This window comes from Herpailurus yagouaroundi, unplaced genomic scaffold, assembly GCF_014898765.1.
Source record: "Herpailurus yagouaroundi ecotype Mexico unplaced genomic scaffold, PumYag 28, whole genome shotgun sequence".
Classification (NCBI taxonomy): Eukaryota; Metazoa; Chordata; class Mammalia; order Carnivora; family Felidae; genus Herpailurus; species Herpailurus yagouaroundi.
The window spans coordinates 112,168,288-112,294,427 of record NW_024412376.1 but is presented as its reverse complement, the minus strand read 5'-3'; the positions used below and the strand labels follow the sequence as shown (position 1 = coordinate 112,294,427).

General features: G+C 36.1%; 2 protein-coding genes and 1 pseudogene across 11 annotated transcripts; all 3 read left to right on the top strand.

Annotated features, from left to right (window-relative positions):
- Window positions 1–15,976: 15,976 nt before the first annotated feature.
- Window positions 15,977–52,149, top strand: YTHDC1 (YTH N6-methyladenosine RNA binding protein C1). Of its 7 annotated transcripts, none has more exons than XM_040481958.1 (18): window positions 15,977–16,369; window positions 21,029–21,064; window positions 25,626–25,727; window positions 26,359–26,687; window positions 26,809–27,238; window positions 31,668–31,757; window positions 32,227–32,280; window positions 32,840–32,934; window positions 34,427–34,535; window positions 34,614–34,731; window positions 41,664–41,748; window positions 42,702–42,868; window positions 45,385–45,467; window positions 46,711–46,747; window positions 46,844–46,883; window positions 46,993–47,055; window positions 48,678–48,812; window positions 51,147–52,149. In XM_040481958.1, the coding sequence occupies exons 1-18, from the start codon at window positions 16,342–16,344 to the stop codon at window positions 51,369–51,371; spliced, it is 2,226 nt and encodes a 741-aa protein (XP_040337892.1). In that variant the 5' UTR covers window positions 15,977–16,341; the 3' UTR covers window positions 51,372–52,149. The 7 variants fall into 7 exon arrangements, with proteins under 7 accessions (XP_040337892.1, XP_040337884.1, XP_040337908.1 ...); XM_040481950.1 differs by having other exon boundaries at window positions 46,820–46,883; XM_040481974.1 differs by lacking the exon at window positions 32,227–32,280 and having other exon boundaries at window positions 46,820–46,883.
- An 11,624-nt stretch (window positions 52,150–63,773) lies between these two features.
- Window positions 63,774–112,093, top strand: LOC121034806 (UDP-glucuronosyltransferase 2A1-like). Of its 4 annotated transcripts, none has more exons than XM_040481939.1 (6): window positions 63,774–64,251; window positions 92,296–92,444; window positions 97,407–97,538; window positions 106,129–106,216; window positions 107,998–108,217; window positions 110,380–112,093. In XM_040481939.1, the coding sequence occupies exons 2-6, from the start codon at window positions 92,322–92,324 to the stop codon at window positions 110,657–110,659; spliced, it is 843 nt and encodes a 280-aa protein (XP_040337873.1). In that variant the 5' UTR covers window positions 63,774–64,251; window positions 92,296–92,321; the 3' UTR covers window positions 110,660–112,093. The 4 variants fall into 4 exon arrangements, with proteins under 4 accessions (XP_040337873.1, XP_040337860.1, XP_040337850.1 ...); XM_040481926.1 differs by lacking the exon at window positions 63,774–64,251 and adding an exon at window positions 85,314–86,114 and having other exon boundaries at window positions 107,998–108,077; window positions 110,380–110,413; XM_040481916.1 differs by lacking the exon at window positions 63,774–64,251 and adding an exon at window positions 85,315–86,114.
- Window positions 112,094–122,792: 10,699 nt separating this feature from the next.
- Window positions 122,793–126,140, top strand: part of LOC121040052 (UDP-glucuronosyltransferase 2A1-like) — a 15,765-nt pseudogene continuing 12,417 nt past the window's right edge.

Here is a 126,140-nt window from a genome sequence, read left to right as displayed (position 1 = left end):
TACTGTCTTAATAGTTTTGCTTTTTACAGGTGTCATATATTTGGAATCATATAGTTTGTAGCCTCTTCAGATTGGATTCTTTCAGTCAGCAATATGCATTCAAGTTTCCTCCATGTTTTTTCATGGTTTAATAGCTCATGTCTTTGTAGTGTCAACTGGTATTCCATTGTTTGGATGTACCACAGTTTATTTATCCATTCAACTACTGAATGACATCTTGATTGCTTCCAAATTTTGGCAATTATGAATAAAGCTGCTATAAACCTCTATGTGCAGGTTTTTGTCTGGACATAAGTTCTCAGCTCCTTTGGATAAATACCAAGGAGCATGATTGCTGGATCATACAATAAAAGTATGTTTTTAGTTTTGTAGGAAATCGCCAAACTACCTTTCAAAGTGGCTATACAACCTTGCATTGTTACCAGTGTTAAAAAGATAAACTGAGGCATATTAAAAAATGTAAGAGTTTTTTGAGCAAAAATGAATTCAAAGAGGGCAGTGCCAAATCAGAAAGTGACTAAGAGACCTCTACTGATAGAAGCTAGGGGAAAGACACGTAGAGAAAGCGTGGAAGCAAAGAAAGGAAGTTGTTTGATTGGCTATAGCTTAAAGACTAGTTGGTTGGTTGTGATTGGTTGTCCTAAGGTTTTGATTTGAAAGGCTTGAAGCGTTTACAGGCTTAGGTTTTGATTTGCTTATGAAAGCCTCCATGATGATCGCGGTGCCTCAGTTTAATAGCCTCCCTGTTTGATTAATTTAACAGAAGACGAGGTTCTCTATCCACGTCCAAGGGTAAAATGCAGCCAGGCCTCAGGAAGAACTCCAATTGAAAACTAGATTACTATAGGTCTAACAAGATGTGTGTTTTCCCATTTCTGCTTTTCTCTTTGCATTTGTTCTGTTTTTGTTGTTGTTGTTTATTTATTTTGAGAGAGAGAGAGAGGGATGCTGAGTAATATTCTATAATTGTATAATATAAATGTGTATAGAGATGGAGAGTAATATTGCATTATATATCTATATCTATATCTATATCTATATCTATATCTATATCTACCTATATCTGATATACCACCTCTTTATCCATTGATCGATCATTGGACATTTGGGCTCTTTCTCTACTTTGGCTATTGTTGATAATGCTGCTATAAAATTCAGGGTGCATGTATCCCTTCAGATCAGTATTTTTGTATCCTGTGGGTAAATGAGGATAACTACCTAATAGAACAGTTGCTGGGTTGTAGGATAGTTCCACTTTTAACTTTTTGAGGAACCTCCATGCTGCTTGCCAGACTGGCTGCACCAGTTTGCATTCCCACGGGTAAGAGGGTTCCCCTTTCTCAGCATCCTCACCAACATCTGTTGTTTCCTGTGTTGTCAATGTTAGCCATTCCGACAGGTGTGAGGTGATATCTCATTGTGGTTTTGATTTGCATTTCCCTGATGTTGAGTCATGTTGAGCATCTTTTCACGTGTCTTGGTCATTTGGATTTCTTCTTTGGAAAATGTCTATTCATGTCTTTGCCCATTTTTTAACTGGATTATTTGTTTTTTGGATGTTGAGTTTCCTAAGTTTTTAAGATATATTTTGGATACTAACCCATTATTAGATATGTCACTTGTAAATATCTTCTCCCATCTGAAAGATTGCCTTTTAGTTTTGCTCATTGTTTCCTTCACTGTGCAGAAGATTTTTATCTTGACGAAGTCCCAATAGTTTATTTTTGCTTTTGTTTCCGTTGCCTCCAGAGATGTATCTAGTAAGAAGTTGCTATAACCAATGTCAAAGAGGCTACTGCCTGTGTTCTCCTGTAGGATTTTGATGGTTTCCTGTCTTACATTTAGGTCTTTCACCCATTTTAACTTTATTTTTGTGTATGGTGTAAGAAAGTGGTCCAGTTTCATTCTGTTGCATGTTGCTGTCCAGTTTTCCCAGCACAAGTTGCTGAAGAGATTGTCTTTTTTCCATTGGATATTCTTCTCTGCTTTGTTGAAGATTAGTTGACCATACAGCTGTGGGTCCATTTCTGGGTTTTCTCTTCTGTTCTATTGATCCGTGTATCTGCTTTTGTGCCAGTACTATACTGTCTTGATAACTACAGCTTTGTAGTATAACTCGAAGTCCAGAATTGTGATGTGTCCAGCTTTGCTTGGCTTTTTCAAAATTGCTTTGGCTATTCAGTGTCTTTTGTGGTTCCATATAAATTTTAATATTGTTTGTTCTAGTTCTGTGAAAAATGCTGGGATTGCATTAAATGTGTAGATTGCTTTGGGTAGTATAGACATTTTAAGAATATTTGGTTTTCCAATCCATGAGCATGGGAAGTTTTTCTATTTCTTTGTGTCATCTTTCATAGGTTTCTATAAGTTTCTATGTCTTTCATAAGTTTTCTATAGTTTTCAGAGTACAGACCTTTTACCTCTTTGGTTAGGTTTATTCCTAGGTATCTTACGGTTTCGGTGCAATTGTAAATGGGATCAATTCCTTGATTTCTTTTTCTGCTGCTTCATTATTGGCGTATAGAAATGCACCTGATTTCTGTACATTGATTTTGTATTCCTGCAACTTTACTGAATTTGTGTATCAGTTCTAGCAATTTTTTGGTGGAGTCTTTTGGGTTTTCTACATAGAGTATCATGTAATCTGCACATAGTAAAAGTTTGATCTCTTCCTTGCCGATTTAGATACCTTTTATTTCTTTTTGATGTCTGATTGTTGAGGCTAGGACTTCAAGTACTATGTTAAATAACAGCAGTGAAAGTGAACAACTCTGTCTTGTTCCTGACCATAGAGAAGAAACTCAGTTTTCCTCCATTGAGGATGATATTCACTGTGGGTCTTTCGTAAATGGCCTTTATGATGTTGAGGTATGTTCCTTCTATCCCTACTTTGTTGAGGGTTTTAATCAAGAATGGATGCTCTTCTTTGTCTTTGCTTCTTCTGCATCTATTGAGAGGATCATACGACTCTTATCCTTTCTTTTATTGATGTAGTGTATCATGTTGATTGACTTGTGAATATAGAACCACCCTTGTAAGTCAGGAATAAATCCCACATGATTGTGGTGACTAATTCTTTTAATGTACTGTTGGATTTGACTTGCTAGTATTTTGTCAAGCATTTTTGCATCCATGTTCATCAGGGATATTGGCCGGTAATTCTCTTTTTTAGTATGGTCCTAGTCTGGTTTTGGAATGAACATAATGCTGCCCTTGTAGAATAAGTCTGGAAGTTTTCCTTCCGTTTCTATTTTTTGGAACAGTTTGAGGAAGAATAGGTATTAATTCTTATTTAAATGTTTGGTAGAATTCCCTTGGGAAGCCATCTGGCCTTGGACTTTTGTTTGTTGGGAGATTTTTGATTACTGATTCAATTTTTTTGCTGGTTATTAGTCTATTCAAGTTTTCTATTTCTTCCTGTTTCAATTTTGTTAGTTGATATGTCTCTAGGAATTTATCCATTTCTTCCAGATTGCCCAGTTTGTTGGCATATAATTTTTCATAGTATTCTCTAATTACTGTTTGTATTTCTGTGGTGTTAGTTGTGATCCCTCCTCTTTCATTTGTGATTTTACTTATTTGTGTCCTTTCTCTTTTCTTTTGGATAAGTCTAGCTAGGAGTATATCAGTTTTATTAATTTTTTCAAAGAACCAGATCCTGGTTTCATTGATCTGTTCTACTGGATTTTTGTTTGTTTGCCTCTATATCATTTATTTCATTTATTTCTGCTCTAATCTTTATTATTTCTCTTCTGCTGGCATTAAGCTTCATTTGTTGCTCTTTTTCTAGCACGTTTAGGTGTAAGGTTAGGTTGCATGTTTGAGATTTTTCTTCCTTCTTGAGGTCGACCTATATTGCTATATACTTCCCTCTTATGATTGCTTTTGCTGTATCACAAAGGTTTTGGGACATAATGTTTTGGTCTTATCTGCTATTCAGTCCACATTATGGTCAAGAAATGTTTAGCTTTAAACATTCATGTTATAACTTCAGTCACGCAGAGAAAATGATTCCCACTCTTATTCCTGAATTCCAAATCCTGAGAGAAGTGACTTTAGACTTGTTCCTATTCCTACTTCATTTTCCTTAGCTGTGGCCAAGAGGTAACTATAACATACAAAAATGGGTACCAAGAGCTGTTTATCTGAGGGGCAGTTAAGGGCAGTAGGGTGCTGGAGCTGTCTTGTAATTGTTAGATTTTTAGAATTCTCAGAAATTCTGCAAGCTGGTTGTTTAGCACAGGGATTATTAAAAGTTAGATTATATAAAGGGATAGTTAAGTATATTATATTAAAAAAAAAAGTAACAAGTTCCAAAACTCACTATTTCCTAATTTTTCAATTAAAATTTAGTATTACCTATGTTCTTGAGGTTATTTATGTTTACAACCATTGCTTCTGCAGAGTGGAAATAATATATAATGGTATTCCTGCATACTTCTCAACTATGTATTCAATGATGTGATGTCTCATTGGTAGCTTGAAATAGGTGATAGTGGAAGTATTTATGCCACAGAAGTTGGCAAACACTAGAAAGAAGGTTTCTGTTCTGGAGAGCCAGTGGTTAAATATTTGCCAGCTCACCCCTGGTTAAAGGAGTCAAGATCCCCCCCTTACCTTACTGTCTACTACTTCTACTGTACTAGAAGATAAATTCCTTCAAACTGGTATGACAGAATTGATTCCAATACAATAGTTTCTTCTATGAATTGTGATATTCATAGCATGATTAGAATTTGATTGTTTATGAAGCTTCAAAGACACCCACATACGAATATATTACTTATGGTAGAATTCGTTCTTCAAATGATTGACTTCCACCATTTTTCTAATCTTATTATCAGTAGCAATAAGGATAGAGGTGAAGTGCAGAGATCCTAGAATCAAAAGAGGCAGGTTCAGACTCTAGTTCTGCAATTTATTAGCTATGAACTTGTATCTAATAATCTGTCAAATGAGGGTTAAATGCAAATGTACATAAAGCATTTTTTATAGTGCTTTTATCATTACTCAGTAAATATTGAATAGCTACCTTGGGACATTATTGTCCAAGTATCAGTTGCCTTCATCTGTAGTTTCCCTAACTGTCCCAACACACATATATATGTATAAAACTCTCACCCATGTACAGCCTATAGCCTTGATATAATGGGCCTGTCCTCAATTTAGATTTTCAAGTTAGAATCTCAAATATATACTGAAAAAAATAAGTATTTTTGATTTCGTTTTCATGTTTATACTCAACAAATATTGGTTGAATAGCTCCTTGTTTAATACAATGGGAGGATAAAGCTATAGATAGTATAGGGACCAGACATTTCTAATTTTTCAAAAGATTTTAAAAATTGTTTATCATTTGTTTTCGTAAACACTTTATAAAGAATTGTACCATTTTGTCACTCAAATTGTATGCATTCCAATTGGGTTAAAAAAATAGGATGGCGGTTTTAAAGGTGAGTTACTGTTTACCAAGAGATGGCTATGAGTTTGGACACAAGGAAAACCCAAGTGTCATGGGACAACAGAACAGGCAGTGGTCACATGAGACAAACTGGGTGATATCTCAAAAAAAAAAATACATAAATAGTTTTCCTTTCTACAAATATACATACTTATAGAACACTGAGTAAAATTGAAGTCAATAAAAGAAAGGTAGAAAGAAGATGTCATGGTTAGGAGGCATGTTGGAATCCTTACAAGGAGCAATGAGGTGCCCAACACACAGCCTTTTAGGCAAATGCCACAAACACAAAAAATAAACAACTGGAACATAATTTGGATATAAGAAATAGCTCTGATTGCTTCCTAAGTGTCACTGACTTAATCAGTAGCAAATCAGTTACTGACTTAATCTCTAGCAAATATCTCTCAGAGGTGGAAATTTCTCATTTCCTTCTCCTAGAATCAATCCATCATTATGGTGAGTTAGTGTTGTTTCATTTTTTTTTTTTTAACTTTGACTACTCTTTATGCCACTAACAGCACTTTTGTCTTCCATTCTTGACCCTGGAGATTTTTTTATTCATGGTCTTTGGCTTATCTATCACTTTTTCTGTGCTTCTGCATACTTTACTGTTTGTTGTTGTTTTTTTTTTTTTTTTTGAGAGATAATTGATATATAACACTATATTCATTTTAGGTGTACAATCTAATGATTTGATATATGTATATACTGTGAAATTATAACCACGATAAATTTAGTTAATGTCTATCACCACACATAGTTACACACTTTTTTTATTGTGATGAGAACTTTTAAGCTTTACTCTCTTGGCAATTTTTAAATATGCAATACAGTATTATTACATAGAGTCACCATGATGTACATTACATCCTTAAGACTTTTTTGTCTTCCAACTGGACTGGAAGTTTGTACGTTTTGACCACCTGTCCTTATTTTTCCTACCCTCTCATTCCTTGCATCTGGTAACCATTAATCTGTGCTCTGTATTTATAAGTTCAGCTTTTTTTTTAGATTCCACATATAAATGATATCATACAGTATTTGTCTTTCTTTGCCTGACTTATTTTATTTTATTTATTTTTTATTTTTTTCAATGTATATTTATTATTGAGAGACAGAGACAGAGTACGAGTTGGGGAGGGGCAGAGAAAGAGGGAGACAAAGAATCTGAAGTAGGTTTCGGGCTCTGAGCTGTTTCAGTAGGTTTCAGGCACAGAGCCTGACATGGTGCTCAAGCTCACGAACTGTGAGATCATAACCTGAGCCGAAGTTGGACACTTAACTGAGCCACCCAGTGGCCCATATTTTATTTATTTTAATAGCATAGTGTCTCAAAGGTCCATCCATGTTGTTGTAAATAGTAGGATTTTCTTCTTTTTTTATACAGCTGAATAATATTCTATTGTGTACACACACACACACACTTATACCCCATATTTTATTTATCCATTCATTAATCCATGGACCCTTTGATTGCTTCTCCATCTTGGCTTTAGTAAATAATGCTGCAGTGAACATGGAGGTGCAGATATCTTTTCAAGACAATGTTTTCATTTCCTTCAGTTAAATACCTAGAGGCAGAATTGCTGGATCGTATGGTAGTATTATTTTTAATTTTTTGAGGAAACTCCATACTGTTTTCCATGGTAGCTGCACCAATTTACATTCCCACCAACAATGCATAAATGTTCCCTTTTCTCTATATCTACCCAACATTTGTTATTTCTTGTCTTTTTGATAACTGTTCTATTATGAGGTGTGAGGTGAAACCTCATTGTGATTTTGATTTGCATTTCCCTAATGATCAGTGATGTTGAGCCCTTTTCCATGTACCTGTTGGCTATTTCTTTTGGAGAAATGTTTTTTTCAGTTCCACTGCCCATTTTCAGTTGGACTGTTTTTTTTTCTTTTTTCTTCCTTTCTTCTTCTTCTTCTTCTTCTTCTTCTTCTGCTTCTGCTTCTGCTTCTGCTTCTGCTTCTTTTTCTGCTTCTGCTTCTGCTTCTCCTTCTATTGAATTGAATGCATGTTTTAAAATATATTTTTAATGTTAACTCCTTATGAGATATATGATTTTCCCATTTCATAGGTTACCTTTTCATTTTGTTGATAATTTCCTTTACTGTACAGAAGCTTTTTTAGTTTGGTGTAGTCCCACTCACTTATTTTTGTTTTTGTTGCTAAATCCAAAAAGTTATTGCCAAGACCAATGTCAAGGAGCTTATCCCTATGTTTTCTTCTAGGAGTTTTATGGTTCAGGTCTTACATTCAAGCCTTTAATCCATTCTGAGTTGATGTTTGTGTATGGTATAAGATAGGTGCCCAATTTCATTCTTTGGCAAGTGGACATCTAGTTTTCCTAGCAGCATATGTTAAAGAGACTACCCATTCCCTGCTTTTTTGTTTATCTGTTTTTTAAAAGTAACAAATGTTTATTTAGAAATGGATAAGTAATACAAAGTCTCCTTCCTTATTGCTTCTTCCTCTCCTTTTGAGCAAAAGAGACACAGATGGGGAATGTAGGAGAGTGGTAGGTGGAGAGGGACATAAGGATTGGCTCCCCACATTCTCTTCCCTATTTCCCATGATGACATTCTGTTGGGCAGAGGAGAAAAAACAGGCTCCAGCCCCAGGTGTATCTTATGGCTATCCAGAGGACAATGTCCACACGGCCAGGCAGCTGCAGCTGGGCTCAATGAAACTCTGTAACGACGAAAGAAGCTGGCAAGGGAATAGGATGGAGCAGGGGAGGCTACATATTTACCATCCCTCCTTGAAACAGAGTCCAAGCAGTGATCCAGCTGTCCCCAGTACCTGAGTGACCAAGCACCACCTGTGGGTGCTGTCTCTGGCTAAGAGGGGGAAAGTGTAGGAGGAATGTCTTTCAGCTAAAGAGACCTAAATTTATACCCATTCAAAGGGAAGGAAGGGGGGGAAAAGCAGCATTTTAAAAAAAGAACTGAAAAGTAGAACACCATCAGGTACAGTCCTTGAATTTCCCAGACCTGGGCAACCTCAGAGCTGGAGAACTGAGCTGGGCTCAAACCCTGGGTCTTTTCTGCTTCACAGATTTAATTCTGTGGAACCATGGGTTTCTAGGTTTTTCTTTTTCTCTGGGCTAGTCCAAGTGTGTCATGAGAGGGTCTTAGTACCTTAAGTCCCTTTTACTTTTAGTCTTGTGCCTTTCACAGCACTTGCTACTGGTTTTGTAGAACTCCCGAGTTCCAGCTCCCCAACTCGCTCCAGCTCTGTCAGCCTGGATTCCTATTATAGCCCCCCAAAACAAGCAAAATACTGAGAATGAATGACACTGAAGCAGAGACACTGGTATTCAGGGGCTGTCCCTGGGTTCTATGGGCCCTATGTCCAAGTACACACGTTGGAGCATTTGAGCTTCAACATAGGAGTTTTGGGGAACACAATTCAGTCCATAGCACGACTCTACACTAGAATGAGCAAATTGAGGATGGGGTTACCAGAACCCAGATAGGACAGTATTGACTGCTAGGAATTGGAGCCGTGGATACAGGGACAGAGCTGACCTCTGGTAACCCTACAGAAGGGAGTCATGAAAATCAACAGTTCATTTCTTACTTTCCTCCTATTTTCAGATCTCATGCTTGTGCCTTCCATTGTTTGAAATCTACCAAAACCAAGGAAGGGAACCAACTGGGCAGTCCATATGGATCAGCTTCCTAAGGTACAAAGTAGGGTGGAGAGTGTGAAAAATGGGTTAGGACAGCCAGAGATATACAGCACATCCCTGTACCAAGATGCTATGAAGAAAAGAGAAGGAAAAAAGGGAGAAAAGCAAAAACCCTAAAGACAAAACATTACTTAAAAGAAACTTATCTTCTCAGTAAAATAAAGAAAACAGTAATGCCTCTGGGGTTAGATGAATTGAGGTAAAATATAGCCAGCATTCAGAACTGACCAGCACAGAGTCAGTACTCAATAATGTGAGCTACCAATATTATTGAGAAGTAAGCAGAACAGTTTTGGAAGCCCAGATTTCTCTAAACATCCAAGGAGCAGATAATTATTTTTTTTAAAGCTGTGCAAAACTTTGTGTTTTTTTTTAATACTTATATTTTGAAAATCTGTTTCCTATTGTGAGAATTAAATCAAGATAATTTCTGTTAAAGGAGGCAAGGCTGCCTTCTGTGGGATGCATAAAAACTAAAAGAAACTTGATGTTGACATATGGATGCAGGAAAAAGTGTTCAGGTACCTGGTTTCAAATCAGAAGATTAATACATTTCAAAATGTAAAATGCCCTCAATATTTAAATAGTATTCTTATTTTTATCGAGTTTTTTCTATTTAAAAATATAATTTTGCTCTTATTAAAAATGTTTATTGAATCTGATTCACAAGCTGGTTGTGAAGTTTAAATGACATAATACATGTGAAAGGTGAGTTCTAAGTAAATGCTAGTCAAGCGTTATTTTAAGACTCTATAATATGCTGGATTGTGCCGGCGAGAACTTAGTGCTACACCAAGAACTCTGCTGCATACATTCAATAGCTCAGCAGCATTTACTGTGGGATAGTTAAGGTGATCCTTTTTCATTCTTTGGCAGTTCCAGAAGAGCCTTCAAGCAATTCTTTACCAGAAAAGACCTAGTCTTACTAGGAACCAGATATGAATTCAGTCAAATTCTAGAAGGGGGTGCAGAACACATAAATTTAAATATATTTAATGATTCCCATCAAGCTATCTTTGAATTTTTATACTACTACTTTGGATGGGTTCAGGACATTCCCTCTCTAAAGCTTTGCTTCTGATTCTCTTTTCTAGCTTTCTGCTCTCCTCCTGAGGATTTTCAAGTCCTTTGGCCTTTCCTTTTTCTGGTCAGGCCAGAGAGACCCATTTTCCCTTGAAAGGCCTTTTTTTTTTTTTTTTTTTTAAACTTTGTTTTTCCCCAGCTTTGTTGAAGTATAATTGACAAATAAAACTTGTATATACTTAAGGTGTATAATGGGATATACATATATATTATAAATGGTTATCATAATCAAGTTAATATATACACATCCATCACCTCACACAGTTATGCTGTGTTTGTTTGTTTGGGTGTGGTAAGAAAACTTAAGATCAAGTCTCTTAGCAAATTTCAAGTATACAATAAAGTACTGTTTTTTAAAATATTTGTTGATTTTGAAAGAGAGTGAGTAAGAGAGTACATGCTTATGAGTGGGGGGAGAGTGCATGCTTATGAGAGGGAGAGAGAGAATCCCAAGCAGGCACAGAGCCTGACTCGGGGCTCAAACTCACAAACCATGATGAGATCATGGCCTAAGCTGAAATCAAGAGAGTTGCTTAACCGACTGAGCCATCCAGGTGCCCCTACAATAAAGTGCTATTAACTATAATCACCATCCTGTATATTAGATTCCCTGAACTTATTCATCTTGTTACTGAATGTTTTTAGCTCTCCTGCTAATATTGTGTTCTGTTATGCTAAACTTCTTGATTGTGTTATTTTATAAAAAGACAAACAAGGTGTAAGTGAAGATTATTTTCAATTACTATTTAGCTCTGATAGGATAATTATGGATTAGGGAAAATGGCATTTTGATATAACCTCAATTTTTTTGGCTGTTTCTCTTGCTCTTTCTTTAAAATTATTACAGAAAATCTCAAATATATTTTTTTAAAAAGTAGAGAGGAGAGTATGTCTGTCCATCACCCATCTTCAGCCCATGAGCAGACTTGTTTTATATATGACCCCCATCTATAACCCCTGCTCTTATATAGTGTATTTTGTAGCAAATTCTAGATACCATATCATTTCATCTGCAAATATTTTAGTATGCGTCATGAAATTGAAAGAAGTATTTTTTCAACATAACTTATTATAGCTAAAAAAATTAACAGCAAGTTTTTAAAATTATAATTCAAAGTTTTCAAAGCTTGTTGATAGGTACATGTGAGTATGAGTATATGTATGTGTGTGTACTCATGTATTCAAATTAGTCCCTAAATAAGGTCCAAGGTATTAGTTTCATAGAGCTGCTGTAATAAAGTATGAGAAACTGGGTGGCTTAAGACAATAGAAATTTATTCTCACAGATCTGGAGGCTAGAAGTCTGAATCCAGGAGTGGACAGGGTTATTTATGCTCCTTCTGAAACCTGTAGGGGAGAATCATTCTTTGGCTCATAGCTTCTGGTTTTTGCCTGTTACCCTTGAAGTTCCTTGGCCGCATCACCCAAACTCTGTCTCTGTTGTCACATGTTTCCTTGTGTGTCTCTTATTACAGTGTCTCTTTTCCTTTTATATGAACACCAGTCATATTGGGTTAAGGGCGCATTCCACTTTACTATTACCTTATTTTAATGAATTACATATGAAACAACCCTATATCAAAATAAGTTTGCATTCTGAGGTACTTCAGGTTAGATCTTCAAAATATTATTTTGGGGGACACAATTCAACCTATAATGAATTATAATCATAGAATTATAATTCTAATTATATATTGTTTTATATTTTATGAATTATAATTGTTTTATATTTTTAACATTTCTTATAATACTCCTGTAGAGTTTCTTTTTTTTTTTTTTTAACGCTTATTTTTGATACAGAGAATGAACGGGGGAGGGTTAGAGAGAGGGAGACACAGAATCCGAAACAGGCTCCAGGCTCTGAGCTGTCAGCACAGAGCCCGACGCAGGGCTCGAACTCACGGACCGTGAGATCATGACCTGAGCCAAAGTCGGTCGCTCAACCGACTGAGCCACCCAGGCGCCCCACTCCTGTAGAGTTTCTTATTGCTAATGGTATTTGCATGGGATGGCTTAAAATATTCACCTGTGCTTTGCCTATTCTCTGGAGCATGATTTTTCAGCATGAGCACTATTGGCATTTGGGTAAGATAGTTCTTTGTTAGTGGGTAGGGGTGTGTGTGGGAGTTTTATAGGTTTGTGAGCCTTATAGGATGTTTAACAGCATCCTCGGCCTCTACCCATTACACGCTAATAGTGTGTCACACCTCTGTTGTGACAACCATAATTTTTTTTCAAAAATTGCCAAATATCCCACGGGGGCAGAATCATCCCTGGTTGAAAAATGCTGACAGACATTCTCCTGGGTTTCGTTTTTTGGCAAGATTATTTCATAGATAATGTGTTTCCATCAAGAAGCACATAAGATCTGATTGTCTTTGTTATGTAAATTAGTAGCCTTTAATAATCATTGCCTTGATCTGTACTTCATTAATGGTTGTAAAATTCTAATGTCCTAGTTCTGTGATTTTTTACTCTGACCATGTATTAGCTGTAATTCTTCCACAGACAAACTTTCCTTCATCAATTATTTGATTGGTAACCCCAAGATACAGTTCTAATTGGAAACAAGATCTATGAAGATTTCTCTTTGTTTACCAGTTTTCAAAATAATGAACTTGTTCCCTAGCATTATCTGAAGAGGACTGAGGGGTTTTTTGGAACTATTAGGGAATTTATGGATTGAAACATATTTCAGTGCAGTTTTATCTCCACCTATGCTCAAAATGGCTCATACTTGGCCATTGGCCTATTGGCCAGGGGGAGCCACTTTAGTTAGCAACTCTTCTGAGTCATTTTGACAGGATCCCAGAATTCTTTGATTACTGCTTTCCGGTATAGCAAGATGTCGCAGGTTCGTAGTGTACATTTGCCGTCTCTGGATCCGTATTCTTTAAGACTTGGGACTGAGTCTCCCTTACTCCTCACTCTATATAACCTTCCCAGAGCAAAAGAATCAAACTGCCTCCATCCTCCTCCACCCTGCCCCTGAGTCCACACACTTAATACATAGACACTTCAATCAGTAATATTGGACAGGGGTAAGGCAACTGAGAATGGTGGTGGAGGTCATGTCTAATTGAAAAGTGTCTGATTGAAAGCATTACACTTCAACAAAACCATACAAACACTGTGTTGGTTCAAGGAAAGTCTTAGATCAGCAAGCACCAATTTGTAACCTGCGTTATAGGACCTAGACTTGGCCTGATTTAATGTTGAATATTGTGAAAAATATGTCTCAGAGACCCTAGATTTTATTGTCTTCCTCTGAAAGTGTTGATCACTTTGAAATTATGTATGCTTGGTTTTACATTTTGCAGGTGTGAATTTTTAGACAGCCCAAGGTGTTTTCATTCCTACCCTCTCGTGGGCTCAACCTCGAAATTCTCTCTTCTCAAATCTTGTACTGCTTTTGTTTTAGGCTAGGTCCCGATTAGGCTTTTACTCCTAAGATGTGGCCTGTCCCTCAAACAATATCTCAGTCACTTGTCTTCTCATTATCCATTATCTGGACTCCAGCTCATTGGTGTTTTCTTTGGATCGTTGACCATAACATGGCTTCTTTCTCCCTCAGAGCCTTTGTATGTGCTGTTCTCTGCCTGGAAGACCTCTTACCTCCACCTCTTACTAGGTATCAGTTTCAACTTCAACTCCTCACCAAGGCCTTTCTAGTTTTTCTCATAGAAAGCTCTCCTCCCCAAGCTGGCCTCACCATAATAGCCTCTTACTTGTTTCTTGCATGGAATTCATCATGTTTTTTAATTTGTTTACTTATGCTTTGTCTCCCTAACTAGAATGTAGAGTCCAACTTCTTGAAGAGAGAAACAAGATTTTATACTAAATATATTTCTTAATACCAGAGTCTGTAACAATATTTGGGACTGAGTAGCATTTTAATGAATACTAGTTGACTGAATTAATAATTGAGTAGGACGTTATATAACTTATTTATTTATTTATTTATTTATTTATTTATTTATTTATTTATTTATTTATAAAGAGAGAGCACATGAGAATGGGGGAGGGAGAGGGAGAGAGAGAGAGAGAGAGAGAATGGAGAGAAGAGAGAATCCCAAGCAGGCTCCGCACTGTCAGTGCAGAGCCTGATGCAGGGCTTGAATTCACAAACCACAAGATCATGACCTGAGCTGAAATCAAGAGTCAGATGCTTAACTGACGGAATCACACAGGCACCCCTATAACACTTTTCTTGATTCAGCCTTTTCTTACCTATTTAATATCAACCTGAACCAAACCATTGGTAGCTCTGTTACGTAGGACCTTTTTTCCAGAAAAACATCCTTTTATCACCTTTGCCCTTTCTCTCCTCACCTAGACTATTAATAGTCTTTTAGTTTGCAAGTAGGCTTAATTCCTTCTCCAGGAAGCTTTCCTTGACTCTATTCTGCACCCCCACCAGTCTGAGTAACATGCCCCTGAAGGTTACAGTAACATTCTGAGTTTACTTGAGGGAGTATTATCAATTGGAGGGCTGGAGGTAAATCTCCTCAACTTGAGCCATGTTAATTACTGCTACTGGTGACCTTGGACACTTCAATTTCTTACTTCACTTTCCCTGTATGTAAAATAAGGTAATATAATCTAATTGGGGTTTTGGAAGATGAAATCAGATTGTGTAGGTCAAATTCTCAGAACAATACCTGGCGCACAGTAGGAAAACACAATTTTCAGCAATTATCATTAGAGTGTAATTTCTTGCTAACTTATTTCTTCCATATATTATACTGAAAATTCCTTAAAGGCAGAAATACTGTCCTGTTTACCCTTGATTCCTATGCATCTGATGATACATAGCTTAGTTTTATATTTACTGTTTTTCTTTCGTTTTTTTTCTTCAAGCCCTCTTTAAATTCTTCCCATTGATTTTTCTCAATTTGTTACAATGGCCATCAAGAGCCAAGACTCTAGATTATTTGTCTTTGAACATGCTATTTGTTTTTATATAACAATGTTACTTTCTTTTCCCTCCAAATTTCCTTCCCGCGTAAACTTTACCGAGCAGTGAAGCAAAATGACATTTTCAGTCCTTTGGACCATAAACTTCATGCAAGTTTCCTTGCAGATTTTACCACATTATGTAGTTGAGTAATTTTTGGTCACTTCAGTAGTTTCAATTTCTCAATACTCTGTTTAAATCAACTGTGTACCCCAGCGCCTCAATACATACCTAAATCAAATGTTATTACATGAATTACAAAGCTATACTAAAGTACAGTAGAATTAATTTCCCCAATTAGCAGCAAAACTAGTAGGCTTTTGTGACAAGTGAGCGGGTTGCAGCCTGCGCTGCCTTTGGCTAACCCTAGGGCACCAACTATGAAAGTCTATTTGGCACTAAGAGTACAAAGTGGCGGCGGCAAAGGGACCCGCCCAGATTTATCCTAAGTCTCCGATTTCCAGAATTAGGAGATCCGCGTAACAACCAGAAGCATCTTTTGTCCTCGGGAAGGTCCGTCAGTAGGCTTTTCAGGTGAGAAAACAGCGCCACCAGGGTGTACGCATCGCTACGGGGTGCTCAATAAACCGTAATTTCGGCGATCTAGTCGCTGAAAAGAAGACTCAATCCGTGGACATCCGGGCTGTGGGAGACGAAGCGACGTGCTGACGTTATCACGTTTCCCTTGCCCACCCCGCGTTTCTCCCGCCCCTCTCCGCACTGTGACGGTCCCAGTGAGGAACGAAGCGTAAACAGCGCAGGGCATTTCGGGAGCGGGATTGTTTCAAGCAGGAAGCAGGCTCCATTTTAGCGCCGCCCGCCGTCGCCATCTGTTTCCCTTCCCTCCCCCTACCCCCTCCCGTACCCAAGCCCCAACGGGAAGGCCGGGCCTAGGGCGCCAGAGGCTGGAGTGAAAGGAGAAAAGGGAGAAAGGGAAGAAGCGAGGAGAAAAAGGGTGAGTTGAGAAAGGTGAGCGGTAGAGGCCAAGGTGGGAAGCGCGCAGCCCAGCGGACGGACTGACGGACGTGCCCGTGCTACGGCTGCCGCGGCTGCGGCGCCCGCGCGGGTCGCGTCGAAGCGGCGGCGGCGGCAGCAGCAGCAGCAGCAGCAGCAGCGGAAACAGGAGGGGAGCAATGGCGGCCGACAGCCGGGAGGAGAAAGGTTAGTGCGGAGAAAGGTGACGGGCGGAGGCGACACTCGGGAATCGGTCGATGGAGCCGTGGTTGTCGTTGCGGGGTGGGGGTTGGGGAGGTTAGCCTGCCCCGCGCGGAGCCGATCCGTCCCAACCGAGACACTTGCACCCGCTGGAAGAGACTAGGCCTGCTCTTGCGTCCTCGATTTCCGAACCACCTAGCACTTCATCTCTCCTGGGTTTTTTTTGTTTTGTTTTGTTTTGTGTTTTGATCCTAATTCTCTTCTTTTTCCGTTCTGCAGTCCTGGGCGCGGCTGAGAGGGCCTGTTCTTAGTGGCAGGCCCTTGGGTTTATTTCCTGGTAGGATTATGCGGGTGTAATGCGTATTTTCAGAACGACCCTTTCTTTTAGGCAAAATTTCGAAAATCCTTAATGCCACGGCCAAAGCTGGTAGTCTAGTAAGTGAGCATTTTTAAGAAGTGGTACAGGTGGATTCGTAATCTCGAGAAATATCTACAAGTAATTTGTGGCTCTTCCCGTTAAATAGGCAAAGTGGCAAGAATTGCCCCTCTGGTTCCTCGAACACTTATTTTGGAAAACATGATGTTTGAAGCAATAATTATATGACTTAGACATGGCAAAAAAAAAAAAATCCTAGCCACTATTTTGATAGAAACACGTTGTGTTAGCTCCCAGAAGGTACAACCAGGAACAAATGGGTGTAATTTATAGAGAGCTGAAGGAGTAATACAGTTACAGTAAATATAGGAAAAACTGATGTTGGTAGAAAGGGATGTCATGTCTTTTGAAAAACCGACCTCCCAAGTGCTACAGATGTTTATGTATATCCTGGATCAATACCTGTCTGGAGAGTGGTCTAGTTTAGATGCTGCTTTTAGGGTCTTTTCTAACCTTAAGATTATCATGATTGTTTTGGGAAGGTTATAGTTAACAAAAATATGGTGCTGCTGCTGCCCTGTATATACTTCACAGATCTCCTCTTCAGTGTGGCTAACCAACTTGGGGTGGGGATTTGTTGAATGGATTCTAGAGTCAAGTTGCACTAGGCCCACGATCTCTTTAGTTTTTCTCCTTAAGAGAAAGATGAATCTTCATGCTTCATTAAACTGCTCTAGGATAGGGACAAGCTTGGAGCCTGGAGTGTGTGGAAGTATCTTTAAGAAATTGGGGCTATCTTAAACCAATTCAGTGATTAGGTTGTTGTAGTTTGACCTAAGTCTTAAAAAATGCACCCCTTTGAGAAGCACGAAAAGAATGTGGAGGTCGGGTTGCAAGGTGTTAGTGACAAAAAAGGGACTGCTTTTAATTAGTAGTAAATTTAGTTATTACAATAGATCATTTCAATCAAGAATTCATTCAGTCGACATTTGATTGCATCAGAATGTAATCTATGAGCTCTGTGTTGGAGTGAGTGCTGGTTGTGATCGGTAAGGTAAACCAAATACAAAATGAGTAAAAGTCCGTACTTCTCAAGGATTCATTGTTAAAATGAACACAGTTGTTAAATTAGTAATAGAGTAGATACAGTAAAGTGCATTTTGGAAGAAGAGTCATTTTTAAGTTTATTTATTTTGAGAGACAGAGAGAGAGAGAGAGAGAGAGAATCCCAAACAGGCTTTGCACTGTCATTCAACGCAGAGCCCAAAGTGCCCATGTATCTCACGAACCGTGAGATCATGACCCGATCCAAAATCAAGAGTTGGACACTTAACCAACTGAGCCACCCAGGCGCCCTGAAAGTAGGTGATGTTTTAAAAATTGTTTTAGAGATGGATTTAGTGATGAAAGTTCTTAAGAACATGTAATGCCACCTGTTAGCACTACTTAGGGTAGTCATCCAACTTTTGAAAGAACTCACATTTTTGTAGTTTTTAAAAAAAGTTAATTCCCATAGTGGAGTTTATATCTCTTAAATCTTTGATATTAGTGCTTGTCTTTATAGATTAGCTCAAAGATGGTCTCTAGTGGGAAAGCTAGCAAATATAAAAGCTATTGGAATTGCTTATTTAATTTTGTAATGGGAAGATTTCCACAATAATTCATTTTGCAAATAAAGAAACTGAGTTCCAGGGTGTCTCACCTAACTTTATTTATCATTGTTACACAGCCAGAAAAATAGCCAGAATTAGAATACCTAATTCACTCTTCCTTATACTTCTGCAAGAAAAAGTGGGAAATGAAGTATTTGTCAGTAGTTACCTTATGCAAAACATTATGAAATTATAAACTTAAGCCCTCTAAGAATCTTAGACTTCTCACAGGCCTTAAATGATTTCATGAATGATGTAAAATCTTGATGAGAAATGAATTTAAATTGCAGACGTTTGCTGTTGGTCACAGAACAGTTAAAAGACTTGGTTATAGAGTCGTTGGATTATTGGGCTTTCTACATTGGCTATGTAATAAATAGACATTAACTTCTATTATACTTCTATAATACCCATATTTAGAACCTGAAGCCTATATAACTGGACAAATTGCCAACTCCCTCTGATTCCTGTGGTGATTATTTGTCCAAAAAATAGATTTGAATGATACTAATACTTTATGAGGAATACAAATCTTTTCTATTTTAAATACCTTGTATGTGTTTTATTTCTTAAGGTCTTACGAAGTTCTCTCTGAAAAACAGTGTAAAAGTTTATCCAAAATGTGGAAAGTGATTTACCACTTTCATAAGTAACATGTTTTTCTACATTACTGAACGGAAAGCTCCATGAGGGCTAAGAGTAGGTCTATCTTACTCACCAGGTTCCTGACGTACAGTAATCATGACTCAGTGTCTTGAAGAAATGACTTGCAAGGTTGGACTTGGTTCATAACTGACCATGAGACATTTGCCTCTGCTATCCAAAGCCAAGGATTTTGTCAGTTTAAATTGTGTATGTATACACACAGTCACACAGGCAAGAGCACATAAATATGTACACACAGTCATATATACATACACATATTTTATGAACATACTTCAGCCCTGTTTATAGTGAGTCCTTAGAAAAAGATTGACTTTCTTGGTTCACTTTAGTTAGGGCTTTAGAAAGCATAGAGTATGTATTTGATAACCCAATGTATTTGTTTTACCCAAATAGAAATAGGATAAAAAAATTTAAAATACTCTCCTTAAACTTCAGATTGTATGCTTACTATGCTTAGAGCAGATTTGGATGTGATGGGAAATGCAAGTCTCTACACTTCATTTAGAGGAATGACAGTTTTGAATGACAAAGTGACTGAGACTGGTCTAACGTAAAATGTAACAGAAGGGTAGGTTCCAGGAAATTTTGCTTCATTGTCAAAGCCGACTAAAACTATATTAAATGAATTAAAAGATATAATCTACTTTGGTGTTCTGTGACGTAAAACAAATGTGTAGTATACTTAACTGGCCAGTTTTCTTTAAATACTCTAGGTCTTTGTTCCCGACCCTCACATAAATAGCACTTTGTATCTCCTGACCCAGAAGTTTCCAGGTCCAAAACAATGGGCTGCTTTCTCAGACAAAGGTTAATTTTCTACACTGATATCCCTGGAGTTAAGGCTTGTGGCCTTCCTGGGCCAGGAATTGCAAGATTAAAGTGTAATTCTGGTATAATGGAAAGAGCACTACATTTGTATGCATAGTTGTGAGATTTTTGTTATGTCACTTCAGTTCTGTGGGCTGCATTCTGGAATTCTTGTTATATACCTAACCTTCTGGTGGTTAAAGTACTTTGAAAGCCAGTTAGATTTCCATTTTCCCATGATTATGTAAAACAAACTGGGGTACCTGGGTGGCCGTGTCAGTTGGGTTTCTGATTCTTGATTTCGGCTTGGGTCACGATCTCTTTCAGTGGGCTCTGTGTGACAGTGTGGAGCTTGCTTGGGATTCTTGGTCTCCCTCTCTCTATCCCTAACCCATGCACGCCTGTGTGTACTCACTCATGCGCATCCTCACTCATGCACTCTCAAAATAAATAAACTTAAAAAAATCCCCCAATAAAACAATAAAAAAGAAGTTTTGTTAGTCCTAACATCTTGAAAAATTTTGAACAAGCTTTAAAACAATGATTGCTTTTATTTTCTTTTGCCTCCTACATCCCTGGAAAACTCAGTTTGGTAATTGTGACGGTAACTAAGATTGTGCTAGTTTGCACCAGTGATGATAATGAGGTTCATATACATCATATATTGTGAATGCAAAACATTCACAGATGATTGCACTTCTACAGAGGAGTCAAGCTAGCAGCAAGCCGCATTGTGTTGTTTTTGAGACAATGTTTAAGTCCATCATTTAAGTCCACGTGAAAATCTGAGTTTGGGAATCCTTGAAAATTTGGAAGATCTGACAACATGGTGCTTGAATTTTGTCAAGGCAGTTAATCAACTAGAGTTGAGTACGATTGTCCTCCTTACTGTTTCTACTCTTTCACAAAGTATCATGCATATTAAGTTTATTTGCAGTTATTTAACATTGTTATTCATGAGTTGCAGGCTTTTATGCATACTAGGGTCCAGCAGATAAAGTATTCCTTAATAGTTAATGGTAGGTATTAGGTTAAACAAAAGGAAAAGAGCAAGCACGGTCTGTGTGCAAAGCAGTATTTGTAAATGCACGTATTCATCCGGCATAAACCCAGATTGTCTCTTGCAAAGCCTTGACATGTTACTACCTCTCTGTGTCTTAACAGAAGACTATCAGGACTGCTCCAGCTGGTTGCTTTCAGGTGAGAATCTGGATCCCTAATGACCAAATAGTCCGTTCAAAAAATGCAAGGTCTGGGTTTTTATATTAAATCCTTAAAGTTTTCAAAACAGTGTCCAAGAGCTAGATTCATGCAAGTTGTTAGGGTATAACTTTGGATGGATTTGAGTTTTAGCTGTAAATAGAAATACTGTTTAATGAGTAATTTGTTTCGTTTGAGCTAATTCATTGTGACAAAATTCATTCTGTTGTGAAACCTTGAACAGTTTTTGAGTTTTTAAAATAGCTTTAAAAAAAATACCGTATTCTTTATGTAGATTTTTCAAAAAACATTGTGAAGTGCTTTATCTCATAGAAGTATATACTTCTATGAGTTATTTTTGTAGTATATGAATTGTATGTTCATGGAACTCTTAATGACATTTACTAATCTTTGTTCATTTTAGTATTAATATTCTTAGGTTGGGTGCTGTCAAGCTACTATGAAGGAATTGAATGTATATGAATATTTATACAGTATATTAATGTATAATTTTAGGGCAAAGAGTGATTTAAAACTCTTTATTAAAGGCTTATTTAAAAAATTAAAATAAAAATTAAATTTGTTAAGGTAGTTTAAAGGTCGTGCTAGAGAACTAGTGGGTGTTATTTTATGTTAGAACTATTTTTTTTTCCAAAAAGGATATGGCAGTGATGATTAGTATTCAGCAGTGGTAGTTTCTGAGAATATTTAAATAATCTTCATTTTCTTTATAATTAGTTCATTTTAGGGACGCTTGTGTGGCTCAGTCAGTTAAGCGTCCGACTCTTGGTTTTGGCTTAGGTCATGAACTCATGGTTTGAGAGCTCAAGCCCTGTGTTGGGCTCTGTGCTGACAGCATGGGACCTGCTTGGGATTCTCTCTCTCCCTTTTCCTCTGCCCTTCCTCACATGCGTGTGCGCTCACGTGTGCTCTCTCTCTTTCTCTCTCTCTCTCTCTCTCTCTCTCTCAAAAAAAATTAAAAAAATGTCATTTATATTAGGGGTTGGCAAACATTTTGTAAAGGGTTATATAATAAATGACATTTTAGGCTTTGTGGGCCACAGAAGGGTTTGTCACATATTTTTTTGTGTGTGTCTTCCCCCCCCCCCGGCCCCTTTTAAAACACAACCTTTAAGATGCAGAAACCATTCTTATTTTTACCTTACTGGTTAAAAAAAGCAAGCCATAGGCTGAATTTGTTCTGCAGGCCTTAGTTTGCCAATACTGTGATAAAACCACAGTTAGATTATTGATGTCACGGAGTATAATACATAAAAATTTGTAGACCATCAAGTGAGAATGTAGTGTTTGATCCTAAAGTAAATTTCAAGATGTTACAGTGTCACTCATACAGGGCTTTCTGGTGCATTAATTGAAATTAATCTAGTGCACATTACTTTTTAATAATATTTTGCATTTTTTTTTGTGCCCTTATACTTTGTTTAAAGATTTTACTACTACTTCCCTTCTAATTTAACTACAGATTTTAGAAAACCTGAACTGGAGGCTGGTACCCCCAACTGTTTCTAGACAAGTGAATTTGGTCACCTGGCACTTTTGAGCTTCCTTTTCTCTATCTGAAGTAATGGATGATAAAACATACCTTAGGTGATTCATTTATGTATATAGGATATATGTAAAAGTGGTAAAATGTTAAAAGGAAAAAAAAAGGAAGCATTGGTTAAATATTTGTTGTGTTAAAAATTTGTAGCTACTTAAAAAAATTTTTTTTTAATGTTTTTATTTATTTTTTGAGACAGAGAGAGACAGCATGAGCAGGGGAGGGGCAGAGAGAGAGGGAGACACAGAATCCGAAGCAGGCTCCAGGCTCTGAGCTGTCAGCACAGAGGCTGACGCGGGGCTCGAAGTCACAGTCTGTGAGTTCGTGATCTGAGCCGAGGCGGGATGCTCAACTGACGAGCCACACAGGTGCCCCTGTAGCTGCTTATTAAAACTGCAACCAGTCTCTGCATTTGATTAATACACTTATTTGTTAAGGCTTTTTAAAACAATAATGACCTTTTTTTTAATAGGGAAACCATGATCTAATTTCATGCTTGAAATTTATATTGATTTAAATTAACCTGTACAGTTCATTCTGTGTTAGGTTTAGCACATGTAAAGTATATAATTTAAGGTGAATGTTCAGGCTTTTGGGTTGTTCTTTCTACTAATGGAATTAGTGATTTCATGAAAAGATGTGTGTAGCACTATGTTTACTTAATTGCTTATTTCGTTGTGATAATTGTTGTTGTTCAGAAATATAGTTAATTCTGTGAACATCTGTTGGATCCAGTGTTTTACTGATCAGAGAGCTAGAAGTAAATAAAAATTCATATGATGTATATATTTTAGAAAAACAGTAAAGTATACTCTTAACCACCCAAAGAAAGGAATTGCTATGCCATTCCAGGCAGTGTCACTTTTGATGTTCTTACACAGAAACTGTTTGACTCCAAATACTGAGATGTTACTTTTTCCTGTATCCTATGTAAGTAACCTTGCTTACTTTCCTATCACGCCTACATTGTGTTTTAGTTCTCTTCAGTCACTGATTTCTGTTTCCCTTTGGAGATATTTTAGTCTGATTTAATTGTTTATAGACCTAAGGTCAGGTTAATAACCCTTGCTATATATATAAAAAAGTAACCCTAGCTATAGTTTTTTTTTTTTTAATTAAAAAAAATGTTTATTTTAGAGAGAGTGTGTGTGCACACACATGTGTGCGGGGGAGGGGCAGAGAGAGAAGGGGACAGAGGATCCAAAGGGGGGAATCTGTGCTGACAGAGAGCCCGATGTGGGGCTCGAGCTGTGAGATTATGACCTGAGAGGAAGTTGGACGCTTAACCAATTCAGCCATCCAGGTGGCTCCATGCTTGCTATACTTTTGAACGGGCTTTGCTTTTTGGCTTGAACCATAAATGTAATTGTCCTAACCCATCAACGTTTATGAGTTCACATTTCTCTTTACCACACCTTGAATTTGGAAAGATATTTTTGACACCAGAATACTTGTGTTCAAAGCATTTATCATTAATTTTAGTGTATTATTTAAAAAAAATCAATTTAAGGTGGTAAATATTTGCATGTATTTCTTAGAACTTACTTTGTCCTGTTGTATACATGGGAATGCAGTGATAAAACTGAATTGTAGGTTTTCATGATCATTCAGCATGTTAATTGTAGTCAGTAGTTCTCTTGACTGAACAAGTTACACTTTTCAGAGTTGATACCAGCAGTTTCAAACGTTTTTGATTGTGTAGCACATCAATACTTTTTTTTACTTTTAATGTTATTTTGACATATTTTGGACAGAATAGATAAATGAATAGTACAAAAATTTTTTTATCTTTGAATTATATTCCACACATGTTAACTTTTTACCGCATCGTTTTTCTTGAATTCATTCTCTCTTCTCTCTTTCTGTGTATATATGTGGATATATGCATATGCAGACACACTTTTTTCCTGAACTGTTTGCCAGTTTTAGACACGGTGCTTCTTCATCCCTAATACTTGAGTGTGTATTTCCTAAGAAATAGGATTTTCTTTAATTTAACTATAGTGGTATCAAAATCAGGAAATTAACAGAGTGGTACCATACTCTACAGACCTTACTTAAATTTCACTAGTTTCCCAGTCGTGTGCCTTGTTCAGTTATTGTGTCTCTTAAGTCTTTTAATCTGGAGTAGTTTCTTAGTGGATTGGTATTAGCGGATTGGTATTATTTCATGACCCTTTGTTTCAGTTTGATGTTTCCTTAAGTATAGGTTCAGAGTTTGCATTTTTTTGCGTTTTTTAATTTATTATTTTTTTTTTTGAGAGAGAAAGAGTGTGAGAGGGGGAGGGGCAGAAAGAGAGGGAGATGCAGGATCTAGGCTCTGAGCTGTCTGCACAGAGCCCGATGCGCGGCTCAAAACCCATGGACCTCAAGATTGTGACCTGAGTCGAAGTCGGATGCTTAACCGACTGAGCCACCCAGGCACCCCCAGAGTTTGCATTTTGGCTGGGAATATCACAGAATTGTTTTATTCTTAGTGCATCATGCCAAGTCTGTAATACTGATTTGACATACTGCTGGTGATGTTAATTTTGATTACTTGGTTAAGTTAGAATCTGCCAGGTTTCTCCACTGTAAAATTATTTTTTTCTTGGTAATCAATAAGTAGGTTGTGAGGAGTACTCACCATCCTTGGTAGGTGTGTGTTTATGTTACACACAAGTATTTCTGTTCTAATTTTTTATGCACATTTTAAAGCAGTTACAAAAATGAGAAATTAGAGGTTGAAGTACAGATATAGAAGTTTTTAACGTTTTCTCTTGTACTCCACTATGTCCTTTCATACCCTATGGAGTGGGTGTACACTACTCCTGGCTTTGTAGTCCAGAGTTCTGTATCATGTCCTTTATCTTGTATGGTTTTATAGAATTACTGTCGTGTCTTGATCCTGAAATAAAAGATCTTTGACGGTTATGTTTCCGTATTTACGTAGACCCAACATAGTCAAGATAAATGCTTAATGGTAATGATTTTTCCCTATGTTTAATTTCCTGCTTTCAGATGGAGAACTTAATGTTCTAGATGACATTTTGACTGAAGTACCAGAACAGGATGATGAACTGTATAATCCAGAGAGTGAACAAGATAAAAACGAGAAAAAGGGTATGTAATATTTTAAATTTTTTGTTAAAATAAGGTTTTTTTTTTTATTAAAATTTTTAAAAAATGTTTTATTTATTTTGAGAGAGAGGGAGGGAGTGAGCCAGGAAGGGGCAGAGAGAGAGAGAGAGAGAGAGAGGAAGAGAGAAGGATCCAAGCAGGTTTAGTGTTGTCTGCTCAGAGCCTGACATGGTCTCAGACTCATGAACTGTGAGATCGTGCCCTGAGCCAAAATCAAGAGTCAGATACTTACCCAACTGAGCTGCCCCGGTGTCCCTAAAAAGTTTAAATAGAGATTTAATTTATTAAGAAAGTGACTTTGCTTTTGCTCTTGTTCCTGGGGTCAGTTAACACCAAAAGTGTGCAATCATTACAAACTGTGGTACCCAGTTCAATATGAATAAAAGTAATCTATTTCTTTTCAAACGTGTGAAATTTCTCAAATACATGAATTTATTCCAGTATTTGCAAACTATAGTTTCTTTATGATTAATTTTGCAGTAAAAATATTTCAGAAGACATTTTAAAGATAAGAGCTCTTTTTTCTCTCTGATACATACTCTCTGTTAATCTTTGGTGAAATAAATAGAAGACATAAAACACTTACATGTGTTCTTTAAATTGTATTTTTAAGGATCAAAAAGAAAAAGTGACCGAATGGAATCTACTGACATCAAGCGGCAAAAGCCTTCTCTTCATTCAAGACAGTTGATTTCTAAGCCACTGAGCTCATCTGTCAGCAATAACAAAAGAATAGTTAGTACCAAGGGAAAGTCAGTTGCAGAGTATAAAAATGAGGAATATCAAAGATCTGAAAGAAGCAAGCGTCTAGAAGCTGATCGGAAGATTCGTTTGTCAAGCAGTGCTTCTAGAGAACCTTATAAGAGTCAGCCTGAAAAAACTTGTCTCCGGAAAAGGGATCCCGAAAGGAGGACCAAATCCCCTACACCAGATGGTTCTGAGGTAGTAAATGTTATTGCAGATATAAAACAGAAAGCAATTCTTTTTGAGGCATTAGAACTATTTATTCAGTCTGACTTTATCTGTTATATGACTGCTGATTCCCTTTTTCTTTAAACATCAGAGAATTGGGCTTGAAGTGGATAGACGTGCAAGCAGATCCAGCCAATCTTCTAAGGAAGAAGTTAACTCTGAAGAATATGGCTCTGACCATGAGACTGGCAGCAGTGGTTCTTCTGATGAGCAAGGCAACAACACTGAGAATGAGGAGGAAGGGGTGGAAGATGTGGAAGAAGATGAAGAGGTAGAAGAAGATGCGGAGGAAGATGAAGAAGTGGACGAAGATGGAGAAGAGGAAGAGGAGGAGGAGGAGGAAGAGGAGGAGGAAGAAGAGGAGGAGGAGGAGGAAGAAGAAGAATATGAACAGGATGAGAGAGACCAGAAGGAAGAGGGAAATGATTATGACACTCGAAGTGAAGCTAGCGACTCTGATTCTGAATCTGTTTCCTTCACAGATGGATCTGTCAGATCTGGTTCAGGCACAGATGGATCAGGTACTACTCTTTGTATGTATAAGTTTCTCTTAAGAAAAAAAATTGACCTGATTTTATTTTTGAACATACTTAAATTGAATTATAAAATATTTAGAGATGTGGGATGTTAATAAGACTGTCTCATGATTTTTTTTACAATTATATGCCTTTGAGTATTAGAAATACATTTGAGTAAGGTTTACATATCTTAGTAAATGTGTTTCCCAACTTCATATTGTATTCTAAATGAATGCAAGTCTGATTGTTTCTCTATGGAAATGTATTTCAGGTTTTAAGGTTATAAATTCTTAGGTTTTCATACCTGTCACCAGTTTGTTTAAACACTGATACCTGATCTACTTGATACTGACATGGAACCTGTCTGGTTGGCATTACAGTATTTCTATATCTGATACCTGTAGATTTCTGTCATTTGGCAATAGAAATCAAAACAACTTTCTTTTTCTCTTGGGAACACACACTGTTTTTCCAATTCTGTACCTGTGGATTGACTGACTTGCAGGGTCTCCCAAAGGCTGGTGTAAAAGTACAAGAGGTGGAAAGTAAGAGTGTAAGATTCTTGTGGGGAGATTGGTTAAGAGTTGTCTTGGGTTATTCCTTCAATACTACATGTTCTACCACTTTATCCCTGTCTGATCAATGAGATGTAAATATAGGAATGGTAGGTAGTTGCAGTCATGAGGCTAAGAGGGGACCATCTTTTGGCGGAAAATTCAGAGTACAACAAGGAGAGGTCAGGGTACTTAAAAGAACCCTTGCCATTATATGATGGTTACACATACTGTCATGACTGTCTTATGTCAAAATGCAGCCAGATCTGCTATATATACTAAATGAACTAAACTTTGGAATATAAGAACAATTCTGTTCTTTTGTTATTACAGAATAGTTACAATTTCATTATTAATAGTTTTATCATTTTGATAGTACATTGTTAGTAAGTCACATTCTTAAAATTGTATAGGTGATAGAGCAAATGGCCAGCTATTTTCTAGTGATTGGCAACTGAAGTGCTTTCAACCTTTTGCTTACTGGAGTTCTAGGTTTCAGAGTTTAGACAGGATTTTAAGAGATTTAAAGAGTTAAACTGAATTGATGGGAAGTTAAGTTTGATATAAAAATTTGCAGAACCTGTTTTTTTTTTTTTTAAGGTTTATTTATTTTTTGGAGACTTAGAGTGTGAGTGGGGGAGGAACAGAGAGAGGGAGGCACAGAATCTGAAGCAGGCTCTCCAGGCTCTAAGCTGTCAGCACAGAGCCCAACTCTGGGCTCAAACTCACAAACTGTGAGGTCATGACCTGAGCCGAAGTCAGACACTTAACCCACTGAGCCACCCAGGGGCCCCAAAATTTGTAGAATCTTTAATTCTGTTCTCCCGTTACACTTTTTGCAAACTGATGAGATGATGTATTTTTTGTAATTTATAATAATGGATGGAAAACAAAAAGTGCATTGACAATATTAATGAATGTTCATTTATTGTGACGACTGTAAGAAACATCTGTGGGGTAGAGGATGTTTTATTATAGCCATCTTTGGTATCCATGTTATGAACAATATTTCTTGTATGTCTTATTTAAGTCAAACAAAGGTGACTTATTTAAATTGGGTAGGACTTGAAACAATCTGCAGTTTTAATAAGCTCTTAGATGCTGCTGATACTGTATCAAGGTGCTTAATAATACTTCATATTTTTGTGGATAAGACATTTCAAATTCAGTGGTAACCAATAGTTTCATGAACTTTGATATCAAAACTATTTATAGAAGAGATTTATTATTATAAAAGAGATACCTGGAATTCTTACTTTCCTTATTAAAGGGAACTATTGTCTTTGGAAGATCCCTTATGTGGGACATGTTTCAGAGACTGTATTGTGGGCAGGCAGTTATTCTTTATCACGGAGTAGTTTCTCATCATAATGTGTGAAAGAAAAATGGGGGTGGATTTGGAACTCCCTAATTAGGAGATGTCTATTTTTAAACATGGGGGAATCACAGTTTAGTTTCTGTGTCATGAATTTTCTAGATTCTAGTTTATTTTACCTTATTTTTTTCTCAGAATCTTTGGTAACTTCTTTATAAAAGGGACATTTGGTGGTCATTAAAGGTTTATTTGTTAGATGACTTTCATTGTTCTTTTGATCTGAAAATAGTAGTTGGAAGAGGCGATCATAAACTCTTAAGATCAGTGGGAGTTATTTCTAATGGTATTTATTTTAAAAGTGTAGAAGCTTTCTCTTAACAATTTTTTTTTTCAACTTTTTTTTATTTATTTTTGGGACAGAGAGAGACAGAGCATGAACGGGGGAGGGGCAGAGAGAGAGGGAGACACAGAATCGGAAACAGGCTCCAGGCTCTGAGCCATCAGCCCAGAGCCTGACGCGGGGCTCGAACTCACGGACCGCGAGATCGTGACCTGTCTGAAGTCGGACGCTTAACCGACTGCGCCACCCAGGCGCCCCAGAAGCTTTCTCTTAAAAAAAAATAACAGTTGGGCAGGGTCTTAACTCTGCTTCTCTTTTTTCTTTTTTCCTGTATCATGTTAGTGAGATTGAACCATAAAGTATTGTTTTTAAGCAGCAGCAAGAGGTGTATTATCATTAGTGATCAGTTCATAATGCTTATTAGACTCCTACATATTCAAAGAGAAAAAAATGATAAAACATGCTAGACTTTTTAAATAAAAATTTAACAAGGTTTTACTTTTAATCTCTGTGAATTTCCTATTCATTGAGTCACCAAATTGGGTTTCTGCTGAGTGCCAGGCACTATGTAGGAATGTGTAGTCAGTGAACAAAACAGACATGTATGAGAGAGATTTAGGATTTTAACCTCCTGACTCTCATCTATTTGGGTGAGATTTTCAGCCATTTTATACTAAAAAGCTTCACTCTGTTCAGTTGAAGTCTTCTAGTTTGCCCTGAGGGAAAGGATTCTTAAAACTTTTGAAAGTTGGGTATCATTTAAAGCAGGCAAGCCTGGAAACAAATGCTTTTATCTATAGCTGGTTATTTGAGATACCATTATGCCCCCGAGGGATGCTAGCTTTAAATGGGCTTGGCTTTGTAATTGTGCTTATATGTGCTGCTTTGCTCTTCTCTTTCAGCCCTCCAGTAGGAAAACCAGCCTCACTCACAAGCTTATTGTTATGTCTATTTGGAGAGGCCTCAGAACATAAAAAAAGGGAAAGATGCTTAAACTAAAAGAAAAGGAATTTAGAATGTCTTTGGGATTTTCCATCTCCAGACTAGTTAGATCTGGAAGCCCCATTCAGTAGTAAAATACTTTTTCTGTTTGCTCCTAAGAAGAGAGCTCAGGGCTTAAAGAGGACTTGCATTTGAACTAGGTTCTGCACCCAGAAACTGGGACCCTGGCCATGTTGCTTAACCACTCCTCTTTTCTGTTTCCTTTTCAATAAATGCAAATAATGGCTTTAAGTGTTGCATGAGTTTGTTATGAGGATTAAGGAGATAATTTAGCTAAATCTTTTTAAGTAGGTAACTCTTTATAGTCATTCTATAATATAAAATTTTATGCGGGATCATTGATCATTTTTCTGCTGTTTTTATACAAATAAATTCGTGTATTTTCTCTCCATATTTATTCCTTCTTATTTCCTAGCTGAAAAGTAAAAGAGCTTCTAATGGTATAATTAAAATACCAATAAACAGAGACAGGAGAGCCTAATCCATTTTAGGTCTTTGTTTTTAAGCTTAATGAAGTTCCAAATTAAAACGGTTCTTAACTGACCGGTAATGTAAACTTTTTGGATCCACTGAAGATTCCTAGCTTTTTAGTAGAAATACATAGGCTATCAGTAAGATTTTAGGAATAAACTTTAAATTGAATTTGAAGAAAAGACCAGTAATCCAAGAAGGAAGTGGACAAGAAGAATGAACTCGAAGACACATGAGCAAGCAGTGGCAACCAGAAAAGCAATCACCAACTTACTCTAGTGTATTATTATTAATTTATTTTTACATTGAAAACCTTTGGTTCTAGGGCTCATCAGACACCTAAGAATCAGAGTTGGAATTGTAATGAAGAATGATAGTATACTTTTTAGAGAGAGACTTGGAACAGTGGTACCTGATATGTAGAAAGAAACAGTATATTTTACTGAAACAAAAGTTGTATTTGCAGATTTCCCCCCCTCTTGGAAAACTTTATTCAAAGGACTACCTTTATATATAGGATAAGTCATTCTCAGTTACGGCCATGTGTTTTTAATTTAAGTTGGTGGGAGAAACATGTTTCTGTGTTTGAACAATACCTTTGAAATGGAACACCTTCTGAGGAAATTGAGGGATCAGGGGAGAGATTAGCAATGACTATTAGAGATTGTGCAGAAACCAGGCACGTGATACGTTCTTGTTTGAGTACCTGTCTTGTAATGTTTTTAAAAATCTCATTTGAATTCTTTTTAGATGAGAAAAAGAAGGAAAGGAAGAGAGCTAGAGGCATCTCTCCAATTGTTTTTGATAGAAGTGGAAGCTCTGCATCAGAGTCCTATGCAGGTATCCTCATTTTACTTTCATTTGTGGTCATATCTGACTGATTCTGATGTAATTTGCTGTAGAAAGTGTGGAGGCTGTAGTTTAGTGTGAACTTGTTGATGTTCATTAGTATTGATTTTTGGCATGTTCAGTGTAATAATTCTAGAGAAAACTAAGCTTTTTCTTATTATTTTAATCCTGTTCTGTTACTGCTTAAGTGGAATTTCACTTTTTTTTTTTCTTGGAAGATGATGATTCAGTGACTAGTTTTCTGAGTGGGAAACTGTTCAAATATACATTATTTTTAAAAAATCCAAACAACCCAAAAAACAAAACACTCGTACACATTGAGAAGTATTTTTTTGTGTGTGTGGGTGCGCCAGGAAGAATAATTTGTCTTGAATGAGAACTTTATGTGACAAGACTGTAGAAATTTTGTCTTATCTCTATTAAAGCTCAATCTGAACAAATGTACTTTGGCTAAATACAGGTTCAGAAAAGAAGCATGAGAAATTATCATCTTCCGTTCGTGCTGTCCGAAAAGGTATCATTTAAATTTGAAATTGTTTTCATTGCATGCTGCATAAAGTCATTATTTTGCCTTATTAGTTCTCCATTAATAGTTGGTTTTAATGTAGTAATGTTCTGATATATTGCATTAAAGAAAAAATTAATGATGTAGTTTTACATAGAGACAGCTCCACATTTACTTCTTACTGCATACCTTTTAGAACAGTAACAAAAATCTCAGGATATTTTATGGTTTTGGACACCGTGGATAGTATATATGTTTTTAATAGCATAATCGTCTATTTAAATGAATGATTTTGGAAAAGAAATCTATAAAATTTGTAGCCATTTTCATCTTAAATATGAATCTGATATATCGGAACATCACTAGATTAGGTTTAACTTCTTGCAGAATGCTGGTGTCTTTTCTTAGCTTTGCTCTATTATGTGTTGTGGCTTAGCTTTCCAGGTTGAATGGGTGATTATGAATTTTAAAAGTTTAGCTGGGTTGTAGAGGGCTAATTTCAGTTAGTACAGCTTACACGTCTGTGATAATGGCTTCTGATTAATCAGTTTGGGTTTCTTTTTTTTAGATCAAACCAGTAAACTCAAATATGTCCTACAGGATGCAAGATTTTTTCTCATAAAGAGTAACAACCATGAGAATGTGTCTCTTGCCAAAGCTAAGGTATTAGCATCAGTTCTGTTGAAACTATCCCAGTCTTGAAAATTTTAAGTGTGAAGGTAGACTTGAGTATCTTGAGTGGTATACTGTGATTTTCATTAGAGCTTTAAAGATCCACAGCCCACTTGCCACTTAAGGTCTGCTTTGTGGCCATGTAAGCGACCTAATAGTAATTTGAGTTTTCTTTTCAGTCTTGAAGGTGATTTTAGAAGTCAGAATATTTGATATTGAAGAATTATGTATGTTTTATACTTCGTACTGTAAAAGAGTATTTTTTTGGATTTTTGTGTTTCTGTTTTCAAATGCTAACTTACTGAAGTAACGTTTTAAAAGTTTCTACAACCATTTTTTGTTTTATATTGATGCTGGTTTTACACCTTGATGTTGTTGAAAAGAAATCATTCTTTTATGGGGAGTTTCTTTTATTTTTAGAAGTGACATCACTTGGACTTATTTTATTTATTTATTTTATATCACTTGGATTTAGAAGAAAAGAGAAAGAGTTAGCTAAAAGGCCCACCCAAGCAAGGCTTTACAAAAAGGATATGTCCAGTTGCTGTTAGGATGTTGTAAGATATGAATTTTCTTTTAAAATACCTATATTTGTTACACCGTTACAAAATTTTCCTTTTCTTGATTTAAAATGAATCATTATAGCCTCTACTGATTTTTAGAAAATTAATAATTTTTCAAACCATATTTTGTCAGTATTACTGTCTTATATTTGTCATTATCCATCAAACTAGATGGAATAATATACCAAATAGCTATCCCGTGGAAGTTTATTCTGTTTCTCTGCTAGAGTGAATTTAGGCAGAAGTAATTAAGCACTTAGTGTGAATGAGATCTAGTTTGTAAGAATAGACTGACTGAATTAGAGCTTCTGCCTTACCTTACCATGCTATTTCTTTTGATCTTTTCACGAACAAGTAATAGATTACAATGCTTTAGAAATTAGTAGCTTTGTTCTTGCTCTGTGTACAACGGAGGCTTTTTTTAGTCAAACTATTAATGTCTAAAAATTTGAACTTAAATAGGAAAAATGAGAACTGCTAGAAACCAGACAGAAATTTTCCACTTATAATTTACCAATATAGTATTTTTAATTATTTTGATTAAGCAGTTTAAGGAGAAAAATGTACATGCTGTGATTCACCTTCAAACATGTTTTTACCCACAGTAAATCATTGTGAAAATTAAAATAATTCTAGGTGATTGTTTCTATTATGTAGAATTCTATCTCATAAGATTTGACATCCTTCCCCCAAAATCTTTAATGATTTTGTTAAGGTTGGGAATTTTCTCCATATTTTTCTTGAGTTTTTAATAAATTAGCACATTATTTTGACAGCTGATAAGTAAGACCTTTCTTAATTATAGCTTACTTAAATTTAAAATACAGCAGTATCTGTAGCTTTGGTCTTTTGCAGATACAATTGCAGTGGTGAAAGATTTGCATTAATTTCAGTCTGTGATCTTTATGTTATTTGTGTAGGGTGTTTGGTCCACGCTGCCAGTAAATGAGAAGAAATTAAATGCTGCATTCAGATCTGCAAGGAGTGTTATCTTAATATTTTCTGTCAGAGAGAGTGGAAAATTTCAAGGTAAGAATAAAAATAATTTGGATATATAAAAACATCATTTATATTAGGCACCTATTTATTGTGATTTGATCCCCTTAGGATTTGCAAGACTTTCTTCAGAGTCACATCATGGAGGATCTCCTATACATTGGGTGCTTCCAGCAGGAATGAACGCTAAAATGTTGGGAGGAGTTTTTAAAATTGACTGGATTTGCAGGTAAATTATACATTCTAGTGTAGATAATTAAATCTGCACTAAATGGCTGCCAATTGGGACTAATGTTAAAACTCCACAGTTTTTTAGCTTTAATTTATTCTCTCTGATGATTACACTCTTTTCTCGGACTCATTCCTAGGCTGATTTGGATCCAAAAAAATTAACAGTGTTAAAGTTAAACATCAATACGTTTTGCTTATCTTGTTCACTGTCTTTATATCTCCTATAGGATGTAAAGGCAAAGGTTTATGTAGTCAGGAGTTTTATGTAGTTTATTTGTACTCTGTATTAGTAATATAGCAGTAAGTTTGTCATGAATTAGACAATTGCTTGGAATGTTACCTGGATAGATCTATGTGATTTTAGTGATTTAACGTGTTATTTAGTAACTGGTATAGGAAAATAGCCACTGTTTAACTTGGCTCATATTTTGGAGGTAACTAATTTAGTTGTGAACAAGTACTTTTTCTTAAGGAAAGAGCAAAACATGTTTAGTTGGTATTATATTTTGAAAAATGGTAATTAAGATTTAAATATGTTTATTAGAAATAACTGAGTTATTACAACTATTGTTATGTTCTTACTGAATATGCATTGTTAGAAAGTGATAAAAGAAGTAAATTTAGGTGATACAAACTTTAACACTTCATGAAATGGACACTCTCCTGTGGAGAGCTGCAAAATGGGGCAGAAGGCAGAAAGCTTTTAATTTTTTTTAATGTTTATTTTTGAGAGGGAGGCAGAGTGCAAGCAGAGGAGGGGCAGAGAGAGGGAGAAATATAGAATCTGAAGCAGGCTCCAGGCTCTGAGCTGTCAGCAGAGAGCCCCATGCAGAGCTCAAACTGAAGAATCTTGAGATCATGCATGACTTGAGCCAAAGTGGGACACTTGAGCCACCCAGGCATCCCAGAAAGCTTTTATAGGATAAAGAACAAGAGAGAGACAAATAGAAAATGTCTTACTAGCTAGGGCTACGTTGTCAACCTCATTTGGGGTGAGAAAGCCCAGACTCAAGGTGGCTTGGTGTTTGGGGATTGGCTGATTGGATATACTGCATTTCTGGTCAAGCTGAGCACATACAGGGACACAAAAGTTAGACCTAAGCTTCTGTTTGCTGACATGACACATCCAGCAGGAGCGGCTACATCTTGGGCCTAGAAAGTTATTTTAACATAAAAAACTAAGTATTTGAGTGAACTTTATATGGCATGTACACATCTATTGCCTATAAAATTAATTTCAGTAAAAAAATATTACTTGAAACAGACCATATGTATTTTTTATAAGTTGAAATTAGCTTAGGTGTCGGATTTTGATGAGGATGGAAGAATTGGATAAGAATGAAAAATGCTATTCATACTGGTCTGGAAGGCAGACTAGGAAGAGCATGGAAACACAAGCAGAAGCCATGCGGCTTAGGAGATGGTAAAGCGGTGGGGGTGGGGAGGCGAAGGTATGTGAGTGGGGTAGGGAGTCTTTTTTTTTTTTTTTTTTAATGAAACATGATAAAAGATAGAGATGAACAGTAATGTGGGCCAGCCAAAGGAGTTAAACTTTTATGTATGGGAAAGTGAAGAACTGTGAACATACATAAGCAATAATACAGTGAAAATAGTATATTAGGTTGATTGTTGATAGAGTAGCAAAACTGCATAAAAATATATCATCATTACTTCTCATCCCATCATTACTTTCTATAGGGAAAAATTGGAAGCAATCTAAATTCTTCCATATAGGATGGGGCGCCTGGGTGGCGCAGTCGGGTAAGCGTCCGACTTCAGCCAGGTCACGATCTCGCGGTCCGTGAGTTCGAGCCCCGCGTCGGGCTCTGGGCTGATGGCTCAGAGCCTGGAGCCTGTTTCCGATTCTGTCTCTCCCTCTCTCTCTGCCCCTCCCCCGTTCATGCTCTGTCTCTCTCTGTCCCAAAAATAAATAAACGTTGAAAAAAAAATTAAAAAAAAAATAATAAATTCTTCCATATAGGATATTGGTTAAGTGAATTATGGCTTGTCGCTTAAATTTAATACACAGAAGTAATTATCCATGTGACAACATGGAAAAAACAAATGAAAAATTGCATAATTATAATGTTGGAATGCAGTGTTAGGTTGGTGAGGGTGTCGGTGATAATTCCCCTACTCCATTATACCCAGGATTTTTAAATAAAAATTTATGGCTCTTTAGAAATTCAGGTTATAATTAAGTTATACTTCTATTATAATCAAATTAAGATTATAAAATTTAAAGATCTGGTGGCAGTTTTTTGGGAAAACAAGGTGCTTGCTATTTCTTAGCAGAGATAGACTTATTTATTTGGATGTCTATAACTGTATAAAAACCAAAGAAGTTTGTTAGTCTGTGGTTTTATGACTAGAAACATTATTGGTGTTACTGGAAAGTATTTGGAGATAATGTCTTAGGATTAGTAGACAAAATAATTACCCATTTTAAATTGGTTGCAGCTAATTTTGTTTTGAATGTTACTTGTTCTATTAACCTTCATTTCCCAATTCTTGATAAGGAAATTTGTTTTTTAATTTCAGAAGGTGAGCTTAATTTATTCACGTATTGTCTTCCTCACTGACTTATTGGCTATTTTACCAACTTGTTTGATATGTGTTCACTAACAGGAGGTACAAACCCAAAATACTAACGTTTTGTACAGAATTTTGGGTAGTAAAGTTTCTTTTTTTTTGTTTTTTTTTTTTTTAATTTTTTTTTTCAACGTTTTTTATTTATTTTTGGGACAGAGAGAGACAGAGCATGAACGGGGGAGGGGCAGAGAGAGAGAGGGAGACACAGAATCGGAAACAGGCTCCAGGCTCCGAGCCATCAGCCCAGAGCCTGACGCGGGGCTCGAACTCACGGACCGCGAGATCGTGACCTGGCTGAAGTCGGACGCTTAACCGACTGCGCCACCCAGGCGCCCCTAAAGTTTCTTTATTGTACTTAAGTTTATGTTGACCTGGAAAGAATTTTCTTTTTCTTTTTTCTTTTTCCTTTTCTTCTCTCTTTTTCTTTTTCTCTTTCTCTTTTTCTTTTTGAGAGCATGTGTGCAGGAGGGGCAGAGGGAGAGTGAGAGAGAGAATCTTAAGCAGACACCATGCCCAGCACAGAGCCCCATCATGTGGGGCTTGATCTCATGACAGTGAGATTATGACCTGAGCCAAAATCAAGAGTTGCATACTTAACCGCCTGAGCCACCCAGGTGCCCCAAGAATATTCTTTTCTTTTTTTTTTTTTCCATGTTTATTTATTGAGAGAGAGGGAGAAAGCGAGCGAGTGTGCACCAGTGGGAGGAGGGGCAAAGGGAAAGGGAGAGAGAGACTCTTAAGCAGGCTCCATGCCGACGCAGATGCTGATGCAGGGCTCGTTCCCACAAACCATGAGATCATGCATGACCTGAGCTGGATTCAAGAGTCAGACACTTAACTGACTAAACCACCCACGTACCTCAAGAATGTACCTCAAGAATATTCTTTTTTTTTCTCTTTATTGAGGATTTATTTATTTATTTATTTATTTATTTATTTATTTAAATATATGAAATTTATCGTCAAATTGGTTTCCATACAACACCCAGTGCTCATCCCAAAAGATGCCCTCTTCAATACCCATCATCCACCCCCCATCAGCCCTCAGTTTGTTCTCATTTTTTAAGAGTCTCTTATGCTTTGGCTCTCTCCCACTCTAACCTCTCTCTTTTTTTTTTTTTTTCCCTTCCCCTCCCCCATGGGTTCTTGTTAAGTTTCTCACGATCCACATAAAAGTGAAAACATATGGTATCTGTCTTTCTCTATATGATTTATTTCACTTAGCATAACCCTCTCCAGTTCCAACCACATTGCTACAAAAGGCCATATTTCATTCTTTCTCATTGTCACGTAGTACTCCATTGTGTATATAAACCACAATTTCTTTATCCATTCATCCGTTGATGGACATTTAGGCTCTTTCCATAATTTGGCTATTGTTGAGAGTGCTGCTATAAACATTGGGGTACAAGTGCCCCTATGCATCAGTACTCCTGTATCCTCAAGAATATTCTTAAAGAAAAACTACAACTTTAATTTTTAAAATACTCATCACTTAGTTCAAGAGTAGTTTTATAATGAAGAATTCTGAGGGGCATGTAATATTATGTTGGTATTTCCTTGGGTAAGTCTATTGTATTCTTAAGTTTTGTGTATAAAATGAGAATTACATTTGGTTCAGTTAAGAGGATCAAACTTTAAATATAAATGCTGAAGGCTTTCTATCAGTAATAGTAATTGTTATCAATATTTTTTCTTTTCAGATATGATAGTTTTGATAGACTTATTTAAGCACCCTTTGGATTTAATAATAACTAGACTTAAGTTTATTTAGGTGTGGTCTCTCGACCACTTGTGTCAGTAGTATCTGATCGTTAAAATGCAGAATCTTAAGACACACCTCAAACCTCTTGAATTTCTGATGGCTCATGTATTTTGTAGGCACACTGAAGTTTAAGATCACATGGTGCGTGTTAGCAGATAGGAGAGGAGCCATAAAAAGTGACTTAAGTTATCACTGGGAATTACCTCTAAATAAGGCTATACTCTATAAAATGTCATTTGTCCAGAATTAAATTAGCATCTACTGATGCTATTTGATACTCACCCCTTCCATGTTCATTCCAATTAGCCCATTTTCTCTTTTCTTTTAGAATTTCTCCATTATTTCTTTTAACTTTAGTAACCAAACCTCTATATAGTACATAAGAGCCTTTGTACAGTTGTATGTTCTTTTGTTAAATTTGTCCCACTTAACCAAACCCCTTAAATCAGCGAGTTACTTCCATGTTCTTTGGATTACTCACAATAAAGCTGGTCATCTGTAGTTGTCTTCATTACACATGTCAGTTTAAAAGGTAACTTTTAGGATGTTTATTCTATAACTACGATGACTGTGGTCCTGTAGTTTCTCTAAATACATTCTGAGTCCTATTTTGCTTAGGGCCTCATAGTTCTTGGTGATACTCTGGTAGGTATGTATTTGTCAACACACACAAAAAAATATCTGTAGAATCTAGTTAGAACCAATGCCATCGAGAAGCTTAATCCCAAGTGACTCAACCCAACTCAGTGTGTGGTTTTATGTTGGTCCTTCAGTATTTCATTGCTAATATTTAAATAACAGTGGTAACTTTCTGCAGGAACAATTTGTAACTTCCTATATTTTGGTGGCTTGTAGGTTATTTATTCCTCTCCTGTAACTGTTTTTTAACTGGCAATTTAGAGGGAAAATCTAAGAAAGTATTAAAGTACAAAGAATTGTTACTAGAGATTTCCTCCTGGATACCCTAGGCTTTGGTATAGACTTGTTTCTTTTAACTTCTGAGAGCTGAAAAGTTAAAAAAAAAAAAGTGTGTATATATATTTTGTATACATATAGGTATACATTCTTGAGCCACTTTTGGTGTGTGAAGTAAGATGTATATTATTACACTAAGAATTCAAGCTTTTTAGTAATGCCTAGTGGGTATTCCCATCATTCATAGCCCACTTCCCCCATATATTCACATGATCACCACCACAGAGCATGCCACTGTGTTAACTTTAGATACACTTTACTCTTCCCCAAAGTTTAAAGAAGTTATAAAATTTCAGCATCCTATATTCATCTTTAAGAAAATTGGTGTAAGAGTAGAACAAATGGCTATATAGCTTATCCACTAGACCAGGTTGTTTGTGTTTTTTCTTCTCCATTATACCTTTGCTCAAGCTCTCTCATTGCTTCAAACGTAACCCTTCCTTAGCTCTTTACATTTGGCTTTTCCTGGGTCACTTTTCTTTCAGGCATATTCCATATGCTACTTCTTCCAGGAAGCATTTTTTGATTATTTTCTTTCTCTCCAAAATAGATGTGACCAGCAAAACTTTCATGTGCTTGTTTATTCTTCTTTGATAGCTGTGGAAGAAATTTACGAATGCAAGCAGCTCTTTATCTTACTCATCTTTGTATGTCTTTGGGCTGAGCAGTTTCATGTGTATTGTAGATACAATAAATAATTCTTTAACGCATTTATTTAATTTGGCATTACTTTGCACACACATAGATAAAGCCTTGTTAAGTGCTGTTAACTTGATTATTCCTTGACAGTTAATAGGAATGAATTGCATTTAGCATTATGCTAGGTTGATATAGAATATAAAAATACAGGCTGTCTCTTTTAAGTTGGTGAGACCATTTTGCCCTGTGGCTCAGAGTTTAGAGCCTGAGTTTCTTTAAGTTATATAAGTACTCACCTAAGTGGAGGGCATAATTCATATGTGCAGACATATGAATTTGTACGTATAAACATTTGTATTGTCAAGAGCCATTCCATGGGTGATAGGGAACTATTGTCTTCCTGAAAAGGAGAGGACATTGGAATCTGGGAGAGCAGTTCTGAACGAAGGATAGGGGACACTTACTTTCATTTGGTATTAACTATCTGATGAAGGTTCAGCTCTTTGTTGATTAGTTAATAAAAAATGCGGTTTGTTTACACAGAAACGAGCTAACTAAACATGTTATATGTCGTTCCATTTGCACACTATTAAAAACAGGTATGAAGTGTAGGTGGTGATACTGTTGTTTATAAGCTGAAGAATTCAGCTCAGGCTCAGAGGAGGGAGAGAGAGAGCGCGTGAGAGCGAGCGAGCACACGCTGGGGTTTAAACCCAAACTGTCTTGGTTTCCAAGCTCATGTTCTTACACACTGTATTATTTAGCTTATTTTTGAGAACACTGGAGAATGTGGAAAGAACCCTTCTCTTAAAGGTGCTCCCTCTCTGGGGAATGAATGCTTCTAGCCTAAGTAATTCTTTAAATTTTAGTCACGTTTAAATCAGGATTAACTGCTGAAGTAATATAAGGTCCCTAAAGGATTCTTGAAAAGAATATAATTGGTATTACTTTGTATTTAGGCGTGAATTACCCTTCACTAAGTCAGCTCATCTCACCAATCCTTGGAATGAACATAAGCCAGTAAAGATTGGACGTGATGGACAGGTTTGTTGTCTTACTTGATTATTTAAAACACATACATTTAATCATTCCTTCTAGAGAATTTTATTGAAGGACATTTTTAAGCCATTTTTGAAAGAATTCGTGTGAAAGATTAAGGGAAAATATTCTTATTTGGAATTCACAATCACTGTGGTTTTGACCAATTAGTAAGACCTCCATGAATGTTGAAAGATAGGTAGCTTTATATGGTACTTAATACAATTGAAAGAAAAGTTTTTGATGAGAAATTCTGGTCCTGATTTTAAATTGTTTTTCATTATGTTATTTACTGCACTTTGTATAATTTTAGAAATGCCATTTAACATCTTTGCTGAAGTTTTCTAATCAGAAGGAAGCTATATGAAAAGTATATGTACCCAGGTTTTCAAGTCTGCAAATGAAATTATAAGCGTAGTGATTTAAACCCGAATCTTCTACATGTAACTTTGAACCAGAAGCGGTGTGCTTTCATTACTCATAAATGAAATTGCTGGTGGTTGAAAATAAATCTTCATTTTAAAAAGCCATACATTAGTCTCCCTTTGTAGTTTTTGTAATGTAGTTTTTGTAATGTAGTTTTGTAATGTATTTTGGCACACTAACATGTTTTTCCTCCGCTGAGTTAAGGTAGATAACTTTGTCCTGATATTTTTGTATTTTGCACAAAGAAACATTCCTTTGTTTGCAGAGGATGATTGTCATAGAGTTTTAAGCAACTGCATTTATGTATTTAACTTTGCAGATTATATACTTTTAGTTTTTACCTGTATATAAAAAACACTTTTGAAAGGTTTTTTAAAACCTTTCAAGGAAGTTTATTGGAATCCTGTATGATCATCATCTTTGAGAAGGAAGTCTTCAAGTCGGTTTTTGTTCTTGTACTTCAGGAAAATACAAGAAGTCTATTGAAAATTTCTCCTGTTTTCGTCTTGTAAATTACTACTTTCCTGTTCTAGGAAATTGAACTTGAATGTGGAACCCAGCTTTGTCTTCTATTTCCCCCCGATGAAAGTATTGACTTGTATCAGGTCATTCATAAAATGCGTCACAAGAGAAGAATGCATTCTCAGCCCCGATCAAGAGGACGTCCATCCCGTCGAGAACCAGTCCGGGATGTGGGAAGGTTAGAAACGTTCTTTGGACTGATAATAGGCACATGTATCAGAATAACATGATGGAGGAATGTGATTCGTCAAAAGTTTGTCCTGCGGTAAAGAAGAAAGAGAAAATCCTCAAATCAAGCTGCATGGACTAGTTTGTGGCTTCATTGAGGATTTCACATGGTCACCTTGGTCTCAGTCATTTTTCAAGAGGAAAATGGGGATCTTTCCTTATGCAGAAAAAAATTATTTGCTAAAGAGTGATAACCAGTTTAAATTAGATAGTTTTCTGATAATACAATGTATACAATTGCAATGAGGTAGGCCTTTGTTGCTCAGAACAGGCTAGAAAGGAGGAAGAGAGAAGGAAGTCTTTATTTGCAAAAATTGTTAATATTTTGTAAAAAGCCTTTTCTTTCAGGTGTGTCTCTGGATAAGCCTTATCAGATATGGGACTTTTATAAAGGATCACTAATGTTTTTTCAGAAGATGACGCCTCATTTAGAGGATAAAATATTTTAAGTTATTTTGATATTCAAGAGGAGCATTATTGGGACTGTTTCAAATTTTATCACCGTGATGTGTTAACCCCATTGCCAAATATTCTCTAACATGTACCCAGTGAATTCACACATCTTGCTGAGCTTCTGAAAACAATAGGTTCTTTCCAAAGGGGATCAAGTGGCCCTGGGAGACCCGGCAACAAACCGAAAAGAAGGGCTGTTGCTGTGTCTGTTTACAACTTTTCCAGATGCTGGCAGTACCTGTGGACTTAAAATGTTTTTTAGAGGATCGTCATGGTTATTGATCACTACTTTATGAACTAAGCAGCATTTTCCAGGAAAAGGGGGTTTAACTTGTTACAGAATTGGAGAAGTCTTTGCAAAGGACTGATTTAAGCCCTTCTACCCAACACCTTCCCCTGTGTAGATTTGCATACAGCTAAATCTAAAATATTCTGCTAAAGACTGTTGGATGTATGGTTGATGGGATGAAACCTTTGGTTAAGTTTCCTTTTGGTGGAAACATCCTGTGGTAGGTACAGATAATCCAACAAGAGTCCCCATTTCTTTGAGCTTAAAAAGGACACTGTCAAGTAGGTAGGAGGACACCTGGCAGAGCCCCCTTACTTTTGGCCTTAAAGGACTGAACACCAAGATGTCTTTTGAAGTTTAAGCTAAGAGGTTTCCAGTGCAATACAATATATACAAGTGAAGTTTTTACCTCAGTTTTGCAATGGACTGCAAACTATACTTATTACACCACTACACCTTCTCTCAAGCCTGCCAGGGCCTCCATATATGTATGGCTTACAGCTTAAAGTCAGTAGTTGGACTACTATATGAACTGTTTCTATCATGTTTTATACCGGTCGTAAATGCACTCCCCAAACTACAAGAAAGCGGTATGTTTATTTTTTAAACCAGCTTTTAATTTTCTTAGTCTTATTTATTGTAGATGCAACTGTTTTTATTTTGTTGGGGAGGGCGGGGGCTTGGGGTAATTGCACTTTGCAGTTTGAGTGAACTTGTCTTGGAAAAGTTAATGAAAGCAGTTGATAACTCAAAGAAACAGCTGGAAAACTAGTGATGCCAGGTTATTATATAGACTTTTTATTTGACAGTAAGGGTAAAAAGATACATTTATTGCCAAAAAAACTTGGAATTCTTGTTTTTATTTTGTGTAGCTCTTTATTAAATGCTAAATAAAGTGAAGTGTACTTAATGATGTATTACATTAGCCATTGAGATTTATGGGAGACCATAAAGAGCAGCCCTCTGCAGACAGTAAAATTTCACTTTCTAAAGAATATATACTTTGAACTTGTTTTATGAACTCTGTTAAATTGCTCCATTACTTTCCAGTTTTATTTTAAGGCATTGTCTCTGGAAAAAATTCCCTTAGTTTTTAAATGTTATTAACTATAGAAATTAGTTTTTCCAAGTATTAAGATTATCAAAACTTTCCTGTAAAGTCACTTGGAATAAGTATCAAATTTTCTGTATGATCATGTGAAAAGCATAATTTTGTGCAAAGCAAAAGAAGCAAGAAATAATTAATTCTGTGTAGACGTCTTCTAAGATGGTATTAATAAGTTTGAATATATAGATTTTAGAGTTACCTATTGTGTAATGGTGATAGTTTTTTTTTTCTTTGTTTTTTCACGTGAATGGAGACTTTATTTGGGAAAGTGTTAAATTGGATGTTTACGTTAGTTTGAGAGCAGCTCATTTACTTTTGTTTAGAATACTAAAATGTGATTTACATATTTTGAGCAGACCGCTCTTTCCAAGTTTTTCATGATAGCGTGAGATTATAGAGCATATCTACTTCCAGCAATACATTCAAGGATTGATTTATATAGTAATTAGAGGAATTAAAATTTAGAAATTTTAAGATTTGCTACCAGAAATTAGGATGTTATTTTAAAGGAAATAATGGGCTATTCTTTGTACTTATTTCTGTCAGAAACTCTTGCATTGCTGTTTGTTCTCCCAGCAGTTTTTGGTTTAATTTCTAATGTGTCTAATTTGTGTAGGCGTCGACCAGAAGATTATGATATTCATAACAGCAGAAAGAAACCAAGGATTGACTATGCCCCTGAGTTTCACCAGAGACCAGGTTAATATTTTATAATCCTGCAGATATTTGACTTAAAATTATGAAACAACAACAAAAACAACAACAACGACACAAAAACATTTATTGTAATCCTGTAGTTCTAAAAGTGAGAAGACCTTAGGACATGACTGCTTAAATCATAGGAAATTATCAATAGTTGTCACTTAAATTCTACTTCGTGAAGGTTATCTATTTTAGTGTGACTCATCATCATCTGTTAATTACCTGATGTTGCTAATTTACAATTATTTCACAAATGGAAACTGCACATGTGTTTTAAGATTAAAGATGATTAGGGAAAGCAGCCATCTTATACTTTATTATGTTTTTCATTTTCTATAATACTTAGTATTTCATGTGGTATATAGCTTTATTTGGAAACTGAAGTTATGCTATTTTTTTTTTTTAAATAAAAATCTTTCACATGTTTTTAGAGAGGAATGAGAAATATTTGGTTTATAATCTAGAAGGCAGCTTTCAGCTAGTCTTATCAGAATTTAAAAAGGCAGAGTTTAAGAGATGGTACTTATAATACACTTATAAAAATTAGGCAATTTGGAAGTTGGTATTAGTGAACATTACAGCATTTTTTGGCTTGATAAACCTCATTCTTCTCCAAAATGGATATTCCTGAGAGTGAAATTAGTTTTTCCTCAGAAACATGAGCACTCAAATGTTTTTACATTTTAATTTGCTGAGTCCTTCCATCTTTTAAGATGGGGAGAAAGAATATTTCTTTTTTTGTCATGGTTCTTTCACTTAAAATGTATACATCTTCATTTTTGGGACTTGTTTTTCTCCCCCTTAAGTTTGCATTTTTAAAAACTGTCTGTGGTTGACTTAGCAGAGCTTGTGAATACCTAAGGTGGAAAGTAAACGTTTGTTTTTAAGGAAGTCCTATTACAGTGTCCTCAAGATAATTCTTCTGCCCTTACTTTTCTTATGGAGCAGAATGAAGAAATTTTCTATCTAGCGAGAATTGGGGTGTGGATTTAGAAGATTCATATGAAAACCTCTCTAGCAGTTTATAATTCTGTGGTATCAGTAAGTTATTAGTTACTTTCTAGATTATCTTGTAATCTAAGAAGAAAATCTGAAAATGGAATAATACAATAATAGCATCACTTAATAGCATCACTATATTTCATGGAAAGAATTGAAATGAGTGGTAAGGAAGGTTTAATTATAATGCCGTAATAAAAAATATAAATTTGATTTACTAAAATGCTTGATGTTTGAACAGGGTATTTAAAGGATCCACGATACCAGGAAGTAGACAGGTAAGTTGGGTTCACTCTTGCTTAGTTTCAAATTACATTCTTAGAACTAGTTTATGAATTACCTGAATTTAGTTTCACAAATCTTATTCCCAACAGACGATTTTCAGGAGTTCGCCGAGATGTGTTTTTAAATGGGGTAAGCATTTCATTTTATACATTTAATGTTCATAAAACCAGGATCTGATTTATTTTATAGTTCTGGGTTTGATTTTTATTGTTATTGACATTGTTATTTTTCATTTTAGTCCTACAATGATTATGTGAGGGAATTTCATAACATGGGACCACCACCACCTTGGCAAGGAATGGTTTGTATTTTTTTTTTTTTTTTGCAAATAATTTCACTTCATTTGCAGTTTCATATATTTTGAATGCTTATTTGGAAGATGACTGTTACAGTTACCCATTAAATAAATTGTTGGAATCTATTTTTACAACTAAAAACTAGTGAGTAATTTGATTTGTGTTAGTAGTACAAGTTTAATTAGTAAGTGTTGTAGTTTATTTTTGTAGTAGCTAATACTGCAAACTGCCTGGGTTCAGATACCTTCCCTTCTTAACTCTGTGATCTTGGGCAAGTTTCATAATAGGTTTCTTTCTTAGTTTTCTTTATCGGTAAAACCCAGAGGGTATTTGTCCATTCTTTGGCTCATCAAATTAATGTACTCATTCTGTGCAAGGCACTCTGCGTTAGGCTTGGTTGGTGAATGAAATCGACATTGTGCCTGTCCTTTTGTGGCTTGAAATTTAATGAATATCAGTGTTTACTCTATGGGATTGTCAAATAATTTATAAAATACATGTGAAGTTTAGTTAAGTGCTTGATCCCAACACTCATTAATTTTTTTTCTGTAAAATAAGGTTAATTAAATGCTGTTCATAACTGTTAAATTCTTTTTCCTGTAAGAAAGCTGAATATTCTTCTTAAGAGTATCTTTTAAGGTATTGAGGATAGCTGAAGAATTAATTCCCAAGAAATAAAAAACTTAGAAGTTTAAATAGTTCTTATCTTTTTTTTTTTTTTTTTTTAATGCTGCCTGTAATGTGGCTTCTTCATCTGACTTGTTGCACTTAAGGTACTGTGTACAAGATAGATGGATTAATAAGATTGCTTTCCTTAGATTCTGTGAAAATTTTTAAATGTCAAAATACTCTCTTGGCACTAACTAGGAAAGTAACCTTTGATTTGCTCTTACACATTTTATAATGGCATTTAAAAGTTCCTTAGGTTCTGGAGATTTTGTTTTGTTTTTTTTTTTTTTAAGGGTAGATGTTAAGATTAAGATGATTGATTCTAGATCCAGGATGCCTGATTATGGTGTCCAGCTCCACCTTTTTACTAGCAGTGTGATCTTAAGTTACTTAACCAGTTGTTGGTGTCTCCCTCAGTGCTTAGGACAGTGCCTGGCTCATTGTAAGCACTGATTAAGGGTTTACTGTGTTCTATTAGTATTTAAATGACACGACATGAAAGTGTAAACATATTAAATGTTCTTTTTTTAAGTTGGTGTATTTATTTTGAGAGAGAGGGAGAGAAGAGTGCATGGTGGGTGCATGGTGCGTGCACCAGCCGTGGAGGGGGAGAGAGAATCACAAGCAGGCTCCACACTGTGAGCATGGAACCCTGAGGCAGGGCTTGCACTGACAAACCGGGAGATCATGACCTGAGTGGAAATGAAGAGTCAGATGATTAACCGACTGAGCCATCCAGGAGCCCCAAACATGTTAAATCTTCAAGGATGTGTAATTAGTTTGTTATGCACATATTTCCAACAAGCACAACAAGAGGGTATTCTGACAAACCCTAATTCTGTGGAAGTAAATGGGTAGTACAGATTATTAAATTATTTGTTTGGATAGTGGAATTCTAAAAATGGTTTATTTACACGGATATTTGGTAGATGCTTATGGAAGTGGTTTCTTTTCTTAGGCTCCTTATCCTGGAATGGAACAACCTCCACACCATCCTTACTATCAGCACCATGCTCCACCTCCTCAAGCTCATCCCCCTTACTCAGGACATCACCCAGTACCACATGAAGCAAGATACAGAGATAAACGAGTAGTAAGTGCACGAGAAGGCAAAAGTGTGAAGGAACTACCTTCAATTCTGTAGATAATTTAAATGTGGGGATATTCTTACTCCATACTGTTTTGGAGTAATTCACAACTTGTTTTTATTAAGAATGGCTAATTCCTTTGGATTATTTAAATAGACATATTTCTTTCACTGATCAAACAAACTGCTCAAGTGGAGGCAACTTCTACATATAACTCTTAGGTAATAGTGTCCTAGGGATATGGTGAATTAGATTTTCTTTCTGTACTGAGGTCTTCAGTTATAAATAATTGTGTAATTTTTATTGTAAATAGGTATTTTTAAGCTTTCTGTATATTCTGACTCAATTTTCATAGATTGGATGGTAAGTATTAAGTTAGTTAACTGATCGTCTCTGGTCTTATTTAGTTACTTGTTTCTCTGATAAATTTTGTCAGTTCACCTTCCTCTGTCTGACTCTTCAGAGAATGCTAACAAATAACAAACAGATGTTAAGAAAGGCAGATGGATAATTTTCCTTTAGTAATTACTGGTTCTAATAATTTGATATGGTTGATATGAAAAGCATTTTTTGATCTCTTCAAAACAGTGAATGAAAGACAGTTCTAGTTTGAGATTTATGGGATTTTTTTTCCATTATACTAGTTGGGTTGAGTTTGTTTATTAAATGGTTGATATTCCTTTTTTTTTTTTTTTTCCTTTCCCTAATAATACTTTCATTTTTTAAACTGAAATTGTCTCCTGGCACTTGTTAGCATAATTCCTTTGTATGTAAGTTTGGTAGTCTTACGTAGTTAGGTTGTTAAAGTAAGATGTACAGTTTGGACACCTTCTTCAACCCTCTGTCTTCCCCCCCCCCCCCCCAACCAATGGAGGTGATGAGTCTTTTGGCTGAGCCAAATAAACATTATCTTCCCACTTAGATGAAGAGCATGCATATTTGAGAGGGCCAGTCAGAGCAGTAGTGGCCTAGCCCGTTTTTGAGATAACTTTTTGTCTGTTATTTATTTTCTTATTCTCATAAAGACAGTAACTTTTCAAAATCAAATCCTATTAGGATCTTTAATATTCAGTGAAACAATCTGAGAATCCTAACTGACTAATAGATGTTAATAGTTTTTTTTTCAGTAATACAAGAAGAAATATACGGCTTATGTATGATGAAAACTTAGTTGGCTAGATGGGTTGTGGTACTTTTTATAAATGATTACATAATTTTCAAAATAGGAGTTCTTTCTAAGATTCTTTTACGAAAAGGTATTATTGTGCTTTTAAGTTTTATGCATCTGATTGTAATTTTTTGGTTAGTATATATATTTTATGCTAGTATAATATTCATGTATTCAAGGTATGTGAGGGTGGAATTGTGTTTTTGAACACAATAATCTGAATATTTAAGCTGACTTTTGGAAAAAGACCAAGTTCAGTAAGTAAAGGTGAGTTGAGAACTAAGAGTAGAAAGCTAGAGCAGGGATTAAGCTTAGAAGTAGTCACAATGACACCTTGCACCTCACTTAGACAGTTGCTCATCTTACCCTCTCTTGTTCTCCCCAGCCTTTCATGTATATTTAGATCTATGTGGAGTAGACCTCACAATCTTACTAAAGTACATACTTTCTTAAAATTCTAATTTTTTTAAATAAAAATTTTTTTGTATTTTTTGAGAGAGAGTGGGCCGGAGAGGGGCAGAGGACTCCATACCCAGCATGGAGCCCGATGTGGCGCTCGATCCCACAACAGTGAGATCATGACCTGAGCTGAAATCAGGAGTCGGATGCTTAACCAACTGAGCCACCCAGATGTCCCTCTTCTCTTAAAAGTCTATCAAATTTCGAAACTTGCTTGTCATTAACAATGGTTTAGTTTGAAAGAAAATCTGGAATGTAACAACTCCTAGTTTTACCTTAAGAGGGCAGACTTGGTTCAGGTTGTAGAGTCAAAGGAGGAAAAAAAGTAGGGTTCACCTGTTGGAGAAAAACATGGATGATATTTAGCATAGTTGGCATCAGGCTTGCATCCATGATAGTTGATCGTCATGTCATCACTAGGTGATTATTTTGGCTTAAATCTTAGTAAAAAGAATTGGCTAGAAAAGTCATTAGAGTTGTATAAGAAACTTCCTGAAGTGAGTTGTTGCAACAAGGTTTGAATAATCACTGTTGTGGGTGACTAGTTAGGTGTCACAATCTTTTTCTAAGCAGTGTCAAAATTACATTCTGTGAATTAGTGCATTAGTACATTTCTGTAAATTGTTTCTCCATACTATACAGTAATTACAGTATGGGGACTCATAAGTTCCGTTTGATTTTTGACATACCTAATCCATTTCTTATTTTCTAGCATGATTATGACATGAGAGTGGATGATTTCCTTCGTCGCACACAAGCTGTTGTCAGTGGTCGGAGAAGTAGACCCCGTGAAAGAGATCGGGAGCGGGAGCGAGACCGCCCTAGAGATAACAGAAGAGACAGAGAACGAGATAGAGGACGTGATAGAGAGAGAGAAAGAGAGCGATTGTGTGACCGGGACAGAGACCGAGGGGAGAGAGGTCGATATAGAAGATAATGCGCTTTTGGAAGCACTGATTGTTTAAAGATAAAGAAAATCTTGTATTTTTTTTTTTTTTGTGTGTGTTTACAAGTAGTAAATTTATTTTCAGCGGTCTACTTAAAGTTCATTGTGTAGAAGGGTTTATTATATCCCTTTTTGTTCCAAGCATGCAGTATAATACGAACTGGAAAAACTCAAATCCTCCAAAAATGCACAGTTGACAATTTGAGTTGACACTTTTATTAAAGGAGCAGAATGGAACAGTCCAAGAATGTAGATATTGATTCATTCTCCATAAATGTTCATCTACTTATAGTGTGTTCATCCTAGAGTTATTTTTTGTTTGTTTTCTTTTGGATCTTGATTGATGACTGCCATGATATTTTGCTTTGATGTGTTTCTAAATGTAGTTGCACACGGTTCAGTAAAAATAATGCTGCTATCAAGTATGCAAATATTGAAGTATGATGGTTTGACAGTATGGCAGTGTTGTAGCAGCCTCTTTGTTTCTCCCTTTCCCTCTTTTTTTAATCTTAAAAAGTCACTTTTTATTTTTCTTCAGTCTTCAATGATGAGAGCAATATTAAGAAGACATTGCTATCTAATTTTTAATCTTTTTAAATAAAAAAATTCCTATGTTCAGTAGCATGGTTGATGCTATCGTTAGCCTTCCCCTCCAACTGTATACATTGGCTTGGAATGTTCACAACTTATGTGTGTGGCAGCGGAAGATATTCCATATTCTACATTGCTACTGTTTTGTATAAAATAAATTGGTAAAGATTGACACTTACCTGTTGTACTTCATTTTTGTCTGGATGCCAGTTTGTGTTCTTAAGAATTACTGGACATAAAATGATGCTTTATGTTTGGGTACTGTAAGAACCCTGATTGCCACCCTCCCATTTTTTGCCTATTTTAGCAGAAATGATTGATCTGGGCCAATTAATTTTAAAAGCCTACTTCCGTTTCTAATATAAGAACTGATGGTGTGTGATTGAGTTAGTATTTGATTAAGTATTTATTCATCTGATAACATTTTTGGATCTAGTCCGGTCGTAGGATTGTTTTCTTATTTCAGGTTTGTCTGTTTTCATCTTTGATGAATAAATTATTTTACAGATGTTTTTCTGTTTTACTTTTAAAATACACTTTTGTAATTCAACTTCTTACAATTATATACTTTAAATTAACCATCAATCCTTCCTAGTGGTAACAAGCTATATAAAACAGAGGGCCACACAAAACAGTGTATAAAAGCCTTTTTTGTATTTCAGCTTCTTGAGTTATACTTGAAATTTTGATTTTTATTAAGTTGAACTTTTTAGGCATTGGGATATTTAAATATTTGGCCACTTTTTTTTCTTTTTTTACATAGTGTTGCATTTACTGTTGCACTGTGTACCAAATCATGATCACAGTTTTATAGAAACTTAATCTGTATTGGTCTAAAAAGGGGAATGCAGGAATTTCACCCTTGAAAGATGTTTAAAGCTACCAGGATACTGCTTTTATGTTCACTGTATTATGTTCTCCCTGGGATTTGGAATGTTTTTTCCATGCATTCATAATTAGTAGTTTTATTTACCTGTTTCAGAAATAAAGCGTAAGGATTTATTTTAATTATGTGCAGTGTAGTAGAGAAGAAAGAACATTTAGCTGGGGTTTGGGGGTGGAGGTTAGGAAACCTGTGTTCTGGTTGCAGCATTGCCTTTAATTGGACTTAAAACAGTTGATAATATAACTGACATTTGTTGGTATTCATCAATAAGGTACAGAAGTTAATAGCTAATGGTTTTCTTCAAGTTTTAAACTGAAAATTTCTGGGGCGCCTGGGTGGCACAGTCGGTTAAGCGTCTGACTTCAGCCAGGTCATGATCTCGCGGTCTGTGAGTTCAAGCCCCACGTCAGGCTCTGAGCCATCAGCCCAGAGCCTGACGTGGGGCTTGAACTCACAGACCCCCACCCGTCCCGGCCCCCCCCCCCCCCCGTTCATGCTCTGTCTCTCTCTGTCCCAAAAATAAATAAACGTTGAAAAAAAAAATTTAAACTGAAAATTTCTAAGATTTAGAGGAATCACCAAAAATGTTATTTTAAGAAATAACCAGTTACGCAAAATTAGGTAATACTAGAGTCATTTTCCTGAAATAATAGTAATAAATTGTAAATCATCGAGTGCTTAGTATAAAAAGGCACTTTGTGCTTCCGTTACTTAACTTCATCCTTCTGTAACATCTCACTTACTGTTTTTATAGATGGGGAGACAGGCCCAGAGAGATTAAAGTTGCCCAAGAGTACAAAGGTAGCAGTTGATGGAGCAAGTGTCCATCCATATTGTATCTAATTTGGTCTTTCCAAAGAAGTCACCTCATCTGTTTTGGAAAGAAAGAGAACATAAATTAATACATGTTTAAAACCAGGGTGCTAGGTTCTCCTAAGGATATTAAACATTTTCTTAAAGCTTTCTTACTATGGAGAAGTTATTCCTGGAGTGTGTAGTCACTTAGATGTTAACCTATGCTTTATAAGCTTGCTATCCAGTTAATTCTAAAAAATTAACATTTATTGAGTTCTTACTAATTATTAGGCATTCTATATACTTACGTTAGCTCATTTAATCTTCACAAGAATTGATTTCTAATTTTTTTTTGTTTGGATGAAAAAACTGACAGGAACATAGTGTGAAAGATTGCGTTATAATTTTTCCCCTCTGCCAAGGAGTCATAATAGTAAATAGTTGAAGACATGATCGTTTTTCTTACTGGGAGAGGCATGGTTTCTTCTGTGTACTCTACGATGTTAATTGTAAAAATCTCTAATCAGTAACATATAACATAGGTTCAAGTAAAAGAAATTTCAGTTATTCAAAGTTTAAAAATCAGTCTGGGATTTTATTGGCTAGAGCAAAAGTTCAAGAGTGTGAATTCAGGTGTATCACTTTTCTTGGTTTTGCTTTCCCTCTATGCTTTATTCTTAGTCATAGTCTTTTTTTTTTTAAAGTTTTTTTAGTTTATTTTGGACGACAGTACAAGTGGAGGAGGGACAGAGAGAGAGAGGGAGAGAGAGAATCCTATGCAGGCTCTGCCCTGTCAGCACAGAGCCTGACACAGGGCTTGAATTCATGAACTGTGAGATCATGACCTGAGCAGAAATCAAGAGTTGGGTGCTTAACTGACTGAGCCACCTAAGTGCCCCAGTCATAGTCTTAAGTGTTCTATAAATGTCCATCACCATCTCCAGGCTTCCATTATCAGTATACTTCTCAATGTCAGAAAGAGAGATCAGTTTTCCACTATGTTTCTATAGCATTTCCTCAAAAGGACTCTGAAGAGCCATGCTAGTTTCATGGGGCCAGCTCTGACCTAATGTGTGTCCAGGGAAGTGGGGTTCTTTGACCAACCAGTGTGGGAGGCAAAAGAGGCAGGAGATGATAATGGTCCGTTCCAGAGGAGTTCTGTCAGGAAGGATGGCTTCCAAATGGTGGACAGAGTAACATATCTGATAAAACAATGTGTGATCTCATACAGAACTAACATCTGAATGTCTTCACTTTTCACTCACTGAGAGTATTTTGTCATAGGCATAGCTTCCTTTTCCTGGATATCTCTTTTCCTGCTGTAGAATGCATTGGTCACTCTTCTGAAGGACATAGATTCTGCTTTGCCATACTATTGTAAATGATCCCAAGGGATGTCAGATGTATGGAATACAAAGAAGGAAATGAGAATTGTTGCCAGCATTTCACTGACTTTGCTAGAGTTCCCCGACCTCAAGGTAAGGGTGACACGTAAGTCATTTTGTCCTGAATTTTAGAATTGTTTGGTTTGGATAGAAAATGCCTAACACAATTTGATACACAAATTAAAAATGAGGCATATGATACTATGGGGGCAAAATTTTATTTTTTTGAGGGGAGGGGCAAACTTTCAGACCTCAAATTCATTGTAGTGGGGATAGGAATCTTACGAATTTAATTTATAGTAATACAGGTCATCTAATATTTTTGCCTCTTTCCGTGACCCTAAATCTTACATTTTGTGTTTCCCTTTCAGTTTTTTCTGTCTCTTGTGTGGCATCTGAAAGACTGTTCAATCCTACTAACGGTACTCAGGGTGTAACAGGTCAGTAAATTATTGTTCTAGATTTGACTTCCACTGATGCCACTGAAAGGAACTTTATTTTTAAATTATATGGCCAGAACACAGGAGGCTACAGTTAGCCTCTCAAAGTTTCCAGGGGACTCTGGTTTGAAATGTGAGCTTAGTTTTTGGCTGGAAATATTGGATCACTTGGCACATAACTGGCTTATAGAATGCAAACATGCCTACTTCCCAGTTCATTTGTGGTGGTATTTCGGAAGTGTATGAGAATCGTGGTACAAATTAAGACTTAAGTGGTTTTTATGGGAACATGCTCTAGATGAAGTATTTTTTGTCTATTTAACTTGAGAGAGTTTTTTTTTTTTTAATTTTTTTTTCAACGTTTTTATTTATTTTTGGGACAGAGGAGACAGAGCATGAACGGGGGAGGGGCAGAGAGAGAGGGAGATACAGAATCGGAAACAGGCTCCAGGCTCCGAGCCATCAGCCCAGAGCCTGATGCGGGGCTCGAACTCACAGACCGCGAGATCGTGACCTGGCTGAAGTTGGACGCCCAACCGACTGTGCCACCCAGGCGCCCCTTGAGAGAGTTTTTAACTGAGATCTGTGGAGATAGAATGTTACTGGGATTAATTTTCAGCTCACAATACTTAATGTGTTTTTTTTTTTTTTTTAATTTTTGTGTTTTCAAACTTTGCATACTTTGCAAGCAGACATCTTTAGAAACATACATTACCTTTAGTATAGCAGCTGTCTGTTACCACTGCCATGAGGACACACAGTTAAAGAGTTTGAGAACAGATTCCACTGACTCCTTTTATTAATAAATTTTAAATAATGGTTATGGTGAACGTTACTGGTTTCCTGTATGGCTCTGTTATCCTAACAATTCTTGAACTATCACTGAAGTATCCCCCCCCTCCCCCCATAACCCATGTGGTTCAGAAATAGCTGGCTCTGCCTTGTATTCGTTTTTTCCCACAGGAACTCCTAAATCAGTCTGGGCATGGCATTTCTTTTCCCCAAGACTTGGTTTAGAACTGAGCAGTTTACCATACATATGCCAGTGAATGCTATGAGAGTTTTTCTGAGGATTTCTGGAAAAGAGATTTACTTGCTCTTAGGAAAGAGTCAGTAGAATAGATACTTTTTCACCTTAGGGGACTAAATTATGTGACAAGCCTGAAGTTGTTAGAACTATTTTGTCAGCTTCAGGAAACTGGTTTAAGATAAATCCAACAAACAAGAAGACAAAGCCAGAAATATCTTGCGTTCTAGAATAGAACTTTTTTTTTTAATGTTTGTTTATTTTTGAGAGAGAGAGTGTTTGCGAGCGGGAGAGGGGCAGTGAAAGAGAGAGGAAGACAGAAGATCTGAAGCAGGCTGTGCGCTGACAGAGATCCTGATGTGGAGGTCGAACTTAGGAACCGTGAGATCATGACCTGAGCTGAAGTCGGACAGTTTACCGACTGTGCCACCCAGCTCCCCCATAGAATAGAACTTTCTTTAATCTTTGAGGAATTTTTTTTTTCCACTGGACCTTGACCTAAAGATCCTTTATTTTTTATTTTTTAATTTTTTATTTTTTAAGTTTATTTTTGACAGAGACAGAGCATGAGCGGGGGAGGGGCAGGGAGAGGGAGACACAGAATCAGAAGCAAGCTCCAGGCTCTGAGCTGTCAGCACAGATACTGATGTGGGGCTTGAACTCGCGGACCTCAAGATCATGACCTGAGCCGAAGTCGGATGCTCAACCGACTGAGCCACCCAGGCGCCCCCTAAAGATCCTTTAAACATGATCAGAGACTTACAGAAACAAAAACTATTTGGGAAGAGATCATCTGAATAAAGTAGAGGGTGAGGGTGCAGGATTAATAGGGACAAATAGATTTTGTTAAAGTACATTTCTGCTCGTCTAGAAATCACACAGGGATAGGTTTTACGACTGGATTCATGAGACTCAAGCGTGGATGGGGGCAGAAAGGTGCTCAGAGCACATTGGAGTTGCATAGTAAAAAATAAGGTAAAGGAGGAAAAGCAAAAGAGAGCTTTTATGATGTCACATTTAATTCTCACATCATCTCTGGTAGGTGCCTCAGACTTTATTGCCAGCATGCAGTAAAGTCAGGCTTTGAGCCTCATTGTTTTAACTCAGTAGCCCACAATCATATTTTTAAAAATTTATTGAGGTAAATTGACATATATTAGTTTCAAGTGCACAACATAGTGATTTGTCATTTGTGTGTATTGTGAAATGGTTACCACCAAAGTCTAGTCACTGGCACTTTACAAAGTTAATACATTGTTAGTAACTATATTCCCCATGCTATACACTGTATCTCCATGACTACTTTTATAACTGGACCTTTGTACTTCTTTTGTTTTTAATTTTATTTTTTATTTATTTTGAGAGAGAGGGGCAGAGAGAGGAGAGAGAGAGAATCTCAAGCAGGCTCTGCACCAAATCTCAAGCCGGCTCCTCAAAGAGCCAGTTTTAGGGCTTGAACCCATGAACCATGAGATCATGACCTGAGCCGGAGTCAAGAGTTGGACATTGTTTTTTGTACTTCTTAATCGCCTTTACCCCTGTCATCTCCCACCTTCACCCCCTTCACCTCTGGCAGCCACCAGTCTGTTTCCTGCATCTGTGAGTCTAGGTTTTGTTTGATTGTTTTTTTAGATTCCACATATAAATGAAATCCTATGGTATTTGTCCTTTTCTGTTAGACTTGTTTCACTTAGCATAATACATTCAAGGTTTCTCCATGTTGTTGCAAATGACAAGATAAATATTCCTTTTATGGCTGAGTAGTAGTCCTTTTTGTGTGTGTATATCATATCTTCATCTGTTTATCTTTGATTGATACTTGGGTTGTTTCCATATCTTGACTATTGTGAATAATGCTTCAGCGAAAATGGGGGTGCATATATATATCTTTGAACTGGTATTTTCGTTTTATTTGGATAGATACCCAGTAGTGGAATTGCTGGGTCACATAGTAGCTATATAATTTTTTGAGGAACCTCTACACTGTTTTCCTCAATGGCTATAACCAATTTACATTCCCACCAACAGTCACAGGGGTTCCTTTTTCTCCATATCCTAACCAACACTTACTATTCCTTGTTTTTTTTGATAGTAGTCATTCTAACAGGCGTGACTAATACCTTGTGATTCTGATCATTAGTGATGTTAGTACTTTTTCATGTACCTGTTGCCTACCTGTATGCCTTTTTTGGGAAAATGTCTGTTCAGATCTTTTGCCCATTTTTAAATTAGATTGTTTGTTTTTGTTTTTGTTGTTTTGTTTGGTTTTTTGGAGAGAGAAAGTGTGATCGGGGAGAGGGGCAGCGGGATAGAGAATCCCAAGCGGTCTGCTTCCATGCTCAGCATGGTGCCCAATGTAGGGCTCAACCCCGGGACACTGAGATGATAACCTAAGTCAACGTCAAGAGTCAGACCCTCACCCAACTGGCCATCCAGGAGCTCTGTATGAATTCTTTATTTGGATATTAGCCCTTTATCAGATACATGATTTCTTTCTACTTTCTGTACGTAGAGATACTTTCTACTCTTCTGTATGTTGACTTTGCATCTTGTTGGTGGTTTCCTTTCTGTGCAGAGGCTTTTTACTTTGGTATAGTCCCACTTGTTTATTTTTGCTTTTGTTGCCTTTCCTTTTAGAGTCCTATCAAAAAATCATCACCAAGACCAATGTCAAGGAGCTTGCCACCTGTGTTTTCTTTTAGGAGTTCTATCGTTTCAGGTCTTAAGTTCAGGTCTTTAATCCATTTTGACTTAACTTGTGTATGATGTAAAATAGTGATTTTAGTTTCATTCTTTTATATGTGGCTGTCCAGTTTCCCCAGCATCATTTATTGAAGAGACTGTTCTTTCCTCATTGTGTATTCTTGGCTTCTCTGTTGTAAATTAATTGACCGTATATGCATGGGTTTATTTCTGAATTCTGGATTGTGTTCCATTATTCTGTGTGTGTTTGTTTTTGTTTTTTTTTTAATATCAGTACCTTACAATTTTAATTATTACAGCTTTGTAATGTAGTTTGAAATCAGGGAGTTGATGCCTCCAGGTTTGTTCTTGTTTCTCAAGATTGCTTTGACTGTTCAGGGTCTTTTGTGTTTCCATATAAATTTTATGATTATTTTTCTATTTCTGTGATAAATGTCATTGTAATTTTGATAAGAATTGCATTGAGTCTATGCATTGGCTTTGGGTAGTGTGGACATTTTAACAGTTCCCATCTGTGAGTACAGAATATCTTTCCCATTTATTTGGATCTTCATTTTCTTTCAGCAGTGTCTATAGTGTTCAGTACACTGCTCTTTCATTTCCTTGGTTAAATTTATTGCTAGGTATTTTATTCTGTTTGATGCATTGTAAATGCGATTGTTTTCTTAATTTCTCTTTCTGGTAGTTCATTATTAGTGTATATAAATGCAACAGATTTTTTTATATTGATTTTGTATACTCTTCACTGAATTTATTAGTTTTAACAGTACCTGAGAACATCTCCATAGGCCTCTAGAAGTGTGCCAGACCAGAAGCCTAGCCCTCAGGCCAAAGCTCCTATGTACATAGGCTTCTTTCTCAGAAAGTCCACAGATGTCTTTCTGTCTGCTATCTGTGCAGTACTATGGGGACTGGAATCTGCTAACAACCACCTTCCCAGTTATTTTAGTCCCATGGTACCCAGGAATGCAAGCCCCACAGGCCTCCCAGGGCCAAGTGAGCCAGGGGTTTCACCTGAGTTGCAGCTGTAAAATCAGATGTAAAAACAGATGTAAAAACCGGGGCACCAGATGAATGTAAAAACTTCCCTCTGGGAGATACTGGCACTCTGGGGAGTGGTAGAGGGAGAGTGTGAAGATGACAAGAAGAGAGGGAGGAAAATGTCAAAAGTGGATCCCAGCAGACTCCATCCCCTGAGAGATCCCCAAAAGCCCCTGCCCTTCTGGCCAGTGCTTTTAAGGTCAGCAAATGAATTTCTTCCACATAAGGTCTGGTACCTTTTCTCAGATGGCTGCTTCTGTGCTTTGTGGCTGTTTCTGCGCTAGGCCCTGTGGTGAGTGAGTCTGCACATAAGTCCTTTAAGAGCCGTTTCTAGTTTGTTACCGTCCTTTGAGGCTTGTGGACGGGAGTCCCATTAGCTTTCAAGGCATATGTTTTGGGGGTCTTAAAAGTTGGTGTGTCTAATTTGGGGGACTAACCCTTTGCTTCTCAGGAAGAAGCTTCAAGGTTGTGCATTCCCTCCCAGTTGTGGTTCATTGCACTGGGGGTGGGGCTTATGGCGAGCTTGGGTCTTAGGCTCTGCACTCTGCCTTAATGTCGCTTCTTTCTCATTTGCCCAATGTGAAGGAGTTACTCAGGTAGTTTTCAGGTCTTTCTCGGAGGAAATTATTACATACGTAGCCGTAGACTTGGTTTGTCTGTGGGAGGAGGCAAATTCAGGATCTTTTCTGTGTCACTGTCTTGAACTATCTCCTATAAAAACACTTCTATTTAGTTTTCTTAGAGCTTCCCTTAAAAAATGGTGAACAAATATGAACTAGTGCACATTTTCAAAGTATGTTCAGTATAGCATATCTGTAAATTTACATTAATTCAATTTAACAACATATTAAACATTTTCAGTGGGACACTTTGGGAGATAAAAGGACAATCTCTGCCCTCAAGGAGATTAAATCTTTTTTTTTTTTTAATTTTTTTTTTTTTTAATGTTTATTCATTTTTGAGAGAGAGAGACAGCATGAGTGGGGGAGGAGCAGAGAGAGAGGGAGACACAGAATCCAAAGCAGCCTCCAGGTTCTGGGCTGTCAGCACAGAGTCTGACCGGGGGCTCGAACCTACCAATGGTGATATCATGACCTGAGCCAAAGTCGGACACTCAACTGACTGAGCCACTCAGGTGCCCCGAGATTAAATCTTATATGGAGATAAAGTATATAAGCAAGAAGAATATGAGTATAAATTCAAATGATGAAGCAGGATTGTTTGGGGAAAATGGGTGAGATTTAGAAATGCTACATGTAAGGTGGAGTGTTGGAACATGGGAGAGGACTATAGTTGAAAGTGTATTCAAAAGCTATGTTAGAGCTAGATTGCCAGGAATTATTTGCTGGGAATGGTTTTTTTATGTAAAGTAATAACTGTAGAAAAAGTACTGTAATTATCTCTTGAAATTACAAGAGTAGTGCATGCCCCTTGAACAAATACTAAATTAAAATACATAAAATGGGAGTCTCACTTTCCAGTCGAATCTCATTTCCATGGGTAGTGTGTTATCAGTTTGTTATTTATTATTCCAGGCTTTTTTCCCCTATATTTCTGTAATCATCTGTATACTTATGTTTTAAGATTATTGTGTTAGAGAATAATAAATACTTCTGTAGATAGCTTCTTTGCACTCAACAGTATATCATGAACATACTTCTGAATTAGTGCATATTGACTGCCTTTTTTCTTTAAAAAAATTTTTTTCTTTTTAAATTTTATTTTAGAAAATGAGAGAGGAGTGAGTGGGGGAGAGGGGAAAAGAGAGAGACAGAATCCTAAGCAGGGGCCATGCTCAGCATGGAGTCCGACTCAGGACTTGATCCTAGTACCCTGGGATCATGACCGAGCTGAAATCAGAAGTCAGACGCTCAACTGACTGAGCCACCCAGCCATCCCTTTTTCTTTTTAGTAGCTTCATATTTTCTAGTGTATAGATGAACCAAAGTGTCTTTATCTATTTACTTATCCTTGGGCAGAGAACTTCTAAATGTTGCTATTGCATCTGTGCTGTAATGGATATTCTTGCACATATATTTTAACACTTATACTGTTTTTCATAAAATACTGAATGATACAATTTGGTCATTTTACATTTTCGTAGGTATTGTCAAGTCATTCTCCAAATAGTTGTACAGTTTACACAGTCTCTGAGACTTGCCCGTTTACTATATTTTCTTACCAGTACTGGAAAATATAGAGCCATTAAATTCCTGCCATTCTAACAAGAGAAAAACACTATTTTCATTTTTGTATTAATTTGTATTTCTATAATTATTTATAAGTTTGAGCATCTTTTCGTAATTCATTTAACCGTTTATATTTCTTTTTGTGGCAATTGTCTTTTTGCAGTCTCTGCTCATATATTTATGAGTTTACTTTTTTATTTTGCTTTATGCATATGAATAATACACATGAATATTAATGGTTTGTGGTATGTATTCTCTACCAATGATAGGCTTTCTGTTTGTTTATGGTATCTTCCTTCATATAAATGTTTAAAATCTTTCATATAGTTAAATATGTAAGTAGTTTACTTATGAGTTCTTGATTTTCTACTGTTTTCATCTCAAGTTTTTTTTACATATTTTTAAATTTTAAAGTTTTGGTTTTTTTTGTTTTTTGCATTTAAAGATGTAATATTCAATTTGAAATTTGTTTTTGTGAGAATATGGTATTGAGATCTCACTGCGTAATTGTTCCAACATGATTTATCATTGAGAAATCATCCTTTATTTTGTGTTTCTGTTTATTGTGGCAAATTCTACAATACCTTATGATTGATTTTTTTTCTCAGGAAATATTTAGATTTTTAATACTGATCTTATATTTGGTTATCCTAGAGAATTTAAAATAATCTGTGATAATTTTTTATTTGTTGTGTTTGATTTTCTTCAATACCACATTGCTCACAAATGATGACAAATTCTCCTCCTGTGTTCCAAATTTTATTTATTTTTTTTACATTATTTTCTTATTGGCTAGGACTTCCAGTACCATAGTGAATAGTTCAGATTAACAACTAAACATTCTTGTCCAGTACTTCAAGGATAATACTTCACTGGGGAAAGGAAAAAAATAAACACAACTTAGCAAAATCCTGGGAATTTATAATTGTGATTAGATAGATCAAATGGTATATATGGGCTTATTGAAAAAGAAGTGGGGCATCTGGGTGGCTCAGTTGGCTAAGCCTGACTTCAGCTCAGGTTATGATCTCATGGTTCGTGGGTTTGAGCCCCGCATGGGGCTCTGTGCTGACAGCTCAGAGCCTGGAACCTGCTTCGGATTTTGTGTCTCCCTCTCTCCTCGCCCCTCTCCCGCTCACTCTCTGTCTCTCTTTCTCAAAAACATAAAAAAAAACTTTAAAAAAAAGAAAAAGAAGTATCTTCTGACAATCTGCCTTATTTAACCATTTCAGTTTTGGTTTTTACTGATGGTTATCACATCTCTAGATAATGGTATGTAGCTCTTTGAAGACTTATAAAGTTTAGGGGTGCCTGGGTGGCTAAGTCGGTTAAATGTCTGGCTCTTGGTTTCAGCTCAAGTCATGACCTCTCGGTTCACGGGTTCAGGCCCTAAGTCCAGCTCTGGATGCGCTGACAGTGCGGAGCCTGCTTGGGATTCGCTCTCTCTGCCCCTCCCTTGCTTGCTCACTGGGGCACTCTTTCAAAATAAACAAACTTAAAAAGAAAAACAAAAAAGACTTCTAAAGTTTAGATAATGTATGTGTGTTGAATAAATTTACCTAACCCTTGTAAAACTTTTTACTTCCTTTCAAATCCTTCCAGTTTTTTAGTCTCATTTTCTCCACTGAGAAACTGCAACCACTGTTTTGTTTTGTTTTTTGTTTTTTTTTTTTTAAGAGACAGCGTCACTTGTCTCTTCATTTTTAAGATCAGGACATTGGTTCTTCTATCCTTCCACCTACCTCTCCACCTCCATTAACCTCCTGCCTTTACCTAACTACTCTAAAATACACTGCTGCTTTTACATTTTCAAGGTTAGTGACATTTGTATTGCTTTGTAAGCATAAAGTTTCTGTCTTTATAGTTTGATTCTTAACAGTCAATAAATACAGTTTTCTTTGCTTTCTTTATTGCAACTATTACTCCAAAGCCAAATAATACCGTTTACTTCCTTACATGTTCCATGTTGTGACACCCATGCTACTGAATGGTTAATATTCCTAGGGTAAATTTTAATTGGATTTCTTTCCTTTCCCCACCCCCATCTTTCTCCCTTCTTCCTTTTTCCTCTTCCTTCACCTCTTTTCTTCCTCCTCCTCCTCAGCACCCCCACCCCATAATTTTCTTCATCATGTCCTCACTTTTTTCCAGTCTCTCAGTCGTCTTTTTCACTCATTTTTAACTAAGTCTTCTGCGAGCCATGTGTCATCCTTTTCCAATTTGATGGTGCCTACACTTGGCACAGCAGTTTCCCTGTGAGTCCACTGTTCGGTGGTTCCAGTTTCTTTTTTGTTCCTTGGTTTAGAGTTTCGTTTTATTGAAGTAAATTCACATAACTGCCGGAGAAAGTATAATAGTCATTAGTGCTGTATAGCATGCATTTTTCTCCCCTGCACATACCACCCAACTTCTAGGCACACTGTAGGTTTGTATAGTTCTGCTATCTAAAAGTTAACTTGCTTTCAAGTTTAACTTTTCAGTGAAAAGCCTCTTTTCCTGTCTGAGAGTCACTAGAAGTGTTCCAGATAGTGGCAGTTCTGTCAGTCTGGTTTCTAGAATGAGGGTTATTTGACACAGAACTCTCAATATAACTGCAGTGGACATATAACATGAGAGAGAAATACACCTTTATTGTTTTAAGCCTGGGAGAGTTTTGAGTGATTATTGCAGCATAACCTAGTATCCTGACGGACGTCGGAAAGATAAGAGTGTAACTCCTAAAATATTTCAAATTATATTATTTTCTGAATACTTGATAGTTAATTTGGAGAGATGTAAAATTCTATATTAAAAATCCATTTCCTTCTGGAATATAAAGACATTGTTATGTTGTCGTCTTGCATTTCTTGTTGCTGATGATATGCTGATGGCAGTGCAATTCCTATTCCTTTGCTGGTCATCAAAATTTTCCTCTTCTCAAATCTTTTAGGATCTTCCATTTATCCTTGTTTAAAATGTCATAGTAATGAATATTTTATGCATCCAGCTTGGCTCTCCATTGGCTGTTTCTTTTTGAAGATTACATGCATGTCTGTGTTCTGGGAAACTTCATTGCATTGGTTGCTAATAATTTGCTGCTTTTTATTTTCTCAGTTCTTTTTTTCTTCATTTGATCTTAGTTGGACCTCTACTTTATTAATAACTCACTTTATCTCATTTCTCATATTTTCTGTCATCTTTATTTTTTGTTTATATATTCTAAGAGATTTCCTTATATTATGTTCCAACATACCTTTTGTTTTCACCTATTTCAATTTCAGCCACTGTGTTTTTTTCTCTTACAAGAATGTGTCTCTTAGCTTAGTTACCCCAGAAAGCTGCAGTTAAGAAAAGGACTTGCATGTTAGTGTTTTGTTTCTAGAACTGATTCCATGAAATAGGAGTGTAGGACAAGGAAAGTGACATAAAGAAGGAGGGAAAGTCAGTACCAGGGTATGTTACCAGCCTGGTCAGTACTGTGGAGAGTTGGTTTCTATCCTCCTGGGACCATTTCAGGTGGTATGTAGAATGCTTCTTAGATTAATTATGCCACCTAAAAAATAGTAGAGGAAGGAGAGAATGTATTATTGGCTCTTGTCCCCCATTTGTCAAGGTTGGTGTAAGGCGCCAGTAACTCTCTGCCGTATTTGGATGTGTGTGGTCAACATAGCTGCTCATAGACGTCCCACAGTCGCATCAGAGAAACTCCGGGGCAGAAAGCAAGATTGTTCAGGACCGCTGGCTAGTGTCTGGTTATCTCTTTAAGGAAGTTGGTTTGACTATGGCAGTGGCTGAAGGATGGTTGGGGAGTAGAAAGCAGTGGAGAGGTGAGGTAGGGCAAAATGAGTGATAACTATAGTCCACATTTTGCAATGCTCATATCCCTTGGTGCCCTCTATTGAGTACAGTTAGTTACAGTGTTTTCAATATGGTGGCCAAGTTCATTCCCCTTTACCAAAGGGAATTAGTGGTAACAGGCTTTGGTCCTAGCTACTGCAGCTGGCCCTGAAGGAATAATAAAGTATCATCCTCCTCCCCTTTTACAAATTTCTTGTTTCCTTCTCTCTGGGCCTGCAGTTTGGCTGTTCTGAACTATTAGTCTGATGGGATGACATGAGCCTTCATCCCCAAGTTACCTTAGCATTATTCGATCATGGTTGCTGCAGGTAAACTTGTAAGAGTTATCATTAGGCAATGATTTCTACCACTCTGAATTTTAGGCACTCCTCTACATCTCCTGGGTCTTGGAAAAATCTGTTTTTCCTACCATGTAACTGTGATCTTGATCAGGGTAATTGTCAAAGTTAGTTGTTCCCACTAATAATAACTATTTTCTTTGCCCATTGTCCCACTGATACGAGGAGTCCAAAATGAGCAAGTCATAGCTTTAGGTGAGTGGAAACCTTACTGTGTCCCCTGATAGAAATTTCTCTACCAACCTACCCCCAGAAGCAGAACCCAGAAGAATCTGGGAGATTCAGGATTTTCAGGCTTTTTCCCCTCACCCCAAGTCTCCCAGGGTTTCATTCTTTTTCTATCTAGGCCCTGACTCTCGCACAGGAGGCCTGTTGAAGTTGTGAGTTGAGTCTCTTTTGTAGCTCTGCTACCTTTGCAATTCTAAACCTGCTTTTCTGCTGCTTCAGAAGAAAAGAGTCTAAACACTGCCAATGAGAACTTCTGACTTTGACAGCATGTTTTGATTTGATGTTTATTTAAACTGACGCTGTCATTTTTTTTACAAGGCATAGAAAACTGTAAACAAAAGCCATTTCCACTCTGTATAGTATTTAATTACCATTGTGTCCATACTGTCCATAGATCAGTACTTTACCATCTCCCAATTCTTTACTCCCCTGTGTGAATCATAAGTTGTTGATTTCATTGAATTCTAGAAGTTATCACTCATGTTATAGTTATTGCTCATGTCATCAGCAGTGAGATTGTTATTGCCAGTTACAAGTTAATTGTCCAATTCCCAAGTCTTATTTTGTGGCTCTGCTCTTATTTCCAGTTCTGTTACAGACTGTCTCAGTCTGTGTTCTCCTCGAAAACAGAGCCTGAAATGAGGATCAGAATGTAGTAGTTTATTTTAAGAAATCCAAGGGTTACAGGAGTAGGGAACAGGGAAAGGTAAACCAGGAAAGTCCAGAGAAAGGAGGAAAGTACATTACCAAGCTGATCATCACTGTGAACAATTGGGACTTAATCCAGCTGGGACCTGACTACCTGAAGTATAGGCGAGCAATCCTACTGAACATACTGCAATTATATACATGTGAGTGCTAGGTGAGGTTCTTCAGCAGTATGCAGTGGTGCCAAAGAAGTCATAGTGCAGAAGCTGAGAGATCTATGCTGTTAGGTTACAACTTTGCAGAAGCTCCTTGCCACAGCAAAAACTGGAGGAGGAAAATGGGCTGAAGAGATATGAGGTGGGGCATAAGAGGTGTGAAATATATGAGTCCTCCCTTTTTTCTGTTCTGTTTTACAGTATATTATTTATATGGATGAATATTTTGGATATCTATATTTGCTAAAACAGTTAACCTTTCACTTTTTAAAGTTATCCTTTTTCACTGTGTCCTGAGGGGGAGAGAGAGAGAGAGAGAGAGAGAGTGAGTGTGTGTGTGTGTGTGTGTGTGTGCGCGTGCGCATGCATTTTGACTCACAGGGATCTCTGCACCAGTGAAGGACTTGTTAACTGGCTAGTTTTTTTTTTTTTTTTAATTTGAGATTTTTATTTCTGACTGATGTTGACTTTTATGCTAAGTATGTGTATATTACTAGACATTACTAAGTACTATAAATGTCAAAATGAAAAAGGCTTTACTTGGATATGGTACATTGATTCTGGTTACTTTATTTCATCTTGGACTGTTTATTTCATTTCCTTTAGAAAAGGACTCTTAATTTTTTTGTGGTCAGTGCGGGGAGGAGGGGGGGATTAAGGAGGGTAGAAGTGTATGGACCACAAGTGTAAGTGTCTAGAAGCTGATATGTATATATATATTTTCCTGTACCAGTATCTAGTCCTGGATCATATGTTGCATTTAGTTATCATACCTCCTTAGTCTCTTTTAATCTGAGATAATCCTTTGGGGTGTTTGTTGTTGTTGTTTCGTTTTGTTTTTGTCTTTCTTAATTTTAACACTATTGATGAATTATTGGCCAGTTATTTTATAGAATGACTTTCAGCTTAGGTTTGTTGGATGTTTCTTTATGATTAAATTCCAGTTGTGCATTTTTGGCAAGAATATGACAGAAGTGATATGCTCTTTTCATTATGATTTTCATGACTCATATAATGTTAATGTATCTAATTAATGGTAAAATTAACTCTGATCACTTGATTAAGATGATATTTCCAGGTTTCTGCACTGTAAAGTTACAATTTTTCCTTTTGAAATTAAGTATTTTGTGAGGAGATACCTTGAAACTGTGTAAATACCCTGTTTGTCATCATACTTTGCCCTCTATTTTTATTTTTTTTTTTAATTTTTTTTTCAACGTTTATTTATTTTTGGGACAGAGAGAGACAGAGCATGAACAGGGGAGGGGCAGAGAGAGAGGGAGACACAGAATTGGAAACAGGCTCCAGACTCTGAGCCATCAGCCCAGAGCCTGACGCGGGGCTCGAACTCACGGACCGCAAGATCGTGACCTGGCTGAAGTCGGACGCTTAACCGACTGCGCCACCCAGGCGCCCCTGCCCTCTATTTTTAGTATCTATTAATTATTAATTGGAATTAGAACATAAGGAAGAGCTTCCCCTTTCCTCTATTCATTTATTTTTGTTTCTGTCAGTATAGATTTATGGATATTTGATTTATCCTATGGAGTTTAATCCAAAACTATCATTATTAATTTTTTACGCTCAAATTATTCCAGATTTGATTCATTGGAGCCCTCTCCAGTTGCTCACTACCCTTTTGATGTGTTCCCATCATTTAATGTACTTCAAGATGATTCATGCTCATCTTGTAGTTTTTCTTGCCTTGAACTAAAATCAGTCATTTGTCCAGGAAGCTGTGGTTCCTATTTTTGAGGAGTAATACACAGAAATTAAGATCTGGGTTGTAGCTGTGCTCATTGTTGCTGGGATGTTACTGTTTCTAGGCCCTTCTTAGAGTTGAGAAAAATATGTGTACAGTATAACTTTCATTGGCAGTTCAAGAGAATAGAAACATTTTGATCATTCTAATAAAAAGGCAGGAAAAAGAGAATGCAGTGAGAAAAAACATGGTAATTAAATGTTAAATTGTTACAGATAAGTGCAAACTAGTATTTTAATGTAGTTGCTTTCATTTTCATTTAATGTATTGCTTTTACATTAATTTAAGTATGAATCAAGTAAACTCCTCTATTAAGAAAGATTGTTTAATCCACCTTTTATTTTTGTTTAAAATGAAAATAACTAATACAGAATGACCTTGAATTGTTTTATATATGTGTCTGTATTTAGCCAGTACTAAGTGAAAATTAACGTAATGCTGTTAATATCAAAGTAGAATAAAAGATGCACAGTATGAAATGTAATAAAGAAAAACATTTCTGTGGATAGAAGTAATTCACTAAGAATTAACAAATAAGAAAAATTGTAAGATTTCAGTATACCTCGGAAACCAGTAAATCAAGCAAACAATAAATTAGTATGAAAATTGTTTTTGTAACAAAAGTTGAAAGTTGATTTTTTTAAAAAAAAGTTCATTTTTTTTTATTTTGAGAGAGAGAGGGGGTGGGGCAGGGGCAGGGAGTGAGGGAGAGAAAGAATCCCAAGCAGACTCCATGTTGTTAGTGCAGAGCCCAACGTGGGGCATGATCTTTCAACTGCTAGATCAAGACCTAAGCTGATACATAGAGTCAGATGTTCAACCTACTGAACCACCCAGGCGCACCGGAAGTTGAGTATTTTGGCAAAACAAGTAACAAGATTCATCAGTTAAATTCGGTAGCTCAAAGGAAGTGTGTACATTCTTTTCAAGTGCATTGAAAAATTTTGTACAATTGAACTTAGACATGGTCACAGATAAAACCTCAACAAATTCTAACGTATCTATGTAAAACAACTCTTGACTATAGTGCAAGAAAATTTTAAAAAATCATTAATTAAAAGGAATATCCTTCCCCCAAACATGTACATTAAGAGTTCTATTCAGTGTAGTGGACTGAGTTGATTTTAATGGACTCCACGCTTTTCCACTTCTGCTTCAGTCGCATGCATATACATCCTGAAGAAAAGACAACATAGAACAACATACACAGCCAAGTCTGAAACCACGAAAGGATATCCACCGATTGTTAGGTTTAATAAAGGGAAATTCCATGAATAGATGCTTGTAGGAAGTATAAAAAAGTGGTTTTGGGGGAGAATAAAAAAAACTTTGGGGCACCTGGGTGGCTCAGTCGGTTAAGCGTCCGACTTCGGCTCAGGTCAAGATCTCACAGTTCGTGAGTTCGAGCCCCGTGTCAGGCTCTGTGCTAACAGCTCAGAGCCTGGAGCCTGCTTCACATTCTGTGTCTCTCTCTCTGCCCCTTCCCTGCTCATGCTGTGTCTCTCTCTGTCTCAAAAATAAATAAACATTAAAAAAAAAATTAAAAAAAAATTTTTAAAAAGGTAAGTGCCTTAACAATAGGCATCAAAATTTACACTGTCTGTAGAGTGCAGTGACTTCAGGCCAAAAAAGTTAAATTATAATGAAATTGGTGATCACGTTAAGGTGCAGCAAAGGAGGTCAGAAAAAAACATTCTGAATGGATGCTTTCACAATCCAGGGCATGTGCAGTGTTTGCAGAGATCAGTACCTATTGAAGATTAATTCATGAAAACCACATGAGATAACAACTATACAAAATAGGATGATTTGCACCTAAAGATTGTAGACCAAGGAAAAAAAGTGTTTAGACATAAAAGGTTAAGTTAATGTAAGAATGGAATGAGTTGAGAAAGATACATAAAATAACCATTCCAAAATTCTAGAAATCAGAAATTCATTTATTATATGAAATTTAATATTATATGAAGTGAAACTGAACTGAATGGATGAATAGAAGAGCGAACAAGATCAGCTGTAGATGGAATTAGTGAATTTTCTGTTTTCCTGACTGAACCTTGACTGATAGAGCCCCCTAGACCTAAAGGCTCTAGGAATTTACAGTAAACTGATTAAAATAGAGGTGTTACATGCTGACTGCCTACATTAGAGCTCTGATGGTTACCTGTTGTACTTCGAAGGCTTTTTTGTTTCTAATTGTTCTCCTGGCATTGATCACCTATCCTATATTTTATTGCAGCATCTGGGATTGATTTCAATGTCTTTGCCTCAATTAAAAAATTTTTTTAAATAATTTTTTTAATGTTTTATTTATTGTTGAGAGACAGAGAGCACAAGTGGGGGAAGGGCAGAGCAAGACAGAGACAGAGGATCTGAAGTGGGCTCTGCACTGACAGCAGTGAGCCTGATGTGGGGCTTGAACTCAGCCATGAGATCATGACCTGAGCCAAAGTCGGACACTCAGTAGACCGAGCCACCCTCATTTTTTTTTTTTTTTTTTAAGAAAGAGAGAGAGAGATTGAGTGCACAAGTGGGGGAGAGAGAGAGAGAGAAAGAATGAGAATCTTAAGCAGGCTTCACACTCAGTGCGTGGAGCTCCCTGATGTGGTGCTTGATCACACAACCCTGGGATTGTGACCTGAGCCAAAACAGAGTCAGACAGTAAATTAACTGAGCGACCCAGGTGTCCCTTTGCCCCAGTTTTTATTTCATTCCATTCTGACTCTCAAAACCTGCATGTCCTCATTATGATTGATCAGTCATAGCTCCAAAGTTCATCTCTGACTTAGTATTTCTAATTAATAGTTGCTAGTTTATATGATCTTATTTTTGATCGTATAATCAATCTTTGTTTTTTTGCCACTCTGGGCCCTGTCATCCATGACCCCAGAATTCTATATTTTTTAGATAGTAAGTTTACCCTTTGCAGCTTGTCTTCACCAAAGAAGAGTCAGTAGAAAAAACACCACAGTAGACAATGTGTGCAGTACGTGCAAACAACAACAAACCTGAAGAGACAAAAAACATACAAAAAGATGGCCAATTAAACCCAATAAACTGCATTTCCATATGTTTTGCATTGGTAAAATAAATATCCACCATAGGAGAGGCACCAAATAACTGGTGACTCTAGAGCTGGTCTGATGGCTCTTTCGACAGATTGGTGATGGGTGCAGAGATGAAGGTTTACACATGGCCTACCAGAATGACTCCCTCTAACTATGACTGGGCTACTACTACTGATACAAAGAATCTAGCCTGCTCGTATGTCTACTTGGATTATACTTCTGGAGATCAATGGGGCTGAAGATTCGGTGGGCCTTCTTCATGCTTATCTTTGTCAGGGCTTCATATAACCCCCATTTCACAGACTTCACTTTAAAATTATTCATCTGAGTTGTATCATGGTGCAGTACCCAAAGGTACAGAATCTTTGGGATGCTAAAAAATGAAAAATTTGAAATATCTGCCGTGCCAGTTTTCAGTTTATTGTGTCTCAGCTTCAGATTCAGCTTTGTGATCTTGAATCTGGACCCTGTAAACATTTCTTCTTTGCTAACTGGATAAATGTCAAGCTTCACCAGTAGAGGTCCCTGGAGTGACTTTTATTATTATCTGGTAATTTTTGTGAATATTATTGGATTTTAAGAACATATATTTTTAAAAATGTACTTAAAAGTTCTAAAGATACTTTTAAAAATATAAGAAATCTTAATATTTGTATTACTTATTTGTATTACTTATCCTTTAATAGATACTGCATTCTATATGGAAATCAAAACTCCTACACAGTTCCTGATGTAGATGGACCCATCTTCCCTGTGTTATTTTCAAGATTAACTTCATAATCACTTGATTTTTGTCTTTGACTTCTATGTTGCTTACAAAATTCTGACTGTAAGCTGTATATTTGAAATAAACAGTATTAACACAGAGATTATAAAGATGAAAAAAGTTACATCAATCCTGTCATTCTGTGTAACCGCTTGGAGTTTTTGTGTTTAAAATTTTTTGGACAACTTAGACATTTGAAAGCTGTTAGGATTGATCTTGAAGAAACAACCACATGGATAGTATTGTAGTTTTTGCAATGTATAATGGGATTTTTGTGACTGTTCAATGTATCTTTATGTTTGCCTCTTTTCCTAACTGTATGTATATATATTGCTTTATGTGAAACTGCAAAATTAAAGTGAATAAGAGGATTCTTTGACCATGTATGATTGGACATAGGTTTATGTATCTGATTATATGGTCTAAGAATTGCAAAGATCAATTTTTTTTAGAATAAAACTGTATTTATTACATTTTAATATAGTCAAAACATGTTTAAAAATTACACAATTAAAAACATTTTTAATTTCTGAATGCAGTTATAACAGTGACATAAAATTATTTTATTATTAAAGTGATTTTTGGTAATAACATTATATACTGTATGATGAATATATTGTTAAAACTTTACCTTGTATACCAAATATACTACCTCACCCATTTTCTGTTATTTTTGGTGTGGTTTACAGGTATTATTTTCAGTGTAGATTTTACTTAAATTCCATGTTTTTAAGCCACTGTAGTCAACTTATAAAAATTACTTATCAAGCTTAAATACAGTGGAATAAAATTACACTTAAAGTAATTTAATTCACTTAACACAAATTATTAATATGTATGCAAATATAAAGAATAGGTGCTTAACTCAAGGACAATGTAAATAAAAGCAATTTTGCTTGTGCTTAGGTTTGCTTTATATTCAAGTCCTGTGGGAACACTGCCAGAAATGCTGTTTCCCACAAGGGTTACAACACTTAGGAGAAAATAATTACAGTTAATTTAGATTTTGATTGTTTGCACTTTTATTTTTATTTGAACAAAACTGTTGGTAAAGCCTTGTATTTAACCATTATTCTAGATTTATAAAACTGGATCTTTTAGAAATTATGTTATGTTAAAGGCATCCAAATTGGTCTATAAAATACTAGCTTATCTTCTTACCAGAGAAGGCTCCGAGGAAGCCTCGTATTATTAAATACCTACCTTTCTGGTATTTAATTTCTAAGTGATTAAAGCTTTGAAAATTGTTGCAGAGCAGAAAAACATTAAAATATTTTCAGTTTCACTGGTGCTTTTATCCACATTTACATCCAGCACTTAGATACATTATGATATGCACAGTTATCACAGGGACAGTTTGCATTATTTATGTGGCTTTTAGTTTATAATGAGGTTAATTATGCACAAATGCATAATATATACAGGAATGTAGGTGCATTTGCAACAATGCCCACTATACCTCATTTCCACCTGAAAGACAATGACAAATGTTATGAAGTAAAAAGAAAAATCTAAGAGAAAGTACTTCTACTTGAAACAGAAAACACCTAAGATACAGTGTTCTATACATAATCTGCATTTTTATTGAGATAGTTCATATTCATGTAGTTTCTCAACAATCTGTAAGCAAACTCTAACATCCAGTATGTTTCAAAAAGTACCTGTCATTTCCATATAAGCAAAAAGGCCTGAGAAAAAAATGTTGGGTATTATACCATGAATGAGGCAATATAGAGGGGGCCTGGAAATTGTCTACTAGAGTGGGGGGAAATCTTTTCACACACTATTTCTCAATTATAGTAGTTACTTTGCAACAAAAAAACGTATTTTTATATTTTTTAATTTTATTAAAAAAAATTTTTTTTAACGTTTATTTATTTTTGAGACAGAGAGAGACAGAGCATGAACAGGGGAGGGTCAGAGAGATAGAGGGAGACACAGAATCCGAAACAGGCTCCAGGCTCTGAGCCGTCAGCACAGAGCCCGACGCGGGGCTCGAATTCACGGACCGCGAGATCGTGACCTGAGCCGAAGTCGGACGCTTAGCCGACTGAGCCACCCAGGCGCCCCTAATTTTATTTTTTAAAATTTACATCCAAATTAGCATACAGTGCAGCAGTGATTTCAGAGTAGATTCCTTAGTGCCTCTTACCCATTTAGCCCATCCCCCCTCCCGCAACCCCTCCAGTAACCCTCTGTTTGTTCTCCATACTTATGAGTCTTTTCTGTTTTGTCCCCCTCCCTGTTTTTATATTATTTTTTCCCCTCCCTTATGTTCATCTGTTTAGTTTCTTAAAGTCCTCATATGAGTGAAGTCATATGATTTTTGTCTTTCTCTAATTTCACTTAGCATAATACCCTCCAGTTCCATCCATGCAGTTGCAAGTGGCAAGATTTCATTCATTTTGAGCCGGATAATACTCCATTGTATGTGTGTGTGTGTATATATATATATATATGTATATATATATATATATATATATGTATATATATATATGTGTGTGTATATATATGTATATATGTGTATATATATGTATATATGTGTGTGTATATATATATATATATATATATACACACACACACACACCAACTCTTCTTTATCCATTCATCCATCGATGGACATTTGGGCTCTTTGCATACTTTGGATATTGTTAATAGTGCTGCTGTGAACATTGGGGTGTATATGCCCCTTCGAAACAGCACCCCTGTATCCCTTGGATAAATAACTAGTAGGGCAATTGCTGGGTCATAGGATAGTTATATAATTTTTTGAGAAACCTCCATACTGTTTTCCAGAGTGGCTATGCCACATTGCATTCCCACCAGCAGTGCAAAAGAGATCCTCTTTCTCAGCATCCTCACCAACATCTGTTGTTGCCTGAGATGTTAATGTTTGCCATTCTGACAGGTATGAGGTGGTATCTCATCGAGATTTTGATTTGTATTTCACTGATGAGTGATGTTGAGCATTTTTTCATGTGTCAGTTGGCCATCTGGATGTCTTCTTTGGAGAAGTGCTATTCATGTCTTTTGCCCATTTCTTCACTGGATTATTTGTTTTTTCGGTGTTGAGGTTGTTTATAGATTTTGGGTTGAGTTCTTTATAGATTTTGGATACTAACCCTTTATCTGATATGTCATTTGCAAATATCTTCTCCCATTCTGTCAGTTGCCTTTTAGTTTTGCTGATTGTTTCCTTGGCTGTGCAGAAGGTTTTTATTTTGATGAGGTCCCAGTAGTTCATTTTTGCTTTTGTTTCCCTTGCCTTCGGAGACGTGTTGAGGAAGAAGTTACTGCGGCCAAGGTCAAAGAGTCTTTTGCCTGCTTTCTCCTCGAGGATTTTGATGGCTGCCTGTCTTACGTTGAGGTGTTTCATCCATTTTGAGTTTATTTTTGTGTATGGTGTAAGAAAGTGGTCCAGGTTCATTCTTCTGCACGTCGCTGTCCAGTTTCCCCAGCACCACTTGCTGAAGAGACTGTCTTTATTCCATTGGATATTCTTTCCTTCTTTGTCAAAGATTAGTTGCCCATACATTTTTGGGTCCATTTTTGGGTTCTCTATTCTGTTTCGTTGGTCTGAGTGTCTGTTTTTGTGCCAGTACCATACTCTCTTGATGATTACAGCTTTGTAGTATAGCTTGAAGTCTGGGATTGTGATGCCTCCTGCTTTGGTTTTCTTTTTCAAGATTGCTTGGGCTATTCAGGGTCTTTTCTGGTTCCATAGAAATTTTAGGATTGTTTGTTCTAGCTCTGTGAAGAATGCTGGTGTTATTTTGACAGGTATTGCATTGAATAGGTAGATTGCTTTGGGTAGTATCGACATTTTAACAATGTTTGTTCTTCTATCTAGGAGCATGGAATCTTTTTCCTTTTTTTGTGTGTGTCTTCAATTTCTTTCATAAGCTTTCTGTAGTTTTCAGTGTATAGCTTTTTCACCCCTTTGGTTAGATTTATTCCTAGGTATTTTATGGGTTTTGGTACAACTGTAAATGGGATCAATTCCTTGATTTCTCTTTATGTTGCTTCATTGTTCGTGAATAGGAATGCAACTGATCTCTGTGCATTGATTTTATATCCTGCAACGTTGCTGAATTCATGAATCAATTCTAGCAGTTTTTTGGTGGCATCTTTTGGGTTTTCCATATAGAGTATCATATCATCTGCGAAGAGTGAAAGGTTGACCTCCTCCTGGCCGATTTGGATGCCCTTTATTTCTTTGTGTTGTCTGATTGCAGAGGCTAAGACTTCCAATACCATGTTGTATAACAGTGGCAAGAGTGGACATCACTGTCTTGTTCCTAACCTTAGGGGGAAAGCTCTCAGTTTTTCCCCATTGAGGATGATATTAGTGTTGGGTCGTTCATATATGGCTTTTATGATCTCAAGGTATGATCCTTCTGTCCCTACTTTCTTGAGGGTTTTTATCAAGAAAGGATGCTGTATTTTGTCAAACGCTTTCTCTGCATCTATTGAGAGGGTCATATGGTTTTTGTCCTTTCTTTTATTGATGTGATGAATCACTTTAATTGTTTTGTGGATATTGAACCAGCCCTGCATCCCAGGTATAAATCCCACTTGGTCATGGTGAATAATTTTTTTAATGTATTGTTGGATCCGGTTGGCTAATATCGAGTATTTTTGCATCCATGTTCATCAGGGAAATTGATCTCTAGTGCTTTTTAGTGGGGGTTTCTGTCTCCTTTTGGAATCAAGGTAATGCTGGCCTTATAGCAAGAGTTTGGAATTTTTCCTTCCATTTCTATTTTTTAGAACAGCTTCAAGAGAATAGGTGTTAACTCTTCCTTAAATCTTTGGTAGAATTCCCCTGGAAAGCCATCTGGCCCTGGACTCTTGTTTTTTGGCAGATTTTTGATTACTAATTCGATTTCCTTATTGGTTATGGGTCTGCTCAAATTTTCTATTTCTTCCTGTTTCAGTTTTGGTAGTGTATCTGTTTCTAGGAATTTGTCCATTTCTTCCAGTTTGCCCATTGTATTGACATATAATTGCTCATAATATTCTGTTATTGTTTGTATTTCTGCTGTCTTGGTTGTGATCTCTCCTTTTTCATTCTTGATTTTATTTATTTGGGTTCTTTTTCTTTTTGATCAAACTGGCAGGTGGTTTACCAATTTTGTTAATTCTTTCAAACAACCAGCTTCTCATTTCATTGATCGGTTCTGCTATTTTTTTGGTATTGATAGCATTAATTTCTGCTGTAATCTTTATTATTTCATGTGTTCTGCTGGTTTTGGGTTTTATTTGTTGTTCTTTTTGCAGCTCCTTAAGCGTAAGGTTAGGTTGTGTATCTGAGATCTTTCTTCCTTCTTTAGGAAGGCCTGGATTGCTATATACTTTTCTCTTATGACCGCCTGTACTGCGTCCCAGAGGTTTTGGGTTGTGGTGTTATCATTTTCATTGGCTTCCATATACTTTTTAATTTCCTCTTTAATTTCTTGGTTGGCCCATTCATACTTTAGAAGGATGTTCTTTAGTCTCCAAGTGTTTGTTACCTTTCCAAATTTTTTCTTGTTGTTGATTTCAAGTTTCAGGGTGTTGTGGTCTGAAAATATGCATGGTATGATCTCGATCTTTTTGTGCTTGCTGAGGGCTGATTTATGTCCCAGTACATGGTCTATTCTGGAGAACGTTCCATGTACACTGGAGAAGAATGTATATTATGCTGCTTTAGGATGAAATGTTCTGAATATATCTGTTAAGTCCATCTGGTCCAGTGTGTCATTCAAAGTCATTGTTTCCTTGTTGACTTTTTGATTAGATGATCTGTCCATTGCTGTGAGTGGGGTGTTGAAGTCTCCTACTATTATGGTATTACTAATGAGTTTCTTTATGTTTGTGATTAATTGATGTATATCTTTGGGTGCTCTCACATTTGGTGCATAAATGTTTACAGATGTTAGGTCTTCTTAGTTATAGAGCCCTTGATTATGATATAATGCCCTTCTGCATCTCTTGATACCGTCTGTATTTTAAAGTCTAGATTGTCTGATAGAAGTATGGCTATCTTTGGCTTTCTTTTATTGACCATTAGCATGATAGATGGTTCTCCATCCCCTTATTTTCAATGTGAAGGTGTCTTTAGGTCTAAGGTGGGTCTCTTGTAAACAGCATATAGATGGATCTTGTTTTCTTACCGTTTTATTACCCTACATCTTTTGATTGAGCATTTAGTCCATTGATGTTTAGAGTGAGTACTGAAAGATATGAACTTATTGCCATTATGATGCTTGTAGAGTTGGAGTTTCTGGTGGTGTTCTCTGGTCCTTTCTAATCTTTGTTGCTTTTGGTATTTATGTATGTATGTATGTATGTATGTATGTATGTATGTATGTATGTATTTTCTATATATATTCATCTTTTCTCCCTTCAGAGAGTCTCCCTTAAAATTTCTTGCAGGGCTGGTTTAGTGGTCACAAACTAAATCCTTTAATTTTTGTTTGGGAAACTTTTTATCTCTCCTATTTTGAATGACAGCCTTGCTGGATAAAGAATTCTTGAGTACATATTTTTCTGATTCAGCACATTGAATATATCCTGCCACTCCTTTCTGGCCTGCCAAGTTTCTGTGGATAGGTCTGCTGTAAATCTGATTTGTCTTCCCTTGTTGTTTAGGGATTTTATTTTCCCTTGTTGCTTTCATGATTCTCTCCTTGCCTGAGTATTTTGTTTAATTGACTATAATATGCCTTGTTCATGTTTGGTTTTTGTTGAATCTCATGGGGGTCCTCTGTGTTTCTTGGATTTTGATGTCTGTGTCTTTCCCCAGGTTAGGAAAGTTTTCCACTATGATTTGCTCACATAACCCTTCTACCCCTATTTCTCCTCTTCTTCCTTTGGGACCCTGATAATTCTGATGTTGTTCCTTTTTAATGAGTCACTGATTTCTCTAATTCTTAAATCGTGTTCTTTTGTCTTAATCGTCCTCTTTTTTTCTGCTTCATTATTCTCTGTAAGTTTGTCCTATATTGCTGATTCTCTGTTCTGCCTCATCCATCCTTTCTGCTGCTGCATTCGTCCATGATTGCAGCTCAGTTACAGCATTTGTAATTTCATTCTGGCTATTTTTTACTTCTTTTATCTCTGTAGAAAGGGATTCTAATCTATTTTTGACTCCAGCTAGTATTCTTACTATCGCGATTCTAAATTCTGGTTCAGACATCTTGCTTGTATCTGTGTTGGTTAAATCCCTGGCTGTTGTTTCTTCCTGCTCTTTCTTTTGGGGTGACTTCCTTTGTTTTGTCATTTTGAAGGGAGAAAAGGAATTAATGAGGTAGAAAAATTAAAATGAAAAAATTAAAAAAATATGAAAGTTAAACAATAAACACACACACACAGAAAATCTAATAAATGGTGCTAGATCCTAGGTGTGTTTTGGTCTGGGTGTTGATAGTGATTAGACAGAAAAAAGGTGGGGGGGGAAGGAAATCATTTGAGAGTTTGAAAGAGTGAATACACTGAAGTAGACTAAAATGAGATGATGGGAGTAAAATAGAATTTGAAAAAATTTACACAAAAGTGAAGAATATAGTAGAAAAAAATTAAAGAAAAATATTTTTAATAAAAACTAAATAAAAATGAATTTTTTTCTTTTTGTATTCAAAAAAAGAAAAGAAAGAAATGATTGAAAATTTGAAAAAGTGAATACACTGTAGTTGGAAGGAAATCATTTGAGAGTTTGAAAGAGTGAATACACTGTAGTTGACTAAAATAAAATAATGGAAGTAAAATAGAATTTGAAAAAATTTACATAAAAGCAAAAAATATAGTAAAAAATTAAAGGAAAATATTTTTAATAGAAATTGAACATAGAAATGAAGTTTTTCTCTTTCTGCATTCAAGAAAAAGAATAGAAACAAAAAAAAAAAGGAAATCGTTTGAAAATTTGAAAAGGTGAATACACTGAAGTAGACTAAAATAAAATGATGGAAGTAAGAGAGTTTGAAAAAATTTACACAAAAGTAAAAAATATAGTAAAGAAATTAAAAATATTAAAAATTGAAAATAAAAATGAATTTTTCTCTTTCTGTATTCAAGAGAAAGAAAAATAGTGTAAAGAGAAAAAAAATTGAATAGATGGACCTACAGATTCAAATAGGAGTGAAATTACTTCGTTTTCCCATAGAAGTCAGACTATGTAGTGCTTTATAGTCCATAAACTAAGTAGGTGGTGAGACTTGTGTTCTTGAAGAATGAGGTGGCCTCGTTGGGCGGGGCTCATTGTAACGGCTCCGTTCTCCACTACATGGCACTGCTAGTCCACGGGGGTGGATTGTTGTGGTGCTCCTAGGTGTGTATGCGCATGTGTGGGAGAGGTGAAAATGCCGTCACACAGCTACCCAGTCTCTAGTATCGGATCTATGTTCTCCCCGATCGGCAATCGCGCACTTGTCCTCTGTCTTCAGCTTTCATCTGCTCCGTGCTTTTTCACTGTTTATGACCAGGCCCCACCCAGGCAGTATCTCTCTCCCAAGTTTTGTATCAAATGCGGCTTTTTTACCCTGGTCTCTTACTTCTGAAGGACTGTGGCTTTGACCCGTTCTGCCCCTCTGTGGGAGGGTCTCACAGCGATGGCCAAAAGCTGGCTGCACCCAGGAACGCTTGTGGGACCCTGCTGCTGCCCGTGCCCTGAGACTGTGGCCAGGTGCCTGCCTGCCCCATAAAAAGTTTGCAAGATAGTGTAGCAGCAGCTTTTCAGGGATTATGGAAAATCACAACGCATATCTGGCACCAGGCTTCACCCTTAACGACCTTGTTCTAGCACCAGCGAATGTGGCTGTTTTCTGGGGTCTGCTGCGACCGGTGGCTTCAGTAGTCTCCACCAAATGTCCTTCCAGCAGTGGAACTGATTTTCCCCGTCTGGCCTGAGAACCTCCCGGACCCCACTCTGTTCCTGGCGATTCACCCTTCTCACCAGAGTACCTCCAGGTATTGAGCTGTGGAGTTGCAGACTTTGCGCTCCCCTTGTTTACAGTCTTAATGGAATTTAAACCCTCTCCTTTCTCCTTTCTCCTTTTCCCTTTTTAGTTTAGTCCCTGCGGCTGTTTCTAATTTTCCACTTTCTCTCCAGCTGCTTTTGGGGAGGGGTACTTTTCCCGTATTCCTCCCCCTCCCAAGTCGCCATCCTCTCTTTGCCTGCAAAAGTGGCTCCCTGCCCTCCACCAGCTTCTCTCTCCCCCAAGTTCACCTCTTCGTGCCACATACCTGCTGAATTCTGTGGTTCAGGTTGTGCAGATTGTTGTGTTAATCCTCCAATTAGTTTTTTAGGTGTATAGGATGGTTTAGTGTTGGTCTGGCTGTATTTCATGGACGTGAGACACACAAAAAACTTCATGCTGTTCTGCCATCTTGGCTCCTCCAATATCTCAATAACTTGTATTTGAGTTCACAGATTCTTCTGCTTCATAGAGTATGCTGTTGATGATCTGTATTCATTTTTTCATTTCATTCATTATATTCTTCAGACCCAATATTTCTGTTTGTTTGGTCCTCATATAAGCAAAATATCCTCTTTAATTTTTTTCTAACTTTATCTTTGGCTCATTTTTTTATGATTTCTATCTGTATTGAAACTCCCATTGTGTACATATGTCGTTTTTCTGATTTCATTGATTTTTCTGTGTTCTCTTAAGCTTACTCTGCTTCCTTAGAACAATCTAATTTGTAATTTTTGCAGGCAATTCACAGATTTGCATTTCTTTGTGTTCTTTGGTGGTGTCATATTTCCTTGACTTTTCTTGTTCCTTGAAGTCTTGTGTCAGTTTTCACATTAAAGAAGTGATCATTCCCTCCAGGGTTTGCTGACTGGCTCTGGGGGAAAAAAACACCTTCACCCGTCAGTCCAACTAGCCTTCTCAGTCCTTTTCTATGGATATGTCTGCTCCTTACTTCTTGTTCCCTCTTGAGGGGATGTCTTCAGATTGTATGACTTATCCTAACCCACAAAAACAGACCTAGTGTTGAGAGCTTCCCATTCATTTTCCCTAGGGCAGAGCCCTGAGATGTTTAAGTTTGTGTAAACTCTCCCAATCCCACAGATTCAGGCCAGTCTTTTTCACTTGCCCAAAAGCTGTCTACAAAGGCTTAGTCTCACCACAGTGGGGTCATGCACCTTGAGCTATCAAGCTAATAGGAGTGAGGTACATGCAGTGTTGGGGACAACTGTGGGCCTAGCTGGGGAAGGGAGGTGTGAAGATGAGATGTCCCCAAAAGCTGGTAGGCAGGCTTCCTGATGGAGTCCATAATTCTTGCTGATATCACTTCAGAAAACAATTGCTAATAATCAAAAAGCTCAAAGAAAACTGATGTGGATAACATAAGATTAGAATATCAGTCAGGATTCATGGGTCCATTTCAGAGAATACAGATTTTAACATATACGAAAAAGAGAGTTAACATATTTTACCCAAGACTGACACATTCTCTGAAATAAACTTTTTGAAAGTCAGGAAAGTTTCTTTGTATAAAGCGGGTAATGAGAGTGTAAAAATGAAAGTAGGGATGTTAGAAAACTATTACAGTAAATCCAAGTTGGATATGAAAATGGCTAGGTTTAAAGTGATAGTAACAACTGACAGAGAAGAACAGATCAATATATAACTTGGGAGTAGAACTTATAGATACGGTGATCAATTGAATAATTGCTCAATCCTGTTTTTTATTAGTCAGATATGATATTGGAAATGATAATGTTATTATGATATATTTCTGACTAATTCCTTGTATAAAATCAATTTTTTTTAAGAAAATTTTTTTTTATTTTTTTGAGTGGGAGAGAAAGAGAGACAGAGCACAAGTAGGGAAGGGGCAGAGAGAGAGGGAGACACAGAATCGAAAGCAGTCTCAGGCTCTGAGCTGTCAGCACAGGGTCCCATGTGGGGCTCGAATCCATGGGCTGTGAAATCATGACCTGAGCCGAGGTCAGACTCAACCGACTGAGCCACCCAGGCGCCCCTAAAATCAACTTTTTAAGCAAAAGGATTATTGATAAAGTTACTGTCCTAAATATCATTGGACCCATTTCTACATGGGGTGGTGGTTTCCAGGTGTAGGGATCCAAGCAAAAAAAAAGAAAATAGAATTTTACATTATAAAAAGTTTGTTAGAACAAGAAAGTTAAGAAAATAGGATTGAATGTGCTGGAAGGAAGAATAAGATTATTAAGGTATCTTCTTCATGACTTGCCTTTATTCTGTTGCTTTTCAACATAATATGAATCTGATCTAGAATCAGAACTTGAATTCATATATGAAGTAATAGCAAAAGAAAAAAAATATTTTTTTCTCTTAAAGATAGATGTGATTTCGCAGAAAGGGCACTGAATTCAGCATGAGAACATTTGGATTTAAATTTTCTCCCTGCCCTAATGCCTCTGGCACATATACTCTGCTTCTGGAAGTAGGTGATAACCTCTTTCCTCTAGAATTCCTAGCAGAGTTGTCCATAAGAAAAATACTACACAGACCATTCTGTTCAAAGGAACTTAAGATACCAGAGAAAAAGTTACCAAAATACCCAGTCTTAATTGAATATGCTTCACATGGTGATGGATTTTAACATCATTTAGAATTTATTCTCAATTTGTGTTTAAGCCTTTTTGTTTTCATATCCTCTAAAAGAAGTTTTAAAACTCTCATTCTATTTTCTTCCTAACTCATTTCGTTGCTTGTACTGATTAAAAACATTTTTTTAATGTTTGTTTATTTTTGAGGGGGAGGGAGAGAGAGAACACGCGCTTGCATGAGTGGAGGAGGGGCAGAGAGAGGGAGACACAGAATCTGAAGTGGGCTCCAGGCTCTGAGGGGTCAGCACAGAGCCTGACGCATGGCTCAAATTCACGAATCACTAGACCATGACCTGAGCCAAAGTTGGATGCCTAACCGACTGAGCCACCCAGGCGCCCCAACTGTATTGATTTTTTTTTAAAACAAAACAGCTGCATTTGGTAAAACCAACTATGTACTCCAAAGTTCAGCTCAACCTACTATAAATTGAGAAAGTCATGAAAGAGATCTGTGGGATTGTGAACTTCACGAACTTGGTTTAAGCCTCGGTTTAGTTAGAGCAAGAGTTGATCATGAGGACTGTAAAAGGTTTCTGGGTTCTTTTCATGCTACATCTATATTTCTTCGACTCTGGAAGAACTGGGAAAATACTTGTGTGGCCCTTGGATTTTAGTCACTGGATTAATTTAAAAGTTATCCTGGATCAACTCCAGCTTCATGGGCATGAGGTAACTGTCCTGGTACCTTCACCAAGTTATCTGTTTGATCATACCAAGATTCCCTTTAATGTGGAGATCCTTCAACTTCCAGTAACTAAAGAAACTCTCATGGAAGAGCTCAATGGTATTCTCTATGATGTTTCCTTTGAACTGCCAAAACTTTCATGGTGGAGCATGCAAGGAAAACTGACAGAACTTGTCTACAGGTTTTCTAGGACAGCCAAAAGAATGTGTGAGAGTGCTGTCACAAATGAGGAGTTACTCAGCAGGCTACAAGCAGCTAAGTTTGATATCTGTTTAGCTGATCCCTTAAGCTTTTGTGGGGAATTGTTGGCTGAGCTCCTCAGTATTCCATTTATATACTCTTTTCGATTTTCTTATGGGAATGTCATTGAGAGACTGTGTGCTCAGCTTCCTATCCCTTCTTCATATGTTCCTGGCATCACATCAGGATTGACAGACCGCATGACTTTTGTACAGAGACTAGAGAATTGGTTACTGTACATAGTGACTGATATTATGTTTTTATATTTTGTATTTCCGGAATGGGATGACTATTACAGCAAGGCTTTAGGTAAGATATATTTGCATGCATTAAAGATTCTTACTTCATAAGAAAAAGGGTGCCTGGGTGGCGGAGTTGGTTAAACATCTGACTCTTGATTGTGACTCAGGTCATGATCTTGTGATCATGAGATCAAGCCCGAGGCCTGCTTGGGATTCTCTCTCTCTCTCCTCGCTCTTTGCTTCTCCCCGCACTCATGCACTCACACCTGTGTGCTTTCTCTCTCAAAATAAACACTTAAAAAATAAAATAAAATGTAAATATTTACCTGACGATATAAAATCTTAAAAAAGGTATTTAAAAATTTTTTTTGTATGTGTTTTATTTATTTTTGATAGAGTGCAAGTAGCAGAAGGACAGAGAGAGAGGGTTAGAATCTAAAGATAGGCTCCAGGCTCTGAGCTAGTTGTCAGCACAGAGCTTGATGCAGGGATTGAACCCACAAACTGAGATCATGATCTGAGACCAAGTCAGACATTTAACTGATTGAGCCACTCAGGCGTCCCTTAAAAAAATATTTTTAAGTGAGGACCCAAGCTTTTTAAGTAAAAAACAAAAAAAAAACAAAAAAAATTTTTTTTGGTTTTGGATGATTGATTTTTTACAAATTATCACAGGAAGAATATTCTCTATGTATACACATAAATCCTGGTTGCTGCTACTAATGTTTTAGGAATATCTAGAAAACTGTGTGCTGAATTTGACATAATTCTGCTTTTGTTTAGTTTTGCTTTTATACAGTCTGGTTTTTGGGTTTTTTTTTTGTGTGTGTGTTTTTTTTTTTTTTCCTGATCGACTTGCTTTTTCTCTCAGGCTTTCTGTTTGCATCCAATTTAGATTTTATTGCTGGTTGCAGGGTTCAGCATGTGATAAGCACAAAACTAGAAAATAAATAAATATATATTGGTTTCATATGCAGTTCTCTCCCAATGGCAAAATGTGATTTTTTTTTCCCCTAAAAGACCATGTTTCCAGATTTTTAAATCCCACTGTTTTGTTTTTTTTGTTCTTTTCAAAATTGCATTAGAGGTCAAATTGTGAGCTTTGACCCTGAGCACACTGTTTCTCTCTTATTTCAGCAATTCCTTTTACCTCTTTATATTCTACATTCCCATACTATAGATTAGTTCAATGGGAAGTTCCATTATAATTCTTTTTCCAGGGGCGCCTAGGTGGCTTGCTTGGTTAAGGTGTCCCAACTTCAGCTCAGGTCATGATACCACAGCCTGTGGGTTCAAGCTCCTCATTGGGCTTTGTGCTGACAGCTCAGAGGCTGGAGCCTGCTTTGGGTTCTGTCTCTGTCTCTCTCTGCCCCAACCCCCTTCCCTCTCTAATAAATAAACATTAAAAATAATAATAATAATTCTTTTTTCCAAAAGGTTAGGAAGTTTTTGCTGTTACGGCTTGTCTTGTTTTATATTACAAAGAGCAATATAAATAGGGGCGCCTGAGTGTCTCAGTCAGTTGAGCGAGCACCGACTTTGGCTCATGTCATGATCTCGCAGTTTGTGGGTTTGAGCCCCGTGTTGGGCTCTGTCCTGACAGCTAGGAGCCTGGAGCCTGCTTCGGATTCTGTGTGGAGCCTGCTTCGGATTCTGTGTCTCCCTCTGCACCTGCCCCTTCCCAACTTGTGCGCTCATTCTCTCTCTCAAAAATAAACATAAAAAAAAAAAAAGCTATAAGGATAGAAAGTATCTTCATTATTATTTTATGCTTGCCTAGTCTTACAATTTACAAGTGTGCATATTTTGGACATCTTACATCCTTGTCTTTCTCTTTAAAGTATATTTTAAAAGCAAAATCACTCTTCTCAACAACTTGGTCCCTGGGCATTACTACTGGCATATTAACAGTAACAAAATAATCACTTACCCTCCCTATGAAGTTTTTCTATGTAACCCTAAAGATTTAGAATATTAATACCTTAAGTGTAAATTTTAACATGGCCAAATAACTTATCAACTATTACCGTTGAATCACACTTCCTTGTGATGGGAGACATTTTCACATTATACATATTAGTTTCACTTTGCTTTTAGGTTTCTCTCTATTCATTCTTCTCAATGCCAGAACAAAATAATGTCAGGAAAAAAACTCCCACATAAGATTCTTCAGTTATATCTCTGGAGCTTAAGAGTATAAATTCCTACTATGTTTGTTTATTATAAAATGTTTGTAGATAGCCTTCTGCATCTTTCCTCTCAAATGAACTTTACGGAAAGTTTATGAAGCATTCTATGTGTTTACTGAGTTAAGTTTACACTGAATTCAGAGATCAATCGGGAAAACTGACCTCTTGCACATCTAAAGTTTTTCAAAACAAGTTTTTATTCAGATCTTTTTTATAACAATCAGTAATATTTTACCATTCTTTGCTAAAACTCTTACTTATTTCTAGCATTATTTTTATAGTCTAGTTACCATGAATATCTCTTTTTTATAGTTATAAAGATAAAGGAGATCCGTTGGTGCTTTTGTATTTCACTCTTGAATTCAGCAACCTAAATATAATCCCTTAGCAACTCTACTAGTATTTAAATTAGATTTAGATTAGACTGACAATTCATAAAAAGTCAGTAAGTAATGACAGTCATTTTTTTTTGTTTCAGAAGTTGATCTCACTTTTTGGTTTGTTTTGGTGGGTTGTTTTTTGTTTTTGTGTGATTTTGTGAGAGAGAGAGAGAGTGTGTGTGTGTATGTGTGTGTGTGTGTGTGTGTGCTGCGTATTCCATTGACTGACTGCTCCAGTAAGATCATGAGTAATAGGTGATAACCAAAACTCTTTTCTTGTTATGAATTTTTGCATTTTTACTGAGATACAGTTGAGGTATAACATTTTATAAGATACTCATCGCAATGATTTGAGAGATGTATTACTGTGAAATGATTATCATAATAAGTTTGCACCCATTACCTCACATACTTATAATTATTTTCCTTATGGTGAGAACTTTTAAGATCTACTCTCTTAGAAACTTGCAAATAAACAAAATAGTATTCTTAGCTATAATGATTATGTTGTACACTATATTCCCCAGTATTTATGATCTTATAACTGGAAATGGACATCTTTTGACAACCTTCGTCCCATTCATCCACTTTACACTCTGCCTCTGGCAACCATGAATCGGATCTCTCTTATCATGAGTTTGATTTTTCTAGATTCTGCATATAATCGATATCAAACAGCATTTGCCTTTGCTGATGAAGTATGCTGCCCAAGATATGCCAGTGATTAGTTCAGGATAGTATAAGATCTAACACACAGCACTGTGACTTTTTCTGGGCCTTCTGTGGATGGAAGCAGGTGCTTATTTCTTCTAGATTTGGCCCTAAAAACATGTGGACAGAAACTGCTATGCCCATCACTTACCCATGGTCAGGGGCCAAACAGCAAAAGGCAAAACTGAGGAAAGGTAACAGTATCTCATCTTGGAGACATTTTCTGAGTCATGAATAAAGCGGTGAGTGATCTGTTGCTGGATCTAAGTTGTCTGTTTATTTCTGGTTCCAGAAACTTAACATGAAGTTTTGGAACCTCTTTTATAGTGAACCATCATTGATGGAACATGACTTTGTCTCTGATTCTTAGCTCTTGGCACCCTAGAATATTCTTTTTGGGAATATATCAATAATCTGAGAAAGAAGAATGTGAAGGCTTGATAGGTAGACGGAAAACATTTCTTTGACTCAGAAGTTTAAAAATTCTATTACTTTAGTAGAATAAAGTTATTTTTTATTTAGGGTTATTCAGAATTTAGGATCTTCATTATGTAATGTATTCCAAGTATTTTTTGAATTATTTTTGAAAAAAAAACAACCCATAATTCTTATACAATCATTAAATGAATCATAAATATATATGTATATGTATGCATATATATACATACACATATATGTATACATATACATATACATATATATATATATATATATATACACACACATATATATATATATATATATTTTCAATCATTGAGGAGGAAACCAGTTAAGAATGCAAGTGTGGTTCAAATATATTTTGAGGAGCTACTTGTAAACAACTGGGGGGAAAAAGTAATGTTAGGGTAATACTACTAAAGTTAGACACAAAACTGCTTAATGTCATATAGAGCAATAAAATCATAATTTGGGGGATGATATTTTCTACCAGACAGAAATATGCAAGCTAACATTTAACCTAACTATATGTGGACTCAAAAGTAAATAGGGAATCAGTAATAAAAAAGTAAAATATAGGCACATTCTTCTAAAGAATTAAATAATTCTTCCATCATTTATTGTTTAACAGTGTCTCAGTATGACATCAAAAAGGCATGCTGTGGTTTCTTTTGACTTCCAAATTTGAGACAATGGTTTCTAAAAATCTCTTTATCCAAATCAATTATTTTTACTTCCCTTGTACTATATTGACTTCATTTCAATAAATTGCATTAAGTGTCCTAAATTAATCTCTCAGGAATGGAGATTCAACAGCAAAAAGATATTATCTTGTCATGAAGAAGTGAATCAACCATTATGACCCAGCAGTTCTACTCTTAGCTGTGTATCCACAATAAATAAAAACATATGTCCACACAAACATATACATGAATGCTCATAGCAGCATTATTCATAGTAGCCCCAAATGAAAACAACCTAAATGATCATCAACTGATAAATGGATAAAGAAAATGAAGCATATCCATATGAAGAAATCTTATTAAGCGATAAAAAGTAATGAAGAACTGGTACAGACTACAACAAGGATGAACCTTGAAAACATTATGCTAAGTGAAAAATGGGAGCACAAAAGACCGTTTGTAATTTATTGATATGAAATGAGTGAGATTATTCTGGAACAGACCAATACAGACTGAAAGTAGAGTAGTGGTTGTCAGAGGCTGCGAAGAAGGGGAAACAGAATGACTGCCAATGGATACAGGGTTTTTTAGAGGGGGTAATGAAAATATTCTAAAATTAAATAATGGTGATGGCTGCATAACTTTATGAATATACTAAAAACTACCGAACTGTGTATTTTAGAAGGAAGTATTGTATGGCATATAAATTGCAAAACTGTTATAAAAAAGGTGGGGCGAGTGAAGCATTACACAAAGAGAAGAAGATTACATCCGTGGCTGACACCAGGAAGTCACTAAAATGGAGTATGTACTGAGTATGAAGTTGGATTTTCAATACCATTGCCATTACCAGAATCAAACCCATAAATTACTGAGATTTGTTTGTGATTGCTTATACAGATAGATTGTCCTGGTCAATTCAAAATCCCTCATATATCTGATCAAAATTTTAGCATATTTAGAATTATCAAGGAGAATATTTAAAAGGCCTTATGGTGGAAAACTATATAGTTACAATTTCCTCGTATCAGCAATACTGAATATACATTTCAAAAGGACACAAAACCTCTGGGTAAGTTTCCTTATACCATAGTAATTGACTAGAATTCAGAAATAAAGCTCTGGCTCCTAAATAAGGAAAATCATTTAATTCAGCCACTAATTTGAGTTTTTATTCTGTTAATGTTCAATTGGTTGCCACATCAGTTGAAAGGTACTCCTTTGTTGCTGTCAGTCAACTAAATATGTCAGAATAGCTAATATTTTGCCACCAAAGAGGACAAACTCTTGTGAAACAGGAACTTTAATTTTTGCATAGCAAAGGAGATAAGACTTTTCAAAAATGTATTAAAAGATTTCTATTCCTGGCTGGGTGTGATTAGGTGTTTATAGCACACTTGAAAACACGAGAAGACAGATGAATTTCAAAGGTCAGTTTTTAAAGAAATCAAAAGGCTTTTGGAGCAACAAGAATGAGATAAATTGTAATTCCAGAAGAGTCAGAGACCCTACTACAATGAACCGAGGATCACTGCTTGTTTCTTATCCTTTGCTGAGAGTATTTGCCAATTCTGAGCATGAAGTAGGGCTCAGGCTTAGCTGAAGAGAGAGACTCCATTGGCAGGAGAAAGCAGCAGGCTTTTGGTCTTGTTCTAGACTTAAATCCTTGCTTGGTTATTCAAAATCTCACTATTATGTGCCTTCAGGGGGAAAAGGTGAATTGATTTTGTATGGTTTGCATGGGCCCAATATTGGTTCTTTAAAGATTTTTCTTAGAAAATTAGATGGTCAAACATTTCCTATTTAATATACCAGTTTGTTTTCCATTATCCTTCACTTTTATTCAGGAAAACCTGCCACATTATGTGAGATTATGGGGAAAGCTGAAATGTGGTTGATTCGAACTTACTGGGATATTGAATTTCCTTACCCTTATTTACCTAACATTGAATTTGTTGGAGGACTGCACTGCAAGCCTGCAAAGCCCCTACCGAAGGTAAATAAGTATGCTTATTTTTGATTGTTTAACTTTTTATCTCCTGGAATTATTTCCAGTTTATTATTTATAATGTTTAATCCCTAAACTGAAAACATAGACACAGCAATAATGGACATTATTTTCTTAGACTATTATACTACCATAGGTATCTTATAACATTATCATGGCAACCACTAGTGATGTTGTTCATCAGCTATGCCACGTATTTGCTAAGGTTGAGATTCCTAGCCCCTGAGTATAGTGGAACCATGGAGTACTCTGCACAATGAGACTGAGCTAAAGTGGTATGTATCCCTTCTAGGCCCACTATTTAATTGTCAGATCTGGTTACTACAGAGTTCTCTTTTCCTTTGTTATGTCAAAGGGCTACAGATAGTAGCTACAGGTAGTGTTCTAGATAATATATCAACCTGAGTTCCCGATTAAAGAATGGATAAACCAGCTGCAGCTCAATAGATAAGGATTCAACATAAGAAAAAAATAAATTGTTGTCTTAGGCCACTGAGATTTTGTAGCTGCATGTTATTTAGCATAACCTAGTCTTAGAAATGGATAATAGTGGGGAAATTATAATACTCTGAGAATATTTCAAATAGAGATATAATGGCCCACCCAAAAAACCTGGCAAAAGTTCAACAATGATGAACTGTTTGGTTTTAACAAAGAGGAGAAATTAGACTGAAAAGGTTATCAGGAGATAGTTTATTAAAAAAACAAAAAAACAAAACAACAAATGGGCAATACTAAGTATTCTTCAAATTTAAGATCAATGAAAGATCAGTGTATAATTTTTAAATAGCAATGTGATACAGCTTACCTTTTGATAAACATTGACTATTGAATTGTTTGGAATGAAGCAAGATTTAACACAGGGAAATGAGCTGAGATACAGTTGCAATAATTCCTGCAAGAGACTATAGAGATCCAAACTATAATATGATAGTAATTTTTGAGTAGAAGTAGAGAGATTTAAGAAGTACTTACAAAAAAAATCATTATGATTTGGTGATTGGCTGGAGGTGGGGATTAAGGGAGAGAGTTCGAGAATGAATCCTTGGCTTGTTGTTTCTGTGTATATGTCTTTGTTGGTTTCTTACAGGCAATTAGCAGAGAATAGTGGCATTTACTAAAGTGAAGAATTAAAGGGGAGCAGCTGTGAGGGAAAATAATGTGTTCATATTTGGGCATGCTAAATTTGAGGTACCAATGCGATGTTAAGTAAGCAGCTGTTGAATACAGTGTCTTAATCTCAGGGGATAGGCAGTATTTGTGTTTTTCTTCTTTTAATTTTAATGCACTGTTTTTAGAGCCATTTACATTCACAGCAAAATTTAGCAGCAAATATAGAGAATTCCCACCCTTTCCTGCCTCTTTCCTACACACAGCTTCTTCCACCATAAATATCCCACACTAGTGGGGCACAGTTGTTACAATCAATATCAACCAATTTCCATAACTTAAAGTTAACTCTTTATGTTATATATATTATAGGTTTTGATACATGTATAATGTCATGTATCGGCCCTTATAGTATCATATGGAACAGTTTCACTGCCCTAAAAATCTCCTATTCTCCACTTATTCATCTATCCCTATCCCTAAATCCCTGGGATCACCACTTTTTTACTGCCTCCATGGTTTTGCCTTTTAAATAAGCAATGGTCTTAAATTAGGGATGTCAAGGGATAAAAAAAGAAAACATGATTTCATATTGGGTGCTTATCGTGAACATTAAGTTACCCAGAGTAAAAACAGAAGTTGGGGTGGAGCATAAGACTATGAACTAGATGCCTCTGTGAACGGGGGCTGTTCCTAAAAGATTGACAATTGGCATTAGGAATCATGGGTTATTGATATTGATATGTTTTTATGATTAAAAACATAAAGATGAAGATACTTTTTTAAGGCATAGTAGAGGAAACTGTTGGAAATACAGTCAGAAGAGAGGAGAACACAGATCAAGTGTCTATCTGGACCCTGACTGATATAAGTATGGTAGAATGAATGGAGTATACTTAAAGGATTATAGGGCAAAATCCAATTTTCAGTAAGACCAGAAAGTATATGGAATACTCATCGAAGAGACAGAATATTTGGGAATTTTTAAACCGTGTAACAGGAAGTTTTACTTTATTTTATTGTATAAATTAATATTTTGACAACTTAAATAATATTGGAAATCCATTCTATATTATTCTAAACTATTGCTTTTGCTCAGAAAGTAATCACTTAGGGGCATCTGGGTGGCTCAGCCTATTAAGCTCCAACTATTGATTTTATCTCAGGTCATGATCTCACATTTTATGAGATCAAGGTCCATTTTGGGCTCTGTGCTGACCTTATGGAATCTGCTTGGGATTTTCTTTCTTCCTTTCTCTCCATCCCTCCCCTACTTGCTCTCTCAAAATAAACAAACATTAAAAAATAAGTAATCACTTAAATATTCTGAGCCTTCTTTCAGCTATTTCATAGTTTTTGATAAAATATCCATGCACTGTATAGATTCAATTCTAAAGACAAAGGAAAAACTGTCAGGATAGTGTAAGATTTACTTATAGGCGTATTTGCTATATCTTAATAATTCAGTACTATTCAGAACCCTCCTATTGCCTTATTACTGATACCATAACATACCATATGTGTTTACATAATCTATGTTTGTGTGTATTTACATAATTATTTATTTCACCAGTAATATATGTTTCTCCAATGCAATCTTATTTCCCCTATGTCTTCCCACCAGAGCATAGTAGGACCCCAGGGACACTACAAAAGTGTACAAACACTAACTCAAAAACAGCACACAAATGTGGTTATTATTTGTGGAAAGAATCAAGTTTTATCAGATTTTGTCATGTTTCTTTCTGTTAGAGCCTCAAACCTGATGATTACTTCACTTTTCATCCTCATTATGGGTTACTTTGTACATTCACATTGACTCTTCTATTTGTAGGTAACATACATTTAGTGTCCTTAATCTGCTTTTTATAATTAGGGATCTTACTGAAAATCCTGCAATATTCTAATACCAAAACTAAACACCTGAATTATCCAGGGAATGAAATTTTGTGAAAATGCTTGCATATTAAAGAATTAACAAATAGGTGGATTCTGAGTAAAACAAATTGCTCTCCATCATGTGGGTGATCTAGTCAGTTAAAGGCTTGAACAGGCTTATTTAGATTTTAAATTATTATTACAATATCATATAAATATATGTAGGAGATAAATATTCACTTCCCTTTTTTGTCTCAATAATATATATATTATTACACCACTCCTAATAATCTACTCAGTGTGATTTTTTTTTCTCACTGATTGTCTCACTAACTTCTGACATCACTCTTATCCCATGGCAGGCTTTCATATACTCAGTTCTTTTTCTGGTCTTACTACTTTTGTTCTATTGTTCACATCATCTAGTAGGAGATCAGAGCAATCATTTTACATATTTCATGTTACATATTACATATTATTATCTGAGGTACTCCCAAGTATTTCCTTTTATTTTCCAAAGTTCATTAATTATTTATGAAAGATATTCTTCTACATACATTATAAAATATTTGCCGATTTCTTAAGAAGATTTTGCTGTAATTGAAAATTAAAGAGACTGTTGGGTTTACATATTAAGTCAATCCATCTATCATCACAGTGTGATAGTTAATTTTATGTGTCAGCTTGCCTGGGCCAAATACTTAAATATTTTGTCAAATATTATTCTGGGTGTTTCTGCAAGGTAATTTTTGGATAAAATTAACATTTAAATAGGTGGATTTTGAGTAAAGCAAATTGCTCTCCATTATGTTGGTGAACCTCTGAAGGCTTGAATGAAACAAAAGTCTGACCATTCTGAAGCAAAAGAGAATTCTGACAGCAGACAGCCTTCAGACCTGAAAGACAGTATTGGCTTTTCTCTGAGTCTCCAGACTGATAGCCTATCCTGCAGATTTTGGACCTGTCGGCCTCCATAATCATGTGATCCAATTCCTTAAAATGAATCTCTTTCCTGTCTTCCCCTTTCAATCATCATACATTTTTTTTTTCTTGTCTTACTTGATTGGCTTAGTTTATTTAGTACTTGAAAATGGGATAAAAAGATTGCTTTTGACTTCAACATGATTAAATATGCCATTTTTATCTTTAATGCAAAGCCATATATTTCCATAATATTATTGTCACTTACAGGTATTATATTATAGGTATTTCTGTGTTACTTATCTGATAAGTTGCATGGCTACCTGATTTCTAAATGTGGTACTGGAAGCTTATATAAAGTACAAATGTAACCAAAAGAAAATTTAAATTTAGAAACAGAAAAAAAGTAAGTATGCCATTAGCATATCATTATTCTGGCTGTGAATGAAAATAAAGGTTCATGATAATCTTCTTAGCATCCAAGGCTAAATATAAAGTGAAGTACCAGAAGAATTTAACTTAAAGCAGTAATAAAATGCCATATTTGGGGCATTATGGAGAGGATGTTAGAGGCAGTAGAGAGTACTAAGTATGGTCACTGGCTGTACAGTCAACAAGCTTCACTTAGAAATTTGGTTCTGCCGGCTACTGCTGTGTAGCGTTGGACAAATTACTTAACCTCTCTGAAACAGCTCTCCCATGTGGAAATGTATACGTATCTCTTAAGTTCACCATATATCTAAGTTAAATAATGCATCCAAAGACCTCAGCACATGGCAGGAGATAACACATAGTCAATAATTTGTAAACACAGGCACACACAAACATACCTCAAAAGTGTTTAGAACACATTGGAAGGGAACCTCCAAAGTAAATTCTTTTTATTTGCCTGATAACCAGTGATCATATTTCATACTCCAAAATGGTTAACATGGAAAGACAGAACTGTTCAGTAATTCAAACACAGTGCTAAAGTTATATGGCTTTCTTGTTCTTGTAAGCTCTAAATTTTCATTATTACAAAGACTGTTTTCTTTACAGGAGTTAGAAGAGTTTGTCCAAAGCTCTGGAAAGGATGGAGTTGTGGTATTTACTCTGGGTTCAATGATCAAAAACCTCACAGAAGAAAAGTCTAATCTAATTGCATCAGCCCTTGCCCAGATTCCACAGAAGGTCGGATAAACTTATCTTTTTTTGAGGGGCAGCCATTTTAAAATCCATGAAGTTCTCCTTAAAAATCTACTTAATGAATGTTAAGAAAAGCTATTAGTATTGTTAATATCAATTTAACTGAACTTTGAGGAAAAAGTATTAAATGCTAGAGAGGGCCACTAAAAACATTTGATTATTATCTTGCTTTAAACTTGGCATTACTATCAGGAACACATATTGTAGTATTTTTATTTTTACTAATAGGATAAAATAAATCATTCACTAATCTGAAGCAATCTGTTGGCTCTATGTCTAGGATTTAAGGCTTCTATGTAATCTAATCTTATTTTGTTGTTCTTGTTTATTTTTAAGTCTGAGGCACACGTGCCAGTTATAACGAATATGATAGTAAAGGAAAAGATATTTTAAAAATATGAACTTAATTCATAATTGGGACATAATTGGGACTATATATAATTGGGACTTTTAATTGATGGTTTTGAACCAGGTCCTGGTTTAGCCTGGAACTGACAGCTTAGCTTCCTAGAATACTCCTAAATAAGGATTCTCTTAAACAGTTAAAAATTTTAGTAATACAGTAAAAAATTTTTGCAGTTCACTCTATGATGTTCCTAGCAAAATCTGATTTTTAAGTTAATAGCATTCTAGGTTATAACTTAATAATGTTCTTAAACTACCAGGGATATTTTTTTGTTTTCTAGCTTTAGTCAAAATAGACAATTACATGTATTTTTAAGTTCCAAACAATCATGACAGTGCTTAAATTCATAACTAAATTCCTTTGGAAAATTGTGTGTGGAAGCAGTACCCATTTAAATATTTAATTTTTAAAAATCTTCATAAAAGTATTAAATTTTTAATTGTATTGAAATATGTTTAGAGGTGACATCAAGGTAAAGTAGGAAGCACCAAGGAAGCACCTAAACAGCAATTATACTAGCAAAAACCGTGAAGTAACTGTATTAGAACTCTGCAGTCTATCTGAGCACTTGCAATTTGCAGAGAAATAATGGCTGATCACTTGTAATTAATTTTGGTCAATTGTAGTTAATTTTGGCATTGCAGGAGCTTCAGATCCTGTATCACCCAGCCTCATGGCAGCTAACCTGCCTGTATTACTGTGTGATTTGGTGGAGCCAAGATGGACAAAAAGGATCTTATCCTCTAAATATTATGATTCTGCATTCTGATTGCTAACTACTGCCTTCCATCCACTGATATGTAGAAACAAAAGTTGGTCATAATTATTTCAACACCCATTAGTTGAAGCAGCACTGTTTGTTTTTTTTTTTTTTTTTTTTTTTTCTTTTTCCCTCTTTTCTCTGCCTGTGAGCCAGACATTAAGGAATGAGGCCATTCAAAACAACCTGACATACAATGGAATTTAGAAAGCAATATCCATGTCAAGGGAAAGATACAGGTTCAAAAAAAATGCTTTAGATATAGAAGATCTAAAGCATTCACCTCAGTCTGATTCCTAGCAAAGAGACACTTTTCAATAATGAAAATAAATAAGCCTCAAACCCTAAGGAAAGAGGCTTAGGGGCACTGGGTGGTTCAGTTGGTTGAGCGTCCCACTCTTGATTTCAGGTCAGGTCGTGTTCCAAGGTCATGGAATCAAGCCCTGCATTGTGCTCCATGCTGAACATGGAGCCTGTTTAAGATTCTCTCTCTCTCTCTCTCTCTCTCCCTCTCCCTCTCTCCCCCTCTGCCCAATACCCTGCCTGTATGCTCTCTCTCTAAAATTTAAAAAAAAAATTGCCTAAAAAAATCTGATTTCCAAAGTTATTATATTGATTACAAAAATCGTTTGTCCAGTTCTCAACAACAAAAAAAGTGACAAGGCATACAAAGGTATGTAAAACTATGGCCTATCAAAAGGACCAAAATATATTGAGAGAAACCGTTCCTTTTTTTTAAGTTTATTTACTTATTTTGAGAGAGAGAGAGAGAGAGAGAGAGAGAGAGAGAGAGAGAGAGAGAATCCTAAGCAGTCTCCACACCAGCAGTGTGGAGCCCAACGCAGAGCTCAAACCTATGAACCGTGAGATCATGACCTGAGCCCAATCAGATGTTTAACCAACTGAGCCACTCAGGCACCCTGAGAGAAAACCATTCCTGAAGAAGCCTAGCTGTTGGAAGTACTAGATAAAGAAAAAAATTGCCCTAAAGATGCTCAAATAGTTAAAGGAAGACCCTGATAAAGAGAAGAAAATGATGTAGGAACAAAATAAGAATATCAGTAAAGAGAAGGATATCATAAGAATGACCAAAAAGAAATTCTGCAGCTAAAAATTACAATAACTGAAATAAAAAATTCACTTCAGGGATTCAAAATCAGATACGAGCTAGCAGAAGAATCAACAAACTTGAAGAAAGAATAATTGAAATTATCAAGACAGAAGGACAAAAAGAAAAACAAAAGTGAACAAAGCCTAAAGGACTTATGGGATAGTATAAAGTGGAAGAACAAACACACTCTGAGAGTCCCTGAGAGTAATGGGCAAAAATAATTTGAGGAAATAATGGCTTAAAAGGTCCCAAATTCAATGAAAGACACAAATCTAAAAATCCCAGAAGCTTAATGAATTTAAAGTAGAATAAACTCAGAGGGATCCACACTAAGATACATAATCAAGTTGTTGAAAGACAAAGACAATGAGAGAATCTTGGGAAGCAACTCAACACATAAAAGGTGACTAGACGATTTCTCAACAGAAACCTTGAGGCCAAAAGGTAATGGGTTGATATATTCAAAGTGCTGAAAGAAAAAATTGCCAACTGAGAATTTCATTTCAGGCACATTTCTTTCATATATGAGGTCAGAAATTAAAACATTAACAAATAAACAAAAGCAAGGGAGATCATTACCACTAGACCTCCCCTGCAAGAAATGAAAGGTCTTTATGGTGGAAATGAAAGGCTACTAGACAGTAACACAAAATAGTGAAAAAATAAAGATGTGCAGCAAAGGTAAAAACTAAGGCAATTACAAAAGCTAGTATTATTGTAGTTGTAATTGTATTCGACTTTTTACTTTTTTTCTTATTTATTTTTTTAAATTTAATTCATTTTTTAAATTTACATCCAAGTTAGTCAGCATATAGTGCAACAATGATTTCAGGAGTAGATTCCTCAAAGTCCCTTACCCATTTAGCCCATCCACCCTCCCACAATCCCTCCAGTAACCCTTTGTTTGATCTCCATATTTAAGAATCTCTTATGTTTTGTCCCCCTCCTTGTTTTTATATTATTTTTGCTTTCCTTCCCTTATGTTCATCTGTTTTGTCTCTTAAAGTCCTCATATGAGTGAAGTCATATGATTTTTGTCTTTCTCTGACCAAATAAATTCGCTTAGCATAATACCCTCTAGTTCCACCCACATAGTTGCAGATGGCAATATTTCATTCTTTTTGATTGCCAAATAATACTCCATTGTATATATATACCACCTTTTCTTTATCCATTCATCCATTGATGGACATTTGGGCTCTTTGCATACTTTGGCTATTGTTGATAGTGCTGCTATGAATATTGGGGTGCATGTGTCCCTTTGAAACAGCACACCTGTATCCCTTGGATAAATGCCTAGTAGCGCAATTGCTGAGTCATAGGGTAGTTCTATTTTTAGTTTTTTGAGGAACCTCCACACTGTTTTCCTGAGTGGCTGCACCAGTTTGCATTCCTACCAACAATGCAAAAGAGATCCTGTTTCTCCGCATCCTTGCCAACATCTGTTGTTGCCTGAGTTATTAATGTTAGCCATTCTGACTGGTGTGAGGTGGTATCTCATTGTGGTTTTGATTTGTATTTCCCTGATGGTGAATGATGTGGAGCATTTGTTCATGTGTCTGTTGGCCATCTGGATGTCTTCTTTGGAGAAGTGTCTATTCATGTCTTTTGCCCATTTCTTCACTGGATTATTTGTTTTTTGGGTGTTGAGTTTGATCAGTTCTTTATAGATTTTGGATACTAACCCTTTATCTGATATGTCGTTTGCAAATATCTTCTCTGATTCTGGTCGGTTGCCTTTTAGTTTTGATGATTGTTTCCTTCCCTGTGCATAAGCTTTTTATTTTGATGAGGTACCAATAGTTCCTTTTTGCTTTTGTTTCCCTTGCCTCGGGAGACGATGTGTTCAGTAAGAAGTTGCTGCGGCCAAGGTCAAAGAGGTTTTTGCCTGCTTTCTTCTTGAGGATTTTGATGGCTTCCTGTCACATTTAGGTCTTTCATCCATTTTAAGTTTATATTTCTGTATGGTGTAAGAAAGCAGTCCAAGTTCATTTTTTTTGCATGTCGCCATCCAGTTTTCCCAGCACCATTTGCTGAAGAGACTGTCTTTATTCCATTGTATATTCTTTACTGCTTTGTCAAAGATTAGTTGGCCATACGTTTATGGGTCCAGTTCTGGGTTCTGTATTCTGTTCCATTGATCTGAGTGTCTGTTTTTGTGCCACTGTATTCCTCTTTTTAAAATCTTCTCAAAAATTTAATTGTATTCTACTTTGTAAAACCTTCTCAAAGATTTTTTTAAAATGCATAAATAGCCAATATTAATCTAATCTATTTTTATAACCATAATGTATAAATGTGTATCTTGTGTCATCAGGAACAGAGAGTGGGGTATGTAGCTTTGAAGGAGCAGAGTTAACGTATCCTATTGTACTTTACAACTTATAAGCCAAAAAATAAATCACAAGAGTAATTACAAATACTTTGAAAATGAATGAAGACAATACACCAAAATTTATGAGATGCAGTGAAAGCAGTGCTCAGAGGAAAGTTTATAGCTATAAATGTCTACATTGAAAAAGAGGCAAGATCTAAAGTCAACACCTAATTTTACACCTTAAAGAACCACCTAAAAAGAACACCTAAAAAGAAAGCTAACTAAACCCAAAGTTACTAGAAGGAATGAAATAACATTAGAGCAGAAATAAGACAGAGTAGAAAAATAATAAAGACAATCAATGAAACCAAAAGTTGGTTCTTTGAAAATGTCAACAAATTTCTGAAACTTCTAGCCAGGCTGGCAAAGAGGAATTAAAAAAAAGAAAAAGAAGATGCAAATAATTAATATCAGAAATGAACCTGGGCAGATTACTGACTTCACAGAGATAAAAAGGATTATAAGAGCTTATTAGGAACAATTGTATATCAACTAATTAGACAACCTAAAAGAAATGGATAAATTCCTTGAAAAACACAATTTACTTTAAAAAAGAAACAAATATTTCAACAAACCTATACCAACTCAAAACATTGAATTGGTAATCAAAAACCTCTCAATGACAAAAGGTCCTGGACATATAGCTTCACTGGTAAATACTACCAAACAGTTAAGAAATAATTAAATAAACTAATGCTTTTCAAATTCTTCAAAAAAATTGAAGAGGAGGGATCACTTCCTAAATGGTTCTGAGGCCAAATCTGCCCTTATACAAAAGCCAGATAAAGATAGTAAAAGAAAATAAAATTACAGACCAAGATCCCTTGTAAATATAGATGTAAAAATACTCAATAAAATATTTGCAAATAAAATCCACTAGAAAAAAATTAATTATTTAAAAAAATGATATCCACTATAATATTGAAAGGTGTTTCACCATAAATGGGATTTATCCCAGGAATGCCAGAGTAGTTCAGCCGAAGTAAATTAATCAGTGCAATACATCACATTAATACTTATGAAGGAAAAAAAAAAAATCACATGATTATTTCAACTTACCCAAAAATGGAATTTGATAAAATCCAACATTCTTTAATAATAAAAAAATCTCAGAAATCTAGGAATAGAGGGTAAATTCCTCAATATATGATAAAGAGTAAACTCGGAAAACCCATAGCTAACATCACACTTAATGGCAGAAACTAAAAGTTTTCTCCCTAAAATCAAGAACAATATAAGGATGCCTAATCTCATTGCTGCTATTTAGCATTGTACCAGAAGTTATGGTCTGGGCATATTACACTAGAAAAAGAAATGAAAAAGCATCCAAATTGGAACAAAAGAGTAAAATAATGTTTATTTGCAGATGACATCATCCTATACATAGAAAATCCCCAAAAATCCACAAAGAGCCAATAGAGCTAATAATCAAACTCAACAAAATTGTGGAATCAATACACAAAAATCAGCTGTGTTTATACACACATATTTGAACAATCTGAGCATAAAATTAAGAAAACAATTCCATTCCCAAGAGCAACCAAACAAATCAAATACTTAGGAATAAATCTAACCAAGGAGGTGAAATATTTGTATGTTGAAAACAACAAAACATCCTTTCTTCAAGAAACCAGAGAATATCTAAATAAGTAAAGTCATACCATGTGCATGGATAGAAAAACTTAACATGGTTAAGTTGTCAACATGATCGAAAGCAATGTACAGATTTAATGCAATGCCTATCAAAATTCTAACAGACTTTTTTGTACAAATGAAAATCCAATCCTCAATTTCATATGGAACTGCAAGAGCCATAAATTGACAAAACAATCTATGAAAAAGGATAAAGCTAGAGGACTCCCATTTTTCAACTCTGAAATTTGAAATTTACTATAAAACCACAGTAAATTAAACAATGTGGAACTGGCAGAAGAGACATATAAACCAGTGGCATGAAAGACAGAATAAAAGTTAACCCTCACATATGTGATCAGTTGATTTTCAACAAAGGTACAAGACCAGTAGGGAAAGGAGAGTCTCTGAAAAAGTGCTGGTAAAATCCTGATATCTACATGCCAAAGAATGAAGTTAAAACCCTATCTTACACTGTATACAAAAACTAACTCAAAATGGATCAGAAACCTAAACTTTAGAAGAAAAACTATAAAACTTATAGAAGACAATATTGGAGGAAAACTTCATCACATTGGATTTGGCTTTGATTTCACAGATATGACACCAGAGGCATAGGCAACAAAAGAAAAAAATGGACTTCATCAAATTAAGAACTTTTGTGCATCAAAAGATACTACCAAGAAAGTAACACAACATACAGATTTGGAGAAAAGCTTTGTAAATCATGTATCTGATAAGGGATTAATGTCCACAATACATAAAGGACACCTAAAACTCAACAACAAAAACCCAATTCAAAAATGGAAAAGGACTTGAACAGATATTTCTCCAAAGAATATATACAATGGCCAATAAGTACATGAAAAGGTGCTCAACGTCATTAATCATTAAGGAAATTGCAATCAAAAGCACAAAAGATACAACACTTCAAATCCGTTAGTATAGCTATTATTTAAAAATTGGGAAATAACAAGTGTTAGTGAAAATGTGGAGAAATTGGAACTCTTGCACATTGTTGGTAGGAGTGCAAAATAATGTAGTAGCTATGAAAAACAGTTTTGTTTTTCAAAGAATTAAACATAAAACTCTCATATGACCCAGTGTTTACAATCCTACCTACATATCCAAAAAAAACCCAAACAAATGAAATCAGGGACTCAACGAGATATTTGTACACCAATGGTCATAGCAGCATTATTCACAACCACCAAATAAAGGGATAAACAAAATGTGGTATATACACACAATGGAGTATTATTCAGCCTTAAAAAGGAAGGAAATTCTGATATGATATAACATGAATGAACCTTGAGGACATAATGCTAAGTGAAATAAGGCAGTCAGAAAAAGACAAATACTGTATGATTACACTTAGATGAGGTACCTAGAGCAGTCAAATTCATAGAGACAGAAAGTAAAGTAAAGGTAACCAAAGTCGGCCAAGTGGGAGGAATAGGGAGTTAATTGTTTAATGATACAGAGTTCATGTTGGAGATGATGGACAGACACATTTGAGTTAAAAATAGTAGTAATGGTTCTACAATATTGTGAATGTATTTAATGCCACTGTATTGTATACTTATAATACATTAAAATGCTAAATATCATTACATATATTCGACCACAATAAAAAAGACATTGCTTCTTTTTAAAAAAATGTTTTATTTATTTATTTTTGAGAGAGAGAGAGCACAAGCAGAGGAGGGGCAGAGAGAGAGAGAGGGAAGCACAGGATCCGAAGAAGGCCCCAGGCTCCAAGCTGTCAGCACAGAGCCCAACGTGGGGCTCAGTCTCACGAACCATGAGATCATGACCTGAGCTGATGTCAGACGGTTAACCAACTAAGCCACCCAGGCACCCCAATAATACTTGCTTCTATGTCACTGTCAAGTTTATAACAAAAGTTCAAAACACTTACAAATTCCTAAAGGGAATGTAACATCCTTCTCCTTTGCCTCTGGAAACGTTGTTTAAAAAAATTCCCTTAACTACAAAGGCCTAATAACACCAATATGTAGTTATTCCATATACAGATTGTCTGTTTTTGTTTCTTCACCTACTGAGAATGGCCCTGATGATGACAGTCTATTAGGATTATTGCAAGCATTTGAAAACATAGTTGCCATTTCAGTGCTTTAAACATTCATTACTTAATCATTTAAGGCCTTATTTTGTTCATTTGTTACAGGGAGGCATTGAACTAGGCTAATTCTGAGTAAGTGTCTCATTCTGAAAGGATGTGCTTCTGAAAATCTTCTAATAGATTAAAGGTATTTATTTTAACAGGTTCTGTGGAGATACACAGGAAAGAAACCAGACACGTTAGGACCCAATACCCGGCTATATGAATGGATTCCCCAGAATGATCTTCTTGGTAAGACCAAAGAGAAGCAAAACTCAACAGAGCTGAATGAGGGATCCTCTGAATGATAATTTAGTAACGGATCAATCCAACAAATTTGTGTTAAAAACAAGCAAAAAACTCTTTAATTTCTTCTTTGCATTTCTTCTGGAACTTGTTAAAGAAAAAATTCTTCATGATACTTGTTAAAAACTGTGAGGCACACTTTATTCAAGACCATTATGATGAATATAGATACTTGTTCATGGACTTCTGCAGTGAAGCAGAGAGACTGGACTCAACTCTGAATACAATAAGAAAAAGTGGGGATCTTATAGCCAAGGAGCAGAGTGGGGGTCACTGGGTAGAAAAATACTAAGAGGAAACATCAGGGCAAGGGAGGGATTCTGGCTACACCAACCTAAGCAGATTCTTGCCGAAAACAGACCAGGGTCATCAAACACCACCTGGGGAAAGTGAAGGATGAGGAAACCAATCAGATATAAATATGGGTGATCAGATACCAAACTGGGGGAGTCTAGCTAAACTGATTTAGTAGGATTCTTGCTAAAATTGGGCAATGCAGAGAGAAATTCAGAAGCTCCAAAATCAGAGCCTAGTTGAGAAGAGAGTTCAAAGAAATTTGACTAGAGTTTGGTCAAGGAGCAAATCTTTCCCGAGCTCTAAATTACAATCAAAATATAATTCTCCCATTTATGACTCCTCAGAGTCAGAGTCAACACACTTTTAGATCAGGCTGTCATTAACTCTTGCATAAAATACTGCAGCAGCCTCCTGGTTCTCTATATCCACTTACTCCCACCTCTCTTCTTTCCTCCTCTGTTTGAAAAAAAAAAAAGTGAGAATCCTATTCACCATCTCTAATATTATAAATGTCTCTATACTACTATAAAATCAAATGAAAAATCCCACTTTATTAAACAGAGTGCTTCATGAACTCTCCCTAATTTATCTTCCTAGACTGTTATGCCAACATTCTCCCACTGAAACCCTGTACCTCCCACCACTCCTTCCCTTATCTATACAAGAATTTCATTTTTTAAATCCCTCCATCCTTTTTTTTATTAATTCCTCACCCCAATTTGTCCAACTGGCAACTACTCTCCATCATTTAAAGTCCACACAGACCTTAGAGGTTTGTGAAATGACTTACTTGCTAGAGTAATTGCTGCTTAGCCTGGAATAACAAATTGCTGCTTTCTTTAGATCTTATAGGAATTTATATATAGTCTCATGGCACAGAATTGTGTAGAAGATGCTGCCTAAATCATAAGAGACTTTTAAAGACATAGAATGGGTGCCTAGGTGGTTCAGTCAGTTAAGCATCCGACTTTGGCTCAGGTCATGTTCTCACGCTTGGTGAGTTCAAGCCCCATGTAGGGGTCTGTGCTGACAGCTTGGAGCCTGGAGCCTTCTTCGGATCCTGTGTTTCCTTCTCTCTCTGTCCCTCCCCAGCTCATGCTCTCTCTCTCTCTCTCTCTCTCTCTCTCTCTCTCTCTCTCAAAAATAAATAACCATAAAAAAATGGAACAAACTGAGGGTTCCTGGAGGGAGGGAGGGAGGGGGCTAAATGAGTGATGGGCATTAAGGAGGATGCTTGTGGGATGAGCACTGGGTTTTATATGAAAGTGATGAATCACTGGATTCTACTCCTGAAACCAATACTACATGGCATGTTAACTAACTTGAATTTAAGTATATGTTACCTAATTGAATCAATGGTTTATAGGTGTCACGATTTTCTGTTTCTGAAACTCTCACAATTTGAATAATGATATGTTTTTTCCTCTTAGGTCATCCCAAGACCAGAGCTTTTATCACTCACTGTGGAACCAATGGGATCTATGAAGCTATTTACCATGGGGTCCCTATGGTGGGAATTCCCATATTTGGTGATCAGTATGATAATATTGCTCGTATGAAAGCCAAAGGGGCAGCTCTTAAAGTAGACTTACATACAATGACAAGTTCCGATCTACTTAACGCTTTGAAGGCAGTTATTAACAACCCTTCGTGAGTATAGAATATATTCTTTTCTGAGAAGCATCTGGTGTTTTAAAAGGAGTAAATTGTTTCATTCAATTTTTAAACTGACACTTTTTTGAGATGGAGAGAGAGGGTGCAAGTGAGCAGGGGGCAGGGAGAGAGAGAATCTCAGGAAGGAAAGAGGGAGAGAAAGGAGGGGGTGAGAGAGAGACAGAGAGAGAGAGAGAGAGAGCAGCAGGGCTCACCTGAAACACGGCTCGTGTTCACCGAAAGTGGGGCTGGAGCTCACCGGACGTGGGACTCAAACTCACCGTGAGATCATGACCTAAGCCGAAGTCAGATGCTTAATGACTGAGTCACCCAGGTGCCCTAAGCTGACACTTTTAGGTAATCAACAGCAAATGACTAATATCAGATTCAATTGTTTTATACTTCTCAAATTTTATGTAGGACTTTTGATTCACCTACTGTTAATAGGTAATAGATTACAACCTCAAAGAAATACTGTTTATTTAAAGAAAATAAATTATTGTTGAAGAGACGCAGATCTTTATTTTTTCCTAACAATTTTATTGTTTATTTCTTAAAAATTGCAAATATTACCAGTATAAAGAATTAGGCAATATAACAAAAAATAGAGAAAAATAAAAAATAACTTTCCTGATGCAGATATAACTAGTTAGCAGTAGAGAAATATTACTTCAGATATTTCCTTTTGCTAATCTATAAATAGGGAAGAAAAAGAAATAATTTTATAAAAATTGGATCATGCTACTTTTTGATTAAAAAAATTCTAGGGGCGCCTAGGTGGCACAGTCGGTTAAGCGTCCGACTTCAGCCAGGTCACGATCTCGCGGTCTGTGAGTTCCAGCCCCACGTCAGGCTCTGGGCTGATGGCTCAGAGCCTGGAGCCTGTTTCCGATTCTGTGTCTCCCTCTCTCTCTGCCCCTCCCCCGTTCATACTCTCTCTCTGTCCCAAAAATAAATAAACGTTGAAAAAAAAATTAAAAAAAAATTCTATATTGGGGTGCCTGGGTAGCTCAGTAAGTTAAGCGTCTTGACTTCAGCGCAGGTCATGATCTCACAGTTTGTGAGTTTGAGCCCTGTGTCCGGCTCTGTGCTGACAGCTCAGAGCCTGGAGCCTGCTTCAGATTCTGTGGCTCCCTCTCTCTCTGCCCTTCCCACATTCGCATTCTGTCTCTCTCAAAAATAAATAAACATTAAAAAATTTTTTTAAATCCTATATTGGTATATACTAACTTAAAACAAGAGAAAGAAGATACAATACAATTGAGAGATCCAAACAGCAAGATGGAAGACCCTAGCCTGTCTGTTGCCTGGCAAAGGTCAACCTTATAGAGCCCTCCAGGAAAGAAAACAGCTCCAGAAAAGAACTAGAGTCCACTTAACAAATTTTAGCAACACATCAGAACAACAATGACGACAACAACAACAACAACAACAAACTGAAAATAACATCCCAAGAAGAAAAGGAATGTAGATTCATTTTGCTTGCATCATCCCACTAACACTCCAGCTCAAACTCAGGCAGGGGAAGAGGGGGCCCCTTATCATTGGCCTGCCCCTCAATACTGCTTCCTATCACTAGCTCGTTCCTAATACCTTGCTTAGCAAATGAGATCAAAAGTCTGTATTCTCAACCTACATATTCTATATTTCTTTTTTTTTTTTAAGTTTCATTTATTTTGAGAGAGTGAGAGATAGCTTGTGAGTGCACATGAATAGGGGAGGGGCAGAGAGAGGGAGGGAGAGAGAATCCAAGCAGGCTCCACACTGTCAGCAAGGAGCCCCATTCAGGGTTGAACTCACAAACCGTGAGATCATGACCTGAGCCAAAACCAGGAGCCAGAGGCTTAACCCACTGAGCCAACCAGGTGTACCTCTACATTCCTATTTCTAAACTTTTTAATGGTATTTCCAATTAGCAAGTCTTTTCTCCCTTACTTCCAATTATTACTTAAACTACAAACAATTCTGCTGATAGGGCCAACGTATCTAGAAATCTCTCAAGAGGAAATAAATTGTCATAGGCATTCTGTACTCGATATCATTTATGACAATTTCTTATATAATTATGTAATATCCTTTTAATGATAGAAACATAATTTTAGGTATCTCATGTTCTTAATGAATTTTTTCAAATTGCTATCTATGTATCCAATCTTTAGCTATAAAGAGAACGCTATGAGGTTATCAAGAATTCACCATGATCAGCCTACAAAGCCCTTGGATCGAGCAGTCTTCTGGATCGAGTTTGTCATGCGCCACAAAGGAGCCAAACACCTTCGGCCAACCTCCCATGACCTCACCTGGGTCCAGTACCACTCGTTGGATGTGATTGGGTTCCTGCTGGCCTGTGTGGCTACTACTATATTCCTGGTCACAAAATGTTGCCTGTTTTGTTGCTGGAAATGTGGTAAGACAGGGAAGAAGAACAAGAGAGAATAGTTTTCTTTAATAGTTTAGATAGAAAACAGGGCCCATCTGAATGAACCAGCCAGTGATTTGAACAGATTCCTTTCCTAGTTTTCCCAGTTCTTGTCCATTCCTCAGCTTATGAAGTCAAAGATCAAAGAATCACCCAAGGATTTCACCACATGATTTGGAGTTAAGATGTATAATACCTTATTCTTTGAAAAGAGAAGATAAACACATGGAGGTTCCTACTACTAAAATCCTAGTACTTTATTCACTTGTTTTAGCTCAACAAATTAGGATGGTGTTTGAGAACTCAGGAATGCAATAATAAATTCTATTTTCAGTACCAATCATATTAAACGTTTTCTAAATACTCAACATCATTTTGCATCCAGTATGTTATAATTATTGCATATTCTCTAAACTAGACAAAGTAGAAAAAAGCATGCTATAGCCAGAGGTTCCCTTCTAATAGAAATATTAGGAGATTCAAAGTTTCTACTGCTGTGAATCATGTTTTAAAACCATTAATTTCATTTCATATGACACATCGGTCTTCGTTCCCCTTGGAGTACAAAACACTATTTTTTGTCTTTGATTTGAAGATTGCCCTTGATTTAAAAATTAATAATAATAGTACCAGATTTGTACCATAATACTTTGTGACTTTAGAGAACTGGTTGATTTTGATTACTTAGAATTATAGATGGTATGGTGGAACAAAACCAAACAATTATAATTTAATACCTGCCCTTTACTCTTCCCACCAATTTTACTTATAATATCCATGTTTGGAAAGAAGAGACAAAACTATAACTCTTTAACTGCACTGCAGATAATTTGAGGGGAGGATATACATTTCTCAGAATTCTGTCTGCTGTGGGGATGATTTCTCCATCTAACAGAAATGCAGTGGGTTTTCCCATTTCGTCCTTTCCCTTGCCCCAGCACTTCTCCTGGTCCTCTCAAAAACTGTACTGTGACCACTATACCAAGCACAAATACTTAGGCTTCTTGATAACCAGCATTCGCCAGAAATCTGCAGTAAGCATGAGGATATACATTGAATTTCAATAGAAGTAAGGATTCTCTCTCCCTTTCTTTTCTAAAAAAACTATCTTCCAGTACATCTGCCAGTTCTTTACCCTTGAGGTTGAAGAATTATTTAATCCAACCGGAATTATGTATTAAACAAGCTCAGTAAATGATTTACCACAGTTTGATATTTATAATCCAAGTTTAATAGACCTAAAATTATAGCTGCATCTTAGAACAGTATAAATCATTTGGAGGATTATCTGTGTTTTACAGGAATAGTGGCCTAAATAACAGCAAGGCGAACAATTCTTAGGTGTTAAATTAACAATAAAGAAATATAAAGAAACAACATATTTTCTCAATTTGATGAGGTTTGAAAATAATTATGATGCTTTGAAGAATAAAGTTTCAAAATGTAAACCCTAATGCTGCTTGGTTTAAGATCTATCAAAGCAATGTATCATAGTGCTGAATTATTTTATCTGGCAATTAGATAATGTGCTTTCCTATAATAGTCTTTTTTTTTTTTTTAATTTTTTTTTCAATGTTTATTTATTTGGGGGACAGAGAGAGACAGAGCATGAACAGGGGAGGGGCAGAGAGAGAGGGAGACACAGAATCGGAAACAGGCTCCAGGCTCTGAGCCATCAGCCCAGAGCCCGACGCGGGGCTGGAACTCACGGACCGCGAGATCGTGACCTGGCTGAAGTCGGACGCTTAACCGACTGCGCCACCCAGGCGCCCCTCCTATAATAGTCTTTAAAATCATAGTTTAAAGATACTCCTTCTCTTTTTTGTTATAAAATGACATAATATAAAGGAGTTAAAGTAAAGATTTGCATACCTTGTTAGCAATTCCCGAGTTTATTCAAAACAACTACCTTAACAATTAAAGGAATATATTCTACCTTGTGGAGATGAAAGACTTTCTTAAAAAGAAACATTTGCCTATTTAAATAATCTATAAAGCATAATATTAAATATATAAACTCTGATAATAATTTTAGGTATACAAAGGCTAAATAAAACCATTGAAGCATTATATTTTTTCCAGTTTAAGTTTTAATAAGAACACTTTTTTTTAAATTTTTTTTTCAACGTTTATTTATTTTTGGGACAGAGAGAGACAGAGCATGAACGGGGAAGGGGCAGAGAGAGAGGGAGACACAGAATCGGAAACAGGCTCCAGGCTCTGAGCCATCAGCCCAGAGCCTGAGGCGGGGCTCGAACTCACGGACCGCGAGATCGTGACCTGGCTGAAGTCGGCGCTTAACCGACTGCGCCACCCAGGCGCCCCAAGAACACATTTTTCAGGAGTTGAATGACTTCTGGCTTTTCTAGTCAATTAAAACGTAGATCATAATTTAATTGAAAATGCTAATAGGTAGATGTAATTGTTTTGTACATGAGCACATATGTTAACACAAAGAATGTTCTACATGTTGTGAATAAAAATTCATTCATATTGTATGTTTTGATTTTTAAACTTGTTTGGCTTTTTCAATGAGGGATTTGTTTCTGTTATATTCTACATATTTTACCAAAAGTAATGATTCACCTGCAGGCTCAGATCTACCATACTCCCTACATTAAAGGGAATAGTATTTGTGAATTTCTTTTTTGTATTTGTGGTATTTTATTTTTTAAAAAAATTAATGCTTCTTTTTGAGAGAGAAAGAGTGAGAGAGAGAGAGTGCAAGCAGGGGAGGGGCAGAAAGAGAGGCAGACACAAAATTCAAAGCAGACTCCAGGCTCTGAGCTGTCAGTACAGAGCCTGATGCTGGGCTTGAACTCAGGAAGCATAAGATCATGACCTGAGCTGAAGTCGGAGGCTTAACTGACTGAGCCACCCAGGCACCTCTATATTTATGATATTTTAAACTGTTATAGTTGAGACTAAAATGTGTCTGGTGCCTATGGAACAGAAAAATGTAAGTTCCACAATTTACACTGAATCACTACGTGCCTTCTAATCTCACTTTTATTTTCTCCCCGGGTTCTTTGCTTCTCAATCCCACTTCAGTTCTGCCATTGTTCTGATTCTGGCTCTAAACGCAGCTAAAGAGACTGAAATCTTAATCTCTCACTTTAATTCCTGTCAATTATTTTTCCCAGAGACGGTCCTTTCATCCGCTCAGTTGAACTCCCTTCACGTATGATACCAGAAATCCGTATGATACCATGAAATGCAGACACTTATTTTTTACTTTTAAAGTGATTGTCAGATTATCAAATCATGATTCCGTGATTAAGGGAAGCCACCCCTTCTGTCCTGGGGATCCTTTATGCTGATTAGCATGCCTCATTTTAGTTCCTGTCTCCTTTCCAAGAACTCCTAGACATAAGAGTTTGTATTAACACTTTATTTCCAAGTATATGCTCCCATTTCTTTTTTGAAAAAATCCCATGTTGACTTTCTTTCATAGATGAGGAAATTCTTTCTTTATAGGAAATGGAAGAATTTGCCCAGAGCTCTGGGGAAGATGGTATTGCAATGCTTTCATTGAGATCAGTAATCAAAAATCTCACAGAAGAAAACACAAACATAATCAGTGGCCCTTGCCCAGATCTTATGGAAAGTTAGATAAACTTTAAACTCTATCATACTATACATTGCTTTCTACAAAAGGAGGTAATATTTCAAAATGCACGTGTAACCAGATATCTTTTTACTCATTTGCTTAAATTCCGCAAGTCTTGCTTTGGATTGCTTTCAGGAAGTTATATGTTGTAAATTAAGGATAAAATTTGGGCAGTATGGCTAGGAGCAAAAGAATTTCTAAATTCATCCATCAGGCAAGCTTTATTCCCATTGGAGGGAGTGGGGCAGTTTCTAGATAAAGTGTGAAACCTGCAAGAAGTTTCAGAGGGAGTCATGTTACTCCCACTACCTGCTAACCAGTGTAGAATTGGCAAAGTGTTGAGTTTACAAGCTCTGACTCTAGATTAAAATGACCTCTAACTCCTGCCTTTGCTCATATTCCCTCTTTTGCCAAACCAAATGCAGTGTAAAATTTGGGAATAGCATACTTATTTTATCTCCTGAGAGAGATTCATAGGCCATGATGAGTCCACTAAAACTGTGTGGAGTAGAGGAGAAAAACCAAAAGCCAGTCCAAAATCGCTAGTCCTTTTTCTAGTTTCAGGTGGGAAATGGCAACAAAAATGTTGGGACATAGGTTCCTGAATTTATGATCAAGCCAATCAATCCAATTTCTTCTAAAAAATAAGGTTAACAACTCGAACATTCTCAGCTGGGGTAAGAGTGTACAGATATACACTTGGTTAAAAAATAAGTGGGCAGAATTATGTCTAACCTGGGAAAAAGAAACAAACACTCTTCTCCCTCTGCAATCTTAGTGTTTTTCTAAAATTATAAGATCAGCTTTCTCATTGTTTTTGAACTACATGCCAGGCTCATGCCTGATCTAAACTCCTTCCAAGAAACCTACACTACTTTTATCACAGTGTTATTTTAGAAATGACCTAGCATATAGTACATAACAACTTGTAATTTTAAAAAATGCCCTAGGAGCACCGGAGTAGCTCAGTCGATTAAGCGTCAACTTCAGCTCAGGTCATGATCTTGCCCTTAGTGGGTTCGACCCCCGCATCGGGCTCTGCTGACAGCTCAGAGCCTGGAGCCTGCTTCAGATTCTGTGTCTCCCTCTGTCTCTGGCCTTCTCTGCTAGCGTTCCTTCTCTCTCTCTCTCTCTCTCTCGGGTGCATATGTGTATAGAACGGTTATATCTTCTTGATGAGCTCACCCGTTTATCATTATATAATGCCCTTCTTTGCCTCTTGTTATCAGTTTTGGCTTAAAGTGTATTTTGTCTAATATAAGTGTAATTGTCCCCCCTCTCTCTCTTTAAATTTTTATTTATTATTATTATTATTATTATTATTTTGGTTTCTACTTGCATGGAATATCTTTTTCCATCCCTTCACTTTGAACCTATGTGTATCCTTAAAGTGGAAGTAAGAAGCTTTTAGGCACCGTATAGTTAGCTGGGTCTTTTTTTTTTTTTAATCCATCAGGCCACCCTGTGTGTTTTGATTGGAGAACAATCCACTTATATTTATTATAATCATTAATTTGTAATGATTTGGTAATGCCATGTTATTAATTGCTTTCTGGCTGTTCTGTAGTTTTATTGTCCTCCTTTTACTTTCTTTCTGCCTACTGCTTTCTTTCTGCCTACCTTTGTGGATAGGTGATTTTCCATGGTTGTGGGCTCTGATTCACTTCTCTTTATCTTTTGTGAATCTGCTATAGGTTTCTGCCTTGTTGTTACTATTAGGCTTACATAAAACATCTTATAAATAAAAACAATTTATTTAAACTGATAACAACTTAAAGTCAATTGCATAAAAAGTTCTTCCCTTTACTCACCCCTTTTATTTTGATGTCACAATTTACCTCTTTTTATATTGTGTATTCATTAACAAATTATAGTTGTCATATTTATTTTTAATTCTCTTTTCCTTTAACCTTTATATGTATATTTACTATTTGACTACTGTGTTGTATGTTTTCATATGTTTTCATTGAAAACATGTCGGGTAAAGGACTTTTTCATTTAATTTCAGCTAAAGTACTCCTTTTCACTGTTTCTTGTAATGTGGATGTGTAGTAATTTTTATTTTAAAGAACTCCTTTCATTTCAGCTAAAGAACTCCTCTCAGCATTTCTTACAAAGCAAATATGGAATAATGAACTCCCTCAGCTTTTATTTGTCTGGTAAAGTCTTTATTTCTTCTTCATTTCTGAAGGATAACGTTGCCCTATAGGGGATTCTTGGCTGGCAGTTTTTTCTTCTACCACTTTCAATATATCCTTTCACTTCCTCCTGGCCTGAAAGGGTTTTGCTGAAAAAATTTTGCTGGTAGCCTAATGGAGGTTCCTTTATAGATTACAATCTTCTTTTCCCTTGCTTTCAGGATTCTCTCTTTGTCTTTGATTTTTGACAGCTTCATTATAATATGTCTTTGAGAAGATTATTTTGAATTGTAGTTATGGGTGATCTATTAGTTTTGTTAAGTTGGATATCCAAGTCTCTCTCTGGTTTGAGCACGTCTCAGCTAGTATTTCTTTAAATGAACTTTCTGCCTCCTTCTCCCACTCTTCTCTTTCTGGAATTCCAATGATTCATTTATATGTAGATAAGTTTTCCTTTTACTGATGTTCTATAGACTTTTTCCACTGTATTTTTTTTTTTTAATTCTCCTCTGATTGGCTTATGTCCAAATTCTTATCTTCTAACTCACTAATTCTATCTTCTGTTTGGTCGATTCTGCTGTTGATGGTCTCTATTAAATATATATATATATATATATATATATATATGTATTTATTTCATCCACTGTATTCTCCAGATCTACAGTTTCTATTTGATTCTTTTTTATTTCTATCTTTTTGTTAAATGTGTTATTTTCTTCATGTATCATTTTTCTTATTTTATTGAATTATTTATGGTTTTTTTTTGGAGCCAAAAAAGTTTCCTTAAAATGGCTATTTTGAATTCTTGATTGGGTAAGTTGCAGAATTTTGAGTCTTTGTGATAGTTACTGGACAATTTTGTGACCTTTTGGTGATGCCATGTTTCCTTGATTTTTGATGTTCCTTGGAGTTTTGCATTTGAGGTTATCGGTCACCTCCTCCAATTTTTACAACTGCTAACAACTGAGAGATACATTACATTGGTTTTGCTTATATCTGGGGCTTTCTCAGTGTTGTATGGATACACTTGTTTCATGCTTCTTGCCCCCTTTTGTGGCAGAAATCTTAAGCTTCTTATGTCTTTTCCAGATCTTAAAACTCATCAGGCCAGCTGCTTGAAACTTTGCTTTTGTTTTCCTAAAGAGACACTACAGTTCAAGTTTGTGGTTTCTCCCTTGCCCATAGACCTTGGCTAATTTTCTGTGCACAATCCCTTTCTAACAGAGCTTACTTTTACTGCCAATCTCAGATGTATGTCCAAGTAGCCATTCACAGAGTTGGGGGAAGTGTGAGTTTGGCCTTTGAGCACCGAAAAAAAATTAAAAATAAATAGAAATCATTTCAAGTGCTAAACGTACTTTCATTATTGAAGTGTAAGTGCTCAAACTAGTTTAAAGAATATTTGTTGGCAAATGCTCACCATATTTTAATTAAATGTGATTTACTTCCTACAGCTTCATCACTCACTGAAAACAGAAATTCTAGATTTGAATCTTAGAGTCCAGCTTTGATCAGGTTTGGAGAGATCAATAGTGCCACATCCATCCTTAGAATCCCTCCTATGCAGGCAAATTCCTCCAAAGGGAATGGCCAGAATTTTGTGTTTCAAAAATAAATCACCTCAAAAAGAAATTTACATTAGATTTTAAATTTGATTATGGTATATGGAGCTATTTAGGAAAGTTGTTTCTTTCACAACTTACAGTATTTTTTCCTCGTGGCTTTAAAGATATTTTACTTAGATCTTCTCCCTCTATACATATCCTTCAATAGTGAAAGTTCTCAAATGCAATTCATCTAATGAAGTTAAAGTCTTTGAATAATTATTTTTTCAAAATTGTAGGCTATATTGTGTTATTGAAAGTATTTTTATGAATAAGTTGTATATAAAGCTATTTTCCCCGTAAACAAAATTTAGGTTCTCTTTTCTCATTCTTTCTATATTTTCTCAAAGCTCTTTTTTTCATCTCATCTCTTTAACATATAAACACTGAGTCTTTCAGCAGAGGTGATATTAAAAATGACTCCTCTTTAAGAGACTGTTGAGAACTGAGAGCAAACTGAGGGTTGATGGGGGGTGGGAGGGAGGAGAGGGTGGGTGATGGGTATTGAGGAGGGCACCTTTTGGGATGAGCACTGGGTGTTGTATGGAAACCAATTTGACAATAAATTTCATATATAAAAAAATAAATAAATAAAAATGGGCAAAGGAGGGGCAAAAAAAAAATAAAGAAATACTATGCACTATGAAAAAAAAATAATAAAAATGACTCCTCTGTGTTTTAAGTAACATAAATCTCTAATAAATGACAAAATAAAAAATTATAAAGATATTGGGAAAAATTAGAAACCAATTCACAAAGATTTAACAATTCCTCACAAAAATTATTTCATGATGAGTTTTCTATAAGGAGAGACGTGTAAATATCTCAGTTGATCAAGAAGTTCATGATCTAAGATCTATAGTAACAAAATAGTCTTAGTCTCACAGCCTAAATTCATTTCAAAATAAAACTCTAATGATATGTTCCTGCCAGGGAAGTTTACAACAGGATTTTTTTTTAAGTTCATATAAAAAGTATGAGGTAATTTTAGGGAAAAAATAACATTTTTAAACTGGTACATATAAGTTTGGTATATTTCCTAATTAAAATTATCAGTAAATATTATCTCACTCCAACTTAAACTATAACAAAACCCTTAGGATTACAGTTACTTAGTATTTTCTTTGCAATTCAGATCATTAAAGATCTTTCCAATGATTGTCCTTAAGAATATCTTTTTTTTTTTAATTTTTTTTAACATTTATTTTATTTTTGAGACAGGGGGAGACCCCATGAACGGGGGAGGGTCAGAGAGAGAGGGAGACACAGAAACAGGCTCCAGGCTCTGAGCTGTCAGCACAGAGCCCCACGTGGGGCTTGAACTCACGGACTGCGAGATCATGACCTGAGTCGAAGTCGGACGCTTAACCGACTGAGCCACCCAGGCGCCCCAAGAATATCTTCTAATTACAAATTTGTCATTATTTCTTAACCAAACGTCCTTTCCCATTTCTTATCTTTCTTAAAGTAATTAGGCATTCAGTGGAATTCTAATTCCATGCTTTAAAAAATAGTTTTGAATGAGAAATATATGGAAAAGTATTTATCCCTTTTAAGTATATAAACTCCCAACTCAAAGGAACCAGCATATTTAATGAAAAATATACTTACACTTGAAGACATCTGACATGAGTTTCCTTAAACAAGGAGACAACCAAATAAGCAAAAAATAGAAAAATAAAACACTGTAATTAGCTTTTTCAACCACACACGTGTGTGTGCGCGCGCGCACACACACACACACACACACACACACACACACAGTGTTCTTTCTTTTCCTCAAATAATCTGGAGAGCTCTAGAGGAAATGACCATGTATCTAATTCACCAGCCCCCAGCTAACATACCATAGCACTTTTTTTCTGAAACTGGGGCTAAAAATGTGAAGAAATCATTACTCAAATAATAAAGTGAGGCATTTCAAATCACATATTTTATTTTCTAACTTTATGCTTTGGTTCATTTTTTTTAATTCCCTAAATCAGACATTCTTTTGATTATATCTGTTATTCACCACAGAATTGCTAAAAACCACTGATCTACAGCCAGTGAACTTATCTGTTATCAGTATTATTTGTGCAATGTTAATAGGTGCATCCTGGCATGAGTGTAAACTATTTTGTTCTTTATTAGGGGAAAAGGGTGCTTACTTTGTTTTCTTAATCTTAGGAAGTCTGGAAAAATAAGAGGGTGTACACTCTCTCAGTTCAGTAAGTAACCAAACATCTATATTAAGAATATTCCTGGGGTGCCTGGGTGGCTCAGTAGGTTGAACATCCGACTTCAGCTCAGGTCATGATTTCATGGTTCGTGAGTTCATGGTTCATGTAGTCAGTTCATGGTTCATGACAGCTCAAAGCCTGGAGTGGGCTTCAGATTCTGTGTCTCCCGCTGTCTCTGCCCCTTCCCCCATTTGCTCTGTCTCTCTCTTTGCAAAATAAGTATACATTAAAAATATTAAAAAAAAAAAAGAATATTCCCTTGCCACAAAGCTTCTTCAGTTTCTGCTTTAATTTGTCTACTCAAGACTATTCCTAGTTGTTTGCACTGCTTAAAAATAGGTTTGGACTTCCATTTCTGGTCCTTATGGTGTTACTGTGGGCAGACTAGACCTCTACTGTAAATAAATAGAAAATGCGAAAATTATATATAACAATTATTTTCAGACATTGAACATTAGGCATCACAGGAAGATGATAACTAAAAGAAGGTAAACTAATGAAGTGAATCTTAAGGTCTCTCCAGTTTTCTGACTATAGCCACTATGTAATTTGCAAATTCAAAATAGCCCACACTATTTTCTACTGAAAATTAAGATACTGAGAAAGGGCTTTGTTTTGACACGCAAAAGTCAGTTTTCACACATGACCTTAAACTATCTTGATTTTAATACCAATTTATATCTTTCAGCCTTATCAACTGTTTTAAATGCTAAAATTCGAGGTTAATGGAATGTGACCTTTCCACAGAGCCCATGCAGATAAGAAAGATAAAGTAATTCTCAGTATACGTGGCTATTGCTGTCGGGGAAAATAGCCAGAGTGGAAAGGATCCAATTTGGGAAACTGGCACCCTCAACTATTCCATATCAGGGATACAGTGTTCGACTCTATAGCTAGCAGATTTGATATTCTTGACACTCAGTTTAAATAGTAGTTAGATCAGCTTTGGTAAATAGAAGTCCATACATGCAGGCCTAAACATGGCCTTACTGTCTGCTACGATGGTCACTTCGTTAATTTGTTATTGGGGCCAGCACTGGGATGGCTGTTTATAGAGACTGGCTGAGTGATTTTGCCTACTTTAGTGTTTAGCACCTATTCCATGATGGATGTTCTCTGGTGGGCATTAACATGGCATCTCATGGGCAAGGGTTCTAACAGGGTCCTGAAACATGCCAGGATTTCTTTTTTTCAAATGCATGTAATTCTTCAGTCCAGATGGCATCATCTGGCTGTGCTGTTATTCTCCTAGGCTTGCCAGAGATTCTGCACGTATAGAATGTGCAAAGCCTTTTTGGCTGCCTATATATTTTACCCTTAGCTCTGCCTGCTGTATATAACCATATCCATAGCTTTACATGGGTTAGGACTGCCTGGTTGCCACTCTGACTTTACTGCTCATTGTGATCATTGTGACCACTTGGCTTCTAACAATTGAGTGCTATCAACTTGTTTTTGAGCTGTTTTGTAACTACAAACAGACCTGGCCATCAGAGGACACCACACTGAGCATTCCTTATAACTTCAGTCAGTATACAATCACTGGCAGATTTTCCAGATTTATGTAGCATCTCTATCTTAATATATGCACTTCTCCAAACCCTTTGATTCCTTCTTCCACTGTTTCCCATGGCACTTCCAGCATGTCAGTTTCACTTTGTGTGGGCCATTCCTTACCACTGCTTCCTGAAGTGTGAACAAAGGTATTGAATTCTATGTCCTGAGAGAGAGTGCTCCAAAATAAAACTATGCTTCCTTCTGCAAGCTTATATTCCACTTTCCTAAATCCAGTCCCTCAGCATATAGTTCTCTATATAATTTTCCAGTTCCTACTAGGAGATATTGGCTATGTCCTCCAGTTCTTTTGAGTTTGAGTAATATCTCCAGGGCAGGGCTCAAACTCATGAACCTTGAGATCATGACCTGAGCTGAAACCAAGACTTGGGCACGTAACCAACTGAGCCACCCAGGCATCTCTCAAATTTTTATCAAGCAGTATGATATTAGAGGTGGGCTTGCCAGGTATGGTCTTTATTATACTGAAGTATGTTCCTGGTATACCTAATTTGGTGGGAGCTTTTATCATGAAAGGATGTTAAATTTTGTCAACTGCTTTCCTGCACCTATTAAAATAATTATATGACTTTTATCCTTCATTCTGTTAGTGTGATGTATCATGTTAATTTGTTGAATCATCCCTGCATACCAGAGATGATTTCCACTTGGCATGGTGTAAGATCTTAATGTGCCTTTGAATTTGGTTGTTAGTATTTTGTTGGTGAATGTACTGATGTGAATGACATTAGAGATAAAATGTTCCTCTCACATTTCTCTCACATCACCTTTCATATATATATATATATATATATATATATATATATATGTAGATCTATATAGATATACACAACACCCACACACAATTGCTTTATCAAAGAACACTGTCAAACATCTTTGGCTCATCATTCCAAATTGCTTTCACAAAATTACTACAGTCACATGATAAAATTCTCATTTCGTCTAACAGTTGTTTTATGTCTTTGTATGTGTTTTTCCACCCACAAAGACCCAATATATTATCTGAGTTAATGGGGAAGGCTCAAATATGGCTCATTTGAACCTACTGGGATTTTGAATTTTCTCGTCCACTCTTACCACATTTTCATTTTGTTGGGGGACTCACCTGCAAACCTGCTGAACCCCTGCCTAAGGTAATATATTTCTTTATTTTGCTTTGGTCACTTTGCATTTTCAATATGAATGATTCTATTCTTTACTTAGACAGTTTATTTATAGTGAGAGAGATATGGGAAGCTAAAGTGACCTGCCAATTAGAAACTCACGCATTTCTATACAACACAAGTACCTGAATTTCATTAACATTACAAAATAAAGTGGAATTCCTGGGAGACTTTGAGAATAGTGTCAGTTAAATCAAGGCCTACATTATTCAATATATAAGTAAGTAGCAGATATTCACTAAAAGAATACTTCCAAAGTAGTTAGCATATTCTAAAGGTAAGTGCCAACATGCAGGGAAACTGTAGAGTTTCATGACCACCGACCTGACACTCTATCTGGAAAGACAGAATACAAGCACATAATAAAAACAGAATGAAACATGTTATAATAATGAAGGATCAGAGCGGTAAGGAACATTCAGTGGGAATCACAGAGAGCATATCTCAGTCATTGACAATCAAGGTGCAATCCACGGGATATGCAGAAGGATATACAGAAGGATCTGTAGAAGTGATGGGCGCAGAGAGTAAGGAAGACACAAAAGCAAAGCAGGCAAAAGAAGAATGACAGTTCTCAAGAGCTCCAAATTTAGCCTAGCAGGAAGATGCCAAGTGAAGGACAGATAATGCTGGAAGGAGAAGCTGGAGACAGACAATCGTAAGGAGGTTCAAACCTCTAGTAAGGGCATTAAGGAGAAAACGAAAAGGTTTAAGAAAGGGAGTAATATGATCACATTTCCTTCTTTAAAAAATCCCTTGAGATGTAGTCACTGAGTTAGCCTGTAAAAAAGCAAGAGTGAAAAGGGGGACCACTCAGCAGGCTGTTGCAAAATATAGGCAGCAATTATGGAAAACTACACTACACTGTTCATAGAGAGATGATAGTAATAATCATCATTGCTCATATTGCTGTTGTGGAGGAAAAAATAGTACACATAAAACATCCCAAATATCTTTGGCACATACTCAGTAATCCAGAAGAAACGTTAACTCGGTATTATTGTTATTTTGGTACAATCACATACTATTAATAATCAACCCAATGGTGCCAACCACCCAGATCTAATTCCTCATTTAATAGGAACTGGTTTTCTAACACATCAAGATTATACTCTCTAGAAAAGTCCTAGAGAGCAGGTATCCTATGGAGTTGTTTAAAAGTATATGTGTAAGGATTGGCAATGAGACAAGCATGTTAAAATGCTCACCTTTTTTGGTAAGGGTTAAGGCTCTTTGCCAGTTCTCTAACTAAAAGGAAAACCATTCCTCGATGATATAAATGTGTTCCCTAACAATGTTGGAGCTAAATCCAACATTTATTTGCATCTACTCCAGCATTTAAATCACTCCTCAACTACGTGAGTGGAACTAGAGGGTATTATGCTAAACGAAATTAGTCAGTCGGAGAAGGACAAATATCATATGATTTCACTCATATGAGGACTTTAAGACAAAAAACAGATGAACATAAGGGGAGTGAAAATAATATAAAAACAGGGAAGGGGACAAAACATAAAAGACTCATAAATATCGAGAACAAACAGAGGGTTGCTGGAGGGGTTGTGGGAGGGGGGGTTGGGCTAAATGGGTAAAGGGGCATTAAGGAATCTACTCCTGAAATCACTGTTGCACCATATGCTAACTTGGATGTAAATTGAAAAATAAATAAATTATTAATAATAAAAAACATTCCTCATGAATTCCCATGATTTTACATGTTAGAGCATTTAAAAAAGTTTTTTTTTTATGTTGTTATTTATTTTTTGAGACAGAGAGAGACAGCATGAGCAGCGGAGGGGCAAAGAGAGAGAGGGAGACACAGAATCTGAAGCAGGCTCCAGACTCTGAGCTGTCAGCTGGAATTCACAAAGTGTGAGATCATGACCTGAGCTGAAGTCGGACACTTAACCGACTCAGCTACCCAGGCACCTCCATCTTAGAGCATTTTAAAAGAGTGACTTAGTCTGTTAGAACAGATATTTTCTGCCTACACCAAATTTACAGAAAACCTCAGTAAAGCTCCCCTAGGGAATATAGGTCTCAACATCATGGCTGCCTGACAGAATGAGTACAGAGAAAATGTAGACTTCATATATAATAAGAACCATAAATTCTGCCATAAAATAAAGATCAAATAATCTCTACCACTTGAATCTTAAAACTGCCCACAGTTTAAAATTACAATTCTATTCAGTTTATAGGATGATATTCCTTATGAAGGCAAACAGTAATCTAATACATTTTAAATTGATAAATCTTTAAAACATAATTAGGAAGCAAATGATCTTTAGTGGACTACTTTACAATCTCTTAAGAGATCCTTTTGTCTACCTTTTTACTGGTAGCAACATAAAACTGGTATCTTATTTGAAAGTAAAACACAATGTATCTTTTGATTGCAAATTACTTATGCTACCTCTGATAAGTTTCACAAAGTTCAATGACAGAGGTAAGATTAGTGAAAGTTCTACCTTAGCTAACCTTATTCTTAAAAGATTTCCTCTCTCAGTTTTGAGAAAGTAATTGTCAGTAGGAAGGAAAACAAAAAGGAGGAAGAGAAGGACAAGAAGGATGAGTGGCAGATAATAATGATTGCTAATAGTAGCTGTTGTTATTAAGTTGCAAAAACAAGATTTGAATCCATGTCAGTGACTGTGAAGACATTGTTACACAAAGAAATGGTTTCTACACACTACTTACTTTTCCATTAATTATAACCTTCTCAGAAAATTTTTGTACACTTTTTAAGAAGACATTTGGCAAGATTCATCAAGAGTCTTAAAAATGTTTATAGCCTTTGGCTTCATAATATACTCATAAAACTATACAAAGAAAAATAATCCAGAGGCACAAAATCTATTTTGGGCAATTATTCATAAGAGTAAACACTGTAAACAATGGAAGTATTGTAAATATCCAAAATTAAGCAATGAGTAAATAACTTATATTTGTACATATTACACCATTATAATAGGTTTAATCAAATAATGCTTAATTACACTAAATTAGCTGTAGTATGAGGTTTAGTTGAAAAGAAAGGGACAAAATGATAAATATAAGAGCACAATTTCCTTATGGGATGAAAAAAACTATAAATTAGGATTAAAATTTTCAAAACATGTCATAATATAGATTTAATTATATGAATAAAGATTAGAATAAAAACATACAAATTTTAGCATAATGTCC

What these genes read in the sequence shown, in the direction of transcription:
- YTHDC1 (XM_040481950.1), top strand. Translation starts at nt 16,342, where the DNA reads ATGGCGGCCGACAGCCGGGAGGAGAAAG. An exon ending in CCAGTCCGGGATGTGGGAAG is followed by an intron (nt 42,869 to 45,384) that starts GTTAGAAACGTT and finishes TAATTTGTGTAG; the next exon opens with GCGTCGACCAGAAGATTATG. An exon ending in GAGATGTGTTTTTAAATGGG is followed by an intron (nt 46,884 to 46,992) that starts GTAAGCATTTCA and finishes TTTTCATTTTAG; the next exon opens with TCCTACAATGATTATGTGAG.
- LOC121034806 (XM_040481916.1), top strand. Translation starts at nt 85,394, where the DNA reads ATGAGGACTGTAAAAGGTTTCTGGGTTCTTTTCATGCTACATCTATAT. An exon ending in CTGCAAAGCCCCTACCGAAG is followed by an intron (nt 92,445 to 97,406) that starts GTAAATAAGTAT and finishes TTTTCTTTACAG; the next exon opens with GAGTTAGAAGAGTTTGTCCA. An exon ending in TCCCCAGAATGATCTTCTTG is followed by an intron (nt 106,217 to 107,997) that starts GTAAGACCAAAG and finishes TTTTCCTCTTAG; the next exon opens with GTCATCCCAAGACCAGAGCT.